Below are 144,179 nucleotides of genomic sequence, written 5' to 3' on the forward strand. Positions count from 1 at the left end.
CTCCCCAGGATGAAGTTAGCTACAAACTGGCCTTCAGGAACCAGATAACCAAGTCGTGGAAGCAAGCTTCTGACAACTTAGAGGCCAGCCAGGAGGTGATGAAACAGTGGTATTACCAAACAGCTACCTCTGTGGAATTACAGCCTGGGCAGAAAGTGTGAGTGATGGAACTCATGGAGCCCAGGGCCCTCTATGACGATTGGACTGGGCCCTATGAGAATGTTGGGAGGAAGCCGGAGGTCACCTACTTGGTGGACCTCAACACTCCCAGGCAAACCCACAGGGTGCTTCATATCAACCATCTCAAACCACATTTTGAGAGGTCTGAGGTCACCATACTGCTGATGACAGATAGAGGGGAGGAAGAGGAGAGTGAATCTCTCACTGACCTCTTATCCTCCAAGGGGAAAGAAGGGTCACTGGAACACGTATATCTCTCCTCTACCCTGACTTCGGAACAGCAGAGGGACTGTTGCCAGTTGCTGAATCAGTTCTCCTCTCTCTTTCCCTCACTCCTGGGACTACCTACCTGTGTATCCATGATGTGGACACAGGGGGCAGTCTCACTGTTAAGAATAAAACATGCAGGCTATCTGACAAAGTGGGGCCAGCATCAATGATTAGGCTTCTAAGATGCAGGAGTTGGGGTGATTGAACCCTCAAGTAGACCTTGGTCCAGCACTGTGGTACTGGTACAAAAGCTGCCCCACTGGGCACTACACCTCAACTCAGGTTCTTTGTAGATTACAGGGGCCTCAATTCAGTCCCCAAGACTGATGCTCATCCCATCCCCCGGGCTGATAGGCTGATTGATCAGTTAGTGGCTGCCCAGTTCCTGAGTTCTATTGACCGTAGTGGCAGATTGTACTAACTGATGGAGCCAAAGAGAGGTCAGCCTTCTCCACTCCGAAGGGCCACTACCAATTCTGGGTACTGCCCTTTGGCTTAAGGAATGCCTCTGCCACCTTCAAGAGGCTTGTGAACCAGGTTTTGGCTGGCATAGAGAGGGCTTCAGTGCTGCTTTCTTGAATGACATATCTGTCTTCAGTAGCAACTGGAAGGATCATCTTTTTCACCTGCAGGAAGTGAATCAGGCCCTGCAACAGCCAGGCCTGACTATCAAGGCCAGTAGGTGCCAGATAGGGCAGGGATCTGTGATGCACTTAGGACACCTGGTGGGCAGTGGTAATGTGCATCCCCTTCAGGCCAAGATGGAGGCTATCATGGCCTGGGAGTGCGTCAAAGCCCATACTGAGGAAGGGGGGGGGCCTTCTTAGGGCTCACAGGATACTACAGGTACGTTGTAAAGGGGTATGGCACCATTGTTGCCCCCTTGACAGAGCTCACTTCAAAGAATCATCCCAAAAATGTGATGTGGACAGAGACCTGCCAAAAAACATTTGACTCCCTAAAGCAGGCCATGTGCACATCCCCTGTGCTCAATATCAATGACTTTTACAGGGAATTCATTGTATAAAAAGATGCCTAAGACCATGGCAAGGGGCAGTTTTATCACAGCTAAATGATGAAGGCCTGGACCAACCTGTAGCCTTCGTCTCTAGGAGGTTACTTCATAGGGAACAAAGGTGGGGTGATATTGTAAGGGAAGACTTTGCTGTGGTCTGGGCACTGAAGAAGTTGATACCATACCTGTTTGGGACTCACTTCCTAATACCAACAGATTACAGGTACCTCAGGTTACTAATGCAAATGAGGGGTGAGAATCCAAAATTGTTCAAGTGGTCCATCTCCCTACAGGGTATAGACTTTAGGGTGGAACGCAGACCAGGGGTAGATCAAGCCAATGCTCATGGTCTTTCAAGGCACTTCTGCTTTATTGATGAGAACTCCGAAGAGGTTGGGTATCTCTCCCCACTTTCAGCTGGTGGGACACGTGCTAGACCTGCATGTGCTCTCTCCTCTAAATATGATTTGATTGATTTATCCTGAATTGGCACTTTTCATTTACCTGTAAGTCCCTAGTACAGTGCACTACATGTGGCCAGAGCCTGTGAATTAAATACTACTAGTGGGCCTACAGCACTTCTTGTACTACATGTAGCCATTAAACATGTCTAAGGCCTGCCACCGGAGAGCCTTTGTGTGCAATTTACACTATCATGTCGACTTGTCATTTAAAACCCTTTGCCAAGCCTTACACTTCCATTTTATTACATATAAGTCACCACTAAGGTAGGCCCTAGGTAGCCCATAGGGCAGGGTACTGTGTAATAAAAAGGTAGGACATGTGCTTTTGAGTTTTACATGTCCACCCAAATTAGTTTTTCACTACAGAGAGTATTACACTTCTCATAGATTAACATTGGCGATTATGTATTATAATTAATAACATGTAGTTCCTTCCTGAGAGAAGGAGGAGTTGTCATGTTTAGTACCTATGGAATAATAATGAGAAATCCTCTTTAATGGTAAAGCTGGATTTGTAAGTACTATTCACACTCTTCATCTTCGAAAATGGAGCATTGCCATCATTGCGTGGAGAAAACCAACGCAACTCCTCAACTGCGAGATCCAAACTGACACATTGCTCAGCTGCACTCTGCATCTTGTTGTTTGTAACAAGGCTTAAGGTGCTTTTACTCAGCAGGACCTGCGTAGGCCTAATATTCTGCCCACGGTCCATCGTGGTCAGCCTGAACTCTTGACTTTGTGACGGTCCAGTGCAACCAATTGACTCTTTAGGCACTTACTACTTCTAAGTGCTGTTTTTCATTTAATCTTTGAAAATTCATATCTTGACTTCTACCTATTGGATGTTTGTCATTTTGCTCTTGTTTTATTCATAAATTCATGATCTATTTCTCTAAACTGGTGTGGAGTCCTCTGTGGTGTTTGCACCAGTTTTACAGTTTGAAGTGTTGCACATATACTTTACACATTGCCTCTTAAATTAAGACTGGCTGCTCTGTGCCAAGCAAACAGAGGGTAATTTATGGTGTGCTATCTGACTTATGCTGACTAGGGCTGTGGTTCCTACTTAGTCGAGGTGCATACCTCTGCCAACCAGAAACCCAATTTCTAACACTGCCTGTAGGTAAGTAGGATCTGCTTTCATGGTCACCCTCACTTTTTGCAGGTGTCATTATGTTGTTCTGACTAGTCTGACTGGGATTCTGCTAATCAGGACCTCAGTCTTTGTGCTTCTTCCCTAAATTGTATCATGATGAGTACTTAGGTACACCCCAGATTAGCTACTGGTGTACCCTTGTAAGTCCATGGTACATAGTATATGGTACTAAGGTACCCAGGGCATATGTACACCAGGGATCCCCAATGGGCTGAAGCATTATGATGCCTACCATGGGAGACCACCCTAATTGTGACTACAGGCCGGCCATTGCAGCTTGTTTAAGCTGGTGCTAGCGCCACTTATGACAAAGTGTTCTTATATCTGAGGTCACTGCACTCAAAATCTATAAGTCGCCCCTATGGCAGGCCTTTCCATCTAAAGACAGGGTGCTCGGTTATTAGTGTGAGGTTGCCCCTGCACGAGCAGGACACCCTACAATCCATAGAGTCAATTCTCCCAGGTTGTAAATGCATCAGACATTACGATACATAGAGTGGCCATGCATCATTACGCGATGGCTAACTCTAAACTGGCTGTAAGGAAACCCTGGTGTGTTTTGTATCAAACAGGTTGTAATCAGACCCCAACACCCTGGAGGTATGGTTCCATACACCGTAGGGCCCCTTCGAGAACCCCTCAGTGCTCCCGGTACCAGTCTACCCAACCTGGACAGCAAACAGTGGTTGCTGCCAACAAGAGACACAATTCTACCCTCCTCCTGTTGAGCCAAGCTCGAGCAGGGGAAGGCTGGACAATAGGTTTCCTCTCACAGGAAGGTGTGACCACCTCCCAGACGGAGCAAACACAAAGTGATGATGGTCAGAGTGCTGAAACTTTTGAGACACTCACCCCTAGTCACAGATCTGGGTTGAATCCATCTTTGTTTTTTAGCTCACTTTGCCACCCCATTTCTGACCCAGCTATATGCAAATCAGTCTTGACACTGTGCCTCACGGGAATAGTCCAGCCCGAACTGCCATGCCAGGTCTTCCCTGGACCAGAAACAAGCATCCTGGGACCGGTTTCAGGGTAACAGCCCTCATCAGCCAGATTAGCTTGAATTCAGTGGCCAAGTGAGCAAGGGACCCACGTCTGGGCATATTCTACCAACTTAGGGTGAACAAAGCACACACAGAGAGATGATGGACGGGGCGCTGAAACTTTTCAGACGCTCAACCCCAGTCACAGATCTGGGTTAAATCCATCATCATTCTTTAGCTCACTTTGCCACCCCAGTTCAGACCCAGCTATATGCAAATCAGCCTTGACCCTGTGCCTCATGGAAACAGTCCAGCAAAAAATCCCGAGCCAGTTCTTGCCTGGACCGGAAAGAAGCATCATGGGACCGATTTTGGGGTAACACCCCTCATGAGGCAGGTTAGCTTGAATCCAGTGGCAAAGTGAGCAAGGGACCCACGTCTTGACATACCTCACCAACTTAGGGCGAACAAAACAAACACAAAGAGATGATGGACGGAGCGGTGAAACTTTTCAGACACTCAACCCCAGTCACAGATCTGGGTTAAAATTGCAGAAAGGGCTTAGTGTACTGGGCCAGGGTGGGGACGTTTGCCAGTGCCACAAGGCTGCTTTGAAGGGCAAACTTGGTGCCCTCCTTTCATGCTCCAGTTGGAACCAGTTCAGGGAGCCATTGGCTCCCGCTCTGGCGTGAAACTGAACAAAGGACATGGGAGTATCCTCTCCACTGTCCAGCCCCTCTTGTGGGAGGAACCCCCGAATCGTCCCATCCCTTTCCTAAGGGTACTAAAGGGCTTACCTGTGGGTGGTCCTTAGATTCATTGTGGGACAAGATTCAGATCTAAAACAATTTCATCGTCAACCGTCTGGGCACTTTGGACTTTGCTGATCTTCACTTTGGGAACAGAGACTGCAACTGGGAAGACCTCCCAGCACCTGCAGGCAGCGCAACAAAGCTGACCGGTCTGCTGTCTCTGAGCTCCTATGGACTCTGAAAAGTTCAGTAACACAGGTGCTAGTCCTACAACTCCATTGAGGCCTGCACTGTCTTCACAGCAAGTTTGAAGCTAGTATCCCTCCTCGGAACTGCTGAAGCAGTACCCCAGTGCACTTTGTTGACTTGCCATTGCCAAGGCTTGTTGACTCTCTTCACCAGAGATCTTCAGGCTCCAAGAAGCTCCAATCTCAAGCATCTCTTGCAACCAAGGTCTTTATCCTCATCACATCCTCTGCATCATGGACCTTCATCTTTGGTGAGCTTCTCGAGGTCCTAATGCGACTCTTTTGCCTTTAGCGTGTGGGTCCTCTTGAGTGTCTCTGTTTTTGGCTCCAGTGGGCTCTCCTGCTTGCTCAGGCCTGATCTGACTTACCTTCTCATGGCAAGAAACTTAGTCCTCGCTGGTCCCGACACTGCACCTTTATCATCTACTACATTTGTGGCCGTTGCCAAGGCTTGTTGGTGGTCACAATGGACACAGACCCCCTAGCTCCTGACATCTGAAGTGGGACAACTCGTGAATGGCTCCTGGTCTTCCACAGCATCACCTGGTCCGCACAGCTGCAGCTCCAAGCTCACCGTTGATTCTCCTGCAACTCTGACATTGGTGGGCATTTGTCTTCTGTGCCTCCTGGACACTCCTAAGTGGCATAGACTCTGTTCCTTCTGCTTGCAGGTACCTCTAATCTTGAATCCACCTTTGGCTTCCATGGAACTCTTTCACATTCTTCGCCAGCGGCATCTTTCCTTAAGTCCTCCATTGTGGTCTCCTGTGGTTTTGACGTCACTTCGTACCTATGCACCCGGCTTCCCTAGTGTTGGTATCCTGGTTCCCGGGGTATCCATGGGTGGGGTGTCTCTCCAACTTTCCATCTTCTAAAGGGTTTCTTCACGGTCCTCTGGGAAGGGTCCTTCTTAAAAACTGCAACCGCGACTTACCCAATGACTTGTACTGAGCACGTGGTCATGTTCTCACTATGCACATGGCCTCCGTGGGGTTCTTAGGTACTTACCTTGTGTCCCCAGCTCTTCTACATCTTCTGGGTCCAGTCTCGACCTAGGTCGTGATTTGCATTCCACTTTCTTAGTATATGTTTTGGTCTCCCCCTGGAGACCACTGTGTATTTGTGCTACTTACGTGTTCTATTACCAAAGTATTGTGGTTATATCTCCAGGTAGGAGATCTTGCAATGTGTTAGTGAATGTTTATAATTAATACATATTTGTATAATTACACTGTGTGGTTCTTTTTCACTTAACCTACACTATATGATTAGTACTGGTAAAAAATGCTGTTTTACACTCATTCTGGACTAAGCCTGAAGGTTGCTCTCCACAGCTACCACTTAGAGAGCTTTTCTAAGGTTGCCTAAGACCAATAAAATCACCATAAGGATTGTCTGGATTACTGCAGGGTGCTACACTTACATAAGAGAGCACTATATACTAAGCCAGCCTTCTACATTGCCCTACTAACCCATATGGCATGATGGTTTGTATGAATTCGATCAGAAGCACTCCCAAACACTAGCACGATTTTGAAGCAGTGTGGTTCCTGTTATTAGGTTATGTCATGGTAACATATATTGCCTGTGTGATTTTAGGGATTCCCTGCAAATACATCACCCTGAAACAACTATCTAGGTCAGTTAGACTCCCGTGGGAATTGCTAGGAACACCGATGTAATCAGGATCAGATCCCCTAGTAACCATTTCTCAGTCTCCACTAATTGGCAAGAAAACTTCTCCAGTATTGGTCAGAGTCCCAGACTGCCACTGCATGACTGCTAGGATCGAATTACAGAAGACCAACAATCCAAGACAAACTATTATGAAGGTAATTGTCAATTGAAATCAGACATGGTAACTATACTACCTGAATTCCATGAATCCTCAAGAGACCTCGATAGTTGATCTATCTGCACCAATAACAGCCCAGTAACAACGTTTTTACTGCAGTGCACTAGCAAATGTCATCAAACTTTGCATTTTGCAGACCGGAGTGACATTTTCTCTGGCACTTATCTCATGTCTTCTGACTGCAGCTTGCCCTAAGCATCTGACACCCTGGGAAAATGAACCCACCTGCACCACTACCACTGATGCATTAGGAAGCCATTGGGTATGATGATGCCTCTATCTTAGCATTGCCTTTGCTATTGGCAATGGTGCACCGATGAAGTGGGAGATATCTTTTAACGCATGGACAGTTGCCCCGGGCTTCCAACTTCCAAGAGCCCCCAAGGGAGAGATAATTTTCTATCTTTTTTCTCTGTATTTGACCTTTTTCTATCGTATTTCTCTATCTAAATCCCTCTACACCTCTGCCTACTCCTACCTCTAAGTATGTCCTCTGTTTTCTACCCTGTATCATTTTAAGGATTTTTAGGGCCTTGAGAAAGACATATTTAAACTATGCGTGACTGTGTTAAAGTTTAATGTACTATTTATCATTGTTTGGCAAAATGCAGGCTTGAGTCATTAGGAAATGGGCAATAGAAATCAAACTGTTCCGGACAGGGCCCCCCTAATTTGTTTAGCGCAGGGCCATTAAAATTCCTTAAGATGACATTGTACCAAGGTCCATGAGTTTAAGTGCCAGTCAATTGAAGGCCCTTAGAGGCATTCAATACATTCTTGCAACCAGAACCTTCTGAAAGCACTTAAGCCCCACCACCACTGTATCCTAAAATGTATTTGGAGCACAACCTTACAGGTCGTATGGTGCTCCATGGATCTCAGGTGCTACAATCACCTGCAGTGGGACCAAGCATAAGAATGGAAAACAAAAGTGGGAGAAGAATTAGCAACTGCTTCATTCCTAGGACAGGACTCGAACCCATCCTATATGACCTTAAATGTTTAACTTCCAGCATCATGCCAATGGGGTGCCGTAGTGGTCCGCATCGTACCCAGGCCTTCAGGGCGTGGGTACGGGTCGTACCACGCGTACCCCGACGTCACCCCAACAATGGCGGTACGGCCCGTACCCACGTTCTAAAGGCCTGGGTATGGGCCGTACCAGCATTGTTGGGGTGACGTAGGGGTACGTGTGGTACGACCCGTACCCACGCTCTTAAGGCCTGGGTACGGTGCGGACCCCCAATGGGGTGCCGTAGGGGTACGCACCGTACACAGGCCTTCAGGGTGTGGGTACGGGTCGTACCACGCGTACCCCTACGTCACCCCAACAATGCTGGTACAGCCCGTACCCAGGCCTTCAGAACGTGGGTATGGGCCATACCGCCATTGTTGGGGTGATGTAGGGGTGGGCGTGGTACGACCCGTACCCACACTCTTAAGGTGTGGGTACGATACGTACCGGAATTGTTGTGTTGCCGGTTCGCGTCAACATCCACTTCCGTTGTGGGTTGCTGGACACGCCCCCAGCCCCTCGAAGTGACCAGGCCCTGAAGGTCAGGTATGTCCAGGGCATGTATGATTTGTGACTTGGGTGGGGGTAATGTGTCCTGCCCCTGCCCCCCCCTTTGCCCCTGGGTGTTGTTCTGACCTTCTGCAGCGTCTGCGTCGGTTCCTGTAGAGCAGGTGGACTGCTATGAGGGCTGGGATGACAAGTAGGTTCGGGTCCATGGCTGTCCGTTGCGTACAGGTGCTCCTTGTGCGCGTCGTCCTGATTTCCCGGCAGTTTTTGGCAGCCGGAAAATATAATCCGTGCGGGGTGACGTCGGTACGGATCGTACTTCCTGGTTCGTGAAACGCAGCCTGAATGCGTCCCGACGTCACGTCGGCGCTTTCCCGGATCACATTTGTATGTATATTTTCGTCGGTCGGTGTTTTGTACGAATCGTACGGAAATAGTGTTTCCATACGAATCGTACTAGCATTTTTGTAATGTTTTTTGACCGGGTACGAGTCGGACGGAGAAAACGCTCCGACCGACGGTTTGTACCCGGTTTTTCCAGGATCCGAATCGGCACCTTTGTTGGTAGATATTTTCTAGTTTAAAAGAATTATTTTTTCAATGTCTTATTTCATTTTATATAATATTTGTAGGTTTTTCTTATATGTAATTAATAGTATAATATGTGTTCTTTTTATATGTTTAGTATTTCTTAATATTTATTTTTTAAATATTGTTTTTATATTTTATGATTTTGTTAATGTTTAATATATATTTTTTTGGTGTTTGAATGTGAAAAGTAATTTTTGTTTCTGCTATCCAACAATTTTCCTAATGTTGCACTCACTGGAGTGGGAATAGTAATATTTACCTCTCCGCTATCCAGCACTTTCCCTACTGTTGCATTCACTGGAGTGGGAATAGTAATTTTTACCCCTACGCTATCCAGCACTTTCTCTACTGTTGCGCTTAACGGTGTGGGAATAGTAATTTCTACCTCTCCGCTATCCAGCACTTTCCCTACTGTTGCACTCAATGGAGTTGGAATAGTAATTTTTACCTCTCCGCTGTTCAACACTTTCTCTACTGTTGCACTCACCGGAGTGGGAATACATTTTTTTACCCCTCCGCTATCCAACATTTATCCAACTGTTGCATTCAGTGGAGTGGGAATACTATTTTTTACCCCTCCACTATCCAACACTTCCCCTATTGTTGCACTCTTTGACGTGGGAATGGTAATTTTTACTTCTCCACTATCCAACACTTTCCCTACTGTTGCTCTCACTAGAGTGGGAATAGTAAATGTTATCCCTCCGCTATCCAACACTTTCCCTACTGTTGCACTCACTGTGTTGTGTGCAGATTTAGATTCTGTATATAGGTTTCCCGATGTATGCCCTTATATAGGTACCATTCACATTGCCCTTATTTGACATAGAAATCCAGCCCTTATTTAGACATTGTTTGTACAAACCAAATACAAGCATGGCCACCTACATCCGTCCATCCACGTCACAACGAATTCTTGGAAAACCAGACCCTTAAGCCTTTAGGAATTTCCCTCAGCTTGAATATTGATTTCTCCAAGAACTCATTAAGTATGCATGAACATCTATTCCTTAGGGGTTCATTCATGACGTTCCTCTGCTCGACGTTTACGTCAATACAGTCATTCCTAGACAACTTCAAGGTATAAATATACCAGCACTTGCCCTGGCAAATTTTGGTTCCAGGAGGATTCGATCCAACCCAGACTACACTGTTCGCCACCTCAAGTTCGGAAGGAGATCGAGTTCCAGCCTGAAACACTGACCTGACGCTGCCATCCTCCTCACAGAGAATCCAGCTCCAGTGCTCTCTGACTTCCCTTTCGAGGGGTTAGACTATCGAGTCCAGAAAAGAGATTCCAACCTCTCTCATTCTCAGGTATGGAGATGACTAGAACTTAGAGAAACTTTTGGCAACTCTTGGCTAAACTAAAATATAGATAGCTATACCTTAGAAACAGCACCTACTTCAAACCTCGTACTGCACTTAGGTCAGGTACACTGGGGTAGAACAATTTGGAAGCATCAGATGAGTATCACCTTTTAGCATTTTGTTATTTATGTATGTATTTTGATTAATATATGTCATAGCTACAATCCATGCTATTGCAGTATTATTTTATCTTACTGCTAACCTCGTACATATTGTACATCACAGTCTGTCTTACGATTGTAGCAATTCATATCTCTTGCATGAGAAATAAGACTGTTCAATATACCCTTTTATTGAAACGCCCGTCTCTCTATTTCTGTGCAACTCTGTAGAAACGAAGCATGCACGGTTGACTGAGTGAAACTGTTATCTATTGTTTCCACGATTCTGAGTCTCTTCTGATTCTAAAGGGAAACAAAGTTGTCATGTTTATGCGGTTGTCAGAGACTAATCCCTTCTTGTATATTCGAGAAGTTTCTAGTGATCTCTGAGTTAGCAGGCACACACTAGTAATTAAGTTTAATATACTCGATAGAGACATACAGACCTTAGTCCTATGTCAAATCTATAGTGTATGTTATTCCAATGCGCAGAGCCTATCAGGGATATAAGAACTACACTACATGGCACCCAACGGTTTGGTAAGGCACTAATTTAACGCTAGATACTGAAGTAACTCAGTCGTGCTTTTCTCAGAGACCCTCTACTCATAAAACTCCATGAGACGTCTAGAGTGGGTAGGGATAATATCCGGCATAGCTGAGTAGGACGAAAGTCCTATGTATTAGCTGTTTGGTTTTGTTCAACCTTGAAATGATACAGTGTTCCAAAATATTGTGCATCTTATCTTTGTTCCCTTGAAACTTGGCCTGCATTTTTCATTTCAACATGTCCGAAAACGGCACAAACACCGATACTGGTGGAGCTGTGGCTGACCAAATTGCAACAGCTTTTAATCGTACAGGCTTTCAAGAAACCGACGAGGATGCTATAATCATCCATCCAAATTTAAGGAGAGCCATCACTCTAAAACTTATAAAATATGGTCTGACACCAAGTGGTGGTAAAGCAGTTTTCGTGATAGAGACACATGAATCTCACCAGACAGAGGTATTCTATTCATGGATAGTATTCCCAGAATAAAATCGAGTAACACAATTGTTTCACTTCTACAAAGAAGATGAACCACCTGAGGAATATATTCCTTTCAAGGATATTGAAATTCCACTCACATACCAGGAGCATGAGCTCTGGTTTAAAGGCGCCCTAAAACATTACAATCACATTACCAGGCTCGGTCCACTAGGTAGACCAGGAGCAAAATGGCCGATTTTAGCCGGCTACACACCTCATCCTGGCATTGCAGAAATGTCAGATGTGGATCTATTAGCTCAACTCAAGGAGCTAACCAAAATTTATAGACAATTGGTTCAATATGTCATGCGGACTTTCACAGTCCAACCACCATTAACAATTCAAAATCCAGCCCCTCATCAGGGGAATACACTAAAAATCACAGACTTTACACACAGTCATGGGAAAAATGCCCACAAAACGTGAACAAATTCCATTCTGAATAGCTCAACAATTACTCAAATCAAAGCAGTATTTCCTAATACTAGCCCTTATGAGAAACACAGAATTCTAACAATCTGTTTACCAATGGGGATCACACCACATCTGGAAGACTGCACTTCTTGGGCCACAGTCTTTGCTGCAATCTACACAAAAACACATGGTGTTCAGTCTATGGTGGTAATACCTGATGTCCTGAAACAGATTCAAAACGAATACGGGGCAGAACCTGCTCTGAATTTAGATATGAAGTTACTGAAAAATTTCGACCAGGTCTCAACAATAATATTATCTAATAAAAAAGGAGAAGCAGCATCAGTGGCAATCCGCCAGAAACTAAGGGAATTTGATGTAACAGAACAACCTCAAGAACTAGCCAGAATAATTGAAAAATTCTATGAGGAATTAGGCAGAGACAGTCTGGGAGGGAAACCAGTAAAACCACAACTGTCTGAAAGTCCTGATAAGGTCTTTCCTAAAAACACTCCTACCTCTTCTAAAAAGAAGTGGGAAAATAGCAAACAGAATTCCAAAGAGAAGCGTTCTCATTCCACAGAAGGAGCCCTCTGAAAGGAGGTACAACCTCTGGAATAGGGATAATTTGAGAAAACCTGACAGATATCAAGATAATGATACACGTTCCTCTCGTACCTTTCAGATATCGTCACAGACATCCGAAAGAAGAGGACGGTCAGAAAACAAGGAAGAACACATGAAGTGCAAAGACGATCAACACGTTCAAAAAAATAAAGCAAAACCTCAATTGTCCAAGAAAAAGGTAGCAGGTCTAAAGATCAGACATGCCGAGAATACTGAGAACCCAACTCAGGAACGGAGAATGGGCCCAGACCATGCTGGGCAGTACAGCAGAAGTTACAATAGCTCGCCAGACCCTGAAGGGACTTCTGAAGACAATGGACTTGAATGAAGACATACAAGTTGAGACTGTAGACACCAGGGTTAGTTCTCCACATAGGTTATCTGAAACAACACTCCGGATGGAGGGAGACATACCAAGAAAAGTGAAAGGACTCTTTTGGGATCATCTTTCAAAGGTTTATGATATACTTCTAGCAGAACAGGACTGGCCACCAGAGTTTGTCAGGGAGTGCCCACATGGCGAGGCCATCATTTTGCCTGCCTTCTCCAACCATATTCCAGTTCATTTAAAATATACATTAGCCAAGAAATGGGCAGTAGCCCAAGCGCCAGCACTGTAAAAAAATCATGTAGGATGGGATGAGGACTCACCTCACCATAAAATCCAGTTAAAAAATCAATCGACTGCACAAAGACAGTACCCAGTTAAGCAAGAAGCTAAAAAATAGGTCAGGGAGATCTTAGATCAACTTGAATATCAGGGTGTGATTGAAACATGCACCTCATCAATGAACAATCCTTTGTTTCCTGTCTCCAAACCAGACAATACATATCGTCTAGTTTTAGATTACAGACACTTAAATTCTTGTTGCAAAACATTTGCAGTGCAAAAGGCACACAGTACAGCATTAATGAATAACATTGTGCGTAAAAAATATAAAACCACATTAGACATTTCAAATGGTTTCTTTTGTCAAAATATTGCACCAGAAAGCAGATATTTGGCCGCTTTCTCAATAATGGGGACCCAGAGTCAATTTTGTCGACTGCCCCAGGGATTCAAAAACAGCCCGGGGTTATTCTCAGCAAGGGTAACAGAGTTACTACAAACTTATGATGACGAGGCATTGTTATATGTCGATGATATATATCTGATAGACAATGACCTAGATAGGCACTTGAATGGGTGGGTCAAACATTTATATGGTGTCCAGCGCGCACTTAACAACTTGCCAAGAAGTTCTCTAGGGGGTGTCACTCCATTTGAGGTCCTGTTTGGGACTAGAATGTTGGTTCCGAACGTAGATATGAAAGGCACAGTGGTGGAAAACAAACAATTTGTTAGCAAAGATTGTTTGGCTGTTTTACAGGACTTAAATGAACTTAGAAAGCAACAAGGCAAAGTGATCCTGATTGTTTTGGGAATATTTTTCTTTTTCTTTGGTTAGCTCTGGTAATAACTCTAGGTATGCTGATTAATGGAAGATATATTCAAATAGACACAGCAAGTAAAAAAGTGAACTTACTTCTCCAGCCACACAAATCATCACAAGCAAGAGACTTGTCAGCAGTGAACATCACAGCGATTCCTATACCTGATGGTATCGTTTGGGACAAAACCGAATATGACATTTTCGGTCCGCCTGAGCTTTTGAAGATTCCACATTTATTTAAAATTTCATTAAGTGACTTTATTACCTCCAGTACCTTTTCTGATGATTGGGACTTCAAGACTGTTAATAATATGATATCTGATCTACATATGTCAACTGCATTTACTAATAATGAATATTTACAAGGTTCATCAGACTATGAACAATGTATTGTTATAACCACTATGGTCATCATTTCTTGCATAAAACTGCAACACCTAGAAATGTATTTATGTATACCCAATGGGAGAATTGTCCTACGCCACCAAAGGGTAGCTTGAAAATATTTGCAATGAAATTTCCATATTTTTCAGTGTTTAATATCTCAAATGCAGAGACATTTTACTTTAAGAATGTCAATAAGACAGGAATGAAAACTATGTTAACGAATACCAAACAGATTTATTCTACAGCCTTTATTGCCCAACTGTCTAGACAGGGTTACGACTTTTGGAAAGACAACATTGAGACAAAAACTGTCTGGGGTACTAAAGATTGGCAAGTACAGGGAATAGAAGCTTTGTTTAGAGCCTGTATCATCCTTGAGCAGATTATGTTTTTGAACGACACTGTCCAACAAACATCATGCCTTGGAATAGCCAAGATAAAAGACATGAACACTTCGTCTATACCTGCACCTACAATGAAAGCTCTACACAGGGGGAGGTCGACGTACATACTATTTTGAAAAACAACAGAACAGATCCTGAATGGAAAAAATGGTTGCTCTGGCCCTTAGACACAAACAACTGTCTAGATAGATTCCTGAACAAGACACAAGGTTTTACCTTTCATAGGCCAGACCCACGTTATGTCCAAAGACGACATCCGGGGGTAGTAACAACTTACAGTGTAGGGAAACTTTGCCTTGATTGGCTACAGAAAGGTACACTAGAGGATGTAAAACAACACTTAACTTTACTTCAAGAAGGTGCAGACCTTAGGGAATTCTTGCTATGTCCAAGAATACTGCGTCAAAAATGTTTCGTGTATGCTGGTATCTACGCTGCTTATAATGAAGCATGGAAGGTCACCCAAGCAGAGACTGCAGAACGAATACGGGAAATTGATTGTATTAATTTAAAGAAATCTCTCTCTGTAGTAGACAATGGGTTACGACTCTGTCGTCCAGGATATATTCTTTGGACAGCATTGTATCCTCTGTCGTAGACATCATGGAACAAGACTTGGTCATGTTGCAACATGGTCAGTCACAGCTACGTTCTATCTGCTATTAGCTGGACGCTTCAACACCTGCGTTCTGGCTATGTGCCTTGGCGTTTAATTAATACTACGTCACTGTTTTCAGATTTCAATCTCACTGATAGACAGATCAAAATGGCATAAAGGAGAGCAGACTATATGGTGCTGAGCATTGAAACACTGGAGAAATTACCATTTGTAGTGGCAGAAAAACCAGCTACTGAGTGGATCTTACATGGTAAGATTACTCTGCCTGTTAGGTATTGCCTAAAAAATATACCAGCAGGCAAATATGAAAGGTTGGGTAAAGAATACATCAAGACATCTGGGATTTACCTTACACACATAGATGTTGGGGTGGGGGAAGTGAAATGCTTCTTAGCGGTGAAAACTGTGAACACGCACTAAGCGGTTCTCTCCTTTGTCAGGATATTGACTTACACGGGGCCTGTGACGGTTCTAACAATGAACTTATCCTGCCACCTGCATGGTTAACCGGCAGCAGTGATTAATCCAATCTTTGGTCAACTTTCAAATGGGAGTTACATTATGTTGAACGATCACAGCTGCTGTGGCATGCTGCCAGGTATCCCATATCTAGTAACGGTTACATCCAGGGTCACTTGCTGCATGCAAGTCTTGTTTCCACAAATAGACATAGTCAGGGAGTCGCCTTTATGGCCTTCACTGAATATCTCTTCTATACGAATTGATACTCTAAGCAGAATGAAAGCCATTCTTTTGCAAAAAACGGTGCCTTTGACCTCTGCCAAAGAAACCTATGATCTCCAAGTCGCAAGGACTTCTGCAGAGATACATACCCTTTTGTATACAAACTGCCCTGTGCATTTCTCAGAAATGTTAGGTCGTATCTTAAACATGTCTGATATGAGCGGTATTGTAAATGTATTTAAGAACGTGTGTGCAGGACTGTTAGCACCTTTTCAAGCAGTCCTTGGAATTTTCCCGAACTTAGTGCACTCTGTGTTTGGCGGACTGCCGCTCCTTTTAGCACTCGTTGCAGGGATACTATTTTTGCTCCTACTGCTACGATATGGCAAGCCAAATCACCAGCGACACCCATTTCACCATGGAAAGAACTCTATTGAAGATGAAGTGTCGTGAGTGCATCGTCCAAATTCTGGGTTTACCTCGTCTACGAGAATTAAAAACCACTTGGTTTCTGTCATTCAGACCAATCTGGCAAGATTGCATCTTACCTGTTCTACGCTGCCTGCTATGCGGTGAAGAATGCGTGCTGGACATTTGTCTGACACTCCCATCAGTCATGCCTACGGATATCGATACTCTGCTGGACCCAACAACGGCCCATGCTATGTGTTGTCCCCAGCGGCTACCAATCCTGATGGTGGCATTCATTGAGATCTCACAGACGCAACATGCTACTGGTACGAGAGGAAACACCAGGCGCACAGGTAACATCCAATCCGGACATTGCTGATGCTTCCCTTGCTGAAGGTGATAGTTTGCATCTATGTGCTGTTGATCTTCTTCACAAGGTATTCCAACTCTCACCAACAACGGTAGACGACTTGTTGTCTACAGGTTTAGAAAATGTTTTCTCCATCCCCAGACACTGACTTTTGATTCAAGCACACAGTGTTCCGGAGAGACTCTGAATTTGGCCTTCATTCTTTTTCAAACGTAATACTGACTTTGGAACTGTTTCTATGATTATATATTTTTTTCTTCTTCCCAGTCCCAAAATTGTATTTTTCATTTTTTGGCACAATAATCTGCTTATAGTAGAACTAATCATAGAGAACAGAATTATTTGATAACACTTCCAGGGACAGTATGCCACCTTGTCATAAATAACAATTTGACTTATCTAACCTGATATGAAATGGTCTTGGCCCTTTTTTCTTCTGTATTCACAAGCCATTTCATCATATGTATATATTTTGGTTCATTCATTTAGCATTTCAATGTGATCCTAAGCTTAGAATGGAACATTGCCTTTAATATGTACAACACTTTATGCATAGCAATGGTTTTGTAATGTATTTTTAGAACATATGTTTTAGATATGTTTTTAGCTTATTTTAGCAAACCCATGCGATACTCTGCTTTAAGATATGTTTAGAACGTTTAGGATTTAGTAACGTAGTTCATTCGAAACTGGAGTGGGTGTTGTGTGCAGATTTAGATTCCGTATATAGGTTTCCCAATTTATGCTCTTATATACGCACAATTCACATTGCCCTTATTTGGACATAGAAATCCGGCCCTTATTTAGACATTGTCTGTACAAACCAAATACAGGCATGGCCACCTACATCCGTCCATCCACGTCACAACGAATTCTTGGAAAACCAGACCCTTAAGCCTTTAGGAATTTCCCTCAGCTTGAATATTGATTTCTCCAAGAACTCATTAAGTATGCATGAACATCTATTCATGACGTTCTCTGCCTGACTTTTACGTCAATACTGGCATTCCTAGACACCTTCAAAGTATAAATATACCAGCACTTTCCCTGGCAATTGCGATTCCTGGAGGATTCGATCCAACCCAGACTGCGCTGTTTGCCACGGCAAGTTCGGAAGGAGATCGATTTCCAGCCTGATGCACTGACCTGACGCTGCCATCCTCCTCGCAGAGAATCCAGCTCCAGTGCTCTCTGACTTTCCTTGCGGGAAGTTAGACTATCGAGTCCAGAAAAGAGATTCCAACCTCTCTCATTCTCAGGTATGGAGCTGGCTAGAACTTAGAGAAACTTTTGGCAACTCTTGGCGAAACTAAAATATAGATAGCTATACTTTAGAAACAGCACCTACTTCAAACTTCGTACTGCACTTAGGTCAGGTACACTGGGGTAGAACAATTTAGAAGCATCAGATGAGTATCACATTTATTTATGTATGTATTTTGATTAATATATGTCATAGCTACAAACCATGCTATTGCAGTATTATTTTATCTTACTGCTAACCTCGTACATATTGTACATAACAGTCTGTCTTACGATTGTAGCAATTCATATCTCTTGCATAAGAAATAAGACTGTTCAATAAACCCTTTTATTGAAACACCCGTATATCTATTTCTGTGCAACTCTGTAGAAACGAAGCATGCACCATTGACTGAGTGAAACTGTTATCTATTGTTTCCACAATTTTGAGACTGTTCCGATTCTAAACAAAGTTGTCATGTTTATGCGGTTGTCAGAGACTAATCCCTTCTTGTATATTCGAGAAGTTTCTAGTGACCTCTCAGTTAGCTGGCACACACAAGTAATTAAGTTTAATATACTGGATAGAGACATACTGACCTTAGTCCTATGTCAAATCTATAGTGTATGTTATTCCAATGCGCAGAGCCTATCAGGGATATAGGAACTACACTACAACCAGAGTTGGAATAGTAATTTTGACCCCTTTGCTATCCAGCACTTTCCCTACTGTTGCCCTCACAGGAGAGGGAATAGTTTTTTGTTTTATCAACAGATTCGTCCCTGATGAAGAGACCTGAGTGTCTCGAAATGCATTGGGCATTATTCAATTATTTTAAATAATTGCCAACATATTGAACTGTTTTGTTTATATGTTGTATCATAAGTTGCATGTAATGCAAATGTAATGAGTACAATAACTATTGAAAGAAATAAGTAAAAAATTGAAAGAAGTGCAGAAACTTTCTGATTATTTTGACTATCATGTTGTATATCATTTAGAGTTGTGCATGTTATGTCCAGGTTGCCATTGGGACCTGGCAAATCTACACAACAATACATTTATTTAAAAATGTTGACGTGTTTTGTTACTGGTGTGGTGTTATAGGGTAGGAAAAAAAATACACTTATGTTTTAATACATTTTTTGTTTGTAGATATTTTCTAGTTTAAAATAATTATTTCATTTCATATAATATTTGTAGGTGTTTGTTATATGTAATTAATATTATAATATGTGTTCTTTTTATATGTTCAATATTTCTTATTATTTATTTTTTAAATATTGTTTAGATATTTTAAGATTTTTAAAAATGTTTTTTAAGTGTTTGAATGTGAAAAGTAATTTTTGTTTCTCCGCTATCCAACAATTTTCCTAATGTTGCACTCACTGGAGTGGGAATGGTAATTTTTACCTCTCCGCTATCCAGCACTTTCTCTACTGTTGCATTCACTGGAGTGGAAATAGTAATTTTTACCCCTCCGCTATCCAGCACTTTCCCTACTATTGCACTCAACGGTCTGGGTATAGTAATTTCTACCTCTCCGCTATCCAGCACTTTCCCTACTGTTGCACTCAATGGAGTTGGATTAGTAATTTTTACCTCTCTGCTATTCAACACTTTCTCTACTGTTGCACTTTTTGGAGTGGGAATAGTAATTTTTACCCCTCTGCTATCCAACACTTTCCCTACTGTTGCACTTACCGGAGTGGGAATACATTTTTTTATCCCTCTGCTATCTAACACTTGTCCTACTGTTGCATTCAGTGGAGTGGGAATACTAATTTTTACCTCTCCACTATCCAACACTTCTCCTATTGTTGCACTCTTTGGAGTAGGAATAGTAGTTTTTACTCCTCCGCTATCCAACACTTTCCCTACTGTTGCTCTCACTGGAGTGGGAATAGTAAATGTTATCCCTTCGCTATCCAACACTTTCCCTACTGTTGCACTCACTGGAGTTGGAATAGTAATTTTTACCCCTTTGCTATCCAGCACTTTCCCTACTGTTACACTCACTGGGGAGGGAATATTAATTTTTCCCCTCCGCTATCCAACACTTTCCCTACTGTTGCTCTTACTGCAGAGGGAATAGTAATGTTTACCCCTCCGCTATCCAACACTTTACCTACTGTTGCCCTCACTGGAGTTGGAATGGTAAGTCTGATTTCTCCGCTATCCAAAACTTACCCTACCTTTGCACTGATTGTATTGTGAAATTTAAGTTTAATATGTTTCTAGTAGTTTAACGTTTTAATTTATTATAGATATTTGTTTTATATCTTTTAAATTAATGTATATTTTATATATGTATTAATTATTATGTTTGTGTGTTTTTTCTTCAAATTTATTTGTTATATTCTATTACATTTATTTTATTGTGTTAATATTATATTTAACATTTTATTTGATTAATATATTTATTTTAGTTTTATATTATACTTATATAAATGTCGATATTTTTTACATCAATATGTTTGAGTCAATATTTTTGTACTTACCTGTTAAGGTATAGGAGTCGATATTTTTGTTGTCTATATTTGTAGTCAATATTTTTAACATCGATATTTTTTACATCAATGTTGTGTCAGTAAACCGCACTATATACCACATCTGCAGGAGCAGATATGACCCTGCAATATCGGAGCTATTCTTGGATATTGTAAGTGCACAGGGAAGCCATAGAGAGTACATGGGCTGTGTACTTGTCATTATGAGTTTCCTAGCTCCAGGATGGCTTTACTGTACCCTAATATGTTTGGTACCAAACATCCTGTCTTAATAAATCCTCACGGATGCCAGGGTTGGATTTATTAATAAATACACACAGGAGAACATTTAGTGGGTTCCCTGAAAACCTGTCACGCACTGGTGTGGTCTCTGACTGGTCGTAGGCAGCCTTCCACCACCAGACATGTTTCTGATCTCATGGGGTGGGAGCCCACACTCTCAGAGCCCAGAAACAAAATCTGCTCTGGGCAGAGGTGCTGCACACCTCCTCCATGCTGGAATGGTCTTCCAGAGAGGGAATTTCAAAGGTGATGACGCCTTTGAAGTACAGCCCAGACTTCTCCAGATAGTGGGTGATGCCAACCCCCCTGTCCTGCTTCAGATTTGGTGAAAGGCGAGGCAGGAAAATTAGTTACATGAGGAGGAGTGTCCACATGCAGCCGGCACCACCCCTAAGGTGGGGCAGGTGATGTGAACCCCTCTCCTAAAAATCCACCATTTTGGGATGTTGTGATTACAACCTGTTTGGGCTAGGTTAGTGCTCCTTTCTACAGGAAGTGGTCACTTAGAGGGTGTAGACACCCAAAGGTAGGTATCCTATTGGCTTCTACAGATCTCTCCCATTAATGCCCCTAAATTTAGTATTTAGGTGACATCCTTGAACCTTAGATTCAATGGACACAAAGAAGACACGGACAAAGAAGAGCTGCTTCCCCAGAACTGATGCCATGCTGTAGAAAAAATTGGTGCCAAACCCTGCCTGCTGCTTCGAGGACTTGACAATTGCGGTTGAACATGTGAAGACTCCAAGAATTCTGGAGCTGCCCCCGCTTTCAAGAAATCGCCAAGAACCTCCCTTGGAGTGAAAGATTCACTCCTCTGCACACTGTAGTTACCGATCCTGCTAAGTTTAGTTTGTCAACGGGCTGCTCCCTGATGACTCTGACGCAGCATCCGTACCTAAAGAAGTACATCAGCTCCAGAGGGTCAGATCCCCACCAAGTTTGGAGACACCAGGACCTACCAGAGCCACACCGTTCTAATACCTGGGGTACGAAACCCCTTCAGCAAACAGTGAGATGAAGAGTCTTTACCAGACTCCAACTACTCCAGAAGCAAGCACCCATCAAGGTATGTTAAGACCCCTGAGACCCACACCATGAGTGGCCCTGCAGTTCCAAAATTGCCACAAGTTGCCTGCTCCTGACAAAGAGGACCTCTGGACACACCGTTCTTGGCTGACTGCACTGCTCTACACACGGCCCAACCAGCACCGGTAACGATGACCTAGCTATACCCCCATGGTCCTGAGACCCTTGCAGCCTCCTCCCTTGAGTGGGACCCACCGGACTTACCTTTAAGTTCTCCTGTGCAGTGCCTTTCCAGGTGGCCCTCTTCATCATAGCGCACCAGCTACCATCACCCTCAGCACCCTGCTCCGGACTGAATCCGGAACGCTCCCGATCTTCTGCTGCTGGAACTTTTGACCTGGTCCTGCTATCGACGAAAAACAAGAAAGCAGTAGCGGCTAAGAATATAGCTATGCGGGCTGAGGGGGGGGCATCGGTGGGGGTTGACGATGGGGAGAGAGGGAACAGACAACAGATAGAACATTTATTTAAATAGGAGAAAAATAACTTACCTGCCACCCAACACTCCTCTGTTCTATGTCCTCTCTGCAGCACACAGGCTCCAAGTGTCCCCTGTGGCCAATCCTGATGCTGCTCTCATGCTTAAAAGCAGCATCAGGATTGGCCAGAGCACCATGAATTTGTACTCCTAGGGAGACTGGGAGCCTGTGCTTTGCTTTCTCCAACCCAGCAAGCAGCTGGGTTGGAGACAGCTCAGTGTGCATGTCTGTTTGGTTGTCCTGAGATTGCCAGCCAAACTAACATGAGCACTGAGTGCAGTGCCCACCACTCCTCTTGTCACTGCACTGCCCTCGAGATGGCCCCGCCTCCACGACTGCCGGGTCTTAGAACCTGCAAAATGAAATTATTATAAACCTGTTTTATTATTGTGTTATTTTACACGCTTTGAGGCTGGCACGTGGGGCGACGCTCCTCCGCCATAGCAGATGAGCTGCTACTGCAAGAAGGTGAACTTTGTGAAAGCATTGCCTGATTTTATATGCATTTTTCTGTGTTTCCCCATTGACTTAGATGGTGCGTATTTGCACAAAAAAAGTGATATATTTTGCAGAACTCTTAAAAATCGCAACTTTTAAAGTATTTACTGTAAATCGGAGTTCTTGGTCTAAAAAATGACAAAAATCAATACTATTTTTATAAATTGGTCTCCGATTTATTCTTGAGTGTGTGTCTCATTTATTGCCTCTGTGAGTACAACAAAATCTTAGCACTACCTTCTAATATGGCTAATTGGTCGCCCACACTACCACAAATAGAGCGTTATTATTACTTAGTTTTGCCACTGTAAACCAATAAGGGACTCATCAGACTCTCTGCAAAGGGCACTTCGTTTTAGTACATATTTAGGGCCTTATGTAGGTGGGCTGGCATTTACCACTTCATAAATACCGAATCATACCGATTCGGTATTTATGAAGTGGTAAATGCAATGTAGGTAATGAGTCGGTAAATATTACCGAATCGGAAAAATTCGGTAATTACCGAATCGGTATTTACCGATTCGGTAATGAGGCATACCTTCCCATTGATGGGAAGGTATGCCTCATTACCGAATCGGTAAATACCGATTCGGTAATGGGGGAGCACATGCAAGGGTGGCAGGGTGTCACATTGACACCCTGTTGCACCCCTGATTCGGCCATGTGTGCACATGTGGCGCACATACATGCCCTAAGGGCATGTATGTCTGCCACATTGCACACTTAAACGTGCACAAAAATGCTTTTTGTCACCTATTCGTCATTTACCACCAACCTTTAGTTGGTGGTAAATAACAAATCCCCACACCCACCACACACTCCCCCTACATCTCATTTCATGATTCGGTGAGTACCGAATCGGTAAATTTACCGAATCGGTAATATTTCCGATTCGGTAATTTTACCGATTCGGTAAATACCGAATCATGAAATTCTCCCCCTACATCTCAAAAGCCAAAATACCGGTCGGTAACGGTATAATTACCGAAAATCGGACGTTACCGACCGGTATTTGGCTTCCTACATGAGGCCCATAGAGAGCTATCTTCCTACAAGCACTGACAAGCTAAGGTCTACAGTACAGTGTGACATAACATATGATTTCAGCTGGAAGTGTAATCTGTACATGTAATGGAGAGCGCCCAGGGCTTTTCGCATGTCTATAGTTCATCGACATATTTTATCCTCTACAGGGGGGCTCTGATGAATCTTAGCCGTGGTTCATTTTACCATAGACGTTTAATACATGCATTATTAAATATCAGCAGGATAAGTACAGCGCCGTAGATTACACTAACTTTACATAAAATGCATACATAAATGGAAACATCCTCTGAAATTCTTTTAATATAAAGGATCTCCATGCATCACACTGAGCTGGGAACAGGTTCTTGCATCGCCTTTTAAGCGGAGTCCCCGGGGAGGCTCGGCAGATATTGGCGTTTTGAGTTTTTCGACAACTGATGCCCCGCTCTCTTTTGTCATTAATGTCTCCCACTGACAATATCCAGGCTCATTCGGATATGTTCTTGGGTATTATACCATAAAGCATTTTTCAATCAGAAGGCAGCGCTAGCGTCTAGAAGAGCTGAGGGCGTGAAATTGAAAATGGCGTCCGCTCTCCTCTTCCTTTCCAATGCGTTACCCGTACACGTGTACATTAGCTGTAGCAACAACTCCCTTTGGCAACTTCAGACACAGTGAGAAATACTTTACACTATAATATGGTGTGATTAAGAACCTAGGAGTGAGAAAAATGTCCCGTATGTCGATACCAATAATAATTTTCCGCTCAGGAGCTCTGCAAACGTGCCTGCCAATTATCAGGACCTTCAGCGGCAATGCTCGGTGATAACGTAGTATTTCGCTGGTTTTGTTTTGTATAATGATCAGTAATAAATCATAACATAAGCCAGTATGTATTTAACAATATAGCAGGATGTGAAGCATATATGATGCAGCATTTCTGACACCACCCATTTGTCCCAAAGGTCTCCCACGCCCTTTTCCTGACAGATGAGATAGAAATGATGGTGTAGATTTGTACATTTTTAGGTCTCGCCTGACCCAGCGCATGCGCTGGTCTGGTTAGGTCTCGCCTGACCCAGCGCATGCGCTGGTCTGGTTAGGTCTCGCCTGACCCAGCGCATGCGCTGATCTGGCGAGACTTATTGAGAAGGCTCCAAAAAGTGCTACCAGGCCAGCCTAGAGCTATAGTGCATGTGCGCTGGCGCGCGCCCCGCTTTTAGCGCGATTACTTTCACTTTCACGGCCGCTTTGATGTTTGATCGCGATCACTTTCCCGGCCGCTTGTTTTTTTTTCTTTCTAATCGCGGCACCGGTGCTTTACTTTTTAACATTAAAAGTAAAGCGTGGGTGCCGCGATTATAGAAAAAGTAAAGAAATAGATGTTTGTTTCTATTTCTTTACTTTTGCTATAATCGCGGCACCGGCGCTTTACTTTTAATGTTAAAAGTAAAGCACCGATGCCGCGATTAGAAAGAAAAAAATGCTACCGCCCTTTACTTTTAACATTAAAAGTAAAGCGTGGGTGCCGGATTACAGCAAAAGTAAAGAAATAGATTTTTGTTTCTTTTTCTTTACTTTTGCTACAATCGCGGCACCGGCGCTTTACTTTTAATGTTAACAGTAAAGCACAGATGCCGCGGCCACAGCTTTAACAGGTTTCCTGTAAGTGTGACCTGACTGTACCCATGTAAAATGCTATATGTAACCACTATTGCACTCATTGTACAGTCACCAAATAATAGCTCACCTTCCATTGCATTAACATTTTTACAGCTGCATTGACTACAGTCAATGCTTCACTGTCCATGCATGTCTTTGTCTCGCTGAAACGCACGTGTGAACAATGTCTTAGGCAGGTTAGTGCGAAAATGGAAAAGCAGTCTGCAGCGTTTGAAAATGTTTTCAAGTACATGTCATGCCAGGTGGAATCATGAGTCTGGGTATTTAGTGCATTGGTCTGCCTTTCTTTAACACCTGCGACCATATGATGCGCTGCAGCAATCGCACCAAAACTAATGTTTGTTGCATTGTGCAATATGAAAACCAAATGTCCTCTAAGTTCTTTTGTTTTTTTGCTTGTGAATGTATTGCTTGTTGAGTTGGTTTGAGAGCATGTTAAATTGCAGCCCTCCACTCCAGTGCAGTATCCCTCACAATCCCCTCCAGTGTAAAACCAGTACTTTTGCCTTTCGACTGCTTGCACATTCAGTCCTTGGCCTCTCTACTGAGGCACTTAATATGGGGACAATTTTTGTCCATTGTGGTGGAGGTTAAGTTTGAAATATGCATAGTGCCAAGGTTACGAGCCCATCTGACTTTGGATACTACAAACCTGGTTCTCCTAGCTCTCGGGTTTGTAGATCTTAATAAAAGCTTATCAGCCTCTCTAGCCACAATTATAGATGGCTGCATGAATGTCCCATGACATACTGTTTCACAGCATGACACATTTATAATAACTGTTCAGAACTCGCGTTTTTAACCCTCACTGATGAGTGAGAGCAGAATAACTCAGGTTGTGAATACTTCATACCTTTGAGGTGGCACCCCCAGTTTTGTCTGCCTGAAGCCACCAGTGCTATAATATGAGCTCTCTGATGTAACAACTTCTCCTCCTGGCAGTGCAAATTGCAGATGTCCATTCCACTGAGGTAGATGGTAGAGATGAATGTTCCCGAAATGAGGAAAGGGAGGCCTATAAATTCATCATATGTGGCCTACTATGCTGGGTGGTAACGGTCCATGCTTGTACTCTTAATTTGATCTATGTTTTGTGATACAATGAATTATATTGCACTGTATTGTGTATCTTGTATGTCACAATGTTTATGCATCCTTTATCTATCATATTGTAATTCAAATGCCGATAACCTTTTAGAACAGAAAGGGAGGCCTATACTTAATAGAGTATGCAGTGGGATTTTCATGCAAGGATACCCAATCCGGGCACTTATTTGTAACAAAGGCCTCCTTTCCAACAACTCTGTAGCTTAAAATATCCTAATACTTCAGCAGCCAATGACAGACAAAGTGTTACTCTCTGCTTTTTTTGGCAGATGCTGCTTAAAACTATTTAAATTCTGATTACACTATGAAATTGTAAACATATCTGAAACTATCTGGTGTAAACATTAAGAATGATCCAAATTGTGTCACAATTAAACAAAAATAGCATTTCCTTGCCCTTCCCACAATTTTCTCATTCTCCCTGCCCCGCAGCAGTTCATATTTTTACCATCAGGTAAACCACAAAAATTTGGGCCACCTGAATCTCTAGCTGCAGACTAAGATTCCTTTGCTGCTGCTGTGCCTTTGCTGATACCTTACACTTGATAGCCAGGTTAAATGGGATGCAGTTTCATATTGCATTAACCTTTGCTATGGAATGGTTGTGGAATTAGACTGAACCAGTCCAATTATCTTCCCTAAATTATTTAACCTGAAAAATCGTATGACACTGAAGAGTACACTTGGCTTTACCGTGCCCTCTAGGTAGGTCTGAGCTTTTAAAAGCTCTTTTCTAGTCTTATAAAGTCTTTTAGGTACATCTAGACTAAACATTTATGTCACCATTTGGGGTGCATCTGCGGTTAAAATCTACTGTGACACCTCACCTATTGATCATTTTTGCTTTTAACTATGGAAAAAGATCATGCAGCACTTTAAATACTCTTGAAATATCACCAGTCCCAAAAATCTGCATAAGTGACAAGTCAAATTGGCATAATTTCTAATTACGCCCTTTTGGCTGGTGCTATCATCTCACCACACCAAGTTTCCAGTCCTGTTTACTTTCCATCCTGCAGAGGTCTGGTAAAAATAGTGCAATTTGTTAAGTGTTACATCCCATAATGTTTGTGTACGTTACCAGATCTTTAGCTGCCACGAAACACTTAACCATAGTATGGTCCTCCAGAATAATGTCAAGACACACAACCAACCACAACCAACCACACAACCACACACACAATCACACCCAACCACAGACACACCCACACCAAACCACACCCACACCCAACCACACACACACACCCAACCACACACACACACACACAAACACACACGCAACCACAATCTCACACACAACCAAACACACACACAACCACACACACACACAACCACACACGCACACAACCACACACACACAACCACAACCACATACACACAACCACACACACAACCACAACCACACAAACAACCACAACCAAACACACACACAACCATACACACACAACCACACAACCACACAAACAACCACAACCACACAAACAACCACAACCACACACACAACCACACATGCACACAACCACACACACACACACAAACAACCACACACACAACCACACACTCACACAACACACAACCACAAACAGTTTTTTGGGCTGTCAGCATAAATACGCTGTCACCAAACACGATGAATACCTCGGGAAAGTTTGGGAAGTCACCCCCAACTTTGAAACCACTTGCTGTTGCAGAGTGTGTGCTGTACACATGGCAATACCTTGACACAGCGGACTGTTGCAAGGAATGCTTTGAGCCTCGAAGGCTGACAGACCTCAGCCTGTGCATTAGTTCATCCCGACTTGGCGCTGCATGTAAACAGGGTGCCCACTGTCCAGCATGAAGTGAGACATTGTGATCCGGGCTGGAGATGATATTTAGCAATCTGCTTAGAAGTTTCATTTATGACATTAAACATAAAGGAGCACTGGCAACGCTGATAAAATGGATTTCATTTTGAGTAGTGACTAAAACTTTAAAAAACCCTTCAGTACTGAAACAAGTGCAATAGGTCTTGCATTTGCAAAAGTTATTAGCATTGTTCATGACAATGCCTTTTTATCTATTTTATAAAACAAACACATAAATAAATGTCATTATCATTTACAATGCCAATAGCTAGTGTTGCATTATTATTAGCAATGCCAACTGCGCACACTTTTATAATGCGAGACCTATTGCATTGCAAATGCTTGTTTTTGTAGCAAGGGGAAGAAGGCAGAGTAATTTTTTAAATATTTTTAAATGGTCTACTTCTGCTTTCATCCTTTGTGCTGGTGCACAAACAGGCCGCCAGGCACCACGCACCATTGCAGAGGTGTGTGCCTTATGTCTAGCATAGGATATAGTCTGGAAGCATACCCATCCACTACATGTTCAAAACTCTGGACAAGTTCTAATCTATTTGTTGTAGAGTGCATGCAGAATTGTTTTATGCAAAGGTCAGTCTAACTACCTCAAGAGATTAGGATTTGTTTAAAAAAAATATGAGTGTTTGAAGTGATCGTCCCACTTTACACCCCTGTAACGCCCACTTGAAACAAAACAGTGGAAAGCATTGCAAAACGCTATTGGTGCAGAGAAAAGGGCACCTCTCCGGCGTAAAATACATTTTGTACAGCAAAGTAAACAGCCTTCCAAGACCGTGCGCTGCTTTACTTGACTTTGGTAAATCTGCCCCAGTGTTTACACCGTTTATTCCCCAAATCTCTGGACATGCCCTGAGCATAGTAGCAATGGCTACAGATAATGTCAAAACCGAGGCAGCTTGAATGTTTATGGACAAAGACTCCTTCGGGGCCACTTGCCGCTGCCCTTAAAACATCCTATTAAATGTATTATAGAAATAGCAAATCTGACATTGACATTACCACCACCCGGTAGCGCCATATTTAAAAGTAGAATTTTTCAAATAACCAGAAAAAATGAATTCCAGAATGTCAACAGCTTTCCACATTACTGGAAATCGACAAGTTGCGTTCCCTATTACCATCACATGTCCCTATAATTTGAGGAAATGTTTCTAACGTTCGAACATTGAACTATGCCTGGTAATCTGATTATGCACATATTCTTGGAAGAAGTACCCAATTGTTCTGAATGACACTAATTGACCACTAATCCTTTATAGGTTCCGGAGTAGCGTGCTTCTCGCCGAAAAAGCGCTTCGACGCCTCGTCAGGGGTAGTAAGCGCTATATAAATGCAATTACACTACAATACAGTACATTCAGCAAAGAGAGCCAGCATTCCAAAGATTCACCTGCAGCTCAGGCTTGTTTATCTCAGGCTGTTTCTAGGGCCAGCATTCTTTCTTATTTGCTGTGAAGTAACCTCCCCAGCCCTATAAATCTCACTTAAGGAGTATCATTGTTTTTTATTTGCTGCATTAGGAACCCATTGCACTTCTATTTTTTCCTTAATGCACAGCACATCGGCTCGCCGTCAAGTTAATATGAACACCAAAGAGCAGTAAACGTGCTCTGTTGGTAATCAGATCCGCGAAAAAATGAAATTTCCTGCCTACCACTAGCTACTTTGCAATAATAGATTGCTCCACTGCAATCGATACATTTGCCTTGTTTTCACTTGTTTACCTCACAGCCGCACGCAGCGAGCAGCCCTGGTTAAGGGAGTTGGGAGCTGAAATCCTCCATTGTGCTTCTCTCCTGCACATGCTGTGATGATGCCGGCTTCTTCGTTTTCCACACCAGCGTGCTTTAATGTGATTGTGTGTCAGGAGGGAGTCTGTTTTCCTTTCTTTTCAATCATCTGTCTGTTTGTTGCCGGGAACTGCCAGGCAGGATGTCTTCCTGGAACAAGATAATGGTGCCTGCTTGTTTTCCTCCTTGTGAGCTGCTCTCGTGGTGTGAGGCAGTAGTAATCTTTCATCCATCGATTTGGGACTGGGGCTTGGTTAATGACCTGGATGGTTAGGTTTCCAGTTGGATATTGTTTTGAGAATTTTCTGTGTCTCACGTGATGTGGAAAGATCTCCCCGAAGTGTACAAGCCCAGCGGTCAGGTCTGGAGATTTTGGGCCAATGCATCATCTGCAGGGGTATGTGTTTGGGCCATGGTCATAGGTGTGAATCTTGGCGGGTCCCTTCCAGTGCTTAATTTGTGAAAGAAAGAGTACCAGTGCCCAAAGCACTGCTCAGAATCCGACGGCCAGTGCAATTAAATGTGGGTGTGCTGAATACCAAGGCTGGTAGTGTTCAATCCACTAAATCCACTACCAAGCTCTCCCTGAAACCTTTTTTTTAACTTGCTGTTGCAGGTTCCTGCTATCTCCCTTTGTGACACTTTTGACATCTTTCTCTTCCTCCGTCTTTCCAATCTGTGTGTTTTCCCTCTCTTGCACTTGTTGGCAGTGGCGGCAAAGAAGTTTAGGAGGGAGGGAATGGACAGGACACACATGCACTCATACAAATACACACTCAGAGCCATGCATTCACAAGTGCGCACACACACAAACATCCATTCACAACACTCATTACCAAATATTATGTTATGTTGTGTTAAAGCATTTGTAGCACGCACAGCTACTCAAAAAGTGTCCTGGCGCGGACCCTGTGGGGAGTGAGGAAAGAGGAAGTACTGATTAATTAAAAAGAAAAGTCTTGAGCCTCTTCCTAAAGTTTTTGGGTTCCTGCAGACAGCATAGATCAAAAGAGAGTTGGTTCCAGGCCATCGCTGCCCTATAGGCGAGGGAGCTGCCACCTACTCTTTCAAGGCGGAACCTGGGGGTACAGGAATTCAGCATTGAGGAAGAGCGAAGCTGCCGGGTAGGCGCATTGTACTGAAAATATTTCCTAAGATACACCGGGCCTAGCCCATAGAGGGCAGCGTGTGCCATGCCCAAGGACTTAAATTTTACCGTGCTTTCACTGGTAACCAGTGCAGGTTACGGAGGTGTTGCCTGACACTGATTCTGTTAGGGAGGTTAAAAATGGTTCTAGCTGTGGCATTTTGAACTACCTGAAGTTTGTCCAGAAGATAGCCAGGCAGATCAGTGTACAGTGCATTGGCAGAGTCAATACGTGAGGTAATCAGAGCACACATGACCGTTTCCCTTGCCGTTAGCGGGAGTAAAGGCAGGAACTTTTTCAGTGATTTCAGAATGCCGAAACACATTCCAGCCAACTTGGTGATCTGGGAGATGAAACTCAGCTTTCCATCAAACCAGATCCCTAAGTACTTGACAGGTAAACCCCGAGGCATAGGCAGGGGGGGACTTATCTGGTCAGAAAGAGTGCCAATATTGAGGAGGATAATTGCCGAAAAGGAGGATCTTGTTTTTTTCCTCATTGCATTTAAGCTGGGTCGCCGAAAACCAGTCAAACACTGCTGTCAGACAGGTTTTCACATGAGAAGAGGTTGTCTCATTTTTCTTCCACGTAAAAAGAAGCTGTCTCGCCAGCATAAACGACGACTTTGGCACCCAAGTCTTCTGCCATCCCAATAAGGGGAGACATATAGATGTTAAACAGTAAATGACTCAGGACCGACTCCTGCGGAACCACAGTCAGTAAATTCTGGGGGTTAGCCGTAAAAGGAGGGATCCAGACTAACTGAGTTCTACCTTCAAGGAAAGATTCACATGCATCACCCCCAGTATTGTCCACCCCATAAGGACATTTGCTGAGCTGAGAAGGTTACGCCCACAGGATCTGTGACTTCCTCAACACAGCAAAGTTCAGCCCAGGCACCTAGGAGCCTGTGCATTTAGCCCATGCCTGGCTCCTGGCTGACTGACCTGAAAATAAACAGTGGCTGTCAGGCTGACCTTTGTTCAGCCTGACAGACACTATTCGTGAGGGTCAAAGGTCGGGGTGGGGGCGTGGCCCATCAGTCCCAATGGACTGGCCATGACTGCATGTTGAATATCTGATGCTGGGAAATAAGTGGTGGTCACCAAATAAAAATGTTGTTGGCCCTCACCGGCTAAAATTAAGCACCGTTCCCATTAGCATTTCAGAGCTCACCCTTTGCATGTGAATACCGTAACATACTATTAACTATCCATATTTGTCAAAGTCCGGAGACCCACCCGAGGGCAAATGTGCACTCTACAAATATGTGTTTTTCGTTAATAGATTCACCACTTGAGTAATCGATGGCCTGATTACAAGTGTCTAGTGGGGATGCAACATTTAATTCAGCCAGCGGTCGAAGTGCATTTTAAGTGAGGGAACCCTGATCCTGAGTGCGAAGGGGGTGGGGTGAGTGAGCTTGGGGGCGTAAACAAAGGCATGGCAGAAAAGAACAACATATTCTGTAACTTATTTGTTGGAGCCTCAGAATTAATCCTGGTTGGCGCAGTGTGGAAGTGTGACATGTGTATGTTTAGTACTGGGAGATCCCAGCCTGTAACAGAAAGCATTATGAATATGTAAGTCATCATTTTAAACCTACACTACGCACATTAAACGTAGGGGTGGGCATGACTAGTCTAACTTCATGTAGCCTAATCATGCTGAATTACCTAAAATATAGCAAAATGAGGCAGAATTATTAAAAAAAGTAATTCAGCATTTAGCTCTAATTTTTTGTGTGCAAAAATGCCCTCTTGTGTGCAAAATGGACGAAAGGATGCATTTTCCGCTAAGAAAATAGTGCTAAATGCAACAGACTATTAACAGCAGCGTGAGTGGCCACTCTTGCTCTCTAAATGTCCTCATCCTGCAGGAATTTCTTCCCCAAATGACTTAATCGCTGGAGTAATAGGTTTATTATTGGTAATTCCACGTCAAAGGGTATCACAGAATTACAGAAATGACTCCAATTATTTTGGAATAATTAAAATTACACCCAGGCCTAATTATTAGATAGGCGGTCGCAAATTGTGGAAAAAGAAATTAGTTGAAGATTAAAAAAGTGCTTTCAAAATATAGATTTTAGTAACAATCAGACTGTACTTACTGCAAAAGATTTTTGTGTCCATTAAAAGCATGCACTCCACAGCTCGGCTGCTAACATCCTTACAATACAATACTTCAAATAAAAAGGAAATCTTTGTCATCAGGAAGCTTCAAGTGACTGTCAATTAAAGTCAATATCTGCTTCCAAGCAGCCTTTACATTTGCAGATTAACCAACTGCACACATTTACATTTCTTTGAGGGGGCAGGTGCCAGCAGCGGTTTCCATAAACAAAGGGTGGTGGGCGGAATTCAATATTTTTAAAAAAACGCAAAAACCTCTTGCCACCAGCCACCTCCAATGTCACGTCTCGTTGGACTGGCTCTTTTCATCCTGCCTGCTGGTCCCAGCAGCACCTGGGACAGACTGTCTGTCCAACCCCCGTTCTGAGCAGGTTTGAAAGACACCTTGCTCAGACCAGGGACTCTGTGGGGTTTCTCCAGACCGGCTGCTCAATGCATGCATGTGTCTTTTTGGTCAGCCTGAGATGGCTGGCCAAACACACATAAGCACTTAGGGAATGGAGTGCACTAGCACTCCTCCTTTCCCCTCTCAATCCTCGGCCCCGCCCCTCCCAACACCGCTGGCTAGCAGCCAGCAAATGTAAAATAAAATGATGCAAGAACTTTGTTTTATTTTACATTTGCTGGCTCTGAGCCAGGCAGTGGGGCAACGCTCCTCCTCCATTGAGGAGGAGCCGCCACTGGCAGGTACCCTGGCAGGAAGGCTTGCTTCTTGTTCAGCGGTCTGTCCCTCACTCGGCTGCACAGCACAAGATAACTCAATTCCAATTATCTGGGGCATCTCTACTGCCAGAATTAAATTAACCATTTCCGGACTGTTGTCAATTAACAAAAAGTAGGAGAACTGTTTTTGTTAAATAAAAAAAATTATGGGCACATCCTGCTCTACAAATCCACTTCGACCTGTGTACACAGGCTACTAAATCTGATACCCTGGGGTTTCTTTTTTTATAGAATGCTATAAATATTGCATATTACAAGTTAAGCTCTTCAAAATGGGGTGTAAATTAGTGTTATGTGCTTACTGCACCAAAATATAGAAGTCCTGGTATTTTTCAGGCTCCTTCTTCAGTAAACAATAGAAAGTTTTATCTGCCTCTATGGAAAATTGTTGCGGTATGGACGTTTGTGCATATGGTAATTACCTGATGCAGGCAACTTTGCACAATTCATATTTTTGTCCCCTGCAAATGGTTTATGCATTGACCAAAATTGTCCTACCTAGTTATATTCAGGGCCTACGTGTTCCTATCATTATGTGGTGTGTGATAGCAACTCCTTGTGGGCTTAATCATGATTTTGTGTTACTGCTCAATTTGCAGGTGTATCAACTCGAAAAGTATTATGCCACCTCAGTTCTACAGCACAGGAGCTGTGATGCTTCCATAGGAGTTTTGGAAATGGAAACCCATGCAAATGAGCTTCTGTTTGTGTGAGCATCATCTTGAAAGAGGGACCTGCAGTATAGTTAATAACTGGGATTAATGGAGGCATGCATGGGTGCCTGGATAAAAAAGAGAACACGCCACACCATTGACCATATCAGAGTAGCTATCAATAAGTAATGCAGTTTAATGAGGGAAAACTGTAAAAATACTTTGCAAACTAATAAAAAACGTCTGTACTAATCTAAAGGAAAGGTACTTGAACAAAGCGCCAACTTACATGTCCTAGATATGCAGATGATAATGTCCCTAAGGCAACAGTTTCTGTCTAACATAGCGACACTCCCTTGGACCAACAATGAGTTCAATATTTGGCATGAGTGAGGTGGTGACATAGGTGATCTATAGTTTTCTACTTACAAAGGAATGCTGAATGCAATTACATCTGGCAGGTGGCATGTTTGGGGGCAGGAATCTTGTGATTGGCCTTTAAGGAAGAGCAGGTAAGATTTGAGAAGTTTCAGGATCAAACTCGAGAGGAAGGATACATGGTTGATAATATTTATTTTACAGTCAGATAGTTTCAACCTTTAAAGTGTCAGCTAGATTGGAATGGGGCACATAATGGTGGCATAGCACTCTTAATGTAATGGATATGTCTCGCAAGCAGACTGTTATAACTTTGCCCTTTCTGCACGGTCATCCCAATTATTTTGTCTTATTGCTGCACCCTAATTTTGCTGGCTATAGAACTCTGCTAACCAGTGGTAAAGTGCCTGTGCTGCTTCTTTCAACGTGATGACAATAAAATACCCCTGATTGGCATATTTAACTTACCCATAGGTCCCTAATATATGGTATCCATAGGGTACTCAAGGCATGGAAGTTAAGTGACACCAGTGGAATGGAGCACTCATTGTGCGACCAACTTCAATGATGATGCAAGCACCACTGCAGGTCTGCCACCAATAGTCTGGCTGTGCTGGTTTTAGCTTCAAATTTGACCAGTGAAAATAACCCTTTTTGACAGGCCTAATCCCTCCAAATGTTAATAAGTTACTCCAAGTAGATCTGATTGCCCATTAAGGCAGGGTGAATGATATTTAAGAGAAAGACATGTTAAAATTGAATGTTAAACATGTTCTTTTAGTGAATTGCCCAAAAGCTTTTCACTGTAGCAGGGTTATCTGTTCCACAGGAAAACGTTGGAATGCAATATTAAATTTAATAAATGTGATCTGCGCCTAGGAAACAGCCAGAGAAATATTTCAAGGAATCACTTTAATAGTTCAATAAAATCTAATTAAATGGTAAAATCAAATTTTGTTTATTATAGAAAAGGTTCTTCAGAAATGTTACATTTCACCTGTATAAAGGCTCTGATGGTCATTCTGTAAGTATCAAGCTATCACCTGACTGCTTGATGGCTTTCCTATGGTAAGATGCAAACTGCTCTCTGGACAGGGACATTGGGTATGGGGAGGAATTGTCCTCCCTTGACAGGGTGGTCAGAGGCTGTGCCCAGGCCCTTGGTGTACTTCAATGGGACAATGTCTGTAGTAGGCAGATGTAGCTCACACCTGAGCTTGCCTCCTCTTTTTTACTACTAGCCAGACAGGCACCAAACCCAGTGGGAGGGAGAGCTGTCCCAAAACTGGCTTAGAGTGACCAAATGGTGGGAGTGAGAGCATTCTCCTTGACATTAAAATGTTAAGTCCTTCTTGAATGTTACATCCTGCTTAACAGGTCTGCTGGGGTTTTTGATATAACACTTAGAGCACACTTCAATGAAGCATCCCCTGTCACAGGCAAATGTTAGCTGATGTCTGGTATGGCCCTTCTTTTGTCCTGCCAGACAGAAAGGCCCCAATCACAGTGGGATGCTTCTTGACAGTACATTGTCATTGCCTGTTTGACAGGTCTGCTGGGTTTACATATAACAAATTGGGGCTCACTTCAAAGGAGGGAAGAAGAATGCCAAAGCACTTTGTGTGTATCCACTATTTGGTTACTGAAATATCAGCTTTGATTTTTCCAGATTTATTTTCTGAGTTTGGTAGAGGGTACAGGAACTGCCTACAACTGGATTTTTAGTGTTAGATGTGAGAGGAAACTAGGATGACATACGCACACCGCACACATTCAGCCCTTGGAGCCCAGGATTAGTGTGACTGAGGACTTTGCCCATCTTGAAAATTCTGAAAGAGTGTAGGGTTAGCTCATCGAACCTTTAATCCATTGGTTAGGGTGTCCCAAGGGTTCATTACCACCCACTAGCTCAGCCAGGCATACATGTATAACCTCTAGGCACCCATTTCAGAACTCCTGGACCTGTGGAAGATAAGAAGAGGGCTGAATCAGCTGTTTGAAATCTGAGCAGAGTCATGGAAGACTGAACCTGCTCTCTTTTAGGGGTGGGCGGAATTTGCGAAATTGCCTTTCACAAAATACCGCAAAACGGCAAAAAAATCTCCACGAAGACGTGAAATTTCGTGTGCTCGCGGAGATTTTGGGCTGCTTAATGCGTTACTGAATTTGAGCTTCAACTCGGGCACCTGCTTTATTTATATCTGTAAGTGCTTCCTGTTGAGGTTTAATTTTTGTGACAGGAGCATTGTGCCAGAATGAATCCTTCCCTGCATGTTTATCCAAGAAGATTCCACCGTTTTGTGCAATACCTCTACTCAACTGGAGTACTTTCTACTGACTAATCAGTAAGTGCTACCTCGTTGGGTAAATGCATAGTCTGTTTCCTACTCTACAGCTGCGTAAAGGGCCAGAAGAGTTGTCTCCAGTGACCATGTGTGCCTATAACTTTGCCACCGCGCCGATGGGTGCCGGGGTCCCTTGAGTGAGCTGTTCATCATAGTGGGGAAAGGGCGGGAAGACGTTGCACACTGCTAGTGTGTGTGGGACCAAACGGGTGGGGCTTCTAGGCCAGTTCACATGCCTCTTGTTTATAAAGGATCAGAGCAGGGTCTCTGAGGCAGACAAGGAGAAGGAACCGCCTTGTCACAGGAAGTACACGAGGATTGCGCTCGAGTAAATCAAGGATGCAAAGACCACCGGCAAGGATTACAGCTAACATTTCAGGGTGGAAATGGGGAGAACTGACATCTGCTTAACCACATTCACGAATTCTACACGAGGATTGCACTTGAGAAAATGAAGGATGCAAACACCACCGGCAAGTATTACAGCTAACATTTCAGGGTGGAAATGGGGCGAACTGACAGCTGCTTAACCACGCTCACAAATTCTAAACGAGGATTGCGCTCGAGAAAATGAAGGATGCAAACACCACCGTCAAGGATTACAGCTAACATTTCAGAGTGGAAATTGGGAGAACTTATATCTGCTTAGCCACCACCACGCTCACGAATGGCAGATTAATGCATTCCAGAATTTGAGCTTCAACTCGGGCACCTGTTTTATTTATATCTGTAAGTGCTTCCTGTTGAGATTTAGTGACAGGAGCATCGTGCCAGAATGAATCCTGCCCTGCATATTTCCGTTCCGCCAAGGATTGCGGACGTTTCGACATTTTCGCGTTCTGCGCGGAACGCGAAAATGCCGAAATTTCGCAAGTTCCGCGAGCGGAATGGAATTTGTCACCCGCCCTTACTCTCTTTCTTGTACCCAGGACAAAGAATTGGACTCCAAGGGTCATAAGGCTGACCTCATGTTAAAACTACAGGGACCACAGCAAGCTACAAGAGACCTTTTCCTGCATCTGACCAGATGGCCAGTGGCAACTGGACCTAGAGTGCAGCCTCTGTGGTCTTTGTATGACACCCTGTGATTTTCTAAGTGCCTCCCCTGAGGTCCTGGGGGGCTTTAGAGGTGTGCTCCTATGGTGGATTGGGACATAAAGGACTGTCGTAAAGAGGTGAAATCTTTGCCCAGAATGAACCCTCTTAGCGTATTCAACAGGTACCTCATCACAGTCAGCGTCAAATTGCACCTTAGGTCCTATTTTATAGCAACAATTGGCTATTAGTGGCACTTTGTGCTTCTTGGTGCTATTTCTGCCTGTTGCCGGTCTAGCTGGAATCCCGGGTCTTATGACGTACTGCAACTCGGGTACATAATCACGCTATTGAAGCAGTAGGTGATAACACTCATCACAAGTAATCTGCAACAATCCGAGATTCTTTTTTCAGACAGGGTATATTGCATTGGATGCTGCCCTCGCTACGCATGGGAAACAGCAGATGACAGTTCAATTTGAAAGTCTGGAGCACATTAAACACCGAATAGAGTAAAAGCAAATTCGAGTGCACTGGTTTGCCTAAGGGCTATAGTGCAGTGTTGGAGAACACTACAGTCACCTAATATGCTATAACTTTGAGTCCAGCCATGGTTTACATCTCTTGGAAAGTAACCTGTATATTAGTATTCCCTGTACCCCTTTGGTGTTGTGTGAATTCATACTATTTTGGCAAGGTCCTGAGGAAGGTGGTTTACCATCTGCAATACCACACCGAAACGCGCATCGACTTTATTGTTACAGACCTTGTTGAATAACTTCATCCAACATGGTCGTGGAGACCTTGAACTTCTATGTCTCCCCCTGACCCAAATGTGTATGTATGTTTGGGTCATGTATGAGCTTGGTTGGGTTTGATTGAGTGAGATTGACTCTTTTGTTTTGTTTGTATATGTGTTTTATTTAGGGGTCCAGAGCACATTGTTATGTTTATAATCGATCATGTCTTCAACGTATTGGTCTATGGTTAATAATGTATAAAATGGAAAAAAATATACTAAAAACCAATGTGTATGTTGTGTCATAAAAAAAGAGAAAATGTATGAATTGTGATGAAGATTTAAGAAAAATAAATTACAAAGTTCAAAACTAACTATTAACTGGCATTGATGAAGTCTTTGTCTATACACATGTTTTGCCCATACTAGATTCGGTCGTTTACATAAAAGAAATATAGGTCATGAGGGAGCTTATCTGTTTATCATATTTATTGTTGTTCCCCTTTTTTCCCTGACCAAAACGACTTCCTGAAAACCCTATTGGCCATTAAGCCTTACAATCACTTCAACGACCCAATCCCTGCAAAATCTATGCCATACATAAACCAGGAGATCATATCCAGCTGGACAGCGATAGTCAATGCTTCCCTGTCTCAAGGATATTTCCCAGACTGTCTAAAAATGGGACAAGTCATTCCCATCATAAAGAAACCGACAGAGAAACCCACTGATTCTAGCAACTTTCGGCCAGTATCCAACATTCCCCTATTAGCTAAAGTGATTGAAAAATGTGTTCAGCAACAACTAAGCCAGCACATATCTAAATTCCAATTGTCAATCAGGATTCAGACCAAACCATGGTACAGAAACGGCAATTCTGCACATTGTAGATGACGCACTACTCACTCTAGACCAAATAAAAGCATGTCTGCTAATCTTGCCTGATTTATCATCCGCGTTCGACACAGTTAACCACAAAATGCTGCTAGAACGTCTGGAGAACAGGATGGGTTTTTCTGGGAATGTTCTTGAATGGTTTAAATCCTACTTGAAGAACAGATCACAAAGATTTCTGGTGAATAAGAACCTGTCAACATCATCCCCCATCCAGATAGGGGTTCCACAAGGATCAACCCTCTCCCCTTCACTATTCAACCTATACGTGGAACAACTAACGGACATACTCCACCGTGCCAACATCCTTTTCCACATGTATGCCGATGACATTCAGATTTACATTAAGATCTCCTCCTTAGAGGAGATCAGAACAATGAACAAGGCTCTACGAGCGATGATGCAATGGCTAACAAGCAATTAGCTTAAACTAAACGCAAAAAACCCAGAATTCCTCCTAATCTCACCTGCCAAAAGTCCACCCATTATAAAGGAATGGACCAATTTGATCACCTCACTCAATTGCACCCTGTTTACTGTAGATTCAAACAAATCTCTAGGAATAACGCTAGATCAAAGCCTAAACATGAAGTCACACATTAACACACTGGCTAAAAGTGCAAGATTTCACCTGAGCTGCATTAAGAAATTGAAACCTTTCATCGAACTCAAAATGGCAGTTCAAGCATTAGTAATCTCGAGGATTGAATACAGATGCACAACACTTTCTGGGCTCCACGAAATTGCAACAGCACCCCTTAAAGCCTGCCTCAACACAGCAACAAGGCTCATAACAGGGTCTAAAAAATTCGACCACATCTCTCCTCACCTGAAAGCACTGAACTGGCTACCTTATGAAGCCAGAATTCAGCTCAAACTGTTGTGCATAACACACAAAGCTCTACACTTCAAGTCACCAAGACACCAAGCACAGAAACTGGTGATTTCTGGGGGAAACAGACAATCAAGGAGCGCCAGAGACCTAGTGCTGAAACCACCGATTTTTCACAAAAAAAACCTTACAACAGAGCGTTCTCAGGTGCCGCACCGAGAATATGGAATTCGCTACCCCCAGACATCAGAAGGCTACCCAACCACGCAAGATTCAAGAAAGAAACCAAGATCTTCTTATTGAGTAAATTCTTACCGTAAACATTACGGAGCATCCACACATGGCTCGCCCAAATACTCTCACTCAAGAGTTTTAGAGCTAATGTCGTTTGTCCATTACAGGGCTCTTGCTTCCCTTGGGGACATGGTCCCTCTAGTCTTACAGCCTGCGAACGTACTATAACAGTTATCAAAAGAAATAGAGATGTCAACTTCGAACTGGACTGGAATATATTAAATTCTATACAGAACTTTGTACCGGAAAAATTACCATGTCATGAACTGTGATGCCCTCTGATACCCTACGGGGTCAGGTTCGCGCTATACAAAACACTGAATAAATAAATAAAATCTGTTATTATGAGATTTGTTTTATTAAGGTGATCATGAGATGTGTTTTTTTCAACACTGCATTTTATCTTTGTAATGTGCTTTTATGTCTGTGTTTCACTGCCAAAATAAAGTTTATCCATGTCCAAGACTGGGCAGATGTCCTTCTTTGTAACCTATCCTCTGCCAAGTACTAATGTTTATGACCCTGTACAAACAAGATGACCTTACACTCTTTCCATAATTGCCAATTCACTAGTTCTATGTCTTACACTTTCATCAAGTTTTGACTTTTTAGCCAAGAGTAACCCTGGACGGAGTTGCCTAAAAAATCTGCCCCACTCCACCCTACATGCAGGCGGCAGACCTGGAGGGTTCCTGGCCCCCAGATTGCCACTTTCTTTGTAGCACTCACCTGGGTCTGGCGTTCTCCTCCGTGCCCAGGCTGTCCTACACTGTAATGGTCTCCTCAGTAGAAAATTAATCCCCCCACAATGTATGTCTTGGTAGGACTGCGCATGGGCGGTCCTACAAAGTAAAACAGCGTAGGGGGTTTGCTTTTCCACCAAGGAGACCAGGACAGAGGTGGGCGGCCCCGGCATGGCAGAGAACGCCAGACCCAGGTAAGTGCTGATCCTCCTCTTCCCTTAACCCTCTCCATGGGGTGTGCGACAGGGGCAATCTCACCCACACCACAAAGTCAGAGTGTTTGCAAAACTAAGCATTCCCAGCAGAGCGTGGAGTTGGCAAAACTCTGCAAACACTGCTGGTGGAGCGGAGTTCACCACCCACCCCTGGCCAAGAGTAGTAGTTTACATGCTGGGATTCAGTAGCCATTATTTTAAAAAGTCACTGAATGCAAGAGGCAGAAGGTTAAAAGCTAGGAAAGGCTGAAAGTCTTAACTCAGGATGACTTCTGTCAATATTTTAATTTGTTAAATGTGACATTTAAAGTTTTCAGTACGCTTGTGTGTGACATTCCAATGTAGTTTTGTGACACTTTGAGTGACACTTTATCAGTTATGTTCACCTAATCAGGTACATTACCATCGTGTGCAATACAATGGTCTAGATATTGCTCTAAAATACGTGAAACCTTCTCAGGTGCTCAAGAAAAGTCACTAACCTACTTCCATTATCCAACACCATTGTCTGAATTTATAATAGTGTGGCAGATTGAAGCCAGTGTCAGGTTGTAACTGTGTTATAAGACTTCAAGATGTGTGTGGTACACCGTATCCCTCAGAAAAAGATCACATTATTGGTAGGCAGTCCTTACAGACTTCAACGCAAGGATTAGGACTATTACACACCTCACACCCATCTACAGGCTATAGCTCTAGAGACTCAAGCATCACACAGCTATGCTATGGTTCAGCTCACGAAATGTACAGAGTTAGGTCTTACACAGTCCAGACATCTCTTTATTAGTGATAGCATAAGACAGCAAAGATGTCCCTTATCATGGTAACCCAATCTTGTAGAGCTTCCCTTTTGAACAGCAGAGCTGTGGCATAGGTTTCATGAACCATTCAGGGTTAGTAGAGATACCCATCTGGGTGCTTAGATCTGACATCCTGAAGTCTAGGCAGAAAAGCTATTTATCAGGGTACACTGCTTCTATGTGATGACTGAATACATACACTGATCAACTAAGTAAGCTGACCAAGATCTCATCATTTGTCTGAAGGGAGATGAAAATTCACTTAGGGTTTAGCACCCTGTGTGGTCTGCTATCTTTCTATTCCACCCATTCTCTGAAGCTGAAATAAGTCTACCAGAGAGTTCATCCAGGTTTTTCGTATACTTGGTAAAACATATAAACTTGCCAATGCAATAGCAGCAGTCAGTGGCCCAGCTATTCAGGCCTTAGCCAGCCCCTCAATGTTTACTCTCAATGAAGATTGCCTCCCTTCTCCCCTTTTCCTTGTGTTAGAATAAGAAGAAAGATGCTGCAGTGGTGCAACTTCTTAGTTTCGCATTTGTCATAATTTCCATCAAATCACATTTATTCAAAAGCCTGTGCAATTGATGTGCACTGTCTACCTCTTCCTCATTTATTTGTCCAAGTAGACTGCAAAATAACTGCAGTCTATGAGATTAAAAAATATTCCCCTCTACACTACATCCTTGTCACATGCCATTTCCCAATTGCAAGCTATGAACATAATCTGAACCTCAGTGTCACCAACTTCCATCACTTAATTCCAACATACTACTGTATCCAGCAGCTGCCAGAGGCACAAAGTCTTGGTCCCAGCAGCACATGGGATGGTGAGGGTACTGCAGCCCCTTAGAGTCTGAGGACCTGTACGTCAAAGCTTGACTCCTCTTAGTACCAAGGAGTTCATGCAGTATTTTATAGCCTGGGAGTACCGCAACACCTCAGCTTTCATGACCCTGCACCAGTCTGCAGCACTTCAAACCTGAGTGAAATGCAGAATCTCTGATCCTGGTGGACCTGCACCAGTAGAATGGCATAGACATGTCTCAGAGGCACTACACAGCTATCAGGTTTTGAACAGTTGCGGGGCTAAAGGACATGATGTTCCCCAAGTCCCGATACTCTGAAGTGCTACAGATCATTGGACCAATCACAGTGGCAGGTATTGAAGATTCTACTGCATGAGATCCAGTGAAAATCTCAGACAGTCATTCTTGAGCTGAGCCTCTAAATTGTCCTGTCGGGTTATTGAGAGTCGCTGCGGCCCATCTCACTTCCTCTCTGAAGTGTGGACATATACACATCGGTAGCTGTTAAAGGTGCCTGATATGCCTGTGGCACCCAAACTGTGCACTGTATTTCGTATTTGCCCACAAGGCTGCTGCATGCAAGTCCTGTAAAGGTGTTGTTTTTCTAATTATACAGGATTTTGTGGACAGTGCACATCTCTCACGATGTAGGTAACTCTTGAGAGACGTGCCTGTTTTGTAACATGGCAGCCATTTTGGGGATTATTGTTTATAACAGGACCATGCCCAATACCTGCGCTCTAAATTCCTCTCTGTTGACAGTTACGAATGTTTGTGTGGGTCTCATATGCTGTATCTTCTTGGATCTCCATTGAACATGTGCCTTCCAGAGGACTAAAGCAATTCCAGCAGCTGGGCAAAGTGATCCTAAGTGTGTCACCAGTCTGCCACGGCCTGGTTTGTTGACTATAAGCCCATTTGGTTTTATGTTTTAGAGCTTCGTTGCAAATTGTGGCTTCCACTACTTTGATGTGTAGGCAAATCTCGACTAGAAGTAGAAATTACAAGCAAAAATTGAATAAGTGAGTAATTTAGAGTTTCCCAAAATAGTGCATCTACCAAAAAAAGGGTGCAACCAAATTCAGCGTTACTCAGCCCCTTTCAGGAGTGGGAGAACTGCAGAATTTTCAGCGGCTGGTGGAGCACCAGCTGGCTCCGCCATCAGAAACGTCTGACGTAGCAGCCCTTTGTTTACATAGCTGCCTTTTCACAGTGACGGTTTCCCTATTTAGTTATGCAAGACACGGTCATCACAGCTAGGGAAGTCTCACAATGGCATCCTTACACAAGGAGAAAGCTCTAGCACATAGGCCACTGTTATTTTGTTCTGTAAGAATATACTTCCACTTTGGGGCCCTCTTGGTAATGAATCAATATCTTCAGTGGAACTGCCACACCAGCCCCTTCCCGAAAAGTAAAGGGATGCAGGGATCTCTACATCTCAGGGGGCTGTCCCCTTCTGTTGTAAATTAAAGCAGAATGTGATTAAGCATTTACTGAAAACATTAATGCTTTCCCTTTAGATCATGTTTTCTTCGTTATGTTGACCGAAGTCCGGACTCCATTTTGTATTGGCATGCTGCCATGTGTTCACCACGAGGAGAGTCCGACCTCTGTGTTAGTTGCTCTTGTAATCTGCCTAGCAACAGTTTATAAATAGCTCTCTCTTGTCCATCTGGCGCATGCCCAGACTTGACCACATCTGTTATAATTAGCTTTGCTTGACCATGTGTTTTCGCGGGCTCAAAGAGTGTGTTAGCTCCGCCCATGTATTGATTCAGTATCGAGAATGACCATAAATGGTAATGTTCTTCGGCCTCATGTTGTATCCACCCACTTATGAGCCCCTCTGTTGTGTATAAAAGGGGACTGTGTACGAATGTTCTTTGTGCTACTCCATGCAATACTGAAGAGTGTTGTGTGGATTGTAGGACCACCCTTAAGGGTTAATAAATGCTGTTTTTGTACTTTGCAGTTTCCGTGCCAACTTCCTTATAGATTCCGTTACAGGAGAGCGAACCCTTGTGCCTTGCGGGCCTAGCTGGGGCCTGTATTCATCAATTGGCGCCCAACGTGGGGCTCATCGGCGACTCGGATGCTCGAAGGACTGGTCGCGACGAAGGTGAGGAGTTTGGCCGGGGACGTGATCACTGCCAGCGGCGTCTTAGCCCTGGCATCCCGAGGTTTTTCTTCCTTCCCTTCCGAGCTGACCGTCTGGGTGGCGCCGGTCATCGACTGAGACCTCTTCTGTCGGTCCTGCCGTGAGAGCCGTTTGGGCGATTGTGGAGCTTGGCAGTTGGAACCTGGACTCTTGATTGGTAAGAACCGTTGTACGGTACTTGCTCCGAGTTTTGAAGCCTGGGTTGGCTATTTGAGTTTGATTGATGATGACTAGTCATATTTTGAATTTGTCTTTGTGAAAATATATGCGTTGCAACACATATAGGCAGGTAATGTGGAGAGATTTCTCCGGAGCTGTGTAAACTTTGAACGGCGCAACGATTAAGTGCCATTTTTCCTTATAATATTGCATATTTTGCATTATTCCTAGCATGCCTGCTTTTAGCGCACTCCGTAAGTGGTGCTGCTGTTTTGGTAACCGGTTGAACCTCGAGGAATCTGCTCCAGCTCCCCCGGAGGGGACTCCTAATAGGGATATGTATGTGAAGCATGGTCTTTCTTCCATAATGTACAGCACGCTATGGAGGAAATACACGAGGAAGGATCCTGAGTTGCGATGGCCTTTGTATGGATCGTTTGATATACGTAAGATTGAGTATGTGGAACAGTGTATGTGTAAGCGACGTGCTCGTCAGGATATGTTTGAGTGTGTGCGATTATGGGTGAAGGAAGTGCGTGAGCGAGAGAAACATGAGAAAGCGCTGTTTGATAAAGAGCAACGGAAGAATGATCATGTGCGAGCGCAGGAAGCGAAGCGTCGGGAGGACAAAGAGCAAACGGACAGACAAGAGAAAGAGCGTAGGCTACAGGTCTCGGGTCAATATGTTGTTCGTCAGCCACTTTATCCTGTCCTTAATAATCCTGATGATGATTTTTATTTACTAGATCGCTCTCCGCCCCCTTATGTTGGCGCATCTGCTCCGCGGCCGCAAGATTCTGGCCCGGCTCCGGGTAAGGTAGACACACGGTCCATGTTATCGGCCGAGCATATGGCTGAGCTTCGGAAACTTTCCCTCCGTGCCCTTAAGGGCAAGATATCTAAGGAGGACTTGTTCCATACTTGGGGGTCGTGGCAAGATAGAGAGAGGGTGTATTTTCTGTCTCATTTCGCGGATGAAGTAATTGCTGCTTTCCGAAAATATTCTAGTGTCCTTGAGCCTGACGAAGTGTCTTCGGATGCCGGAGCATTACGTAATGGTGTTTTTTCTCCCCCTAAGGCTCCTGAGGCGGCTCGGCGGCTGTTCGCTTTGCGAGACGAGGTGCTGGCCCTTAGAGAGAGAGCACGTCAACAAACGGAGGAGGAGAAGCAGTCGGATTCGTCTGCAGCAGGGGGCCACCCATCCGCCTCCCAGTCAGATAAGGATGACATAGTGCATGCTAAACCAATGCGAGAGGCGGCGCCTTTGTATGTTCCTCCTAAGGGAGCAGGGACTAGCTCGGATATTAACTCCGCCGATGCAAGGGGATATTTTGTATATAACTGGGTTTAAACTCCATGGCATAGGGCCGATGTTATGGCACTAAAGAATGCGTTGCCTGACCCCCGCAAGAATCCAGCGGCCTTCTATGAAGAAGTCGAGGGGGCCTTGAATTCTTGCATTATGACTTTAGCGGATATAGACCTGTTCTTTGGCCTTATCCTACCGCCGGATACGTGGCGCTCTGTCCGAAAGGTAGATGATGCGGTTGCCTTTAAGGCCCGGTGGTCTGACCTTGAGGATGAGGATAGGGAACGGAAGCCTGCACAGAAACCACCCCAGAATATTTTAGATCTCCCCGCTGCTATTGTGACTAAGTTGAAGACGATTATCCCCCCTAAAAAGATTGACTGGAATATGTTAGCTGCATGTAAGCAGAAAGTTGACGAGTCAGTTGCGGACTTCTTTACGCGCTTTGAGGAGACGTTTCATGATTTTAGTGGCCAGTCGCTTACTGACGACACGGGCCGCCACCTTTTCGCGGACAAATATGTGGCTAATCTGCTACCAGCAGTTGCGGCCCGGTTAAAAGCGAGCGAGAGTTCCTGGTCCTCCGCGACGCCGACGGCCCTTCTGACTATCGCTCAGTATTATGAGCGTCAGGAGCACGAGGCGAAGGGCCAGGAAGAGAAGAAATCGAAAGACCTCAAGACTAAGGTGATGTTAGCACAAGTATATGGCCCGCCCCGACGGGGTAATAATAGAGGAAGGGGCGGATCTTATGGTCCCCCTCCGGGCCGATCTGATTTGAATAGGAACCAGTGTGCATATTGCAAGCAATTGGGCCATTGGGCCAGGGATTGCCCAGTGTTGCGCGCTTCCCGTCAGGGGCATACTCCGGGTGGTCCGAGAGGTAGAGGGGGTTCCTCGAACTTTAGAGGGAATTCTAATGATAATGCCCGTTTCGATACTGCTGGGCAGCACCGAGATAGCTCAAATGTTTTCGATCGCCAGCACCAGTATCATGTATCGGACATCGATCGATCGGGATATCACGATTCTCACCATGCATAGGAATGCGTTGGATGGGGGTCTGAATCAGTTGAGGTGCCGGTCGATCAGACGGGTCCTTATGTATCGGCTGAGGTTTTAGGTTCTACTGATCAGTTCCTAGTAGATACAGGAGCGACTCGTAGTGCATTGTCTAGGTACTTGGTTCCGGGGGCTCCCCCATCCGGCTCAGTGGTTACATCGGTAGGGTTTGACGGTACACTTTCCCAAAGCCCTCTTTCACAGCCCCTTACATTTAAGGTTGATTCTTTTTCTGCGCCCTGTCCGTTTCTGCTTGCTCCGTATACACCGGATAACATTATGGGCCTTGATATGTTAAAGCACTTTAGGGCTACAATCCGCTGTTCCCCTGAGGGTGTGAGGGTGATCTTAAATGACAACTATCCCAGGTCTGGGCGGATGTGTACGATATCAGAGGATGCGTTGTTGGCTACCCTCCCCCGAGCTTTATGGGCGACTTCGGACACAGATGTGGGACAAATGGTGATTCCTCCGGTCCACATTAGTGTCCAGGAGGGGGCGGTGCTACCACGCCTCCCGCAGTATCGTATTTCCCAGGAGGGCGAGGAAGCCCTCATACAGATTGTGCAAGATTTGATCGCAGTAGGAGTAGTGGAAGAAGTTCCCTATAATATCTGTAACAGTCCGATTCTCCCTATTCTGAAAAAGGACACGGATGCAAAGGTCTATCGGTTCATAATTGATTTGAGGGAGGTAAACAAGATCGTGATACCTCAGTACCCGGTGGTTTCTGATATCACGACGTTGCTTACCTTGGTCCCGCCTACGGCGACCATGTTTTCAGTGATTGATTTGAAAAATGCCTTCTTTTCCATTCCCATTCACCCTGATAGCCGATTTCTTTTTGGGTTCACATTAAACAATAGATCTTATCGTTTTTGTAGAATTCCCCAAGGCTATACAGAAAGCCCTAGTATTTACAGTCAGGCTTTGAAACGGCAGTTGGATTCCTTTGTTTTGCTCGAGGGGGTCGCCCTCATTCAATATGTCGACGACATCTTGTTGGCGGCTGACACCCTGGAGTTGTGTGAAAAGAGCACGTTATCCCTACTTTCCTTTTTAGCATCCCACAATCATAAAGTATCCAGGAAGAAATTGCAATTCTGTAGACCAAAGGTGACTTATTTAGGTCACCTTTTGTCTAAGGAGGGACGTGCACTCACACCAGATCGTATCCAAGTAATTTTGGGCACACCGAGACCATCCACGCAGAAGGATGTGCGTGCATTTTTGGGCCTTGTTTCTTTTTGTAGACAGTGGATATTGGGGTTTTCACACATAGCTAAGCCATTGTTAGCCCTTTTGACAAAGGATACGCCTATCCCAATCCCTTGGTCAGATGAGTGTGATGCTGCTTTTCAGCAACTGCGACAGGCCCTTTGTTCAGCACCAGTGTTAGGGACCCCTGATTATGCAAAACCCTTTTCGTTGTATGTGCATGAGAAAGATGGATGTGCGTTGTCAGTTTTAGTGCAGATGCACGGCGACAAGCAGCGCCCTTGTGCATACTTTTCGGCTGTGCTTGATCCTGTCGCCCGAGCATTACCAGGGTGTTTTCGCTCGGTGGCGGCGACAGCTGTGTCAATACGCCAAAGTGAAGGAATTGTGTTGTCCCATAAATTGTTGGTGTTAGTTCCCCATGCTGTGGATGCCCTGCTTAATCAAACAAAGACGCAGCATTTGACCAGCGCCCGCTTAACGGGATATGAGCTGACGCTTTTGGCTCCTCATATTACGTTGAAAAGGTGCGTGACATTAAACCCGGCCACATTGTTGCCATACCCCGAGACCCAGCCTGAGGCGCAGAAAGCGCATGATTGTATTCTTGTGACTGAGGAACAAACAAAGGGTCGTATTGATCTCCAGGATACGCCCTTTTCAGATGTAGATGGAGAGTTGTGGGTAGACGGATCATGCCTGAAGCTACCAGATGGTACGACTTCAGCAGCGTATGCAATTACCACATTACACACGATAGTGGAGACAGCACGCATACCACAGAAATCAGCTCAAGCAGCGGAACTGATAGCATTAACACGAGCATGTGAGCTCAGTACAGGATTATGTGTGAATGTTTATACAGATAGCCGCTATGCCTTCGGAGTAGCGCATGACTTCGGCCTACTCTGGAAGGAGAGAGGGTTTTTAACGTCACATGGAGTACAGATAATGCATGGAGAGTTAGTTCATAATCTTTTAACTGCATTGACATACCCAAAGAAAATTGCTATCGTTAAGTGTAGCGCCCATAGGAAAGTGGTTGATAAAGTTGGAGAAGGGAATGCGTTAGCGGATCGAGTAGCACGGGAGACTGCGATGCAGCCCGGCGCTACTGCCATGTATGTAGTAAAGTCACAGGTGGAGAGATGGCGTGATGCGAAGGAGGAAGTGCGAGAAATGCAAAGGACCGCTTCTGACAAAGAGCGGGAACAATGGGCTAGCGAAGGAGAACTGGATGACGAGGGTTGTTGGAGAAATAAACAGATGGATAGATGGAAGTTACCCACGGCTTTCGTACAACCTATGGTTCAGATGGCACATGGGCTAGCACATGTTGGAGCTTCCGCAATTGTGAAATTGCTTACCCAAGTCTGGGAGCATCCAGAGATTGCTAGCACGGCAAAGAGGGTGGTGCAGACCTGTATGATCTGTCTGAAGTATAACCCAGGGAAAGGCACTCGAACTCCAGCAGGAGGATTTGCGACACCCACTGCACCCTTTGAGGTTCTGCAGATGGATTACATCCAGCTTGAGCGCTGTAACAATTTGAAGTATGTTCTAGTAGTGGTTTGCGCTTTCAGTAAATGGGTTGAGGCGTACCCTACGAAAGACAATACTGCAATGACCACGGCGAAGCTACTGCTAAAAGAGTTTTTCCTCCGATATGGCGTTTGTAGACTTCTGTGGAGTGATAATGGCCCTCACTTTGTAGCGGATGTTATAAAGTATGTCTTGAAGGGCCTAGGCATCACTCAGAAGTTTCATGCCGTGTTCCACCCTCAGTCTGCAGGACTAGTCGAAAAATATAATGGTACCCTGAAGCTTAAGATCGCCAAAATCCAAGCTTCAACGTCTTTGACTTGGCCAGACGCCCTGCCGCTGGCGTTATTGTCAATTAGGTCAGTGCCACACTCTCGAACCGGCCTTACGCCATACGAAATCGTATTTGGACGCCCAATGAACATTTGGGGTCCACCAAGGCCTAAGGCTGTGTATGATGTACCTTGTGTAATGATGAGCGATTATCTGGCACAGTTAACGGATAACTTGGTTTCTATTCATCAACAGGTCCGAGAGGCGCTCCCTGATCGGTCTACCGGCGAAGGACATGGTCTCCGGCCTGGGGATCATGTCATGGTGAAGGTCTTCGACAGAACGAACAGTTTGGAGCCGAGATGGGTCGGACCTGAGCAAGTCCTCCTTGCAACGAGGACGGCAGTGCGAGTCTCGAACAGGAAGAATTGGATCCATTCCTTGCACTGCCGAAAGGTACCGCCCGGATTGGTGGAGTCTGCCGTGCTGACCGATCAACGCGAAATCCTAGCAGCAGAGACAGGCCGTGCTGCGAAGCCGAATGACACTGAGGAGCTCTTTCCGGACCACACGACTTCTGGAGGAAGGCGATATCATCTTCGACCAAGGAAGTAAGGTTTCCAGTGCCGGGACATACTGTCAGAACGGCCCTTGGGTTAGTGAAACGGAGAGCCGATGAGGCAAGGGGGGGGGATCAGCCCTGCATTAGTGTAGTGACACCCGTCTTGGCCCGCTGGTGAAGAAATCAACCGCTGCCCAAGGGGAAGAGTTCTGACAGACTTTTTAGTTTCAGGAAGATACCAGGGTATTGTTTCTTTTGACATGGAGAAGAAGAAAATACTTTGTGCGTTGGGGTTCATGCTAACAGTAACTGTTGTTGGGATAACCACATGGTTTGTGGAGGAGGTAACTCCTGCTCGGAAAACACTTGTGTTGACAACTCCGGTGCCCGAGGAGCACTACTTTTATACATTACCGTACCAAGAGTTGAAGCATCGACAATCTTACTTGAATAACACTTTCATTCAGATGCTGCATCACACCCACGTTGCTACGAATGCTACGAACTGTTGGATATGTGGGATGATGCCAGCCCATCAGAAGAAAGGAGGTACGCCATTCATACCACTTCCTTTCTCTCATAATGGCTCTTGTAGAGCATGGTACACTTTGCTTTTTGCCACTCGGAAACCGACAGTGGGACGATTGCTTTTTAGACTTAATAAAGAATGCCATCAGGACAAGAATGGGTATCCACAAGCGAATGGGACAATTTGGGAATGGGAAGAGTACCGACCGGACAATGAATCCATTCCCTATGTCTTCACGAACACCAGAGACACTGTGGGGAAGGACAAATTCGTAATCCAAGTAGCACAAGCTCAAGCGGACCTGTGTGTCCAGAGTGTGGGTTTTATCCCTGTTGGTGTCAGTGATTGCATAACCGTATTGAATATTGACGGGCTGAACAACAGTACCTTCCTAGCGTCCCATAATACTTACTTTGTATGTGGAAATAAAGGTTATTACCGTTTGCCGGCTGGGTGGTCTGGGGTATGCTATGTATCATTCCTATTACCTCCTGTATTCCTAGCACCCGCGTCATATCATAAGGATTTGAAATTGTTGAATAATGTGACTGTAAACAGGTATAAACGTACTCTATCAATTGATGATGTGGATCAGACCGATACCAGCTTGCAACAGTATATTGATTTCAACTTAGGGCTGTTTTTCTTTGTTGGAGCCGCTTTGAACAGTAGGAAGATCCGAAGATTAACAAGAGTGGTAGAAGCTGTGACCAATCAGACTGCTGCTGCTCTTGGGAATCTTACGGAAGAGTTACAAATAACTAGGATTGTTGCATTGCAGAATCGTATGGTATTAGATGTAATGCTAGCTGATCGAGGTGGAGCCTGTAAAATTATTGGAAGTAGCTGCTGTGTGTTCATCCCTGATCATACGCCATCCGTTTATAACGCCATTAACAAGCTGCATAAAATAGCAGCTGAAATCCACACAGAAAACGGCACTTGGTCCTTTTCTGGATGGTTTTGGGCATTGGTTACTGCCTGGGGATGGAAGGTTTTAACTGGTCTCTGTATTATTATAGCAATTCTGTTCTTTTTCTGTATGTGTATTCAATGTGGACCATTGTGCTGTTCTGTATGCATTTCATTCTGCATTCCAGATAAGAAAGCTGTTGCCGATGTTGCTCACCAAAAGGGTCTAGCTAAAGAGGTTAAAGGAATGATGATAATTGATATATATGATGATTATTCTTGGAAGCCGGATGTCTTCAGTAAATGCTGAAAGGGTCGTCTGTTGTAAATTAAAGCAGAATGTGATTAAGCATTTACTGAAAACATTAATGCTTTCCCTTTAGATCATGTTTTCTTCGTTATGTTGACCGAAGTCCGGACTCCATTTTGTATTGGCATGCTGCCATGTGTTCACCACGAGGAGAGTCCGACCTCTGTGTTAGTTGCTCTTGTAATCTGCCTAGCAACAGTTTATAAATAGCTCTCTCTTGTCCATCTGGCGCATGCCCAGACTTGACCACATCTGTTATAATTAGCTTTGCTTGACCATGTGTTTTCGCGGGCTCAAAGAGTGTGTTAGCTCCGCCCATGTATTGATTCAGTATCGAGAATGACCATAAATGGTAATGTTCTTCGGCCTCATGTTGTATCCACCCACTTATGAGCCCCTCTGTTGTGTATAAAAGGGGACTGTGTACGAATGTTCTTTGTGCTACTCCATGCAATACTGAAGAGTGTTGTGTGGATTGTAGGACCACCCTTAAGGGTTAATAAATGCTGTTTTTGTACTTTGCAGTTTCCGTGCCAACTTCCTTATAGATTCCGTTACAGGAGAGCGAACCCTTGTGCCTTGCGGGCCTAGCTGGGGCCTGTATTCATCACTGCCACGGAAGCAGACGGCATAACCTCTGGAAATCTGGCAAGCTGCTGGGCAACCCATTCTGACTGGGTATCATTGGGAGACTAGGAGCATCAGTGAGGGAATTCATTGTTATATGTGGCCATTGTTGTCGCACAAATACATCATTCTGTCCTGTCCACAGACCAGTGACATGAGTTCAACTATTCCTGTTTATATGGCAATTATTGTTACCATTTCATGTTATATTCTCCTCCTTTTTCAGCTTTGGGTCAAGAGCTGAAGTCATCCTGTGCACATCTTGTTCTAGAATCCCTCCTGCCTGCCCCCTCCTTAATTTAATTTCACCTATTTAGGCCCCTTTCAATCTCTGTGGGTTTTACAAGTAAGCCCCATTGAGGATATGCTCAATCAAGCTCTTAGTTGTAGGTGCCTTGACAACTGAGAAGTTAAGTACAGGTTGGTACAGAAAGATTATTTTTTTGTTGAAATAAACAAGAGCTAGTTTGTTCCAGAACAGGAGGTAGTCAATTTTGTCATTTGACGATCCTTTTGAGTGCAATTTCACTTCAAAGGGTCCGAGGAGGGATAAGGTGGAAGGGATATTCATTACCTTTGTGACGGAGCAACTCATTTGCCCAAATCCTATTCAGTCCCTGAATATCTTTTTAGTGCAATTGATGTTACAAAAATGTTTGATCTCTGAGGTCTAAGCTACAAAAATGTCTCCCCAGAGGAGCTTGTGTTGCAGACATTCTGAGAGTCTGAACTGTGTATTATAAAGTGGCCAGTGAACTAGACGGAGGCTGAAAATGGAAGCAAGTCAAGTTCCTACAGATTGGGCTGACCCTCTTCTCTGTCTTCACGTTAAAAATCAGTTTAGCTTTTTTTGGACTAAAATGCAAATAATCACACTGACATGTGGAAATCTAGTTGTAGAATTCCACTTACAATTTGCACAGATATCCGTATGTCAGGGAATTGACAAAAAATCCCAAACCCAGCATGGAGATCCACGCAAATCGTTTATTCACATGCACTTGCCTTACCCTCAAAAATCTGTGTATCTGTTGGCGGAATAGTCACTAGTGTATAAGTAAATTTACACTGCAAATTAAATTTACCTTTCTTTCTTCAAGAGCAAAATATTTCTCTTTGTGGTGTAACGCATTCGTATATAAACACATGAAATATGGAGGGGTCTTGTATTTTCAAACAAATTGGCAAACTAACACCTGACTTTTATTTTACCACCGGGGTCTGATTTAGAGTGTGGCAAGTCAAAACAGTGCCAGTAACACTGGCAGAAATTGCACTTCCTTCATACCAGTGATGAAAAATCTGCCTATTTACACATTTGGAGCACTACGATGCAGCAGCAAAAATTCTGCTGCCAAAATTTGAGCAAATAGAATAATTTCCACATGTGGAATAATAACTAATATTCAAAAACTGAAAACAATCTTTCTCATCATGAGAAGTTCTGCCTTCGCTTCCTTCCACCACCCGTACCACCTTTGCTCTTCAATTTGAGTAAATATTTGTCACCCTCTGACATCTTGGGTTGTGGCATGTGTTTGACGAGGTGCTTAGTCAGGTCTAGCATCTGAGGGCCTGATTCACAAAGTTACACTTCTGTGTAAGTGTTAAAAATCAGTTATCAAGTTGGCCGAGTTATGCACCATGTCTAAGGGACAACAATCCTTGTCAGGGTAAGCCAGATACACACCTTAAATTAACCTGTGCTCACCCTTTGGTAGCTTGGCACAGAACAGTAAGGCTTAACCTAAAAAGCAGTGTGTAAAGTGTTTGTACAACACTTATTACAGTGAAACAGTGAAAAACCCCAAAGTAATCCACACCTGGTTAGAAAAATAAGGCTTAATTTATTGAACACACCAAGCCCAAAAAAAATATCCTGAAATATAGTGCTTAAAAGAATCAAGCGCCAACAGGGGCTATCTGGTTGCGCTGGACTGGGTCAAATTTGAAAAGTCAAGCCGACAGTGATGGATTTCAGGTCCGATACAAGAGTCACACAAAGCCTGCTGGAAACAGTACATTCATGGAGGAAGAATCGACGTTGAGGAGCAACTGCAAGGAGCTGTCGGAGGCGATGCGTCGTTGTAGGTGCTGCATGGGCTCCAAGTAGCACAGTTGGATGATGCATCATTGTCATACTACCGGCGATTAAAGCAATGCATCGTTGTAAAGCCACGCTGTCGGCACTGTGGTGTCCTTGAAGCAGCTCTGCGTGGGCATCGAAGGAAAAACATTGGTTCCGACCGTCGCAAAGTAGGCACTGCATGCGTTTTTACAGGAAATAGCCAGGAAATCCACCTCCAAGTGCCCGGGACTGGGTTGGTACAGCTTAAAAGATGTAATAAGGTAATCCCAATGTTAACCTATGGGAGAAATAGGCCTTTACATTAGTGAAAAATGAATTGAAGAGTTTTTCACTACCTGGACATGTAAAACTTAAAAAGTACATGTCCAACATTTTAAATACACAACAGCCTGCCCTTGGGTCTAGCCAGGGCCTACCTTAGGGGTGACTCATATGTATTAAAAAGGAAGGGTTGGGCCTGGCAAGAGGGTAAACTTGCAAGGTTGAAATGGAAGTTTAAAACTGCACACACAGGCTCTGCAATGCAGGCCTGAGACATGTTTAAAGGGCTACTTGAGTGGGTAGCACAAGCAGTGCTGCAGTCTCACTAGTAGCATTTAATATACAAGCCCTGGGCAGATGTTGTGCACTGTACTAGGGACTTATAAGCAAATAAAATATGCCAGTTGTGGGTTAGCCAATGTTACCACATTTTAAGTAGAGAGCACATGCACTTCAGCAGTGGTAAAGTGCCCAGAGTCCTAAAGCCAAAAAAAACGAGGTCAGAAAAAAGAGGAGGAGGAAGGCAAAAAGCTTGGGGTCACCCTGTAAAGAGGGTCATTTCCAACAGTAAGTTTATGTTGCTTTGATATTCACAAACTGTGGGTTAATAGTAAGTTTAGTGCTGCGCTGACTCTGGAGTCGGGCATAGAACTCTGCACATAAAAAGATATGACAGGTCTCTCTTTTTGTGTGCGGTGTTCCCTGCCTGGATTGCAGAGTCTCCACAGTCGCAAATTTACTGTCCCCTCATACTTCGTGAATCCCGGGAAAAATACCATAAAATGTCACAAAAATGTAAATTTATCTTTGTGAACCAGGCCCCAAGTTGCTAAACTTTTCACCGGAGTTTGAATCCAAGCAATCTCGCTTGACAAGGTATGAGTATTGGGAAAAGGTCAAAAACATTAGTGGGCTGTCTAGTTCTATTTCATTTGCAGGCTGTCTCCCGACCCTGCCTATCTCATTATGGTTCATAAAATTTGGTCAAATTTAAAACCAATACACCTTGATGTTCTGAGTACAGTTCCCCTTGTAATGTAAAATCTGTTCGCCTGGTGCCTAGCTGCTTCTTGGAACTAGATCTGCCTTCAAACAATTGTGCAAAATACAAAATAAAATTGGCCACTGTTCTTCAGATTCAAACAGTAATCAAATGGACTGAGGACATTTCCATATTGAGGACATATGTACAATTTTGCACTGGCAATGACAGTCCACCTTACAAATGCACATTCATTTCTTAATGGGCTAATAATTTTTCACCATTGAGAAACCCCTGTCATCAATTATTGGTGGTGTTCTAATCCTCTTCTTACTCTGGAAAGTGTTTACTGAATCCCTTTAAACCGTTGTGGTAACAGCAGACAGCTATGCTCTCTTACAACTAAAAACAGGAACATATGGGCAATGATAATACTGTCACCACATGAAACCTATCACTGTTATTTACGGGGGGGGGGGGTGAATGTGTGGAACAGGTAACAGGTTTGAAAATTAATCTTCCATTTATTTATATTCACCTTCTTCCCTGACATTAAGAGCCCTATGTCGTTAGCCTTCAGTCTACATTTAATAAATCATAGGAAGCTGGTGCTATAGAACAACTGGTTCAATAGAACTGATGATGACAATAACTCCCACAAAACATAAGGCTATTTGCTGAAAGCCTGTATTTGAAAATGTACAACACTGAGTCATCCTTGAGCTCAAAACATAACATCCATCTTAAGGTTAGGGAATTATTCTACTTATTTTGGAGCACCTTTTAAAATGAGATATATCTTCACTAATTAAACTTTGTGTATTCATATGACTTCGAGAAAGCACCCTTGCTTTACTTTTGGAAAAGTGGGGTAACATGTTAAAGTACACTACCTCTTTAAGGCATTGGCTTTTATTGATGCTATCCTCAACACAGGTTGGTACAACAGTCAGCATGCCTGGATTTTTTTTTAAAAAAGTGTTTTTTTATTTACTGGCCAGATTTTCAGTATGGAAAGTAGGATGTAAATGCAAGCAAATGTTTTGCATGATAAAGATAAATTTCCAATATAAGATCTAAGGTTGAAGGAGACAATGTGCCCACTTTTATCTTGTAGTGATTTCCCTTCTGGGACCACTTTGGTTATCCCTTAGTTATTCATCTTAAATGTTTTAGACTGCCTCTGACCTGCATCACCACATATAATACACGTGTTTTTGCCACATTGTTCTAGGAATACACTGTACATGTTGTTTGTAATTTAGTGACTCTTCTTGGGATTTAGTCGGCACATTTTGAACAAGGTTGCTTAGAATACATAACAATATAATGTATTCTTTTCTTTCTTTGTTCAGCAACAGCTCCTAACATTTTAAACATGGCATGGTAGCACACATGCAGCTTTCCAACACAGTAGTGCTTATCATACAAACAGTGTCTTGCCCCCTCGGGGGTCAGAGAGGACTGTTCTGGAATGAACGCAGTGCCTGACATGCAGCCTTGTATAAACTGACTTTACACTCATGAGGAAGACCACCTAACTACCTACACAAGGTATGGGGTCTGTTGCCAGTTCCAGAGATCACGTATATATCCCTGTGATCAAACAGTAAGGGTAGACTTGGACAGATAGATAATTTACCATGGTTAGGATGTTTATTTTATACACCCTGGTAGTAATGCTAATTACTTTGTTTAGTTGCATCTGCCTAATAATCACAGCACATTTGCTTCACAATAGACTACGAAAGGTTCATTAGATGTATTGTAAACTTTCTTCATGTATTTTTACTATGAGCATGCGTGAGACAGTGAATGGGTAACGAAAGGGGAGGGTCTATTTCCATGGTTCCCTTGGGGACTAGGGGGTCATGTTGAAGGTTGACAAAATCACCTGTTACTGTGGGAAGGTTAGGAGTTCTGGTGAAGCACTGTAAGCTAACAAGGATTTGGGCTGACCAGTAATGACATTGTAGAGAGACTCAGTCCTTACATTCTGACGTTCTGTCATCCTAACACACAGTTTTGCTTTACCAGCAGAATCCATGCAACATGGCATTACCAACATTGGTCAGGTACCTATTTAACAGGTCACTTGAGAAGTACTTGGATGTGCCCATAGTACCCTTGCACATTTTCTGGAGATGTCCGTAATGTTGGGGATTATTCCTCCACAGTATTTCAGGAAGCACCTAACCTTTTCTGTTGAATGTTCAAGCTTGAACCTTTAACCCATTTTTGTGTTTCCACTCTGTTTCTTTTACTGGTTTCTTAATGCCGGCGCTGCAGCCTATACCTGTATCTGACAAGTGCGGACCTGCAGTCAATGCGCATTTAATTTTACATGGACTTTGCAATGCAGAAGGTAATTTATTTTTTATGGTTGAAGCCTATGATGCCTATCATTTGGAAGTGTTTTTATTCTTGGATCAAATATCCAGCTTTGTATGCAAATACACAGACATTTCATACAACATTTCATACGTATACTGACATTGCACCACCACAACAGTACAGAGCATTTCAACAGTTAGAAATTCCACAGTCTGTTTGGGAACATCAAAATTGATTCAGAGGTACTCTAATATACGTACTAGATCCTGTATGCACATGCCCACTTAGTAATGAAGGGGCCACATGGCCAGCACTAGCTGGTTGTACACCATACACTAGTATACAAAACCTCAATGCTTCAGAGCTAGAGCTATTAACTTGGTATGTTTCGTGCACCTTGATGGCTGTCCCAGCAAGGGCAGCTGTGGCAGGCCAACCACAATTTCCTGCTGGACTTACAATCAGTCCTGTGATCATAAATCATACATCCAATTATGGGTAAAATTCCCACAGAACGTAGAGAAATTCCTTTTTGGATTGGCCAACAAATTAATCAAATTGAAGCTGTGTGTTTGCGTACGAGACCACAAGACAAACTTAGAATATTAACTATGTGCTTACTCCTTAGGATGGTTCCCCAAATAGTTGACTGCGACACTTGGGGCGCAGTCTTTGCTACAATCTATAACATAACTCATCGTACTCTTAGTATGTTGTTCTTGTTGGAAATGTTGAAAAAAATACAAAATGAACACCGGCAGCTTCTGCCCTTTATTTGGGGATGAATTTAATGGGAAACTTTCCTGTGGGCTTCTCAATGATTCTATCAAACATTAAAGGCGAAGCAGAATCTTTGGCTATGCGCCAATGGCTTGTGCAGGTTGCTCCAGCCAACCAGGAACGTGCACTACCTATAATGTTTGCTGATGTATACACTTCTATAGGTCACAATAATTTGGGAGCCAGACCAAATAAACCACAACTTAACAAACCTGGGTCCGATTAGGACACTGCCAAGCTAAACACGGAGTTTGTAAAAAAGCGATGGGACAAAACGAAACCCAAATAAATAGCTGGATGCAGGGGAGGATCTCCGCAATCTGAGCTCTCTGACAAATGCTATAGTATGCATGATCGCACACAGTTGAAACCACCTGATAGGTATCAGTATTCTGATACTCGTCCTTCTCACTCCTTTCAGGAGAGAGGAGTGCACACAGGATGAGTACGTGCAACTAAAAAATGACTCGCAATGCTCTTATGACATGAAGATAAAGAAGGAGGAGAAATCTTCACAATTTAAGCCCCATTGTCAGAAAAAGAAAGTTGAGGCTATTACTGCGAAATACGCCACAAACACTGAGAACTCTCCTCCTGACAAGGAGGTGGGCCGGTACTCTGCTCAACAGTGCGAGAGAGGTCACTATAGTGCACTGGAATCTCCAGGAGTTTCTGGTGGTAAAAGCAACAGATTATATAATTGTGATATACAAATTGACAAATAGCACCCCATTCAAGTAATAGTCTGGGAAAATGTAACATTATCATATGACATTCTCTCAGCGGAGGTCGTTTGGCACCAAGAGATTGTGCGCACATCAACACAAGGTGAGGAAGTCATAATTCCATCATGTTTTGTGCTTTTTCCTGGTGAGGTCAAACATGCCTTCGCAGCAGAATGGGCTCTAGTATAATCCACGGCTTTATACCTCAATAATGTTGGCTGGGATAAGGATTCTCCTTTTCATATAATACCCATATGGTCCAGCCCACAGGTGCAACCCCAAAACCCAATTAAACAGAATGCTAAGGCTCCTGTTAGGGAAAAACTCTCACACTTAGAACACCAGGGAGTAATTACACCCTGCATCTATAAAAAGAATAACTCTATTTTTCCAGTGGTAAAGCCAGACCACTCTTACCAAGTAGTCTGAGACTATAGACATTTAAATAGTCATACATGCACATTTGCGCTTCAAAACACATATAGTACTGCACTCATCAATAACATAGTCTGCAAAAAATATAAAACATCCATGGATATTTCCAATGGTTTCTTCTGGCAAAATATAGCACCTGAAAGAGGGGATTGGACCGCCCTCTTAGCCTTAGGCTCTGTACTTTGCTTTGGTTGACTCCCCAGAAGATATAAGAACAGTCCAGGACTGTTTGCTTCCCGCATTGTATCAATTCTACATGATATTGACTAAGACATATTGTGCTATGTAGATGATATCTACCTCACAGATGATAAATTAAACTCACATTTAGCCAGAGTAGACCACATAATATTGGGATTTGCCGAATGTGGCTACAAATTCAACTTTAGAAAATCACATATTGCCTTTCATAGTGCTTTATTTCTATGCCTGGGCTAAAATTCCGTTCCTGCTCACGGAAATTGCGATAATTTGACATTTTCGTGTTACGCGGAGAGCGCGAAAATTTAAAAATTTCCGCAATCCGCACTTTACCGGAAATGTTTTGCTTGCTCGCGCTGTAAAATAATACATTCTCACGTGCGCGCGATCACCTTACCTGAATCCCCGCGTTCGCCGACAAGTTTTCCCGATCCGGTCGCGTTCTCCACGAGATGTTGGATTGTTGGTAGCCATTTGCGCTGTCTCGCGACAGTTCGCGCCCGCAGTAACGTCATTCGTCGCGCGATCACGTCGTTCTTCTCGCGATCATGCACCGCGAGACAAGTGAAAACAAGATGGCCATGCCCGCGAGCAACCGCATGGGTAAGTTGGCGAGCCACGACCACGCATAAAATGCCGCGAACGGGCGGGAAAAAAACTTCTGCATCTTCGCGATATTTCCGTGTTTGCGGAGATTTTTTACATCTTTGTGATAATTTACGAAAGTGAATTTCGCAAATTCCGCCCATCCCTACTTATTTCTCGGATGCAAAATTTCACATGAAGGAAAGAGCCTTGCACCACACTTCCTGGAAAAGTGTGCGCTGCTACAACCACCAACTGCTCTCAGAAAACTACAATCCTTATTAGGATTCCTTAATTTTGGCAGAATTTACCTACTTGATTATGCACAATGCATTAAATTATTATTATGTGAATTTATTCATTCTGAGTTTTCTAATTTACATTGGGTATCAAAACATACATACATACATACTCAGATCACTACAATCTGACTTGCTTGCAACACAACACTTACATACACGTGTCAATACTATGAACCTGGTCATCCATATAGTCAATTGGCTTCACAGAAGTCACCTTTAATGAAGGTGAGACAGTTCTAATTGCATATACATTGTATTTATCTTCCAATGAAGAAATGTGTTTTGCATCCACTGAAAAAATACTGATTGCAGTGTGGATGGCTATATTTGAGAAATGGCCACTTGCACAAGGGAGCACAATATCGTAGTTACTTCCATTCCAGCCTTAGAGGCTGTCATAAAAGCAAGTATTCCTAACAATAAATCTCTCCATCCATGTTGGATACAGTAGGCAACATCCTTAACAACTATGGATGCAGACTTTTGCTTTGACCCATATTTACAAACACAAGAATTTCCCCAATATGAGCATGTATATCCCATGCCCGGTGATAGTTTGCCTCTTCAGCAGTATAAATATATTATTTATACTGATGATTCAGCTCAACCTGCTGTAGGGACCAAGCACCAATATTCAGCAGCATGCACCTCCGTTCATGGTGTGATGTTGGATGGTAGATTCCAACCACAGAAAACTTGCACACAGTCCCTAGGTTACTGGCATTGCGCTGTTGGCTGAACTAAAAGCATTGATTCTTGCCCTGGAAAATAAGAATATTGAATTCTCCCAGTGTGTGATTCACATTATTGTGTTCCATCTTTTAATGACAATATGCATTATTGGTTCAAAAATGTATTCAGGAATTCTAAAGGAAACACTGTAAAGCATAAATCGCTTTGGGTGAAGGTGGTGGACCTTTAGGTTAGGATACAGCAGGCTCATGTCATACATACATTGAGTCAACAGCGTGTAGGAACACGTTGTTGAGAATTATTTGGCAGATGAAGGTGCCAAATCTGCAGTTTTGACTGCAACAGTTACTGCAATTACTCATTCTCATACGAAGGTAGACACGTGATGGAACCCCTATGCCTAGGAGCTTTCCAGCGAAATATTCATATCATTTAGTGACTCTTCTTTGGATTTAGTTTGCACATTTTGTACAAGGTTGCTTAGAATACATAACATCATTGTGTACTGGTTTATTTGCTCATTTATCAACAGCACCTAACATTTTAGACATAACATGTTATCACGGCTGAAGCTTTCCAACACAGTAGGGCTTATCATATAAACCGTTTTTCATCCCCTTCGGGATCAGAGAGGAGAATTCCAGCAGAGAGAACTGTTCTGGAACACAATCAATGCCTGAAAAGCAGCCTTGCATAAACTGAGTTTATACTCATGATGCAGACCACCTAACTATATAAACAAGGTATGGGGTCTGTTGCCAATCCCATATGATCATGTACATATCCCTGTGCTCTTGCAGTTAGGGGCAGACCTAGACAGATATATAATTTGCCATGGTTAGAATGTTTATTTTATACACACAGTTAGTAATCCTGATTACTTTGTTTAGTTGCATCTGCCTAATGATCACAGCATATTTGCTTCATAATAGACTATGACAGTTTAAATAAATGTATTGTAAACTTTCGTCATGAGAGTGAGTGAGTAACGAAAGGGGAGGATCTGTTTCCAAAGTTCACTTGGAGACTAGCGGGTCATGTTAGAGGTTACCAAAATCACCTGTTACTCTTGGAAGGATAAGAGTTCAGTTGAGGTGCTGTGAGCTAGCCAGGATTTGGGCTGACAGGTATTGACATTTTAGGGAGCCTCAGTCCCTACATTCTGACATCCTGTTGTCCTAACACACAGGTTACCTTTACCAGCAGATTCTGTGCAATTATCTAAAGACACAGTATACTTAAAAGGACACATTTGTAAAGAGGTAAGAAAAATTCTAGATTGTAAAATGCTATTTTTTGTCATACCCTATTTTCTAACTTTTATGAGGAAAAGCCTACACACTTTATATTCACAGTGAATAATTAAGTATGATAAAATCAATGGAAACATTTGGTTTAAATATCTACAAATCCTACCTCTGTTTTATAAGTTATCATGTCGGTATCAGCTTTAATCAGTTCTTTAACAGCTCCTTATTTGTTTCACATCTAATTATCCCAAATCAGACCTCATTTTCTCTGGAGCACACTGATCAAATACCCACAGTCAAAAGCACAATGGACTTCTTGAAGTGCCTTCCACACAATCATGCCACATCTTGCTGTCAAATGGGATCTTACCACTAGCACCCTTTCTGTAGAAAGGATCTCTCAGCCACAGAGATACCAGTATGCGTGTGGGACATATGAGACTTGGAACTTCTATATTCTCTGTGATCCTTTAAAAGCAGCAGTGGGCCAAACCTAGGGGGAATTTGAAATGATCTGGAAAAAACTAGGAGGCGCATGGTCTTCCCATTTTCCTTTGCTGTAGCACAGGGGACTTTGTAATAGCTACTGAGGTAAATCACTTTTTGAAACAGGGATGTTTTGTTATAGTAAGCTAATTTGTAGAGTGCCTACTCACCCTCAGTGCAGTATTGTAGCACGATAATCATTCACTGAAAAAGACTGGAGGAAAAACTGGGTAAAAAAGACTCCAGAAAATATAAAAATGCCAGTTTATTCGCTTTAAAAAAAAACAACCTTGGAAATTAGTAATCGGACAAAGTGACAATGTGAAAAGGATCCAATTGGTGGCTGCCAGGTAGAAGAGGGAAGTAGGAAACCAGGTGTCTTTTAGTTCTCACATGGTGGAAGAGGATCTATAAGAAAAGTCATTATTATTGTTTTGATTCTGGCAATTCTTCCTGTTTGTTTTTGCTGGCTTTAGGATGATGTTTATGATGCCACTGCTAAACAATGACAGAGCATGTGTGCTTTCTTCCTAAAACAGTATCTATTCATTTGTTCACTTAAAGGGCTTATTTAACTTTCCAGTAAGACCATGATAGCTCAAGTAATGAACGGACCTGTGAATTGGAAGTTAAATGTCATATGTGGGCTACAGTGTGTATTTACACCATCCACATAAATGGCAAAATATTTGGCCCCAGAAAATTCTATTGTGCTCTGGCTCGGAAGCAGTTTAAAAGCAGTTGCCATGTATACCAACTATGTATATGTCTTAGTTAAGAAAGGCTATGTTGTGCCCTGTAAGTCCATAAGACTGGGTGCTTTATAACTAAAAATAATGCGTACTAGACATTGTAAAACTATCCTTGTGGTTGACAATCATGAAAATCATTTTTTGTTGTACAGGTAAAGCTGTAGTATAAGGAACATGCCTAATTACGTATAAAATCTCTCTTTCATATCTGGAATTCAGAAAATAAGGTATTTAGACTTTAGAATTATGTTCTAAAAATCACAATTAATTGGTAATTGTAGATTTTTGACAAAGTACCTTTCAAAATTGTAAGTTGGTTTATAACTGGTTTAGCTCTCACCCAGCTCTGGGAACTGACTCATCATTGACTTCATTGCCAGTAGAAATGAGGCAAGTGTATTGTCAATAATGGGCAGTTAGCAAGGATTGGCTATCTTGGAGGTGGTAGACCAGCTTTTCACACAATAAGCTTCTTTCAAATTGTTTTTCCTTAAGTGGATATTCTAAAGGAGGCTGTCAGGAAGTGCAATGATGCATTCTCAGAGATATCCTAGACTTTCAAACTGCAGATGGGAAAACCAGTTCTAACACTTACAAATCCTGCAGGTAAAAGAAGGCAAAAGCTATTTTGATGGAGGTTCTTTACACAGTATACTGGGAAAAGAAGTGCTGAACATGGAGGTGCGAATTCTATGACAAAGTAGCCCTTATTGGGGAACACTTCTACCTCCTCAGAACAATCGTGCATGTGGAAGAAAAGATCATGAACGATTAAAGGTATGCCAATGCCTGACAGCTGGAAGAAAAAAAATAATGCATTCCTAACTAAAGATGCCATTCAGAAACTGAAACTGTGCTTTAATGATCAAGTGGTTGGTCTCCTGTTACCTGGTACAGGGACACAAAAAGCAGACAGACTTTAGACTCCAAGAAGGCCTTTTTGACCAATGAAAACTGGATCCCTAGCTGACAAAAAACCTGGTGCCTGCAAGCTTGCCCTGAGGACATGTGGACTACAGGAGTGATCAGGAGGAACTTCCCCAGCAGCTGCAAAAATAATGGTACGTAGTCGATTTTCTAGCTCTAGAGAACTGGGACAAGGTGGTAAGACGTCCTCAGTGTGGGTTCACTCTCTTGAGGCAAGAGAACCTGTTTTGGCCTCTCTGAGCATTTTTCCACAGTAAAATCAGCAAAGTTATCTGGTCTCATGTAACCATATGTGCTTTCTTCTTCCAACCCTGACCCACTTTTGGACTTTGAAAACCAAAAAAGAGTCCAAAAGTCAAAACGTGGACTGGGGTGGCATGGAAAATCTACCCCAGTCGCAAAGCAACCTCAGTAGCATTTTCCCTCTTTGGTGCCAGAACCAACAGCTTAAAGAAAAACTCAATGACAGCATATCCATCCCAATTTCGTGAGAGCCTTGCTAGCTTTAGCTTTGTGACTTGCCTGGTAAGGATTTATGTTCCACAAAAATTCTATGGCATAAGGTAAAACATAGACTTTGTCTTGTGATTTGTTTGCTTAAAACTTTAAAAGTTCATAGTTCTATTTCTCCTAATCTAATTTTGATGTCATATCTCATTAAATTTTTTTCTATTTCTATAATTTGGAATTTTATTGTTGAATGCTTGATTTTAAAATTGTTGTTTTTTCTAGAACATAACTCTCATTTCTCTGGGAAATTTTCTCATGCCTATGCCACTGCTACCAGGGGTTGTACTGTTATGATCTTGGAACTATGCTTATACGTAATCAGGCTATGTTTAATAAATTGATAAAGGTCTCATCCCAAATAAATAGCCTGCTTTCTCACAGATTAATCAAACTCTTGTAAATATTAGGCAAGAAACCAGGGAGCACATTAGTCCGATTGAGTTAGGGGATGTTTTCATTCAGAAAACTTAGTTTGCCTTTTAAAACAGCATCATGAACTCTCTCAGATAGTGAACTAATAGACAACTGACTAAAACAGAAGAAGAGAAGAAGAGAGTGCTTGCTGCAGAAATTCTCATCTTTGTGATAGTAGACCGTGGAGAAAAATTTGTCTCCAGCTTCAGTTTGAATCTCTGGGATTATGGATGGAGGCCAAATTGTTAAGTAAGAAATCCTCTTGTTGACTCATAATTACCAAGTGGTGCTTGTCCTGTCTATGGGTGCCTTCTGCCTATTGGAACTTTACTCTTGAGCAGACCAGTGATAATTGAACAACCTCTCTAGAGTCAAAACCTCTTCTTAACTCATGTTTGGATTTTTTTCTTCTCCCCAATTTTAGGAAGGTGCTGCAGAAGAATGATTTGGCTCTGTTGTAGAGAAAATGTAGAAACCATTTAGAACAGGACTGTCTGTTATTGACCAGATTAGCAGTTCCAGGAACACTTCTCACAACTTGAACCCATGATATGCTCAGAGAGATTTTCTTGAGGACCGATAAATTTACAATATTCTCCATCCTCCGAAAAAAAAATCACAACCTTGCAGGTAATATCTTGGAGGTTTGACCCACTATGTGGTTTAGACCACATATACCTCTCTACTCCACAACATCACAATCCCTTTTTCTTTTATTTTGGTTGCAATGGCGGTTTATATAAAGTACAATAAGGCACAAGTCCAATAGACTCTCCTATGGGTATGCCAGGACGGTGATCCACAGCTACTCTTCACTCACCACACATCCTTACCTGGACCTAAGCTACTCAACGGTTTTAAAAAATAAATGCATGCTGTTTTGATATGGGGTGCACCTATCCTCTGACTTCTCTCTGAAATAGCTTAATAGGAATACTGAAAAGAATACCTGCCCAGTAATGTTAAGTAATAGAAGGCGCTGGTTAAAATGGCTGCTCATCACACTAGGCATTTGTTCCTGTAGGAATGCTGTGCTGGTATCAATACAAGAAATGAATGTCATGCTGAGTGCTCGCGTTGTGAAATTCCTGATCATTGCTGAAAAGAAATAGAAATGTACAGAGGCAAACTAAATATGAAATGACTTTTAGTATAATATACTAGATCTGTTTGTTCTTTTACTATTTCATTAATTTGTTTGGCCTAGGGTGTAAGCTTTTTTTTATATGTAATGGCTTTAATAAACTAAGCATTAATACATTAGTGTACCTTTTTTGTACAGTAGGGCACAATGTGTGCTACCTGTTAAAGCTTCTGACTGCTCTAAGGAGGTATTCCCTGGGTTACTTATTTAAACACTTTAACCTTTGCAATTTGAAAAGAATATATCTATACTGCTTTCAAGTGGATGTGAACAAAAATAATCCTTTAAAATTTGCAATCCTTTCATTGTAGCAAACTATTTCTGAAAATGTAGGAGCTGCCAGATCTCTGGGGCGGCTTTACTTATTAGTAAGGTCTCTGAGCTGAAATCTGGGATGAGCAACATCCTCAGGCTTTATATTCATATTCCTTTCCATCGCCAGTGGGTTCCCTTTATAATAGTCATATCTGGTAGAGATAAAATAAATCTGCTCTACAGTTACTGTACATCCAGAAAACCCATGTGTTCAAATAGAAACTGATTCATCTCCTTATTATAGTTCACTCCCTTTTAGAGTAGTAAGATACCAGTCTTTCTCAGACTGCCGTTATTGCTTTGTATTGAACCTTTCCACATTCCTCTCCAGCTGCACACTTCCCTTGTATTCCAGATGTCTATGAGACAACTCATTTATTATCATCTTTATTGCCACAACCACTGTACAGGAATTCTACTTTTTGCTCCATAATTTCACAGCATTTCTATCAGCCTTTATTTTTTGATGCACAGTCTGCATGACTACTATCAGAGACTCTTCCCTGGAGAATTCCGACATGCCCCTTGCAAATTCCTTCTTACTGTCTAATGTATATTGGTCAGATTCTCTTTTCTGCTAGCATGGTAGGATTAATAATGGATCTGAGTTCTTATATATTGATTCATTTATGTATTCATTTATAGTCTCCCTTAATGCTAGTTTTCTGCCTGTTGGTCACTTAAAAACTCTCACAAACACAACACTTTTCTCAACAAGTTTTAAGCAGTTAGTGTGCTGTCAATTAAAGAGAATTGGATAGTCTCTGGTTAAAGTGGAAGCAATGTCTTGGGTGGGAAAGGGAAGACAAAAAGTATAGTTCTCGGTGTTGCAGAAGTAGATTCCTTAGCGGAGGTGAGCAGATAGAATCAAGACTGCAGACCAAGTATACCCATGCAGCCTTTTTATTTTGTGGTCTGTGTATTGGATTAGTCTCTTTAGTAGGATGTGTACAAGCGCCATGAGTGTTGGTTTGATTATTGATTTCTGTTACTATGTATCCAAATAAGACCCAAACCTTGCAGGGCCATTGTTGAAAAATATCACACCGCTACTCTCCTTTCACTGACTAGATCCTCACAAGCCCTTTCTGCATTTCCAGTAACACTCTGAAGTTATAGGAAGCTAACATGTAACTTTGTTGCTTTAGTCTGTTGGTGGGTGCCTAAAGATCTGAGGAATATATTTGCCCGTTGGTACTTACACTGTTCCACAAAATAATATTTCAGTCAGAATTTCTTCTGAATTGAAGGATGCTCATATAAGCTCCAGAGTTTTAGCACTTGGAGTCCAGGGAATTTGTCTTCAAGTCTCTGATGTTTAAATCTCAGTTGCATAAATCTAAGCAATCGTTTCATAGTGGGAGGTGAAAGCATTACTTAAGAAGATACTTGCATTCTAGTTTTGTACTGTAAAGGGTTTCATATTGGTAGACTCTGAAACGATACCTAGCCGATTAGCAGCTTTCAACTGCACCTTTTCAGTGATGCCACGCCCAGGAATAATATGTGTCCTTCTGTTTCACAGGTAGCTTCATTTGTTTATCTTCAAATGTTTCTTGATTCCTCCACTGTAATGATTCTAGAATCTTTCTAACTCACTGGTAAAGGGGATCACTTCCATGGCATCTATTCTTGTCTGTCTGACTGTAAGCAATTGGGGTCTCTCCTTTAAGGATCGGTGTAAAGAAATCCTGCAGGTCACAGGTCTTGGCTTGTGGAGATTATGCATTAGGCCTACTCACAGTCTATTTATACTATTGGAGTCCGCCAAGAGGCCTATGGTGTCTGTGCAAGAACGTTATAAAGTGCTACTCGGCTATCTACTTCATATGGGTGGGCTCACATTTGGACACTGCTTGATTAACCTTAGCAATGCATTGAGTGTGAAGCTTCTTGGCTAAACTCTCTTTATCCTTTTGCCCTTTCTGTCATCCCTGGTTGAGGCTGCCATGCCCCACATCATCAGCACAAGGATTGTTGCCAATGCTGTGGTCAGGCTTACGGGTCAGAGGGTCTCTCAACAAAACCTTTCTTGTGGGACCTGACATGGAGCTCTTGCAGCAATTACAGGTCAGACAACAGTCCAATTGCTTAAACGTAATCTTCATTACACTGAAACCTAGTCTTGTTGTCTTCGTCTACACATAAATGAAGTTTACTCACCGATGTGCATACTGCAAAGAGAAGATGGATGAGATAGGTAATGGCCTGATTACTTCCTATCCAATTACTTCCCCATAATCTTAATGTCTATGAATCTACGGCCTGATATAAATATTAGCGGAAGGGAACTCCATCGCAACGGTGACAGAGTTCCCTCTGCACCAACATTATGGTCTGCCAGTCTGATTTAGAATTGGGAGGAACATAGGTTTGTTGATGCAGAAACTACTCTGTCTCCACCAGGGTCAAACTTCTCTGACGGCTCGACAAAGTTAGGGCCGTCTGAGATTTGGCACCTAATTTAGATGGGTGGACATACAGCAGATTTCTAATGCCTGTCACCGCCAGGCAGAAACTGGCTGTAAGGGGCACTGAAAAGTGCTCAATGTCCCCCTTGCTAGGGGGGAAAACTCACCTGGAGAGGGGGGGCATTGCTTTGGAACTTTCTTTTAGAAAATAGCAAAAAATTATACGTTTGCCGTACGACTCTGTCATGTTGACGGGACCATTAGTCAAACTTGCAATGCATTGACAGTACGTGCTGCAATGGTGAATCCTGCCATTGCTAGAAATACCTGCTGGGCCAATATTTAAGTCAGGGGTAACTCTTCCTCAAACAGTGGCAAGGAAGACAGAAGAGGAAGTAATGTATTTTTCTCCTTTCTCTGCCAGAAGGCGATGGTTAAAACGGCTGTTCCCTGGTGCAGTCCACACTTGAATTTGACTGATTGAGAGGGGTACATCATCCCTCAAGCCCTTGCTCTCCTTAAAAATGAAGTTATGGGTGTCACAGGGTCATTTAGTAAGGAAAGCATAGTGGTTTTGCACAACTGCAGCTTTTTAATTGCTAGAAAAATAGAAAGAAGTGATATTGCCTCAAACTCATCTGTTACATGAAAACACGGAAGAAAAGACATTTGCTACATTTCAACTTATCACATCAAAATTCTGTAGAATGTGTTTGCTTTTTAATGTTTCCTGGTACAAAACATTAAGTAGGAGCAAATCCTGTTTTCTCTATTGCCCAGGACCCAAGAGGAAAATGCAGCAAATTGACTAGATTCATTTTTCTCCACCACTGTAAAATCGTGAAATATAGCCCCAGGGGTGCATTGTGATGGAAGCAAATTTCCACAGCAAATCCATTTTGCCACAGGTAACATTTATTTTCACTGTTTGTGTTATACATGTGGCAGATTGCTGGGTTGATGCTAGTTGTAGAATGTCGGGTATTCGCTGACCCTGAATCATGTTTTAGTTTATTGTAATTTTCTTTTTTTTTAAGTACATGCTTGCCTTTTCAATTAAATTATAATCAAAATATTCTTTGAGGATGAAAAGAGTATCTCCTTTATAATATGTTATTATTATCTGTCTTCAATTCATGAACCAGGATTTCCCATCCTCTTACCATATCAATTCCTTCATGTTCAAGGCTGGGGAAAATATTACAAAGTAATTATTCTTCAACCAAGCGAGACATCTTTTGTGGTTTCAATGGACAAAGAAACCCGTCAAATATATTTTATACTTTTTGCAATTTCACACCCAATACGCTAAGCTGGGCATCTCTTTCCTGCTGAGAAACTAACTCAAAGGAAAAGTACATGTATCATCAGACTATACCATTCCAATACATTCCATTTTATTGGATAACTAAATACATAGATGCATCATTCCAACACCGAGTCCCTTATTCCATGAAATACATGGAATTTTCTCTTCAGAACCCACTTTCTCCAGATGTATAATTTATGAAAGGCATACCTATTATAGAAAATAATTCACAGGGCAGCAGTACATTTGTGGTATAAAAATAGATGTACTTCTGAATGTTGAGATTAGAAATATTGTGATATAATAATATTGTTGACAAAATATTGAAAGTTAAGTGCATACTGATGAAGCATAGATTTACTATCCTTTACTCCACATCTACGTACCTTGAAGACACATATACCGTCATGGTAGATATATATGGAGCTATGTACAGACAATCTCTACATTCTTAGCTTTTTATATTTTGTCCCTCAATATTTTGTAAATTATAATAAGATTTCATGATATTTCCTAATTGAAAATCAGTGCGTACACTCTAAAAATATATACCTTTTTACTGATATTATTATTATTATTATTATATAGCTCAATACATGCCATTATCATAGCATCATATGTCATTGCCCTTAAAGCATTACTTTGTCATGTCTAGTGTCCTATTCTCTACATTGCACCTCAATGACAGATGTAATGCTGCTGAGCACAGAGTTGAAAGCAGGGGTGGGCCAAGTTCAAATATTGCCCATGAAGTAAGTTGAAGTTTCCAAACTTTGTTTGTTGCTGCTGTAGGCTTGAGCACATTTAGGGCCTGATTACAAGTTTAGCAGACAGGGTTACTCCTTTCCAAACATGACGGATATCCCGTCCGCCATATTACAATTCCATTATATCCTATGCAATTTGGCAGATGGGATAACCGTCATTCTGGATCAGATTGTGCCGATCAAATATGGCCTCAACCTTTTGGATGTTAGTTCAGTGGAATGAAATGTTGAAGCAGCCACCAGTTCTGATAAATCTGCAGTAGGTCCTTAGATGAGGTAGCTAATTATCCAATTCCATCTTGAAAGTAGAGGAGAAATATTTCCAAATAATCTAACCACCAGCGTTTACTTGGGGTAGCATTACAACCCATTGTTTTTCACCCACATTGCTTCTCTTGACAAAGGTCTGCCTTATGCAAATCAGTACTGACCATGCACCTCTTTATAACTGACCATGCTGTCATCAATTCGATTAAATGTTTGTAATCAATGCCACAAGCTTTGGTTTTGTAGATTTTGATTTTCTAGTATCTAATGAAGATCTATGTGAAGGGCATCTGTCATCACCTTCTATGTTATTATTGTATTCTTTCATTTATTTATAATGTTTTATATAGTGTGTGCAGGAGCCAAGGATCAGAGAGCAAGCAAATCACATTGAATTACAGCAAAACCCCAATAATACCTCGTTTTTATATTTTTAAGCAGACTTCATAGTTAATCTTTTTGATGCTGAAAATTGGTGTCTTTCATGAACATGTTAGTCAGAGGTTATTAAGAATAAGCATGTGGAAGAGAAGCTTTCTTTAGGTTTGTTGAGTTGTATGAAATCCAATCTACAGAGATGCACTCAAAAGGTGCTGAGGAATGAGATTACTGTAATAGTGGTCAGAGAGGTGCTAACGCACAGATCTGAAATAAACTTAGAAGCAAAGAGGAAGGATGGTTATTAATTAGCTACAACAAGACAGCACTAGCACATGTAAAATAATTTCTAGCCAGGTATATCAAGAAAGAGATAGGTGAGTGTATGCAGGATGTATTTGGAAGATTGATCCTAGTAACTGTAGTTTCAATAGTGAGACAACGTAGGATAGGAAGGCATCTATGTGACCAGTGGGTCAGGAAGGGTTTGGCAGAGATAGTCCATGCTATGGTCAAAGGGCATGCAAAGATGGCTAGTGTGGAAGCAAAACTGTGGTGCAAAATTTATACACTACAAAATCTTTGACACCCCCAACATTTTACATCATCTGGTTTCCCCAAAGTTTGAATCGCACATAAAAGCATCCCCTAAACATCAATGTAGTAGATTAAACCAGTTAAAGGATGCAAGGAAGAATTAACCTTAAAAAGTATAAAACTTGAACCACCCCCAAAACAAGATATCAGTAGAGTCATTCCTAAATTGCGATGCAGGTATTGATGTCAGACAAGTAAATTTGGTTTTAGAAGATTGTAAGTCAAGGGCTCAAATAGAACAGAGGATATAAGAGAGACAATCTTTGCATGATTATAGCAATGAATAGTTGTAATAGATTGAACCCAATCAATTTGGACAATGTAACTTGGCAGGAATTGTCTAGGTTAAGTGATATTGATTAGGATAAGACTTCTCCGGACAGCCTACCACTATGAGTATGGGATTTGTACAAGTTAAAACGTATCCTCAAATATGACAATATGAGTGAACATAAGAGTATATATTTCCCGGAGACCTAGCTGTCGGTGGAAAAAATGCTCTGAAGTTTCACCAAGTGTCTCTGGGAGGATTAATCGCTCTGATCTTTATGCAGATTGCAAAGGGAATAAGTCAGGTGCCACCAAAAAGTGAGTGGCTGTATGCTGCTAAAAACGATTTGCTTAATCCAGATGAAATAGTAGATAGTATAGTAAATGTTTACATCATCCAGAGGGCATGCAAGTATAATTCAACACAATATAGATAATTCTAGGAAGAATGAGGTTCATGAAGGTGTATATCCATTGGGTCTGATACTAATTTTGGAAGATTTCAACTTCTGCAACCAGATCAGGAAGAGGCTTGTACTGGGGATTCATTGTACCTTTGGCTTCCTTTCCACGGTGTCAATGGTCCAAGCCATTGACCAAATTGCAGGGTTTTCTACTAAACTTTAGATTTGTCTGCTTTAGCGGCTGCTGTGCATTAGGTTTACCAGCACAGCAGACATATAGGCATGGCAACATAGAAGGGCCAATTGATTATATTTTCAGTTAAATGTGGTATGTCTCCCTGGTTGATGACTTTCAGGTTTTGCCATCTCAAATGAGTGATCATTTCCCATTGACAGCCAAACTGCATTTAAAAAAGCCAAGCAGAGATGTGATTAAGCCACTAGATCTTGAATTCCCTAAGTGCCTTATAATGAGGATAAGTGCTCAACATATTCAGGCGGTAGCAGAATTATACAATAATATTGACCAACACTGTCATTTATCTCATGAGGGAGATCCAATAAATACATATGTAAATACGATAAAATCATTGGTTATGTGTTTAGTTATAGATTAGATGAAGAAATGGAAAACACTAAAGCCTTGTACTTACAAAAGGAGGAAAGGAATAGATGATTTGATATAGAATGCTAGTTGTTGAAGCAGAAGTTAAGGAAGTTGTGGGCCCTGAAGCCGATTAGAAAAAGCTTGACATATGTGAACTGTTAAAAAAGTATCAAAAATGGATACGTTATAATAAGGCAATATTTTACAAGGAAAAATGGGAGGAGATTATGTTAGCTATTGTAGGGAAAGATGCCCAAATATATGGGAAATTAGTAAAATATGGTACCCAGGGGAATGGGGACAGTATAATTAATATGGTAGCAGAGGATTCATTGGAATAGTTCACAACTACTCTTTAATGGGGAACAGGTGACCTTGCCCCCCCAGATATTTGGCCCCATAGCCAATGAGACTTTGGCTCTTTTCTCTGAGTCATCATTAAAACATATAATGTCTAGAATTAGGCTCACTGGAGTGGCAGGGCCTGACAAGCTGCTGACAATAGTAATAAAATCCAATCAGGATTGGTGAGCAAAATCCCTCTCTAAGGCACATAAAACGTTACATCCAAAGGCATGTATCCCAAGAATTGGAAAGGGGCTATTATAAGACCCGTACATAAAAAGGGTGATCCTATGGTCCCGAAAAAGTATAGGCCTATTAGCCTTATGGATGTGGAGGCCTACATGTGTTGGAAGATTCTTTTCAACAGTTGTTAATTATGGATTGAAATGGGAATTTGATTTCAATAGGACAAGGGGGCTTTAGAAAAGGTCATTCCACCACTGATCATTGTTTTAGTCTTTGGGTAGTTGCCTAAAAATTGATTAGAGTGGAGAGAGCCCTTTATGCCTGTTTAGTTGATTTTAACTCAGCGTTCAACTCTGTAATTTGTGAAATCTTACAGACAAAATAAAAAACCATGGGAATGTGCGCAATGCAATCCTAAGGTTCAGAATTGGTCTGTATACACTGCAGTCTGACCCGACTGTGATAGCATTTTATAAAAATTCAGAAGAGCTTTGCAGTTGTGGGCTAAATAGGCATGCAACAACCCAACATATTGTAGTGGATTGTTTTTATTTCTTAAATGCACGTCAGAAAAGTTTAACCCCTTCGCCGCGGCGGGAATTCCGCCGCGGCGCTGGGGGGTGCGGGGGGGCAGCGCGGTGGTGCTGTGCTCATGACGGAGCCGCTCCGTCATGAGCCACGGTTGAGCTGTGCTCATGACGGAACGGTTCCGTCATGACTCCGCCCAGTTGCGTTGTCCCCCCGCACAGGCGGGGAAACAGCGCCGCGTGGGCGGAGTGGCCGCCAACGGTCGTGGCATGACGGAACCGTTCCGTCATGAGCACACGGCAACCGTGGCTCATGACGGAAAGGTTCCGTCATGAGCGGGGAAGGGGTTAAAACCTGTTTTTTCAAAATACGACATAAGGGTAAGATCTGCAGCAATATATGGATGTAGCATGCACATTGGCTAGATTTCTATTAGTTTTTAAAGATGTCATGCCTGTGACACGTGATTCATAACTTTATGTAGATTTTATAAATTATTATTATTTTCATTCTAAAGAGTGTTGAAATGTAATGTTTTATGGATCTGATATTTATGGTGTGAGGGACACTGTCTCAAATAAACTTATTTATGAACTGAAAAAAACTCTAAAACAGTTCAAATCAGTAATGGAGGCCACGTAATAATTGACCAATTAATCAATTAAAAGTTAAATGGTTTTATTACAGAAGTTAAAAAATAAGCGATACAGGGTAAATGCCATAAAGGCTCTCAAGTACAAATTATATCAGGCAGCATCCCTAGTAGAACAGAACATTATTTTGGCACACCCTGAAACCAAAGGGTTCTTATACAAAATTCTTGCATAACAAATTAAGAAAACTGTGAAATCATCATGGTCTGAGCAAAAGTATTGTTTCTTTAGCAAATCAGAGCACAAGGAAAATTACACATCATTACCGTAACACATAAGCATCATCCCATTTAAAAAAAGCATGTTCCGCACTCTCTATGCTAATACCATCCGGAGATGTTCTAACAAATATGTACAATCTAAGGCAGTCAAAAGGACCTTGATAATGTTTCAAGTCAAGGTAGGTAAAGGACCCAGTGAATCCGGCCACCATGCTGGGGTCCAGAAATTCAGGTCGTTACCAAACAGAACCACCTCCCTTTTACTGGAGATGAGTTTAAGACAATTTCGGGCCATCCAGACACCTACCGCTGTCATGCAATCATGGAATTGGTGCGCCATTTCCTGTTGCTTGCCTGGCATAACTGAGACCACAATTTGGGTGTCGTCTGCATATGTAGTCAGCTTAAAGCCAAAAGATTCAACCAGGGGAGCTAATAATAATACATATATATTAAAAAGTGTTGGGCTCATAGATGACCCCTGAGGGACTCCACAAGGCAGAGTAAACGGTTTAGCAGAGAAATTGCAAGGGAAACAGTCTGTAGTCTGTAGTGATCCAGCGGTTCACCAACAACAGATACTCCACTACCATATACTCACCTAGGCCCTTAAACTCACAATGGTTAAACCGCTGGTCTCTGGGGGTTTTAAATTTCAAAAGCTGTTAGGATTAGTTTATTCAATACATCTATTCATATCTAACTAACCCTTCAAAGATCAACAAGTTCTTTCCTCTGGTCGATGGACCATTAGTTGAACTAGTTGATGGTGATAATTAACATAACTCTAACTTTTCATATATTTTTTAAGTAAATAACCACAGACTCTGGAAATTTTAAATCTTTATCTACATTAAATGCATGTGAACAAACTCAATACAGTACAGTCACCATCATTCACAGGAGAGAAAATTCAATTCATAAACACCGTGCATATGCCTCGGACTCATGCAATAATCAATGCTCAGAGAGAAAGAGAGAACAGAGAGAAAAGAACATTAGCAAATAATGAGAAATTATAGTTACCAAGGATGGTGTGGAAGACCAACCCCCTGGCCAAAGGGCTGGTAATGGGCCCCTGGAATAGATCAAGAGACAAAGGCTTCAGGACAGGAATCAGGACAGGATAGTTAATCTCTCTAGAATACCTATGGTTACGCCGCACCCCTCTCTGACACTCTTTTCCTCCTCGAGATTCTTTTGCAATCTTCAGACAATTAAATTAGGATAGAAAGTTCTGCTTCAGGTTCCGCAGTCAGTTCTTCATCAGCAACTCCAGCATCTCCCAGCATCATCGTCCAGCATCAGCTTCCTCTGACTAACTAAAGCTATCTTAATTATACCTTTTGTTTCTCCATGTTCCACCCACTAAAGTTTCAATGTCGGGAAATATGAAATTTGATTGGTCAGGCAAGGGGGGAATCTTCATCACACCATGCTTACATGTCACAAAAATCAGTTCAACTATTGTTCGCAAACCCAGCCCCTTATTTTTTTATTGATAAATGTTATTCCCATATACTAATTGTATCAACATTGCAACATTTAACTTTATCGCAAATGCGTCTCTTCATTGTTGAACTCTGCACCATCCTGTTCCCATGATATTTCACTTGTTCTTCGTCTCCCATTCAAATGCTCTGTCATCGTTCATGGTTCACTTCAGTGGGCATGCGCAGACTTTGCGTCACTCTATTCAATTCAGCTATGCGAGAGAGGCCTAAATATGTACTAATGATAAAAGTCAGAAGACAAATATTAATTTTTCAAATAAAGTGTTTGCACTGTATACCGCCCAACTCTACTCTATCCCATTTTATTTACTAATACTTTTCCCAACATTAGCATTAGTAAAATAGCTTGCTTCATTTCAAATAAGCAGATGCCATGCATGCGAGTCTTCAAGACTCCATTTTAGTATCTTCTGCTCATGCGCCAGAATTTCTCTCTGAGCATTAGTTCGTCATCCTACATAGAGGCAGTTGACGCATGTGCAAAACAGTTTTCCTTTTCTAAAGCGGTATTAGTCCTACTTCATTGTTATCCGTGTAATTATTACATACATACGCAAGCTTCACTAACCCGCGTGTTCATGTAGTGCATATTAGTTTTCACGAAACTTCATTAATAACTTTATTAGTGAGTTAAACGAGTGGATTGCTTCAGAGCAAGTCTCTTTTCTACGAGACCTTGCTCCATCAATCTGCTCTCCGATGGCATTTTAAGCCATCACAAAATTACCCATTCCTTCCCAGATGCCAACTTCAGCAATTCTCAGTTTTCCTCTTCTCCCCTCTGAATTTCATCAGTTACTTCTTTTCTTTCTAAGTCTTTCATCTTTTTGTATAGCTTTCCTTTCATCTCTTCTAATTGGATTTCTTCATATTCCCTCTTTCGTTTCTTTCCTTTCCCCTCCCTTTCTACATGTATTCTTCTTTTTCCCTTGCTCCTGCAACACTTGCATGTGATCATTATTATCAATACTATTGTCATTATCACAAGTACTGTTAATATTATTTGACCTAGGAAACTCTTTCCAAAATTAATAAACCACTTCACTATTGATATGATGCTCTTTCTTAGTCTCTCCCATACACCGTCAACCTCCAGTTGGGCCAAATCTTCATGAATTCTTGTAATATTTTCAATATACCCTTTAATTTCCTTACTTTTGTCAGGAATGTAAGTTCATCAATGTTGAATTTTCAACATACCACAGACTCCGCCCTCTGTTGCCAATAAGATATCAAGAGCAAGACGATTTTGTAAAAGCATAGACCTTATTGCAACCATTTCCGTATTAATCATTAAGAATCCTGTATCAGTCGAAAGATGATCAACTACTGTTGACAAATTGCGAATTTTGTGTGAATTTAGAATGACTCCAATTGAGGGTATCAATGCACCAAATATATCACCTACTACTTCAGAAAAACTATCTCTTCTTCTTCGTGTTAGTCTAAAAGATATTTCATTAATTCCATTGATTCTATTCACATGGTAGATCTTTGGAAATACTATTACAAGGTAACAACTACCATACCACCGTGCAGGTAACCTATAATAGGTATTATTCCCGCACAAATAATAAATTCCTGGAAATACAGGATCAGTTCCCCCTTATAGTCCCCATCCCCCTATAATTAGGAAGTTGTGTTCACACTCACTGGAACCAATGAAAATATTATTGTAATCAGTCTTCAACCTATGGAGGCAGGATTTTCCCTTGACACAAAGTCTAGGGACATTGCAGCATAAGCCTCCCCCTTGCATAATTTCCCTCTTTCTCAGCCCATGGAGGTACATGGGATTTCTGTTCAGCAGCTTTCTTTGTTAAATCCTGTCTCCTTTCTTCTAATAAATTTAAAAACTCTTTTCTTCTTCACGCAATTTACATGTTAGGTTATCCTTGTGTGCCTGTGCTATATCTATTGGGCACATTGTTAAGAAAAATTCACCCATGAACTGTGCATCTTTACTACTAAGTACTGGATTCATATTTTTTCAAACAGGTAGTTCTGAAAATACTACATCTAGGTTTGAATAAAAAATACTGGAGTTTTCCGGTTATATAAAATAAACTTGATAGAACACTACATGATAACACCATATGTTAATGGTATATGGTGGTAAGTTACCCCTTCTGACACGGATGAGGGTAATTTCATACAGACATAGCAATCACTTATTTCCATTGTATTAACGTACTGAAATAACAATTTAGTAAACATATTTAAAGACAAATCATTATCTATTTCATTATGATGATAGATTGTCTCATCTACTTTTCCTAATGCTGTTTTAGTTCCTTTCACTGTATCTACTTTCTCATTAGTAACTGTATTATTCCTGTTACTTGTTACCATTGATAAATGTACCAACACTGATAACAATAACCACACTAATATTAAAAGTAAAATACTACATTAGCAAACTTTAAGACATCTTCGTTTTAAACTTTGTTTTGGTTGTTCAGTGACTTCGACTTATGCCATTTTCAGTCTGAGAAAAATTTCTTGTCTCTTTTTCTTTCTTTATTTAAATTTTGTCTAAAAACTTTTTTTTTGTAGGGTGGTCTTAATTTGTTTTGATCAATCTGTGCAACATGAACTCTCTGAAAATCCTCTAGTATGACATAGGTCCACTCAGGGGCCTTGTATTTTCTGTACAGAATCCTCAGTCTTAGGCTTTTTCGCGTGCGTTTTACTATTGGCTGTTTAGGTTTAGTTTGACTTGAAACCTCATTTACTTGCTCTGGTTTCCTCTCTGACTTTCTTAAGTAGTATCTTAATCTTTTCACTCCACCTGGCCAATTATCATCTTTTCTAACTCTTTTGACCTGAATTGCACTTTCACCTTCTCCGTCTTTTTCTAAGGTTCCTTTATTTTCACTTTGTCTGGGCACAATATGTTCTTGTTCTTTTTCAATTTCTAATTGTCTTTGCTCTGTACTTTCTGCATTTTTATCTTCTTCTACCTGTACCTGTTCAGGTCTTATTGTTGTTATATCTGCTTTCGCCTGAACCTGTTCTTCTACCTCTATCTGATCCTGTTCAGGTCTTATTATGATTTGTTCTTCTTCTACCTGAACTTGTTCTTCTTCTTCTATCTGGCCCTGCTCAGGTTTCTGAGTAGCTTTTCTCACTTCTACCTGAGTGTGTTCTTCTTTCCCTGTCTTTTTCCTTTCAACTTCCCTGTCTCCCTAATGTATCTCTTCTTCTTGTTTTGCTTACAACTTCAGGTATTTCAATCACTGGTATCCACCCTTCCTGACTTGTACTTGGTTGTTCTTCATCTATTTGTCTTTCAGAATCTGTCACTCTAGATTCTTCTACTTCACAACCTTCAGCTTCTGACGTTTCAGCTTGTTCAGTCAGTTGCTGCTCTTGTTGTTCAGGTGGGCTTGGAACTCTTCTGGTATGATTAGCATGAATTCAATTAGGTAAACCTGCGCACTTCACTGCTGTGGTAGTGACCAGTATGACTTGACGTGGTTTATCCCACCTGGGTGCGAGACACAATTCCCTCGCGTGTTTCTTCACTAAAACCCAGTCTCCAGGATTCAAATTATGCCCCTGGCCTGGCTGCCTTGCAACTGCGTCTTCTCCAACCTGATGAGAGACAGAATGCACCAGATCAACCAATACTTTGCAATAGTCCAATACCAAATGATCAATTATATTCATCAATTTATTTTCAGGAATAAATGCTTGTCTCATTGGCCTTCCCATGAGTATTTCATGAAAACTCAATCCTGTTTTTCTGTCAGGAATGCTTCTGAGAACCATTAGTACAAGAGGCAATGCATCTGGCCATTTTAGCATTGTGGATGCACACACCTTCCCTAATCTTGACTTGATTGTGCCATTAAGCTGTTCAACTACTCCAGAAACCTCTGGGCAATAAGCACAGTGCAGTTTTTGTTCAATGTTAAATGCAGCTCAGATTAATCGAATTATCTCATTATTAAAATGATGTCCTCTATCTCATTCCAAAGTGACTGGAAAACCTAATCGAGGTATTAACTCTTTCAACAGTAATTTAGCAACTGTGAGACTGTCATTTCTCCTAGTGGGGTATGCCTCTACCCATCTTGAGAACAAGCACACTATGACAAGGACATACTTCAACCCATTGCACGGAGGCAACTCAATGAAGTCTAACTGCAGCCTGGTGAATGGTCCTTCTGCCTTTCCAATTTTTCCTCAACTAACCACTGTCTTTCTGCCTGGATTTTGCTGCTGACAGATTAAGCATCGTTGGCAAAGGCTCTCTGCAACTACCCTAAACCTTGGATTATACCAATTTGTGTCTGAATAGTCTGATTATTGCGTCCCTACCAATGTGTGTTGTCCCATGATATACCCTTGCCATTTGAGAGAGCAAACAATCTGGCATGACTGGTCTGCTATCTGAGTATACCCACACTTCATCTTCTGTCCTCTTTCACAACCTGACCTTATCCAGATTTCATTTTCCTTCTCTTGAACTTCTTACTGTAACTGTTTGACCTCATCCCATGTTTCTAGAGCTGAGAAAAACATAAGTTGTCAGCTGGTTTCCTTTGTTTCCATTTTCTTGTTGATTGCAATTGTATTTCTTGCACAGTATTGAGCTATTTGGTCAGCATATCGATTACCTGTCGTCACATAGTCATTTCCTGACTGATATGCAGCACATTTGACCACGGCTACTTCTTTTGGCAATTGTAATGCTTCCAACAAATCCTTTACATTTTTGCTATTTCTAATGGGAGATCCTGAAGAAGTCAGAAATCCCCTCTGCATCCAGAGCTGGCCAAAATCATGCACCACCCCAAAACCATATTGACTATACTTGAATGTGGTTATTCTCCAATTCTTCCCAATTTTACATGCCTTCGTTAAGGCCATCAATTCAGCTACTTGTGCAGACTTGACTCCAGGTAAACAGGATGCTTCAATGACTCCTGATATCTTACATACAGCGTATGCAGCACTTAGCCCTCCTTCTTCCGTTCTCAGACATAATCCATCCATGAATAATACATGATCTGATTCCTTCAAGGGTACTTCTTTTATGTCTGGGCGGGCCTTAGTACACAATTCAGTCACATCCAAACAATCATGATCAACTTTATCTTTCACTTCTTCACAACATGGGTCTGGCAATAATGTAGCAGGATTCATCACTGTACACCTTATCACTGTCACATTTTCTGCTCCCAAAATCACTCTTTCATATTTAGACATCCGACTAGGCGTGAGGTAATGTGTTTGTTTCCTTGTTAAATGAATCTCAACTGAGTGTGGCCCATAAACTTTTACAGGATGTCCCATCACAATTGATTTACTTTGCTCCAGACTCCTACAGGTAGCAGCTACTTATTTGAAGCAGCCAGGTAAGGCTGAAGCCACTGGATCCAAGGTGGCAGAAAAATATGACATTGGGCATCGGCTTAATCCATGCCTCTGAGTTAGAACTGAATGTGCACAACTTTCTCTCCCACAACAAAACAGTGCAAATTCTTTTGAATAATCAGGCATGCCCAAGGCAGGGGCCTCACACAGACAATTTCACAATTTTACAAATGCTTCCAAACATTTATCATTCCAATCAATTGGATCTTTTACTCTTTTCCAAGTCAATTGAAACAATGGTTTCGCCAGCAGGGAAAAACCATTTATCCACTGCCTACAATACCCAACCACTCCCAGAAACATTCTAATCTCCTTCTGTGTCTGAGGTAGTTGCATTTGTTTGATTATTTTTATTCTTTCTGGGGTCACTTTTCTAACTCCTCTTTCTATTTTATGCCCTAAATATTTAACTTTTTGTTGACAAAACTGCAATTTCTCTGGAGACACCTTGTGTCCTCCTTCGGCCAAATGGTTCAGTAATTCAATTGTGTCAGTGACACAATTTTCTCGTGTCTTTGATGCCACCAATAGGTCATCAATGTACTGAACCAGAACTGATTTCCCGGGTATAACTAATGACTCTAGACACGTTTTCAGAATTTGTTTGAAAATTGAGGGACTCTCTGTGTACCCTTGAGGAACTCGGCACCATGCCAAAACACGATCTCCAAACCGGGAGGCAAAAAGATACTGGTTGTCTGGGTGTAAAGGAATGGAAAAGAATGCTTGGCACAAATCAATTACTGTATACCAACTTGCATTCCAGGGTATTTGATAAAGGATCACTGCTGGATTTGGCATCACTGGGCAACAAGGCACTACAATTTTGTTAATCTTCCGCAAATCCTGCACTGTCCTGTACTTACCACTAGGCTTTTTGAGTCCCATAATTGCCGAAATACAAGGACTACCCATCATTTCTTTCAGAATTCCTTGCTCAATCATTTGGTCAATTACTGGAGCAACTCCTGCTTTTACTTCTGGACTCATTTTGTACTGCCATGTGTTTGGATAAACTGCACCTTCTTTTACTACTATTTTCACTAGATCTACATTTGCCATTAGCCCTATATCTTTTCGTGAAAAGCCCCACACCTCTGGATTCACTGTGGTTCTCAATTCCTCTGGTAATTCTCTTTCAGTTAATAATGAAAACATTTCATCCACTTCGGTACCTTGCTTAGCTAACATCATCTTATAAACAACATCCTCATCAGATGTTTGGAAAGAAACACCATCAGGTGTACAATAGATTGTGCAATTCATCTTGCACAATAGCTTTCTTCCTAACAGATTTACTGGGCTTGAATTGCAAGCCACAAACCTATGCATGTCTTTAAAATTTCCAATATGCACTTCCATTGGTTTTGTAACTGGGATTCTAATCTTTTTGTTTGACACTCCTACAACTTGGATAGTTTCTCCCGAGAGGTGTGGGTTTGGGATATCTGCTGTTCTCACAGTAGACCGGGTAGCACTAGTGTCCAATAGAAAAGTGATGTCACTACCTTCCACTTTCCCATCAATAAATGGACCTGTCTGATCTACCAACAAGGATACGACAAGCATGCACTCCTCTTCCTGCCCCCTCAGGCACCGTCATTGCAAAAAGTCTGACTCATCTTCATCATTCTGCAAAAAATATTGTGAAACCACAGAGGTATTCTTACCACTTTCTCCTTGAAATCCGGTGTTTGCACTGCATTTTTGAATGTTCACATGGTTTGGCATAAGACCTTGTGGCACCTGATACTGTGGAGTAACTACCTGCTGCTGCTGCTGTTGCTAATTCACAACCACTTCATTCTGCATCTGCAGATTTAAATTTTGATTTGCCCCATTATTATTCTGGACATTTTCACACTTGTTCTTCCAATGTTCATGCTTTCCTCACGCATGACAAGGAAACTTCTTCTTTGCTTCCTCTCTACTCATTCGTCCTCTTCCTTTACCACCATTCGACACTTGTTCACTCTGACTCTGTCCTTTTGTCTGATTATCAGTTTGGGAAATTAAATTTGCTTCCTGCTGCTCTGCCAATTTCACCTGTGCCCACATAATTTTCACTTTTAGCTTTCTATGTTTTGCCTCAATGTCATCACTACAATACTTTGCATATTTCAATATTTCATCTATTGTCTTACTCTGCCATCACAACATGTGCTGTTGAATCAGTTGACTAATCTCTGGTTTCAGACCATACACAAACCGATATACAAAATGTCCCATATCTTTATTACCAATATTCTCAAATCAACTATACTACTTGAATACCTGTAATAATCTCCCATTATATGCATGTACAGATTCTTTTGGCTCCTGAATTGTTTTGTCTATTTTTACCCAATTTGTCTCTTTAGGAGGGATTTTCCCTTTCAGGAAAGTAATCACCTTGTGATATTTCTTCATCACCTCCTCTGATGGCGCTCCTGTTTGAGAGTCTCTTGCATATTCCTCACTTGGCCAATCAACTGTGATTTTACACTTAAATCAGCGGGAACCACAATGTCAAATAAACCATCCAGATCCTTCAACAAAACCTTTGAAACTTTTACAAATCTTTCCACCTGTTTGTATCATTAACAGGTGTTTCTCTCAACCTAGGGAAATCATTCGTAAATGCCAAAATATCCTGTCTGCTCCAAGGAACACGAACATATCCACCACCAGGAACTTCTCTCATTGGACATATTCTCTCAATCTCTTCTGATTCCCTCACCGGAAATGCAGACAACGCTTCCCTCGCTTATACTTCCTCCTTCTTTCTTGTCCACCTGATCCTCCATTTGTCAATGTATCCCCACTTTCTCAAAATGTTCATCAACTCTTTTATTTGCAGTCTTTTACCAGTAGTATTTACATTTTCTAAATCCTTTTCAGTAAATTCAACTTCATATGTTTTTTGCAAACATTTTGATCTCCCTATATCTATTCCAATCTCTGAGGCAACCTCTGTTAATTTCTCATGAAATACTTTTGCTCTTCTGGTTATGGCCTTGCATTAGAATAACAACTCCTCATCATTGCAGATGTTCAATCTTTCTGTGCTCACATTACCAGCCATCATTTCTTCCAAATCTACTTGGTATCCTGACTCTGCTCCTTTTCCTTCTCTGTTTTCATATAATCCTCAATTTCCTTACCTATTGCAGGAGAAACCCTCACACCTTCTATTGTTTCCTCCTTCCAACACCTCTCATGTCAATCCCATTTGCTCTTCAACTATTTTCTAAATTAACCCTTCACTTGCTTTGTCATTTTCTTTCTGTCCTTCTCATGGCCATTCAATCACATTTATTTATTGTCTCAATTTGTGCGGACTGGGCAATGACTTTCTATCATTCATTGTTTGTTTCTGGAAATCTAGCTTTGAAATATGAAAGGTACCTTCTAAAAGAAACTGTACATTTTTCTCTCAAGCAGTGCAAACTTGCCATTCGGAAATCCAGGCACATGTATAGAAACCAATGTCCATCATCCTTTCATAGGCAGGTGTACCCTGAGCAGGTCTTTTCTGACCCTCAGAAGAAGGTACAACAGAGTCTTAAGTTTTTTTACATAAAGCCTCCACATTTGTGCTCAAATTGATCTTAAAAATAAAAACAACAACAACTAGTGAACATCAACCAATAACAGTGCTGCCCTATCAAAGGTCAACCTATCACACTGTGGCTTTGTGATGACATCCCATCAATCCCATCATGGCTTCATGGATGATCAATGAATCATAGCATAATGTCTCCATGAACAAAGAAAAACTATTTGAAAACCTTTCTAAATTGCTTTACAAAAAATAAACTCATCTACTCAACATTAATTTATAAAAAGCAAATTGAGTCAGAACAAATCCCACAATCAAATAGATGCAAGAACAAGGAACCACACACTTTCCTGTACACACTTCATGCCAGATAGACTCTCGGCCAGTGGTAATCCACCTTGGCTCATGGACTCACTCTGTTACACTAAGAGCAAAAATACACCAACCCATGTTAAACATAGAACCTTAGAAAGGAAAACTTAATTCAGAAACACCTAACTGTGTGCATGTGGTGTCTTGCATTACACACTACCTTGTGCAGATATTTAAACACAATATCTTCAGATCTTGTATTTGAACAAATCTGATAACAAGCTAATCAATACTAAAACAAATTTCCCAAAACACAAATCAACACTTGACATACAGCATGAAAATCCATCCCACAAACTCAAACTTCAACAATACATCACAAATGTCACATAAGACTCACAACTCATAAAAACATACTGCCCTATTCATACTTACATTTCAAATTATTGCAGCACTGCAAGTCAACTTCTTGGAAAAATTGCGGCACCGAGAGTTCCCCTAGGAAAATCCACTATCTCCCAGGATGGGCTAAAGAGGACCAAAAGGAAACATAAAGGGGGTCTCTTGACATACAGAGGTGCTCTTTAAAGTGCAACCATTCTCTGATACCAAGATATGTGGGATCAAAACCGTACCCTTGACACTCCAAAATCTCACCTCATCCAGACTACCACAGGTTGGATTTCACATTAAGGCAACTTCTAAACATCAACTTGAGGAGTAAAACAGTTTAAATTAGAAATGGTGACCACTCAGTAATTGACTTCTATATCAAGTAAAGGGTTTTATAACAAAAGTTCAAATAAGCGATACAGTGTATGTGTCATAAAAGCTCTCAATGGCAAATGTATTCAGAGTATGCAAAATCAGAATTATTTTAAATCCCAGATGAGCAGCTAAGTCAAAAAGAAGTCAGGAAGCATCCTTAGTAGAAAAGTAGTCTTCTGGCTCACACCCAAAATCAATGGATTCCAATACACAATTATCGCATAACAAATTAGGAAAACATGGACAAATTCATGGTCTGAGCAAAATAATTATTTTTTCAGCAAATCAGACCACAAGGAAAACTACACATCATTACATAACATATAAGCACCATCCCTTTTTAAAAACACATTTAGCACCCTTTATGCTAATGCCATTCGGAGAGGTTCTAATAAACATCAAACATTTAAACAATGGACCTTTTAGCAGATTAATGAACTAGTATGCACAACGAAAGGTAGCCTAAGGGACCTTCATGATGTTTCAAGTCATAGGGAACAGAAAACAATTCATCAAAAGCAATTTAATCATAACAGTGGAAATAAACCATTACAATTAAATTTGACCAGGCTCTGGGGAGCTTGTGGTGAGCAGATGCATGCACAAAGGAAAGAAGGCATTAAAGAAAGAGCCAGGATCTATACTGTCCAAGATGGAGTTTAACAGGAAAATATTGGCATAACTATGACACATTAATAAACACATGTTTACGTATTGTATAAAAATAATTTGAACTGCAGTCATGTTAATTTAGCCTAAAAATGAAAAATCAGATGTGAAAAGTATTATTATTTGTCATTATTAATGCTAAAAATAACCCCCCCCACAAAAAAAACAATTAAACACTAGCGTTGATTAGAAAAGGACCATACAAGAGATGTCCAACTGTAAATTGAAGTACGTAATCTGGCGCTACCAATGAAACAGAAGAATCAGATATTGAACAAAATCAGCATAATCTGGTTGACTTGGAATATTATTTTGCTGTTGTTATAGGAACCAACTGTAAGGACTTTAGTTGACCACTGAATTAGGAGGTCAGTCTGATATTTCTGAGGGTCCAATACCTGTACGTGGCCAAACGATACTGTTACTGGTCCAAAAGAAGGAAATAGAAGCAGAATGGTTAATGTTTCAGGCTTGACCCTCACGTTTTATTATTTAGGTTTCTTGCTAACATTTCTGGTCTTGGCTGTGGTTGAAAACTTGCTCCCAAACCTGGTACTGCCTACTTGTACAAGGGTCAAGAAAAGGAACCACTGAGCTCAAAGAGGTGAGTAAAGATTTTTTGAGATCTTGTCTTTAGGTTAATGCTTTTTTAATGATGGGAGCAGGCTGCCACACCATTGGTGCTTCCAAGGTGAAATCCACATACTAGTTTCCACTGGATCTGATTGCTTTTTCCCTGATAGTGTTTCTGCTAACATGGCTGGACCACCTTCGACAAAAATGCAAGTCTAGTTGGATATCCAACATATTTTTAGGCAAACATCCAAATAGGAGGGTTGAATTTCAAAAACAAAACATCAATATTCCTGGGCCCAGGGAGATTGTGTTGGTATTTTGCTTGTGTTTTCTGAGACCAGCAATCCATGCTTAGCAGCACCCTGCAGAAAAACCCACATTGATGTCCTACCAGGCCTTTTGACATCGTGTACCTTTGAAGGAGTTGGAGATGAAGTTGGAGTTGTAGATGAGGAGAGGACTGAGTTTAAACTGTCAGAAAACAGTTCTGCCGAGCATGGAAACTGTAAGAAGGGAGGAACATACATCTGCAGATTTTTTACAGATGTGCACATACGACCCTCCTTTACAAAATTATGCATTTGTAAATTTGTATGCGTTTTTATTTCTTACAGTAAGGTTTGGAGAACTTTCTGTGTTACTTATTTCTAGCAAAGGTTTTTAAATTAAAATCTGCCTTAATAGGAAATAACAGCTGTGGTCAGATGTTTCTGCTACGTGGTAGAGAGGCACAATTCTTGATGTGAGCTATCAGCCAGTGGCCACAAAGCCTTAACAATCAAGCTCTTAAGTAAATTGGTTCCTCTGAGGAGTGTCAAGCTTTCACTTGGAGATTGGCAACAGCAGCAAGGACTTGTTCTGAGAAAATTGCATGTGGCACTTGAACAGCAACGCCAAACAAAATCACAGTTATGAAATAAACATGTAAAAATATTCCAAATCAGTTTAGTTAAATGGAAGACCATGATCAAAATGACACAAAAATGAAGTAAGTCTGAAGTCTGAATCAAGACTTGCTAAAAAAGTAATTGAGTTTTTTAAAAATAAAATGTCAATATTGACAAGTAACACAAAACAGAAATGTTCTGACTGTGATTCTCAAAACCTGTTTCAAAGGGGCCAGCAGAGCATTCTTTGTTGGCGGTGGAATACTGCAATACCCATCAGTAAAGTTGTTTACAGGAGTGTTGTTTTTTGAAGTGTGGATATGACCTTTAAAACTGTTACTTATCACCATCATAGGTTTATTTCGGGGTATAACCCCATAAAACATAAACAACAGAATAGTACAATTAATTGCATTAAAATCTACAAGCGTGAGTTCAAAGTGTAGAACAAAGTATAGCGCAATGCATGAAATCAATGTATACATAAGCATTAACATGTATAAAAACTGAAGTTGAAGATATAAAGCGCAACACATCATCGGATTATAAAATTGTTTACATTAGAAGATTTTTAATAAAAAGAAAAAGAACAGGCCTCATAGGCTCGGGCGCATACTGAGATCTCAAAGCTAAGCAATGTAGATGACTGAGTAAAAAATTTCACAAGAGTCAATTATTTAAAATCAATTCATTGGTACTAGTGCTCTAAGGTATAGTTTGATACATTTAAAAATAGGGGAGTCCAAGTCTCTTCCATAAAGGAATCTGTTCATAGCAAAATCTATTTGGGGGTCGGTATTTGTCCGTAGTACCCCGGGGATGGCTTGGTAGTGCCTAATTCCTAGGTTAAGGTAAAGTGTATTAACCCATGTACTTGTTGTTATTTGATACAGGGGACAAAAAATAATAATTGTTTTAAGTCTTTGACTGCATGCCCACAGAACGCACAAAGTGATTGAGCTGCAGAAGTCTTTTTCCAGTTACTTGTGGATTGCCCTAGCTGGAGAATACCCACCCAGAATTTGATTATGGGAGATGGAAAAGGACGTGTTTGATTGGACATCACTGCCACAGGCACAGACCCTCAAATACATTGTTGATGTATGTTAACTGATTTTGCCATCCCTGCGTCTAACCAGTTGAATGAAATTTGCAATTCTGGAGAAGTTTAGTATGGGGTTAGTGATTGACTGCGGCTTGGGCTACATGATCGATAGCTGGCATAGGAGGTCTGATGATCCCTTGACTCAAGAGGCCTTTCTTGGATTAGAACAGGAGGGTAGCTGCCTTCTCCTTTATCAAATAGGGCAGGATTTGCATGGGAGAGTGAATGGCCAAGGCCCTCTGGTAGAATCAAGTGCCCAAGGGCGTCTTTCTTTCCAGGGTCATGAGCTCCCAAAATGCTCTTTTTTCAGCATGTGGTGTTACAGCTGTGTTAATAACCTCCTGAAACCCTAAGCTTCCTATTTAGTGTACAGAAAGCCTCATTAAAGAAGTAGTGCAAGTGCTTTGAGTGCCTTTGTCACAGAGCCTGTGATCCACCGGGCAAAGCAGATTACCTGTTTGCTCAAAAAGATTATCATCATCATATTAATATTTTTTTTTTCCTTCTTTTTTAAAAACTCTTTCATTTAAACAAGAAAACAAACAGCAAGTGATCTGTGAATCAATGCACTTTCGGTATCATGTTGCATGTTGAAAGAGCAGCACCAAGCTGCGGTATTCTTGTCAGCAGGATCATACATTTTTCAGGACATCATTGATCACAACCCCAGCCCCCTCATATTTCAGGGCAGTATTAACTGATTTCTCTCCCTCGATGGTGGTATTTGTGTGCATATCATGCCTCGATATTCATTCCACCTCCCCCAAACTTTTGTCCATTTGTCTGGGCAGCCTCTGCTCTCATATATGGTCTTTTTGCTTACCATGCACCAACCATTATCACTTTTCCATTCATTCAGCTTAGTAGCCATTGGGGCACTTAAATAATCTAGATCATGATAAAGGTGAATGGCTGCCAATAGCTTTTATTATAAATAGTGGTGCATCGATCAATGTCATGCAAGCAGGAAAATACAACAAACTGCCTCCGATAGCACGTCAGCACCATTGAAAACAAGGGTGTACAAATGGGCTACTTCTACGCCATTGTAAAGTCAAGGGTCATTTTAGATACCATGAGGCATAAGAAAATGAAAATACAAGCACTAATTCATGTCCTCTAAGGTTCTTCGTCGAGGGCATGGTTGCTCAGTTTCAGCACTGCTGCTGACACGGGACTGATATCCATCAACTACAATCTCAATGCACATTCTGACATAGTAAGTCAATTTCCGTCATTGTTTCATGTACTAGGGAAACTCAAGACAATGAAGGTGCAACCTTACATTAATGAGGACATTTGTCCTGTTGCTCGGAAACACAATACAATTGCTTTTCATTTACAGGAAGCTCTTGAGAAAGAACTCCAAAAATTATGAAAGCATGACATCATCTAGCGCTCGACTAGTCTGATGCCATGGCTTTCACCCATAGTGGTAGTGCCAAAAAGGGACAGTGGAGTTGAAGTGTACATTTGAATGTATATGCTCCGGCCAACATAGCAATCGAAAGTGAAAGACCTCTCGGTCTACATATAGTGGACATGATTACACAGCTGGTGTCAAAGTCTTGTCCCATCTTGATTCAAACAAAGGATACCATCAACTCGAGCTGGAAGGGAACTGTAGGTACATAAGTGCTTTTTTCAACTCATTTTGATTTGTTCATATACAAAAGTCTTAGCTTTGGTGTGTCGTTGGCTGCAGAAATCTTTCAGGATGTCATTCGCTGAATAATTCAACCTGTCACACATGCTTTTAACTACAGTTATGATATATTACTGTTTGGGGCCACACGAAATGAGCATGATAAAGCTCTTGCACAAGTATGCCATCTGCTCGCTGATGCAGGTTTCACTTTAAATGAAGAAGTGTGAGTTTCACAAAACCAACCTCAAATTCTTTGAACATATTTTCTCTGAAGGGGGAATCACATCTGACCCTGAAAAAGTACAACCACTGTCATCCACTTGTCCCCCGCAAGATGTAACCATGCCTTTTCATAGGCATTTCCGGCTATTGTTCCAGATATGTTCGTGACTTTGTCACAGTGAGTGCCTCATTAAGAGAGTTGACAAAGAAGAATATTCGCTTCCAGTGGTTCTCTAAATGTGGCTGAAGGTTCAAGAAAATCAAACCTGCATTCGATGCAGCTGATGAGCAGCTAGAATAGATCCTTTGATACATATCTAAACCAATTATGTGAAATCTTGGGTAGCACATTAATAAACGTGCACTAATGACACAGTAAAGAGTCATGAAAAATATATGTGAGAAAACTTAGTTACTGCATCCTAAAAGCATGCAGATTAATTTTAGGATTGATGAAATCATTTACATTAAATAATATAGGTTCATATTTTTAATCAGCTTTAGTTGGTATCTCAATGTGTAGTGAAAATCTAAAGTGATATACTCACGTTATACGATTCCTAACCATCCTTATTGAAATAATAATGAGTGTGAAGAATTAATTAAATCTAACATGATTTAAATAATTTTACGTATGATATAGAAGGGCTTCATTCTGGATTTCATTATTGCATATGTGAAAATATCCACCGAAAGTGACAAGAGAAAAAGAGGTGCTGCATAGTCATATAAAGTGTAATTGTTCTAAAACCTATAGGTAATGATATGTATATATTTATATATGTACTAATGAAAATCATTTGAAATGATAATAATATTTTATGACTTGAAATTATTTTGCACGTTAGTACTTAAAAAAATGCAGTAATATACCATGCTTATATGTGATATTTCCAATGCGACAAATAACAATAAACTGAGTATTTATAAGCAGAAACAACTTTAGAATATTGATTTTCTTTTATGAAATGTATACCTCTGTTACTTTATGTTTTGCCATAAAAAATGTGCTTTCTTGTAGGCCTGCTTCATTACCTATTGTGTGCTGCTTTACACTCGTGAGAAAGTTTCATAAACTTACAATGTGAAGCAGAATTGTATCTTAGTAGTTCTCACTCACTTACAAGTACTAGCTAACAAAGTCGACACTTTGGGAACCTTTGCTATGTGAAACTGACCTTTTGAACTTACTCATGTGCCTACTGCTAAAAGATCATTGTTTGAAGGTTACATTCACAGGATGGTCTGACAAAGTATGTGCCTTGCACCACCTCTTTCTATAATATGTGTCTTCCTATATCTCAAGACAATCGTACTTTAACTTACCAATGGAATGAGTGGTCCGACATGATGGGGTGACCAAAGAGGTGTCGCCACCAGAACTAGAGGATCATAATATACACTGATCTGAAGGAGAAGAGGCGGATGATTCGGCCAGATTTTTGGGAAGATGATTTTGGATAGATGATGCTTTTGTGAATTTGGCAGAACTCATTTACTTTTATGAGTAGCCACTAACTTTTGGAACTTTGCAGACTCTATGTGCTCTCCTTTTGGACTGGCATACACTGTGTGTGCCATTTGTGGACTCCTTCATGGAGCACTGTCTATGAGCTGTTATGGCTTATGTCCTTGCTGAACTTTACAGAGCTATTGTCACCCTATGACAACACTAAGCGAATTAAATTGACTAGCATTCCTACACCTTATATGTTAATTAATAATGTATTACCCTTTGAAAATCTTTGATAAATGTTAACTTTAACTAAATTATAGACTATGAGTTTTGTCATGACTTGTTTCCTAAAGTTGATTGTGCATTCCAATGTATTGATTAATAACGGGGAAAGAGCAATATAGATAGATCTCTAATCATCAGGTATGAATTCTATTGTTGTATATTGCCTGAACCAAACTATTGGTTTGCTTGATTTTAGTTTGGCTAAATTTCTTCAGAAGATTTGGGCTGGCAGTTATAATTCCTTATTTATTTGTATTGAAAGTCATATACATGAATCTAATTACTAATTTGTGAGTCCGTTACCCAATGCCTTATCCTCATTGGATATACCGGATGCTAAAACTCTTATATCCAACCCCTCAGTTGCACAATACGAGATCCATTGGAAGATCAAGTGAGTGCCAGTTAGCTAACTCATATGCAAGAGAAAATAGAGAAACTATAAAGTAAAGAGAAAAAGGCCCAATGTCCGCTGCAACAGAATTGGAAATACAATTGAAATGGCTTATTTTGATCCAAAATTACATACTGAGATCACAGTTGTGTGTGATCCTTGCTGAACACAATGGATAGACAAATGCTTAGAGACATATTGTGGCCTATGCCAGCAGGAGTTTATATCAGACTGAACGTGCCTATTTTCAGCCAGATAAAGGGAGCCTGGCTGTAGTGTGTGCTTGAAGACATTTTTATGTGTTTCTGCACGGAAAGTATTTCACTCTTTTCACTGACCACCAGGTGTTACTCACTATTGTCGGAAATCTGAAAGTCAAACAGCCCCCTCGCATCAAGAGGTGTGGTTTGGGATTGCAAGAGTATAATTACACTGTTATGCATATTTTGGGGAAGTATCCAAACTCTACAGAATACTTCTCACGAGTGCCATTACAGCATCACACAGTGCAACGTCTAAAGCAGCTGAAGAGTATATCAATTTTATTGTAAATTCCAGAACCCCTGCAGCTCTATCCATTGAGCAGATCTCTGTTGCTACCAACACAGACAGAGACATGCTCACACTCAAGGATATCACTGCAACAAAATCATAGAGAAAACATACTCGACCTCTCACAGATGACGTTAAATATTAAATATTCTTAAATATGCAAACAGAACTTTATGTCACTCAAGAAGGTATTATACTAAGAGGTTTGAGAATTGTCATACCTGAAAGCTTGAAGCAGCAAGCCATTGAACAGGCACATAAAGGACATCGTGGCATTGTAGCCACCAAGAGAGCTCTAAAATTGCAAGTGTGGTTCCCTTGCCTTGATGAACGAGTCGAGAAGGCACTGAAAGCATATCTCCTATGTATTTGCTTATTTCCCAATACAACAAAGCATCCGCTAAATATGTCTGACCTTCCTAAACAAGTATGGGAGAAAATTGCAGATGATTTCTTTACACCCTTTAACAACGGCTATAATCTTCTGGTAGTTCTTGATCAGTTCTCACGTTTTCCCTTATCACCAGCCAGCAGGGCCAGATTGGCCGTTGCCGCCACCGGGCATTTCTCCTGTTAGTGTCATGCCCCGGAGCCTGCTCGGCGATCGCAAGAGTATAAAAGGAACGTAAACGTTCCCGAACGCGCTTAGCGTTCTAGTTCTGGGCCCCATTTCCGTCCACATCTTTGTGCCTGACTTCCGTCTTTCTTTGCTTCCTGTTTCCGCTGTGCCGTCGCTTCGACGGCGGTCAAGCCTGTTTCCTTAGCGTTCGCTAACGCTAATGTAGTGTATCGCAGTTGGACTGTTTAGTCCCTTTTTTGGCCAAGGTTCCATTCAGCTTCCTTCCCTCTCCATAGGGAAGCACTTGGTCATACTGAAGTCGGAGTTCGTCTTGTAACTCCGCCCGCCGGGGGTTTCACCCGGGCTTTCGGCGCTACCACACCGCCGAATAGAGCTTTGCCACCACGCTCTGAATCTGTAGCACCGCTCTCCCCCGCAGAAATTAGAGCCCTGACACCACGTTCTACATTTATAGCGGCGCTACCACCCCGCCGAACAGAGCTCTGACATCACTCTCTGTATCGGTAGGAAAAGAGACATTTGCATTTTGTCTCACAACCATTCCCCTTTTGGTTGTTTTTTTGTTCCTTATCTTATCCTTCCCTCGCTTGTTGATCTGACCCCCGACCTCACTGCTTCTTGTGGGGGTTCCTCCTGATTTGTCATAAGCTGGAGATTACTTGGGAAGACTTGCGTGAACCACTTGGTTATATCGAGTATCCACAACTGAATCACGGTAACAGCGCTTTGCGCTGCCTTCTGTTTCTATTATTGTGCTCAAATCTATGTCTGATAGTTACAGTATGTTTTGAGAGGGCTTCTTGTGGTTACTACATCGTTGTGATTTACTCCTCAATTAGGGGCACTATCTATACCTGCTGCTGATATAAACCCTCTGTGACTCCAGATCCACAGAAAATAGAGGGGGTAAGTGGTGAACGTCACATAGGCATGGGTTTTTAGTGGGGATAATTAATGCAGGTCTGAATTTATATCTCTATGTTGTACAGGATACTCTTCGAAGCTGACCTATGTCTGTACTGTTCGCCGAGAACTGGCAGTAGAATGCTGTAGTATACATACGGAATTAGCAGTAGAAGGGTATGTGTGCTTATGAGTTATAATTAAATAGTAGGAGAAGCCTCAACATTGCATAGCTGAATTAACCCTTCCTTCCCTACAGTATCATTCAGCCTCACCTGTACCAGACGTGGAGCCCTTGTCCTTCCTGAAGTATTCCCGCCTTCCCTTGTTTTGTTTCGCTGTTTTCCCCGGGGGTGCCATCCGTACTCTAGAGTCTGATAGAGTCGGAAGGCCGCCGGGGAAGGCTGTGGTATTCTCTCTGGATTCCTGACGCTCCTGCGGAACCTCCTGGTATTCATTACAGTTAGCCGGAAAGGTGGGGGCCGGTTTTGAACACCGGTATTTTACAGGTGGCCATTTTCACAGCAGTGCTGCCTGTAACAAAATTGTCTGGGGGCCATTACAAATGAATTGAGAGGCTAAGCCCAAGTGCTGTGTTCTGCCCGAGCGTCATGGATCCGGGAGCGGTCTCCCTGGCGGATGTTGCAGGGATGATTGGGAACCTGCAGGCTGAAACACAGGCTTTAGCAAATAGAGTAGACGCACTCCAGAGACAACAAGGGGTAGCGGCAGCGGGGGTAGGTCAGATGTTTCCACTCCTGTGATACACGTTACTACCCCTCCCACCATTCCTCTGGCACCGCCAGAAAGGTTCTCTGGGGAAGCCGCTAGGTGTGCGGCGTTTCTCAGCCAATGTCAGTTGCATTTTTCATGTAAAGCCTCTTGTTTTCCTTCTGACCAGTCTAGGGTGGCCTTTATGATTTCGTATCTCAGTGGGTCGGCCGCAGATTGGGCTATACCTTTATTAGATCGCGATGACCCCCTGTTATACAGTCATATAGCTTTCAAGCGTGAATTCCGAAAGTTATTCGACAGGCACACATACACGCATTCAGCGGATACAGAGTTGTTAGCGTTGAAGCAGGGTAACCGCGACTTGGTGGAGTATATCACCTCCTTCCGCAGGCTAGTGGTAGAGGCAAATTGGCCTGAAGAGAAGCGTTGTACCCTTTTTTATAGAGGACTGCGGGATGAATTGACAGACGCTCTCTCCCAGATAGTGGATTTACCCGAGTCCTGGACTGACCTTATTGACCTAGTGGTCAAGATAGACCATAGGTTACAGGAGAGGAGACAGGAGAAGGGAAAGTTTGAACCCCGTTATATAGTCACCAGAGATAAAAAGACCGAGTCCCCTAAGGGCATTGAGGAAGGCGAGCCTATGCAGATCGGAGTGGTGAGGGGTCCCTTATCATCCGAAGAACGGCAAAGACGGCGAGCTAATAGACTATGTCTTTATTGTGGTAAGGCCGGACATTTCTTGCGCCTTTGCCCGATTAAGCCATCTCAGACCATGAAGTCGGGAAACTAGAAAGCCCGGGGTTCTGTGAGACACGAATCCCGGGTAGCTCTGGATGCACCGTCTCCTCCTCTGAAATCGACACCACACCTACCTCACATTTGTATGTATCCTCGTATCTGTCCTTCCAACAAAAGGGTATTCACGTAGCAGTTATGATAGATTCGGGGGCTTCCGGGAATTACATGGATTCAGAGTGGGCTAGAGAGAATCTCATACCTATCATACAAAAATCCACCATGAACAAGGTCACCACTATAGACGGTAGTCCCCTTGTTTCAGGGCCCATAACACATAGCACAGTAATGCTTCAGATGAGTATAGATCCCGATCATCACGAAGAAATCGCTTTTGATTTAATCCGGTCTCCACAGATTCCTGTACTCTTGGGCATCCCATGGTTGAAGGTTCATAATCCGGTCATAGATTGGAAAACGTCAACACTGACGTTTCGGGCTACTACTGGTCAGGAGTGTTTGATTGCTAGTGCACAAGTGAATCAGAACGTAGAGCAAGAGGAGTCTACTACGGAGCTACCCTTCTGTTATCAAGATTTGAAAACTGTTTTTGATCCCAAAGAAGCTGAGGTTCTTCCCCCGCATAGGGTGTATGACTGCCGCATAGATCTAGAGACTGGAGCCAGGATCCCCTGTAGCCGGGTCTATGCGTTGACAGAAAAGGAGAATTTGTTCTTGAGAGAGTATCTGGATATGATGTTGGACAAAGGATTCATCCGTCCTTCTCGCTCTCCTGCCTCTCTGCGTTGTTTTTCATACCCAAGCATGAGGGGGGTCTTCGCTGTTGTATAGACTACAGAAAACTCAACCTTGTTACCGTTAAGAACTGGTACCCTTTACCCCTCATCGCCTCCCTCCTTGACAGAGTACGTGGAGCTCAGTTCTTTACTAAGGTGGACTTGCGGGGCGCTTACCATCTGGTGCGTGTCAGGGAGGGAGACGAATGGAAGACAGCTTTTTGTACCAAGTATGGGTTGTTCGAGTACCTTGTAATGCCCTTTGGGCTTTGTAACGCTCCTGCGGCGTTCCAATTTTTTATCAACGAGGTGCTCAGGGATATGCTGGACGAGTTTGCGATCGCCTATATAGACGATCTCCTAATCTTCTCCCCTTCCATGGCTGATCACACCCGCCATGTCCGTAGAGTGTTGGAACGCCTCCGCGATAATCACTTATATTGTAAACTGGAGAAGTGTACCTTTCACTCTCAGGAAGTACCCTTTTTAGGGTTTGTAGTGTCTCCTTGGGGTCTCGCTATGGACCCCCTCAAGATCTCCGCAGTTCTTTCCTGGCCGGCTCCTGTGACTGTTAAAGGCCTGCAGAGTTTTTTGGGATTTGCCAATTTCTATCGGCGATTTATACGCGGCTTTTCGGAATTGGCCAGTCCCCTAACCACACTCTTGAAGAAAGGTGTTCCGTATGTATGGTCTCCAGAGGCCGAGGACTCCTTTGCTCATATGAAACGGGCCTTTACGCAGGCCCCTGTCTTGCGTCATCCTGATCCCGCCTTGCCCTTTGTGGTGGACGTGGACGCCTCTCACGTGGCAGTGGGAGGTGTCTTGAGTCAAGTGGCTCCTAGTACGGGTCTCTGCCACCCGGTGGCCTATTACTCACATAAGTTCACACCAGCGGAATACAACTATGCGGTGGGTGACAAGGAGTTACTTGCAGTCAAAAAAGCCTTTGAGGAATGGAGGCAATATCTGTTGGGCGCTCGTTACCCTGCTGTGGTGTACACCGACCATCGTAATCTCCAGTACTTGAAGTCGGCCAAAGCTTTGTCTATGCGTCAACTGCGGTGGTCCCAATTTTTTAGTGAATATGAGTTCACTATACCCAACAGGGGGGTTGGTGTGAGAGACTGCCCCCTGTCCTTGTAATAACAAAGATAGCCAAAGCACGATGCATATTGTTCTTTTCTGTTCCCTATATAGGGACCCGAGAATCAGGTTTATTAAGCCGATCCTTAAGGAAAAGCAACCATGCCATTATATAGAGGGTTATGATTATTTATTATCTCTGTCTTCACCTGGTGTCTGCTGTGCAATGTTAAATTTTATACGGGTGTCACTTTTGATTAGAAAACGGTATGGCTAAATCTGGCCCCAAGAAGCTGACCCTTTGATCATGTATATTGTATATTGTTGCATCGTGATTTTCTTATTTATTCTTCGGCCCTTCAATGCATGCTCCGGCACGAAGAACTTATGAAATTATCTAATTTGATTGAAAGCAAAAGCTATGGGGTCTCCATACGTGATTATATTAGCTAATGGATTTTTATTAGTTTAGTGTTATAATTGTAAGACTGTCTTTTAAAAATGAACTTTGAATAATGCTTGTAAATAAAATTGTTTGACTTTTATGATTCTTTTTTTTTTAATCGAATAAAGTTTTTGAACTGAACTGAGTTCACTATACAATACAGACCTGGACGACGAAATGGCAAGGCTGATGCCTTATCTCGACTGGGTTTCTTACAACCGGACGAGCCATCTGAGTCTTCTAATATAATTGCTAGGGACGTTATCATAGGTGGAGTTCTCTCTGAAACAGACTTCCTGAATCAAATCAGACAGAGTCAGTCCTCGGTAAACATGAAAGACCTAGTGGGCTCGCAATAAACAACGATCGAAAAAGGATACGTTTGCGTTCAAGGTGGAGTGGTGTTACCAACCCTGGAATTACAAGACCAGGTTTTGAAGTGGTATCATGCACATCCCATGGCAGGCCATCCAGGGATCAAGAAAACTGTCAAGGCGATCCGGGAACGCTTTTGGTGGCCCAAAATGCTGGAAGATATGGAAACATATGTGAAAACCTGTCATGTATGCGCTCAAACCAAGGTGTCTCACCAAAATCCAGTGGGTCTGCTTTTACCACTGCCCACTCCTCCTGGTCCCTGGCACACGGTGTCACTTGATTTTATTGTGGAATTACCCGTCACGGTGAAAAGGAACAATACTTTATTAGTGGTTGTTGATCTTTTTACTAAGACAGCTCACTTTATCCCGTTGGGGGGGTTACCTACAGCTGCTGAAATGGCTTCAGTGTTTCTAAGGCAAGTGGTTCGTCTACATGGATTCCCATCTGTCTTGATTTCGGACAGAGGGACCCAATTTGTGTCTCGCTTCTGGAGAAATGTATGTGCCTTGCTACAGATAGATGTTCGGTTGTCTTCGAGTCACCACCCTCAGTCAGATGGTCAGACTGAGCGAGTCAATCAATGTTTTGAACAGTACATTCGAACTCAGGTCCTTCAATCCCCTACCGATTGGGATGAGTGGGTATGGGTAGCGGAAATAGCATACAACAACAGTCCACATTCCTCTATCTCTCACACGCCTTTCTTTTGTGCTTCAGGCTTTCACCCCAAGCTATTACCATCCGGAGTTCCCCTTGCCAGTCCTACTCCGGCAGCTACAGATCTGGTTCAGCATTTACAGAACATACACAGAGAGGTTGGGGAGAACTTAGAACAGGCTAAGGTGAGGTATAAGGAGGGGGCGGACTTGCACAGAAGCTTAGAACCCATTTATACACCGGGGGATAAGGTGTGGCTTTCCACCAAATACATGACGCTGAGTGGTCCTCGCAAGTTTAACCCTAAATACATTGGTCCCTACAAAGTGCTGAAGGTGATCAATCCGGTGGCTCTCAAATTAGAACTGCCTACCACCTTTAAGATTCATCCCGTGTTTCATGTGTCTTTGGTCAAACCTGTTGTACCGGGTACCCGATTGCCCCACAAACCTGCTCCTATTACCCTTCAGGATTCGGAGGAATACGAGGTTGAGGCCATCGTGGATTCACGCTTTGTAGGGAAATCCCTTCAGTACCTCATTCAGTGGAAAGGGTATGGGGTGGAAGAACGCACATGGGAACCAACTCGTAATGTGCACGCTCCTCGTCTGGTTCGCCAATTTCACTTGAGACACCCTGAGAAACCCAAATGCTAGGGGGACCGTTGTGGGGGGAGTATACTGTCATGCCCCAGAGCCTGCTCGGCGATCGCAAGAGTATAAAAGGAACGTAAACGTTCCCGAACGCGCTTAGCGTTCTAGTTCTGGGCCCCATTTCCGTCCACATCTTTGTGCCTGACTTCCGTCTTTCTTTGCTTCCTGTTTCCGCTGTGCCGTCGCTTCGACGGCGGTCGAGCCTGTTTCCTTAGCGTTCGGTAACGCTAATGTAGTGTATCGCAGTTGGACTGTTTAGTCCCTTTTTGTCCAAGGTTCCATTCAGCTTCCTTCCCTCTCCATAGGGAAGCACTTGGTCACACCGAAGTCGGAGTTCGTCTTGTAACTCCGCCCGCCGGGGGTTTCACCAGGGCTTTCGTCGCTACCACATCGCCGAATAGAGCTTTGCCACCACGCTCTGAATCTGTAGCACCGCTCTCCCCGCAGAAATTAAATCCCTGACACCACGTTCTACATTTATAGCGGCGCTACCACCCCGCCGAACAGAGCTCTGACATCACGCTCTGTATCGGTAGGAAAAGAGACATTTGCATTTTGTCTCACACCCATTCCCCTTTTGGTTGTTTTTTTGTTCCTTATCTTATCCTTCCCTCGCTTGTTGATCTGACCCACGACATCACTGCTTCTTGTGGGGGTTCCTCCTGATTTGTCATAAGCTGGAGATTACTTGGGAAGACTTGCGTGAACCACTTGGTTATATCGAGTATCCACAACTGAATCACGGTAACAGCACTTTTCGCTGCCTTCTGTTTCTATTATTGTGCTCAAATCTATGTCTGATAGTTACAGTATGTTTTGAGAGGGCTTCTTGTGGTTACTACATCGTTGTGATTTACTCCTCAATTAGGGGCACTATCTATACCTGCTGCTGATATAAACCCTCTTTGACTCCAGATCCACAGAAAATAGAGGGGGTAAGTGGTGAACGTCACATAGGCATGGGTTTTTAGTGGGGATAATTAATGCAGGTCTGAATTTATATCTCTATGTTGTACAGGATACTCTTCGAAGCTGACCTATGTCTGTACTGTTCGCCGAGAACTGGCAGTAGAATGCTGTAGTATACATACGGAATTAGCAGTAGAAGGGTATGTGTGCTTAGGAGTAATAATTAAATAGTAGGAGAAGTCTCAACATTGCATAGCTGAATTAACCCTTCTTTCCCTACAGTATTATTCAGCCTCACCTGTACCAGACGTGGAGCCCTTGTCCTTCCTGAAGTATTCCCGCCTTCCCTTGTTTTGTTTCCCTGTTTTCCCCGGGGGTGCCATCCGTACTCTAGAGTCTGATAGAGTCGGAAGGCCGCCGGGGAAGGCTGTGGTATTCTCTCTGGATTCCTGACGCTCCTGCGGAACCTCCTGGTATTCATTACAGTTAGCCGGAAAGGTGGGGGCCGGTTTTGAACACCGGTATTTTACAGGTGGCCATTTTCACAGCAGTGCTGCCTGTAACAAAATTGTCTGGGGGCCATTACAAATGAATTGAGAGGCTGGATGATATTTTTGTAGCGTGGAGTGTTCCCTCCATTGTCAAATTTGAAAGTGGTGCACACTTCAATAGCAATGTTTAATGACTTTCTTAGTCAATGGAACATCAGGCATCAATAAAGAACACCTCTCTGGCCACATGAAAATGGTTTTATTGAATGATTTATGGGCACCCTGAAGAAAGTGTTTTTGCGTGCTGTGCTCGAAGGAATCAATCTCAGGTCAGCATTATGGCCAGCCCTTCATGCCTATTTAACTCTCCATTCCACAACTGATGAAAACCCTGCCACCTTGCTGTTTGGGAGAGTCATTGGGACAAAGCTACCACAATGGACCACGGGCTGAGTAATGGACATTGATGTGATTCATGTCACAGACACTTCTCATCAGAACAAGATGAAGGCCTCTGCAGATAAGTGCAGATGCCCTTATGACACGGTTTTAAAAGAAGAAGACTTGGTCCCAGCCAAATAAAAACAGCAACGGAAGTCTGACATTTGATTTGATGCTGATCTTTTGAGAGTCGTGACAAGTGAAGGACATATGGTGACAGCTCAGCGCCAGCACCGGGCATCACAAGTGAAACAAGCCCACCTGAGTGCCCAAGTCAAACATCTAGGATGCCAGATGGCAGTGCAACTCCTTCACCTCATACGACTCAATCTGGGAGATTAGTGCGAGCACCTCTACAACTCATTGAGGAACTCTAATGTATGTATGTCGTCCGTACTTTTTATTTAGCAAATTGGCTGTTGTAGCGTCATGTGATCATATGCAGCAGGACCCTTGTGGTTCCTACCAGACTCCTTACAAGGTTACTTAAACATTTAGGAGGTATCTGCTTGTGGTCGATAAAGTTTATGATGTAGTGTGTTCAGTTAACGGTTGAATGCCGTAGAATAAAGATGTGTGTTACTGAGCTCCAAGAATGACGTGGTCATTTACGTGCTCCAGAGCCTTGTATAGCATCAGGCGCCCCATGAATCAGGAGTTTACAATAGTCTATATAGCGCTGCTGTAGTCATGCTGAAGTCACAGTGCTTCTTCCCTCTCCTACCACACATGAAAAACATATAGAGTCTTGGGACAGGTGGTCCCCATTTTGCAGCCTCAGGAATTCCTGCGCAGCGGGAGTGTACAATGCTCTATATAGCACCATTAGAATCACATTGTAGTCATATGGCTTCTTCCCCCCCCCATGAAAAACAAACAGAGTCCTGGGTCAGGTAGTCCCTCTTGTACAGCCTCAGGCGTGCCATGCTGCAGGAGTGTAAAATGCACTATATATTACAGTTGGAGTCATGCTGGAGTCACAGGAATTCTTCCTCCTCCCACCCCTCATGAAAAGCTAAGAGAGTCCTAGAACAGGTAGTCTCCCTTGTACCGTTTCAGGCATCCTGTGCAGCAGGAGTTTACAATGGGCTATATAGTGCAGCTGGAGTTACTCTGGAGGCACAGGACTTCTTCGTTCTCCCACCGCTCACAAAAAACAGAGTCCTGGAAAAGGTAATGCCCTTATTTAATCACATTCGATAAAGGCGATACATTTTGATGCAATATTTGTACGGCCTCACTTGTAGATGCAAATGCCTTTGTGTAAAAAGCAGTTGTGAAAAAATGCCAAGACCTTTAAGGTTAATTCTTTAGAAACCAGTCGAAGGCTTCCAACCACAGGTACCCCACATAACTCCAGGAAATGTATATACCTACTTCACGTATGTTCCAAATCAGCCTAAGCTTCAGTGATGTCTTCTTCGTTCACATTGTAAATAGCCCTTGTCCCCTTCCAGGCAGGTCTACAGGCAAATGTCCAGACAGTTACCACCGATTTGCTGTGTTTTTTACTGCTTCTAGCTCACTCTACCCTTAGGATCTGCTATGGATTCCTTTCTAGCTCACTCTACCCTTAGGATCTGCTATGGATTCCTCAGGAAAGAGATTTCACAACATGCAGACTCTTTCTGAGCAGGTGTGATTCTTCTTAGCCTTTGTGGGTCAGGAAGTAGCAAGTGTCCCTGACCATTAGACCAGACCATTAGAGCAGTGACCTAGTGGTGTAGCTGTGCACTTTGTGGTTCAGTGCTCCAAGCATTGGTAAGTGTTTATATCGCTCAGACTGTGTCAGTGTTTTCATGGTCATGATTACTCTGAGAGGTATTTTTATGAAAGCAGCACCCACCACCTCTGTAGCAAGGTTGAGGTGGGAGTTGGAAGTGAACATGTACCCTTCAGAATTCATCAAAGGTTTGGGACAATATTTCATGTATGTTCTACAAGAATGCAGAAGGAAATAGGTGTGTATTTCAGTTGGAGTTGTAAAAAGAGTGAATCATATTTCGATTGTGTCTTTAATTAATTTAAACCATTTCAAAATTTGTGACAGGAATACACCAATAAAATACATTTATATATTTAAGGAAAACTGTTGCATAGTATCATGATGTCATCAGATATTTAGATTGTTATAAAATTGAGGAAACAGCCTTTGCAATGAGGTTTTTACTAAGTTGTGTCTTTACCATGCATTTTTTACCACGCATGTTTTTATCACGTATATGCCTTTACAACACATGTATTTACCATGGATTTTTGGTAAGTTGAATGCGTGGGGTGGTCCCCCACATAAATTTATATTCATATATATAAACAGTGCATGGCAATGGCATGCGTTGCAAAATCATATGCGTTCTAAACAATTGTGGTGTAAAAAATGTGTTGTAAAGGCATGCAAAGTAATTCTCTGCATTGTTACATCATACAACCATAAAATTGCTGCTATTTTAAAATTGAAAACAGTATTTTTAATAATGCTGCCTTCTGACTCTTAAAACAGAACATAAAAAAGTACATTTTAGTTAGAGTGGTAACTTGCACCCATCGTATCTTAACCACAACATGTACAAATGTCCTCTGAATTCCTCGTTATTGCCATACATATTTTGGGGAGGTGAGTGACACAAATATTGATTAAAAAAATATAATCTGACAAGAAAATGTCAAAATTATATTCACAAGTAAACTACCATGGACATAATATGGACGGTAAGAATATGTTTTTATGTGTAATAGGATTTTAAAAATATTTTTGTATTTAATATTGGTACTTGAATAAAGATGTAATGAATATAATTTTTTAATTTATTAAATAGGGATTAGTTACTATATCAATTGTAGGTGTTAGTATTGTTAGTACAATTGTTAATAACTTTTTTAAAAAATTAGTTTGTAATTTTAAATATGCAATCTATTTTGGTAATTTAATTTGTAAGTTACAATATAGCAACGTGTTCTCTGGCTACTGAGAGATACGATGGAAAATTATTAATGAATGAATAATGAATTTACTGTATATTGAATGATTAATTGATTATTAATTATGTCAATTGCTCAATTGTTTGATTCTTAAACTATATATTTAAATTTAATCTGCAATTGTTAATGTACATTTTAACCTTTTACATTTTTATTAGTCATTTATATTTTAGTTGTGGGTTGTTGGTCATGTAGGGGAAGTGGGTGGAAAGTTAATTAAGTTATATATTAGATAAATACATTTAAAATTGTTAATTGTTTAGTTACTATTTTATTTATTTTAGTTTAAATTTCACATTTTAATGTATATTTTAAGTGTTATCTTTTTTTAGTAAGATATATATGTTTAGTTGGTTGTTGGTTTTGGAGGGATATTTAATGTGAAGTTATTGAAATTAAATTATTTTTTTAATGAATTGTTCATTTTGATTAATTGACAAATAAATACATACCTTTTATTTGTTTATTTATTATGTAAAATACGTGCTTAATTAAATTATTTATTAATTTTTGCTACGTGTGTTCATAATAGTTGCAAAATATATTTTTATCTATTAATTCTATAATTTAATTTGCTTTGTTTGAGTAATATATTAAATGAAATATTGTTTTATTTATTATTTTGTGGGTGTTACAAATTAGAGGTCGCAGAGATAGATGTGAATTCAATTTTATTTAATTTACAGTTTATTTATTTTTACACAAATATTTTTGTTTTTTTTACTATATTCATTTATATGCCATGCCTTTTTATATAAAATATGTTTTACAAATTTTCAGTGTTTTTTAAAAATAAATTACTTTGTCTATATGCATTTAAAAAAGCAATATTCTTACCTTGTATTGGGCGATATTCTGTTCTACAATATCTTTGTAAAAATAGTCATGATAGTCGAGATTCTTGTTCACAATATTTTGTCATATAACCAAGCAATAGAAACAATTGATGCAAATGTTTCATGGTGACCATAATCACAACATAAGCAGAAAATCCTTATCTTCCTTCCGATGTAAAACCAATTGTTTGAATAAGAACTGAAGGAAAACATCTAATATATTTCTTGGAAAGGCAAAGTGAAGATATGACTGAGATTCACGAGTGGAGTAAAACATCTTCGAATACTAACCACCTTTCCTATGTTTAAGGCCTTTGATAACATCGCTATATGAGGCTACTTTCATTTATTCCTCCACTCAATTTGTAAACCTACAAGTCCTACTGACAAGGGTAAACACAGTCATAAACATATGTTTACAACTGATTTTACCTTTCTTATGAGTGCCAAAAATTCACAAAGGGATTGCTGGAAGGCATAAATGCATTTACTGTTCTGGAAGTCTGATTGAGGAGAAATCCACAATTGTAAATCCATGTCAGGAGGTGGTGTGGAGGGGATGGGCTGGTGGTACGGGCATTCAAAAGGAATGGTTTGTGCCTGCACAAAAACATGCATGTTAGTGGACGGTGGCAAACTTCAGTCTGACCCATTATCACTCTTGAACTTGTCAGAGAATTACCGTCCTCAGGAGCACTTGTTTCACGGTACATGGACGTCAACTCACTAAAATGCCTGGGGTAGTGGAAGTGACATGACACGTCCTTTGACCTCCACTTTCACTCTCACACACATACATATACACACAAATTAACACATATACACTCTCTCAAACATAGGCAAACAGTCATCCGCAAGCACGCACACAACATACATTTAAAAGCATTATTTACTTATCTCAGCTGCCATGGAAGGGCATAGTCCAGCTTATTTTACTCCATTTGTTTTACACTATTAGTATTTATTTAAGAGTTTTATATAGCGCTGGCCAGACCCGAAGGTATCGGAGAGCTTTACAACATTTATCGTGGTGCAATCGAACACAAAGGGGCCCATTAGCATTAGCGGATTGTCGATCTGCCCGCCAACACTCCCCGCCGGACGGCCTTTTACCCCCCTGCCACATTAGCATGGCGGGGGTACCGCAGCGGACGGAAAGATTGCCTGCTGGGCAGAAAAGGCCTAGAATATGGTGGCGGTGCCTTGCAGGCACCGTCATCCATATTATGATGTGGGCAGTGTTATGCCTTTCCATGGCAGAGACTCTGCCATGGAAAGGCATGCGGGAATCGCTTTGGGGGCCCGTTGTGGGCCCCCGGGAGTGTGGGGGGTTGGGAGGCTGCACTTGGATGGTACCCCCCTACATTGGCATACACAAGGTGGCAGGCACCGCGTGGTGCCTGCCACGTTGTGCATGCCAATGCACGACATGCATTTCCTACATTGTGGCGGGTGCTGCTCACAGCACCGCCCGCCACAATGTTGGATATACGGGACCGCCGCACCACTGGCGGCCAGTCCCAGCACCGCTAGGGTGGCGGGCAGACTGGAGTCCGCCCGCCATCCTAATGGACTCCAAAGTATTTCAATAAACAGCATTGTCTCATGTCAAATCCTGTTCAGGGTGAGGTGGACAATGAGCGAGTCAAACGGCAGGTGATGTAGATGCCTTCTTATCGAAGCATCTATATTCTGTGCTGGGTAAGATTCATGTGACAGAGGGACTCTGTCTCCTTATGAGGCAGCTATCTATTCTAACGGGTTCGGTTGAGGAAGAGGTCTTTGAGCTGAGTTTTGAAGTTTACGAAGGAGGGGTTAGTCCTGATGTGGACTGGGATGGAGTTCCACATTTTAGGCAGAGATGGAGCGTGATAAGGTTTTTTGTTTGCGAGTTTTCAGGGGACTGAGAAGTGGAGTGTTAGTACTCCTGAGATTCCTTGTCTAGCCTGCCTTATTGAGTTTGGAAGCCAAGTAGGCAGGTTTACCAGTGTGAAGACCTTTATGTGTGAGACAAGCATCTCTGAAGTTGGAACGCATTTCAATTGGGAGCCATTTTAGCTCTCTTAGAGAGGGAGAGATGAGGTCGTATTTATTTACTTCGGTGACCATCCTGGCAGCTGCATTTAGAGTAGATCTGAGGGGAGCTAAGTGAGATTTTTCATGCCCGTAGTCCAATCTGGACAGAACCAGAGATTGTGTGGCCTGTTTAAGGTTGAAGAAAGCGCACCTTGCAGTGTTCTTGATATGTTTGTCCATGTTTAGGCTCGGGTCCAGAGTGATTCCCATGGATTTTACGGAGTCGGCCAGAGTGAGATTGCAGTTAAGAGCATCAATGGTTCTTAGCCATTCTGTGAATTGGGGGGGGGGGGGGGTCTGCTCTTTGTTGGATATGAGAAGAATTTCCATCTTATCTTGGTTGAGTTTTAGGTGACTGTGGGATAGCCAGTGTTGGACATCTCTTGGAGTTTCATTTAGTCTCTGTATGTCTCCGATTGAGGAGGTTTCTGGGTAGATCTGGGTATCTTCAGCATAGAGGTGGAAGGGGATTTCGGCTTTTTTTAGTATGGTGGTGAGGGGCTCCATGTAGATGTTGAACAGTGATGGGGAGAGAACTGATCCTTGAGGACACCCCTGGTAATGGGGAGTAGCTCGGACGTGAAGTTGTTAATTTTTATTCGTTGGGAGTGGTTCTGAAGGAAGGAGGTAAACCATTGTAGGACCACCTCGTCTGCCCCAATCCTTTCTCAGCATACATTAATGAGCAGTTTGTGGTTGACCATGTCGAAGGCTGCCGATAGGTCAAGGAGTATGAGTAGACAGCATCGGTCTGTATCAAGTGACATCATCTATGACATTCAGGATCACTATCTCTGTGCTGTATCCTTTTCTGAAGCCCGATTGGTGAGTATCCAGAAGGTTGTTTCTGTCAATGTGTTGGTTAAGTTGGAGGAGAACACATCTTTCCAGGATTTTGGATAGGAATGGGAGATTGGAGATGGGTCTGAAGTTATTGGGATTGTTTGGGTCCGAGCCCGTTTTTGTTTAGTAATGATGTGACTTGGCCAATTTTAAGACAGTCTGGCATGACTCCGGTTCTCAGGAAGCTATTTATAATCTTGGTCCTGAGAGGGGCTAGGGCGAGGTTGAGCTTTTTAGCCAGTTGGACAGGAATGGGGTCCGCTATGTGTGAGGAGGGTTTGGCTCTGATAATCATTTAGACGATTTCTGCTTCGGTAATGGGGTTGAAAGACTTCCAGCTGTTGGGGGAGTGTATGGGGGTTATTAACTTCTTTGCAGGGGGGCGGGCTTTTGGTGGATGACATGAGGTGGTAATCAAGGGAGCGCTCATTATTAGTGATTTTCTTGTTAAAGAAATTGGCAAAGTTGTCACATAAGTCTTTGGAGGCCTGCACTGTTGTTGAGGGAGGCTTGGATGTTTGTTGTCTCATGAGATTGAAGAGTTCTTTGGGGCGATTTTTGGCATTGTCTAATGCACCACGAAGAAGGTAGTTTTTACATTCTTGATGTGTTTTTATATTTATTGCTTTCTGTTTTGAGTTGGTCAAGGTGGGTTTGCTGATGGGTTTTTCCACCAGAGTCTTTCTGCAACTCTGAGGTGTCTTCTTTCAGAGTTTAGGTCTGTGTTGAACTAAGCTCTCGATGGGATGTTCCTGACTCTTTTCTGTTTCAAGGGAGCCACTTGGTCTAGTATAGTTGTCATTGTTGCATTGTAGTGTGTAGTAAGTTCAGTTGTAGAGAGGTCGCTTGTGATGGGGGAAGTAGTGATCTTACCCTTTCTTCCAGGTCGGCAAGGGGGATCTGTTTTAGATTTCTTGCCCAATGAAGGGTTTCCTTTGTACGGAGTAGGCAATGAGTCATTTGGTTAATGTGAAATAGAATGATGTGGTGGTCTGACCAGTCGACAGGAAGGATGTGGTCGATAGAAACTGTATCTTCGTGAGCTATAATGGCATCGAGGATTGAACCTCTGTTATGGGTTTGCTGTGTGCAGTGTTGGATAAGATTATTATTGAGAAGAAGTTTGTTTAATGATTGGGTCAGAGTATTATTTTCATCATTCCAATGGAGGTTGAGGTCACCTAGTATTATGTTGTTGAAGTCCAAGAGTGAGCTATCAGGTCGGAAAGATGTTCTACGAAAGCAGGAGTGATGCCTGGCTGATGGTAGAGGAGATGACAGTATAGCATTTTGTTGTCATTCGTCTTAATGGTGGAGGTTAGATTTTCAAATGTGTTATAGGTGAATGTGTCAGTTTTGGGTTTGGAGATGTCGCACTTGTGCATAATTGCAATACCCCCGCCATGATGGTTTTTTCTGTCTTTATTGATGATAGAGAACCCAGGGGGCACAAGCATGTCAATGATTGGGGAGGAGGACTCATTCAACCAAGTTTCTGTGATGAACGTGATATTGATGTCATGGTTTGGATGGTTTCTGCCAGTTCTGTTGCACGTTTGGTTGCAGATCTGCAGTTTATAAGCATGCAGTTAGCTGTTCCCTTTTTGTCGAGTTGCTTAGTGGGGGGTGCCATGGGGATATTGATGTGGACGGCTGGTGGCCTCGTCGTTCTAGGTGTGATGCGGTCTCTCCCAAATCCAGTGATTACCTGGATCTTGGAGCTGGAGTTGATAGTTGTAGATGAGTCATACGAGTTGGCAACATCAGTCGCCTCTCTTAGGGACATAGCCACGCTTGTTCTTTTTGGTCTCTGAGGCTGGTTTATGAAGGGGGTTGATTTCAAGCTGTTCAACTGTGCCTTGCAAGGACTTGAGTGTTGAATGTTGGTGTCTGTGCGAGGAGGGTGTATGTGTTGGGTAGGCTCCAGATGAGTGGTGAGGTTTGATAAGATTTTGTTTATGCCCTGTATTACAATCTCTAGTTGGCTTTCCAGCAGAGAATGTCTCTGAGACATATTCAGTGAGGAGGGGCTAGGGGAGTTTAGGTTCAAGGTGTCCTGAGCGCGACAGTCCAGGGATGGAGAGAGCCTGTCAGTGAGAGTGTGGTTCACAGTGTCATTGGTACCTATGTAGCCCCTCAGGTTAGCCGTGTACATGTGGTGGTTCACAGTGTCAGTGGTACCTATGTTGCTCCTGTGGTTAGCCGTGGACATGTGGTGTGAGAACTTTGGTCATGATTCAGACAGTAGTTTGTTGAGTGCTGTTAGAAGGTGAGAGTTGGGAGGCATTGGCTGAGGGTCGGCTTCACTAGTTGCCTGTGGGGAGGAGTTTAGTGGTAAGGAAGAGGTAGGGGTCGGCAGGGGGTAGGGGAGTCTTAGCAGAGACGTTCCTCAGAATTGTTCTAGGTGAGAAGTATTTAGTGTGCGAGTGAGGGGTAGTGGTAGAGGAGGAGAGGATGGGATCGGAGGGGGAAAAATTGAAGTTGGTGGAATGGGGCTTGGAATTGTTTTGTGATTTCACGGGGTTCTGAAGGTTGAGGGATAGGGAGTTGTGCCAGTGGTTATAGTGTGAATGAGTGAAGGCAATCTGTAGCGTGGGGAACAGGCAATCAAATGAGTCTAGGTTGGCATTGTTGGCTTGAATCAAGACTATATTGTTGCTGTAGATGGTCGCAGAGGTGTTGCCACTGAGTGTAAGACGGTTTGACTTAGAGATCGTCAGTTTGCAGCTGAGAGGGGTGTTAGTTGTTTTGGATATGTGAAGGTGACTTCTAAGAAAGGTGTTCCAATTTGCAGGTTGCTGGATGTGGAAAATGAGATCCATTTTTTGCTGGCCTTTGGAGGAGCAGTGGTAAATATCAGCAAAGAGTGTTTCTGGGTGAAGTCTAATCAGCCTGTGTTTGAAGACTCTTTTGGCTTTAAGTGAGAGATTAGGGAGGAAGATAATGGAGAAAGAGTTAGGGCCATGGGGTTTCAAGCATTTTGGCGCAGAGGGGTGTAAGAAAGTTGATGTGGCAGGTATCATCTTGTCTCAGTTGTTGCCCTGATGTAGTTTGCGTGTAGATAGGTGGATTACCACCAAGAGGTCTCCACAGTGTATTGGTAAAAGAGGGGCAGATCTAGGAGGTGCTGGTGGAGGTTAGGGACTAGCTCTGATCTTAGCGGCTTGGCGAGTTGGATTTTATCCAGAGTTAATTGTAAAGTTCTTAATATATTTATATTTTGTGGAGACCCTTCCTGCATATGTAGTTGGGGAAAGACAAATTATGAGAAGATTAAGTGGTGCGGAAGAGGAGTAGGTTTCCTTAGTATTTATCTGTCCTGAGTTCTTATTAGTTTCCCCAGTTTTATTGTTTCCATCCTGGTGAGAGGTATCTTACTTTTTCTCATTTCTCAGCCTGGCTTGTGTTCTGCTTGGGTTTTCGGATCAGATAGAACCCACTCATCAGGGCCTCACTAACCCAGCCAGAACGTTAGTCCCCCCTCCCTAGAACCTATTTACAATCCTACAACCACATATATCTATCACCTAAGGACAGGGGATTCCTACTATGTATACCAAGATCTCACAATCGGCGGCCTCGCGATCCCCTACGAATCCAGACCTCTCTGCCCATACGACAGTATCACAAGTGGCGGCCTCGCGGTCCCATACGAACCCAGACCTCTCTGCCCAGACGACAGTATCAGCGCAATCGGCGGCCTCGCGATCCCCTACGAATCCAGACCTCTCTGCCCAGACGACAGTATCAGCACAATCGGCGGCCTCGCGATCCCCTACGAATCCAGACCTCTCTGCCCATACGACAGTATCACAAGTCGCGGCCTCGCGGTCCCATACGAACCCAGACCTCTCTGCCCATACGACAGTATCACAAGTGGCGGCCTCGCGGTCCCATACAAACCCAGACCTCTCTTCCCAGACGACAGTATCAGCACAATCGGCGGCCTCGCCATCCCCTACGAATCCAGACCTCTCTGCCCATATGACAGTATCACAAGTGGCGGCCTCGCGGTCCCATACGAACCCAGACCTCTCTGCCCATACGACAGTATCACCAGTGGCGGCCTCGCGGTCCCATACGAACCCAGACCTCTCTGCCCAGACGACAGTATCAGCAAAATCGGTGGCCTCGCGGTCCCATACGAACCCAGACCTCTCTGCCCAGACGACAGTATCAGCACAATCGGCGGCCTCGCGATCCCCTACGAATCCAGACCTCTCTGCCCATATGACAGTATCACAAGTGGCGGCCTCGCGGTCCCATACGAACCCAGACCTCTCTGCCCAGACGACAGTATCAGCACAATCGGCGGCCTCGCGATCCCCTACGAATCCAGACCTCTCTGCCCATACGACAGTATCACAAGTGGCGGCCTCGCGGTCCCATACGAACCCAGACCTCTCTGCCCATACGACAGTATCACAAGTGGCGGCCTCGCGGTCCCATACGAACCCAGACCTCTCTACCCAGATGGCAGTCTCATACGACAGTTCATCCTATGGTCACCATAACATACAAAAAGGGCTCACTATTCATCAGATCACACAAGGATTGCCAGTTTGAGTATAGCCTGTTCTCAGGTTCGAGGGGCTCCTCTTTCCCTTATTCAGTTACCACTTACCTGATCAGGGTTAACATCTGTTCATGTAGCCGCAGCTGACTAGAAGAATAGGCTACCCTCTTATACAAGAACACGCAGCTCATGTTGGTTCACTACAAACTGGATACTTTATTACTCATTACATACATAATCACATAACATTACGATATAACACATAACCTGCAAAGAAAAGTGAAAGATTAAGTTGTACACTCTAATAAGAAAGGGTCGACATCACCTTAGTAGTATGTAGCCTGCACTCAGTGGTCATCTAGGTTCCCTTCTCGTCTGTATCTCGGCTCGCCTGGAATCACCCTTCTTCGAGTCACTGGGACCTCTTCCTTATCGGCTACTCTCTCCTCTCTGGCTATTCTGCTAGGAAAGCATCTGTCTCTCGGTTCTTCTCCGCCTTCAAGATGGCGTCTGTCTTCCCTGGAATAAGTAGTAGCTTTACTGCTAACGGCCAGATGCCGCCTACGGACTGAACATGTAACTGCCTCAGACTTTCACTAATATAGAGGTGCATTTCCTCATGGAAAATTCCGGCCCGTAACCTGCCGCCCACCAAATTCTTGTACCTCCCCGTACCAAGGACACGTTCCCAGCCGGCCGGCCTGATGTAGTGTCTTCGGCATGAAGAAAAATACAATCCTTCGATAAGGGCCGGCCTGAACCGGTTCTCTCCAAGCGAATAACACCTCATAACTAAAACATAACTCTTGGCCTAGAAGCATCCCAAGCTGCCGAAGCAGAAAGAAAGATGGAGTCTCTCCCGTTTGAGGCCTACCAGGCCTGAATTCAGCACAGCTCCATGAAATACCCTCACTACAGGACAGGTTATCCCTAATACTAACGAATCTATCCCCTAGGCTATGTGTTCAAGCCCTGATCTATGGGGAAGAGCACAGAATCATGTCAAAGTGCCTAGTAAATAGGCTCCATTCACTACTCTAACCCTTAGGCTTGAATGGTAAGAGACTGAAGTCACATTCAATCACTTGTTAACACAAGAAGGCCGGGAAAATCGAGCAGAACATTTCACCCTTGACTTCAGTCTATTATACATTCATTAAATGGAACTAACATCTGTGGAACAGAAGTACATATTTTCGGCGTCCTTTGCAGGCACAAAGTTCGTTCATGAGCGGTGAATGAGGTGGCCCCTTTCAATTTTAAACGCATACATTCCGAAATTGCACTAGGATTACACGTAAGGAAAAAACACAAATCACCTTGTGTGATATTATAGGTAACTATTTGGGACTGGATGGGGGGTATCAGGACTGACAGTTCAGTACACAAGGGGCAATACTGATGGGTAGCGAAATCGCCCAGAAGAACATTGGGGCGAGCGGTTGATATATTGAAAATATGAGTCAAAGTTTCCAACGAGGCAGGAACAGCAACCAAACAAGTTGACAAAATGTCATTCACTGATCTCATCGGTGTCAGGCAGAAATGAGGGGCGCTAGTCACCCGTTTCGCTAGTGAAATCCAAAAGTTCGATGACGAATCCCACGCAGCGAAGGAACGCGACACTCGGGTTCTCAACTCATCCCGGGTTGATGGGATCCCTCCTCTCTCGTCGCACCAGCCCAAAAACAGTCCGATGCCGACACATCCCGCAGCAACAGTCCAAAGAATGATCTGAAAGAGAATCAAATACAGGCATTATTCATTCTCGTAAGTAACATTTGTCAGCCGGGACTGCTTCCCAGCTATCTTTCCCTGGTCTCATAACTAAAATGGTATTATCTTGACCGGTTGCAATGACCTCTGCTTGTTCAGGGGGATTCTTAGGCGACTGCACCCAAACTCTGGCCCCAGGATTGTCTGTAGAGCCAAAACCTTTCTGACCTACAGTTAGCAACGTTGGGGCAGTGCCTTTTACCATCTCACCACTGAAGACAGGCATTATTAGCAATTGAGCCACTCGGTCAGTTTTATGTATCAGTAAGTCAACCTCACTGCCATTCAGCAGGAGCACCTTAATCTCTCCCTGATAATCACTATCAATGATTCCTCCAAGCACCTGAATGCCTTTTACAGCCAGCCCCGATCTAGGGGCAATTAATCCGAAATTTCCAGGTGGTATCTGAACACCAACACCTGTCTCAATGATGACTCGATCTTTACTTTTTATAATGGTGTCATCCATGGCATGCAAGTCTAAACCTGCCGACCCTGGGGTCGCTCTGCATGGAGCCAAAGCTCCGGGAGTAATCTCCCAGTACATCACAGTCTCTCTGATCTCATTGGGTTTAGCAACAACATTCGGAGGAAACAGACGCATAAGTGGGGATTCAGCATTTAGAAAAGGACGGTTATTCAAAATCAATAGCGCTTGAGGCAAAAAATCTCGCCAATTCTTATACTTGTCATCTGTTAATTTGCGCAGTTGGTCTTTTAGCAGGCCATTCAACCTCTCCACAAGACCCGAGGCCTGTGGATAATAGGGTATATGAAACACCCATTCAATATTGTTTTCCACACAGAATTCCTGTACCAATCTTCCACGAAAATGGGATGCATTGTCAGATTGAATTTGGAATGGCACACCATAATACATCATAATCAATTCCAATGTTTCAATAGTATTCAGTTGGGTAGCTTGCTTACAGGGAAGGGCCACCAACAGGCCACTGTATGTATCAACAATGGTGCAAACATATTGACAATTCCTACTCATAGGGAGTGGACCAATGTAATCAATCTGCCAAATTTGAGCGGGCACTTTCCCGCGATGTAAATGACCTTTAACAATTTGGGGCACTTTGCGCTGCCTGATATGCTGACAAATGGGACAATGTAGAATAACATTTTTAATTAAATCTAGGGGAATATAAATTCCTCGATCAGCAGCCCACCTGCTAGTGGCTTTCTCTCCAAAGTGTCCTGCTTTCTGGTGTGCCCATTTCGCCAATCCTGCAATATCAGAATCTTGCGTGTCCACCACTGCCTTAGCAATTTTAGATTTCTCATCTGCAATATTATGAAAGAATTTGTCAAGAGAGTCTATCGGGGTATGAGCATCCACATGGAAGATTGTAACAGTACTCTGTGGGAGCATTTCCCAAATCTCCTGCCATAATTCTTTTCCCCACAATTCCTTGAAATGGATTTTCCAATTATGGGAATGCCAAGTCGGTAACCAAACTGCCAGTCCATTGGCAGTAGACCAAGAATCGGTAAAAATATGACATATGCCAGGTAACTCTTGTTTCAGAACTTGATAAACAGCATAGAGTTCAGCAAATTGACTGCTCTTACCCTCACCAGTTGTACTCAGCAATTTTTGTGTGATCGGATTATAGGACACTGCCTTCCAATGCCGTTTCGTCCCTATGAACCTTGCTGAACCATCCGTAAACCAGACATGGTTTCTGTCCTCTGCGGACAAATCATCAAAAGGTTTACCCCACTTAACAGGAGATTCCTGTACTAAAGGTACGAAACATTCACTCTCAGTTTCAGTTGATGGCGCCCGTGCCACCTGCTCATGCAAAGATGCAACTCCTTTTTGTCCCACACGTGCCCTATCTTGTATATACCATTTCCATTTAATAACACTTGCCTCTTGAGCGTGTCCAATTCGGTGAGTTTTCGGCGAACTCATAACCCACTGCATGATAGGAATTTCAGGTCGCAAAACTATATCATGTCCCAAAGTCAACTGCTCGGTATCCACCAGAGCCCAATAACATGCAAGTAGCTGTTTCTCAAAAGGTGTATAACGCTCACCAGCATCAGGTAACTTTTTTGTCCAGAAACCTAACGGTACTCTACTCTTGCCTTGTTTCTGCCACAAACTCCAATTCGCATAAAGGCCTTGTACAGACACATTCAAATCCACATCACCATCACATACAGGCCATAAATCCAGAGCATGCTGAATTGCTTCTTTTGCCAGACTGAACGCATCTTGCTGTGGTTTATCCCATTCAAATGCATTCTTTTTACGAGTGACACGGTACAAAGGGGCCAATATTTGACTCAAATGAGGAATATGCTGGCGCCAAAATCCAAACAAACCAATGAAGCTTTGGGCTTCTTTCCTATTTCTCGGAACTGCGAAATCAAGAATTTTCTGTTTAACCTGAGGGATCACTTCTCGGTGCCCTTCATGCCAATTAATACCCAAAAATTTTACAGCTTGGGACGGACCTTGTAATTTATCCGGGTTGATTTCCCAACCTTTCTCACGCAGGCACTCAATGACTCTATCCAATTGGGTCTGAACTTCCTCTCGTGATTCGCCTTGGATCAAAATATCATCAATATAGTGACATATCTGAATTTGTGGATGAACCGGTACCTCAGCCAGATGCTCTGCCACCAGCCGGTGACATATCGTAGGACTATGCACATAGCCCTGAGGAAGACTTCTAAACGTCATCTGACGCCCGTTCCACGTAAAACTGAATTGTTCCTGACACTCAGGGGCAATCGGAATCGAAAAGAAAGCATTAGCAATATCAATGGACGCATACCATGTACCTGGATGTTTTTGGATTCTTTCAATTAGGGTAATAACATCCGGTACTGCAACAGTCAAAGAGGGTGTGTGTCTATTCAATTCTCGATAATCAACAGTCATGCGCCAAGAATTATCACTCTTACGTACAGGCCAAACAGGATTATTCCAAGCAGAAGTAACTGGGGTGATAACACCTGCATCCACCAACTCCTGAATAGTGGTACTAATCTCTTCATGACCACCCGGAATACGATACTGCTTCTGACGAACCACTTTTGTCGCCTGGGGAACTTTTATGGGGGGCATTCTTAAACGACCAACCCGTACGGGCCTGGACGATATATAATGTTTAGTTCCAAATTGGTAACATCCATCATCTAAGTGCAAAGTCATTCCTTTCAAAATATCAATTCCAATTATGAATTCTAAGAGTGGCACCACTAATACAGAGTATTCTTTTCTAGGAATTCTACCTATTCTCATTTCAAGTTAGGATTGAATTGCGGGAGTTTCCTTTCCGCCTAATCCGGTAATTGTAAAAGGCTGACCTTTAAACTTCTTTGATTTTCCATGAATAAGAGTGGCCTCCGCTCCTGTATCTACCAATGCTCGGGCCCTTTGGACATTACGATGTCTCCAATAAATATCAATATCTACATAGGGTCTATTATCTCTGTGAGCCCATCTGTGTACTGGAGCTTGACCTATTTCCTAGTCATCTTTACTGCGTTCTGTGTACCAGGATAAATCAGGATAAAGACTCTCACGTTTCCTAGGTATCGATACCTCCTGTTCATATCCATCTCCATTACGAAATGGATTACTGTTCCCTGCATTGTACTGCGGGTTTCGATCGGCCAATATGTGTCGATCCTCTCTCCTTCTCAACTCAGGGGATTGATCCCTATCATCTCTACGTCTGCTGTTAACATAATCATCTCTCCCCCTCTCTCTTTCCCCCTCTCTCTCCCTGTCTCTCTCACGACGGGGGGACAAGTCACGCACATAACGTCGATCCTCACGACGATCAGAGCGCCCACGGCGGTCGTCATCACCGCTACCGTCAGAAAAACCACGATCACACTCAGTCGTCCGAACACGCCGGGCACCCTCCTTTCGATCCAAGCCACGTTTGCGAAACATTTCCCACAAACGAGAAGTGGTCTCACCATCAATGTCCTCCTTCCGCACACCATCAGCCATAAGACCAAAAAACATATCACGTCTAGTAAGTTTGTTGTCACCAGGAGTACGAGTGTCAGGCCGGGATTGCCGTTCAGGTTTAAACCACTCACCCAACTCACCGAGTTGGCGTACCGATTCCAGCACCACAGATAACATGTTACCAGTCTGATTAATCAATAAAGTCATCATAACCTGCTTATAAGCAACAGGAGAAGAACGAATAATACGATTCCGCACAGAAGATGTCAAGAAACCATCAAGCAACCTGTCAGCAGTATTCAGAAAAATTGCCGTTTTCATCACCTCCTCTTTGAGACGTTGCGTAGCATCGCGCAAAGTATACCACGGTTTGTCATTCACAGGCCAATCAGATTCAGTAGGATATTTTTGATTACAACCCTCAGTCGCCAATTGAAGCAAAGAAATTTGACCACCAACATTAAAGTTACGAAAATGATCCTGTACAGTAGAATCCGAACTCAAGGAACAAAACTTCAAACAATCGCCAGCATCCAACATAATGCCAGCAGCGCCCAGTTCATAAAGGCGCACCATCCATGTGAGTAAGGACTCACCAGCTCGCTGCCGAAATCTTTGTAAAATATCACTAATTTCTTGTTGAGTAAAATCCTCCAAAGAGTCTAAAGCAATACCATTCGGAGCACCGGGAGCCTGCTGCAACTTCCGCCGAAAAACCGGATGCACCGAGACCGCGGGACGAGCAGCACAAGGAGCTCAACCAGTACACGTAGAGGAACAATCAGTGTAAGAAGCATCGACCCCACTCGAAGGACGAACGCAATCATGGAGTGCACCATCAGAGGCGCAAGAAGCAGACTTACAATCACGGCCGGAGCGAGAGGACTCGCGCTTGGCAGACTCCTCACCCGAGGAAGGAGAATCACTCGAGTTCCAGATATTACCATCCCATTCATCAGGATTCCAATCCAGACCGGCTTTCGCCACGACCAGACGCACCTTTCGCTTCGAAACCCGACCACGCCGATTTTTGTATTTATAACGAGCAATTCGCACAGCCGCCCTCTCGGCAATAATTTGGTACGTCTCAAGTTTGTCAGCAAGCAACTTATTTTGACACCGCAACAAAGTATGAGCATTCTGAATCTCAACAAAATTCGCTTCCACATCCTTATGCACATTCTGTAACTTCAACAACCTCTCATGGAGAATCCTGTACGCAGACAGAACAATCCAACCCCTGCGTCCCAAAACGGGAAGCTCATCACCCTTAGATACCGGCGCCTTCTGTAAACAAGTAATCACATTAGCCGGCTCCGCCAGCTCCAAAAAAGAATTCCAATTCTCACTCAAACCAGTAGAATCAGCCCACTCACGGGCTAAGGCTTCATAAGGCGTCGAATCCCAGCCGGGAATATCAACGGGTAACTTAAAAGTAGATTTCGACTTTCTAGAAAACATGTTTGAAAATAAAGAAAAAGAGAAAAAGAAAAAGAAGAAAGAGAAAAGAAAACTACACTCACAGTTATGTAAAAATAATATACAAACAAAACCACGCACGCGCCGAAGGCAAACACAATACAACCACAACGCACACAGGTTTCGTAAACGGTTCGTGACGCCAAATGTTCTGCTTGGGTTTTCGGATCAGATAGAACCCACTCATCAGGGCCTCACTAACCCAGCCAGAACGTTAGTCCCCCCTCCCTAGAACCTATTTACAATCCTACAACCACATATATCTATCACCTAAGGACAGGGGATTCCTACTATGTATACCAAGATCTCACAATCGGCGGCCTCGCGATCCCCTACGAATCCAGACCTCTCTGCCCATACGACAGTATCACAAGTGGCGGCCTCGCGGTCCCATACGAACCCAGACCTCTCTGCCCAGACGACAGTATCAGCGCAATCGGCGGCCTCGCGATCCCCTACGAATCCAGACCTCTCTGCCCAGACGACAGTATCAGCACAATCGGCGGCCTCGCGATCCCCTACGAATCCAGACCTCTCTGCCCATACGACAGTATCACAAGTGGCGGCCTCGCGGTCCCATACGAACCCAGACCTCTCTGCCCATACGACAGTATCACAAGTGGCGGCCTCGCGGTCCCATACGAACCCAGACCTCTCTGCCCAGACGACAGTATCAGCACAATCGGCGGCCTCGCGATCCCCTACGAATCCAGACCTCTCTGCCCATACGACAGTATCACAAGTGGCGGCCTCGCGGTCCCATACGAACCCAGACCTCTCTGCCCATACGACAGTATCACCAGTGGCGGCCTCGCGGTCCCATACGAACCCAGACCTCTCTGCCCAGACGACAGTATCAGCAAAATCGGCGGCCTCGCGGTCCCATACGAAGCCAGACCTCTCTGCCCAGACGACAGTATCAGCACAATCGGCGGCCTCGCGATCCCCTACGAATCCAGACCTCTATGCCCATACGACAGTATCACAAGTGGAGGCCTCGCGGTCCCATACGAACCCAGACCTCTCTGCCCAGACGACAGTATCAGCACAATCGGCGGCCTCGCGATCCCCTACGAATCCAGACCTCTCTGCCCATACGACAGTATCACAAGTGGCGGCCTCGCGGTCCCATACGAACCCAGACCTCTCTGCCCATACGACAGTATCACAAGTGGCGGCCTCGCGGTCCCATACGAACCCAGACCTCTCTACCCAGATGGCAGTCTCATACGACAGTTCATCCTATGGTCACCATAACATACAAAAAGGGCTCACTATTCATCAGATCACACAAGGATTGCCAGTTTGAGTATAGCCTGTTCTCAGGTTCGAGGGGCTCCTCTTTCCCTTATTCAGTTACCACTTACCTGATCAGGGTTAACATCTGTTCATGTAGCCGCAGCTGACTAGAAGAATAGGCTACCCTCTTATACAAGAACACGCAGCACATGTTGGTTCACTACAAACTGGATACTTTATTACTCATTACATACATAATCACATAACATTACGATATAACACATAACCTGCAAAGAAAAGTGAAAGATTAAGTTGTACACTCTAATAAGAAAGGGTCGACATCACCTTAGTAGTATGTAGCCTGCACTCAGTGGTCATCCAGGTTCCCTTCTCGTCTGTATCTCGGCTCGCCTGGAATCACCCTTCTTCGAGTCACTGGGACCTCTTCCTTATCGGCTACTCTCTCCTCTCTGGCTATTCTGCTAGGAAAGCATCTGTCTCTCGGTTCTTCTCCGCCTTCAAGATGGCGTCTGTCTTCCCTGGAATAAGTAGTAGCTTTACTGCTAACGGCCAGATGCCGCCTACGGACTGAACATGTAACTGCCTCAGACTTTCACTAATATAGAGGTGCATTTCCTCATGGAAAATTCCGGCCCGTAACCTGCCGCCCACCAAATTCTTGTACCTCCCCGTACCAAGGACACGTTCCCAGCCGGCCGGCCTGATGTAGTGTCTTCGGCATGAAGAAAAATACAATCCTTCGATAAGGGCCGGCCTGAACCGGTTCTCTCCAAGCGAATAACACCTCATAACTAAAACATAACTCTTGGCCTAGAAGCATCCCAAGCTGCAGAAGCAGAAAGAAAGATGGAGTCTCTCCCGTTTGAGGCCTACCAGGCCTGAATTCAGCACAGCTCCATGAAATACCCTCACTACAGGACAGGTTATCCCTAATACTAACGAATCTATCCCCTAGGCTATGTGTGCAAGCCCTGATCGATGGGGAAGAGCACAGAATCATGTCAAAGTGCCTAGTAAATAGTCTCCATTCACTACTCTAACCCTTAGGCTTGAATGGTAAGAGACTGAAGTCACATTCAATCACTTGTTAACACAAGAAGGCCGGGAAAATCGAGCAGAACACTTGAGAGAAAGGAGTTAGTTCTTTTTTTGTTTCCTCATTTCAGGGTCTCAGCCTGGCTTGTGGGAGAGGACTTAGGGGATCATTATGACCAAGTCTGCCCGCCACCATAGTGGTGTCTTCGACCACCCACCAGACATGTGGCGGTCCTACCACTGCTATTAGGATGTGCCCCCCATACTGGCGGGTGCATCCTGGGCCTTTAACATTGCGGGCGGTGCTGCTGGCTGCAGCACCGTCCGCAATGATAAAGGTGCTTGCACCGCATTTCCTGCACCAAGTGGCAGGCACCATGTGGTGCCTGCCACTTGGTGCATGGAAATGCAGGGGGGTACCATGGGTAACCCCAGTGCAGTGACACCTCCCCACAAGGGGTGCCCAATCCCCCAGCCTTCGATGCCGCCATGGATAGGCCTCCTAAAACCCACATTCTAATATGGTGGACGGTGCCTGCTAGGCACCGCCACCATATTAGTGGCCCTGCCTCGTCTGCCAGGCAATCCGTGCGATTGCCTACGGTGGAAAAGCCGTGGACGGACTTTCCGTTCGCCGTGGTACCCATCGCCATACTAATTTGGCGGTGGGTAAATCACCATGTGATGGCAGAAGGACCGCCACCACCGGTTCGGCAGTGCCGGTCCTTCCGCCATCATAATAAGCCCCTTAGTCCTTAGTCAGTTTCCATGGATTCTCAGTATAGGAGAAGGAATTAGTCCCTTTTTTCTGTACTCTATCCAGGTTTTCAACCTGGCTTGTGAGAGGACTTAGTTCTTTGTTAGCTTCTCTGAGTCCTCAGAGTAGGTGGGGGTTTTTCTCCCCTTGGGATCCCTGGAAATGGTGTTGGTTCTCTGCAACCAGGCCAAAATGGTGGCACCCGTGCAGCCAGGGAATAATTTATTTATTCACAAAGAGAGTGGAGACCCAGCTGCCCCTGTGTTCCTGGCAGTGAATTTGTCACCTGAGGCCAGGGGTCACAAAGTTAGTACTAGGGGAAGCCAAGGGCAAGCCAGGGATCGCAGCTGCAATCCCTAGATTCCCCTAAATGACTTCCATGTCAGGGTAGTGGGTGGCATGAACTACAACCAACAGAACGATACTGTTTGTCTGAGGTGGTCTTAGGTAGGGAGGTGTGTTGACTGTTGAGTTATCTTAAACTTCTGAAGAATTAAGCAAACTACTCCTCATTATAGAAAATGCAAAAGCGGCTTTTGGCACTATATCTAGCATGCTCCCTTGCTTCCATTTTGTAGGATGCGTTTCATGTTAAAACAGAGAAGTTTTAATTTTGTTCTGTGAGCTTGCCCTAAATTCTTGCTGTGAACGGCATGTCATTACTTGATGCAGCATAATAACGTAATTTTGGGAATTTCATGTAATAGGCATGAAAATGCAAAGTGACAGAAATGATGTAAGATTACGCCCATGTCACATTCATATAACCTGGGCCTGGTCCCAGGGCCCATGAGCCACATCTGTGCTCTGAAAAGGCATCCAGACTACTTTCAGTGGAACCAGAGGGCCAAGTGCTGTCTTCCAGGATTGCCATTGGTTTGGCAAGTCCTACAAAAGGGACATAATTCCTTTACTTTGGGGCCCATCTGGTTCCAGTAAAAGGGTATGCAAGCATCACATTGGTTCTGAAGACATCTAAATGCATAATTATGGGGATATCATGAGCCAACTCCAGTAGGTAGGCCCTGTAGTACTGGAGTACCACTAATATACTCTTATCCCCACCTCTGTCCCATCTAACCTTGCTTTGAGGGGCATCAGAGCATCAGGGTGGAAGTAAGCTATACCTCCGCCATCCCTTGGAATAGGTCTGACAGCATTTTAATTTAAGCTTACTGAAAGGTACCTGCAAAAGTTGGCACAACTATCAGAAGCATAGTGTGTGCCATTTTTACGCACCTGGAGATGAAAGGTCAGTCCCTCCTATCTTCTGAGTGCGAAGTGTGTCCTGCATATGCGGCCACATTGGGCTCCTTATACTGACATCCTGACTGTCAGAGTTGCAGTGAGTCCCCATGGACCAAGAGCTGCAGCCATGCAGGTGCAGCACAGCTCATTGCAGCCTGGTTGGGTATAGTCTGCAAACAAGGGAAGAGTGAAACATGATGGCAGCTGCTAGGGACTGGATGGGCCTGCGCGCAGTGAGGACTGAACCTATGAATCTCAAGACAGCATGTAAACCAGCATCAGCGGGGTTGAAGACTTAGGCCACCTGGCTAAATGTTATCCTTTGTGCTCCAGAGGAAGCTATAACTGGCCTGCTGCACTGAATATTGATAGAGGCTCAAAATAGCTTTCAGGGACTTATATGACATAGAGGGCACAGTAACACCCAGCTGCTTTGAACACAAGTGAGAGTGTCAGCATGTTACATAGGAACTGATTCACAAAAGTAACTTAAACTTTTGAATAGTTTACACTTTTTAATAAGTTTACTACTGTGTGCTTATTCACAAAATCTGAGCATGAGTTACTGCTAAAAAAAACAAAACAGTATGTGGTCTAGCATCACACATGGCCAACCAGTGGTACTGCAACATCTTTGCATGGAAAACAATGAAGGTAGGGAATTAAAAAAAAAAAAAAATCATAGAATATAATGTTCAATTAAAAATTCCATTAAACTACTTAAAATAGTGAAAAATATAAATACCTATAAATTTAATGTTAAAAATATATAAAAATATTAAGGGTCTCGTTTTGAGTTTAGAGGAGCGGGACCGCCCGCACTGCCAAACCTGTGGTGGAACTGCCTCCCAGATTCGTTTTTTTCTCCTGTCTGATGGGCGGTTCTTTGACGTTGCCATGGCTGGGCCTATGAAATAGGCACCGCAATGGGAATGTCAAAGTCAGTACCTGCACGGCATAGAATGCTGCAGTTCATGCCATGCAGGTACTGGGGTGCCTCACCTGCATGCACCCCAAGGTCCTCAGGCAACAGGGGGTCCTGCAGGACCCCCTTTGTTTCCTCTCCTCTACCGTTTTCATGTTGGGCTCACCGCCATGTAAACTGTGGTAGAGAGGAATGTTGTAATATGCGCAGCAGTCCCACCAAGCATATTGCAGTTTTCAAGACCGCTGAACCACCACCAGGGATCTCTGATCCCTGGCGTTTGCGGTGGTCTGAGGGTGGTCCGACTGCCCTGATCGTAATAGGGTGGTCAGAAGACTGCCCCCGCCCTCCCGTGAGTCTGGCGGTCCGTGGAGCACCAGAATCATAATGAGGCCCTACATCTTTATTATTTAATTATAAAATGTTTTAATAACAAATTTGAATTTAAAAATGTATGTAGTAACAATTTATATTAATGAATTTATATTATTCTGAACTGGAGTTCAGGAAAGCACTAAAGACATGGCTATTCAGCCAAGGCTAGTCCACTCACATTCTATCTGCCCTGCTTGACTGCCTTAGCGCCGGGACACCCCTGTTTGAGGTAGCTGTCGCACTTTACAAAAGGTATTATTATTAATATTATATATATTAAACTATAATTAAACTATTTTTAATTAATTTGTATACATCACGTTTAATAATTATTAATGCATGATAACAAATATTGTGTTTCTTTAGGTGGGACTACATTTTAGGAAACTAAAGTTTAATATATTTCCATTAATGAAGGATTTATTTGAAAATTTAATTATTAGCATTGTGGCATTTTTAAAACTTTTGTCTACATTTAAAATAAATATATAAAATGAACTTACATTAATATTTAACATAATTGTTTTAAATATTTATATTCAATTTAAATATTCAATTTAAATATACTTTTATATATTCCTCTGTGGATATCTCGACCCCCTACTTGTTTTCGAGCAACAGGGCACGGGGCTTGTCCAGTCTTATCACCGATGTTTTAAAATCATATACCCGATTTATTGGCCCCATGCTAATCTAGTGCATTTGAAGAGGCATTACATAATGGCGCACTTCCCTCAAAATGACGAAAGGCCACCATCATAGCCATGCTCAAATCCAATAGGTCACAAGGAAGTAGTTCATCATATGGGCCTCTTTTACTTTGTAACACAGACAACACAATATTACAATCTAGTGTAATTCAAAATATTGGCAAACAAGTTGCAGCCTTTTATGCCATACACGGTATTACCTGACCATTTGGGATTTATGCCTGGCCATTCTGCACTAGTTCATATAGGCATCCTTACATCAGCGATCCACCATATAGACCCAGCAGTGACTGCTATAGTGACTTTGAGAAAGGGTTTGACTCGCTTCAATCGCCTAACATTTTTGAGATGTTGAGTACATTGGGCCTGTGGAGAAACTTCGTCAAATAATTCTTGCTGTTACATAAAAATCCCATATCTAAATACATATTAATGGTCATCCATCAAAAAGTATAACCATTAATAGAGTCACTAGTCAGGGTTTGTCAGAATGAAAGGTACTCACGATTTACCTCTTCGACAGGAGCAGAATATAGCCTATTTTCCAATTCCCAAAACAGGCCTTCGCTGGAACCCTTAGTCTGCAGGAGTTCAAGCGAACCACAAAGGGGGAAAAGGGATGGGGATAGAGAAGAGACTTCCTTTTAACTTTTCCTTGGTTCAGTGATGCTCCTTCTTTTTGACACATTTCTGGATATCCGTTTCTCTTTCTAGGTATTCACAGGTGAACTGGAATTCAATAACACAACACAAATTATTTTTTTACTTCAAACCTGTCTTTAGTTTTCTACAATTCTTACTAATTTATCTTTTCTTACCCTCAAAGTTAAGGCCTTTGCGTCTTTTCTTTCATTTTCTTGTAAAGAGAGTAATTAATGCATAAGGTAAAATTATTCTGCTTACTTGCCTTTCTTGCCAATACAAATCACCAATAATGTAATTAAATCTTGAAATAAATTATGCCTTTTCCTTTAACAGCTTAATATGTGCAGTCTGTCATAGTCCTAATAAGATTTTCACTCTGCCGGAATTTGCGGGAAGAAACAGGTAATCTTCAGTTCATTCTTACTTTTTCTTGTGTGTCTTCTAATCTCTGTTACATAACTCTCCTAAAATGTTCTTTTTAAGAACTCCCTATCTAACTACCCGTCGCACCAGTAGCGATAACTACCCTAAACTATATTCTAGAGCATGCTCACAACGAAAATTCTACACTAATAAGCTGACTAACTAATACACGAGCACATTTAAATCACACTTGTCATGAGGACGTGGGTAAGTGTGCGGGTTAGAATGCTGCCAGTACACTTTACTACCTAGTCTGTCCTCGCGCCTTCTACAAAAGTCAAAAATGGTTTCTTTCAACATTTCCTGCTGCAGTGTGTTAGCCTGCAGCCACGTGTGTCAAACTCGTGGCCCTGAAGACAGTCATTTACAGTTATACACTAGGGTGGTGTAAATATAGACTACAGTCTCTTTGTGCCAATAAAATTGTATTCCATTGGTGCATTCCCCACACAAACCTACTGTGGCCTTACTTAAAAGTTAACTACCAAGTGGGTTTCGCTACTTTGACACCATATTTATGGGTGAGAGATCTTGTGCAGGGAGACTGAATAACAGACTCACAGCGTCCAGAGTCCAAGTGCCAGAAAATTAGTCTAGAAAATGGAAAGGCCACTCAAAATGAGCACTTTTTTACAACCATGTTGAAATTGAAATGCTATTTAATGACTGAGTCAATTTATTGAAAAAGAGAAGCTGATTTATAGGGAGAAAACAAGACTATTTTTATAAATTTAAAATCTGGTATTTTGGCTCTAAATGATTGCCCTTCAGGGCAGCCACAAAGTCTCCCTGCCCTGGTAACAGGGCATTCAAGTGAAATACAGTGCAGCTGCTTCAAAGCTGCCACGTGTTTCACAGTGGGGAAAAAGGGGGTGGTGATGGACAGAGTTTCTGAATGATGCAGAATACTCTTACCAAGTCAAGAGATCATGGTTTTAATCCATCACCGTTTTTTAGCTCACTGCACCATCCCAGCTCAGAACCAGGCTACATGCAAATTAGTCTGTACCTGTCCCAGTGCATGATGGGAACAGGGCAAACCAAACTACCAAGCCAATTCTTATACTGGGAAGGAAACAAGCTTCCGGGGACCGGTTTCTGGCATCACAGCCTTCGTCGGCCCGGTTTGCCTGAATCCTGATGGTGCAATGAGCAAAGGACTCACGTCTGAGCATACCCTCCCACACTGAGTGTGGATAAAATCGATTTGGGAAAAAGGGGGTGGTGATGGACAGAGTTTCTGAATGATGCAGAATACTCTTACCAAGTCAAGAGATCATGGTTTTAATCCATCACCGTTTTTTAGCTCACTGCACCATCCCAGCTCAGAACCAGGCTACATGCAAATTGGTCTGTACCTGTCCCAGTGCATGATGGGAACAGGGCAAACCAAACTACCAAGCCAATTCTTATACTGGGAAGGAAACAAGCTTCCGGGGACCGGTTTCTGGCATCACAGCCTTCGTCGGCCCGGCTTGCCTGAATCCTGATGGTGCAATGAGCAAGGGACTCACGTCTGAGCATACCCTCCCACACTGAGTGTGGATAAAATCGATTTGGGAAAAAGGGGGTGGTGATGGACAGAGTTTCTGAATGATGCAGAATACTCTTACCAAGTCAAGAGATCATGGTTTTAATCCATCACCGTTATTTAGCTCACTGCACCATCCCAGCTCAGAACCAGGCTACATGCAAATTAGTCTGTACCTGTCCCAGTGCATGATGGGAACAGGGCAAACCAAACTACCAAGCCAATTCTTATACTGGGAAGGAAACAAGCTTCCGGGGACCGGTTTCTGGCATCACAGCCTTCATCGGCCCAGCTTGCCTGAATGCTGATGGTGCAATGAGCAAGGGACTCACGTCTGAGCATACCCTCCCACACTGAGTGTGGATAAAATCGATTTGGGAAAAAGGGGGTGGTGATGGACAGAGTTTCTGAATGATGCAGAATACTCTTACCAAGTCAAGAGATCATGGTTTTAATCCATCACCGTTTTTTAGCTCACTGCACCATCCCAGCTCAGAACCAGGCTACATGCAAATTAGTCTGTACCTGTCCCAGTGCCAGTGCCAGTGCCAAATGCCTGCACTTTCAAGAGGGGAAAGAGATCCCCTTGCAGTCGGCTGCATTGAATGAATGCAACCGCCTGCATGGGGATATTTGGGGGGTCCATGGGACCCTGTTTCTCCCTTCTAGGGGACCTGTCTCCAGGAGGTGCACTGAAAGTGTGCCACCTTTTTCTGGCGCTCTTTCAGTACGCCTTCTGAAGGCAAGTTTTTAAACCATCGTCCCAAGTTCTGTAATGACTAAATATGGTTGAAAGGTTTCACTTTAAATTAAAAAAAGAACATTTCATCCTAAGAGAACAGAGACATAGTTCCATGATTGAATAATGCTCAGATTGTTCATCGTGATGAAAGTGTGTGAAGGAGTCGTTATGGGGACAGTTTAGGTTCCCTTAGAAAGGGGAAACTGTGGCCTCCAGTCTGACCACTTGAACATGTTAGTCTCTGAGCTGACATACTACTGATGCAATTATTGAGAGATGGTAGCCTCAAAGTACCAAACACGCATTTACACTGCAAATTGGTCTCACATTTGTGAGAGTTAGAGGTCTTGGCGTTGTAAATGATATATTTTACCCATGTGTTTAGGATTGGATGGATTGGAGTGGAGTGGATGTAGTGGTGTGGAGTGGAATTATGTGGATTGGTTTGAAATTGTTAGTTGCGAAATTGTGTATGGTGGAATAGTGTCGTGTGGATTTGTGTAGTGGGATTATGTGGCATGATGTGTATGTGGATAGTGAATATGTGGTACTGAGTGTACTGGAATTATGTGGTATGGGATTGTGTGTTATAGAGTGTAATTATGTGAAATTGTATTTTGTGTGGTGGAGTTGTATGTTGCGGAGTTTAATCATGTATTTTTTATTACATTTAATACATTGCATTGCCAGCCCAACAAGGAGCAAGCCCAATGATGAAGCATGTCACCTTCGGGTGGGTGAGGACAGTTGCTCATATGAGCACATGCTCCCAGTGACTACATTAAGACTCTATTGAGAGTCTGCCATAGCCAGTGCAGGCCATTATAACAGCTGTTTCACTATTTGTAGTAGTAGTCAATTCTGTGATGTCAGTACTGACTTAATGTGGTTGACGTTCCTAGATCTTGGGAAGAGTTTGGCTGCTGTGTTAAGAACTTATTTTACTTGTGCAGTGCTGGGTTTAGGAAAGTTGGAAAATAGAGCCAGTCCCCAAGTTCTTTAAATGAGATCTGGGAGAAAATATCTGAGGTTTTTTAGGACTGTTAAGTTAGAGTGGATGTTTTTAGCTGTTAAATAGCTGTGTTGCAAAGCTATCAAGGGTTTATGACCATAGAGGACTTATTACTTAAAGGTAGGATCACAGCCAACACCTAAGAGATTGCCTATAGCTTCTTTATGGCTGTAACAAAAGTTAAGTGGCAGTCAGGAAAGGGAATAGAACGAGAAAAAAAATAAACAAAAAGCTGTCTTATACCTACCTAAACTATACCATTTGGGAAAAGGTGTCTTGCGAGTTGGGGCACTTCTCTGAATAATTGCTACATTATAGTACTGTGTAAGGTTGTCTGCCATGTAAAACACAGTCTCAAGTGAAAATATTAGTTCAATGAAATGATGGCGCCGGTGGTGTTTTTACACAATTGACTACCAGTACCCACAAGGATAAATACACAGACACAACACAAACTGGTAAAGCCATTAAAGATGTGTTTAACATGTGTAGGGCTGGAATTCTGTGGAATGCTTCTTGAGCGTCACCTGGTCTGTATGACCAATTTCAAAAAATACCTTCTGAACATTCTAAAAATACCCAGGACCACAAGAAATGCCAGGCAGGTAGTGAAGTACAGCGTGAGTACTGTGGCGCAGTGCGCACTGGACCCACAGTTGGGCATGCCTGCTGCGCTTACGGTATCGCACTTACAAACAGCAAATAGTGATGGCTGTAATGCTTGAACTGATCGCAGCTGCTGGTGAAGTATGTGAAGCAACATTATTGCCTGTTAAACCCTATAGGAGTGATGTTTTTGTTTAGTGCACACCCTGAACTGAATTACTTGTAGGTGCCCTGAGACTGGTCAACACTGCATCCATGGAGATGCCAGAGATGGACTGTTAGCATCGGTGGGCAATGTAATATCACACTTCAGCTCACTACTGACAGGTACGTTTTTTCAATGTTACAGCTAGTGGGCAGTGTGATATCAGGTAATCTTGTACAGTGCTGCACAAGAGTGCTGGATATTAGCCTTGTGTTAGTGATTTGTTCTAGTCTGCCCTGACAGTTCCCACTGACGTGCAAAAATATGGAATACTCGAACTAAACAGGCCTGATATCATACATGTTAATGTTTTTACTTCATCTCTAACAATGACAACACTCATGGTAACTGCAGATTTCAACCAAAAGGAAGCTTTGAAAATGAGTCTGCAGTTTCATTTCCTGTTCAATAAGTCTCGGGGAATGACGATGAATTTACAGAATTAATGTATAAAAAAGAGTGCCTGAATGAGTCACTTTTCTCCATAGGAGGATCATCCTTTCATAACTTATAATTATAACATAAATGTTTAGTGCAGTCAACGACCCACTGTTAGCTGACTATTGCAGAACACAGCACCAAACTCTCTCATTTCTAAGACTGTGAATGTATGAGCAAAAACTTCTTCACTAAAGCATTTTCTAGTGAGCAACAATAAAAACAAGCATTGGCATGGCCAATAGGTCTCGTGTTTGGGGCCTTATAAGTGATTAGAGAGAGCTATTTGCTTTGTTAACGTTTTTAACATGTGTTGCAAAGTATTGCGAATATTGTGCAGCATATTAAAAGTTTTAAGTTATAATTTAAAAAGTGTTATAACCATTTGACACTTTATATATAACATATAAAACATTATATACAACTGAAGTATCCTAATAAAAACTAGAATTAACACGAAAAATGTGTTCTAGTTTTGTTGTTTATGCAAGGAAGGGGGCAGTGGGGGAGGGGAGAGTGGAGGTGTAGGGAGGGAGGGGGTGGGGGAAGGGAGGACTGGAGTGGAGGTGTAGGTAGGGAGGGGATAGGATATGGGGGGAGTGGAGGTGTAGGGAGGGAGTGCGTGGGGGAGGTGGGAGTGCAGGTGGAGGGAGGGGCTGAGTGAGGGAGGTGTAGGGAGTGAGGGTGGAGTGAAGGTGGGAGAGTGGAAATGGAGGGAGTGGAGGTGGAGGGAGGTGGGAGTGGAAGCGGTGGGAGGGGGAGAGGAGGTGGAGGGAGGAGGGAGTGGAGGTTGAGGTGGGAGTAAAGGTGCAGGGAGGGAGGGGGGAGTGGAGGTGGTGGTTGTAGTGGAGGTGGAGAGGGGGAGTGGAGGTGGAGGGGTAGAGGGAGGAGGGAGTAGAGGTGGGAGTGGAAGTGGAGGTAGGGGGAGAGGAGGTGTAGGGAGGGAGGAGGGAGTGGAGGTGGAGGTGGGAGTAAAGGTGCAGGGGGAGTGGAGGTGTTGGTGGGAGCAGAGCTGGAGAGGAAGGGAAAGGGGAGTGGAGGTGGAGGGGGTAGAGGTGGAGGGTGAGAGTGGAGGGAGCCAGGCTTATAAATTCTCGAAATGTTATTAAGGCTATTCCGGTCCGCTTCAGTTGCATGAACGTCTTGAAACCCAACTCCAAATGTAGTGGTGTAGGTAGGGAAGTGTAGGTCTGAATAGGCATCCAAGATTCGTGACTATTCTGACTTTCGGTATGAGTATCATGTCGCTAACTGTGCCGGCTCATAGAGAAGGATCTAACAACTGCTGGAAGTTTGAAACTGCCAGTGTGAAAAAAGTAGGAGTAGAGTTGCCTAACCTGCTCATATTTTATAGAATATGGGGCATGTACTGAAATGAGGGTGGTTAGTGCAGGTTTAGACAAGTGGCGTGGAAGTACTGTTTTAATGGACAGCATGAAGACTTGCACCACGAGGAAGCACACCTGCCACTGAGTGGGACTGTCTATGTTATGGCAGTGTTTTAATCTGTTGCAGGGATTCTGCTCATGCACATAACTATGCGCAGGAAACCAGGACCTCAGTGAATTGTGGTGTACCAAAAACTCATCTCAGTACCCAGAACCCCTATCTGACCAGCATCAGTGTCCCATTCGTTATCCGTATTCTCTTGGAGGTCCCAATGTATAGACAACCCAGAACAAGCGACTTAGAGTACTCTCAGGAATGGTGGGAATCAGAAATACCTGTTCGCTATTATTCTCATATCAGTCCACAACAAGAGTAATCAGAGACACGGTAAAGTTTAAAAGGTTTATTTCATAAACTACGTGTCCTAAGATGCAGTACTTTGGCTAACATAAGCAGACAAATGATTATAATTAAAACCATCAGCATTGTTACAATACCATAGAAAATGAAGGGAGAAATCATATTACAAATGACAGTGGATTACAGCCACCTTCCCTTAGCTAGTAGGTTAGTATTATTATTATTAATAGAAGGTCTCTAGGCTTGAATGGGGAACCCCATACTTTAAAGATCAGCGTAGGTGAATCACATCACAGGATCAGCTTTGCTCTGCGCCTGGAAATGTTCTTCTCCAGAATGTGTTTCTAACGCATGCAAACTGTAATATTAAAGGCTCTCGGCAATCAGGCATTTGCAGCTGTGTGCATATTATAGCTAGAGAGTGGGCCGATCAACCTGAACTCAAAAACATACATTGTCTGGCGGCTCAGAGTGTTTTGCACACAATGTTCAGACCAAGGTCGCAGTGCACGTCTAGGAATGTGAACAACAGACAGTTCTCATGTGAAGAAAAGGCAAGCAAGCAGTTTTCAAATAATAACATGTCTGTGCAGTGTCGTGTGCAAAAGCAGCAAAAGTGGCAAGATGGCTTTCTAACATCTAACGCGCTTATACTAACATAGCAATGTATGCATCTAAATCGCTGCCTTCACTACAAATCACTAGGAAGTAAATCATACCTTGTGAAATCTCAATACTAACGCATGCCTCGTTGTTTGGACAATGCAAATATAACCTTGTGAGGAAGGCCTGTTGTATTAAACATATAAACGTTTTTATGGGGTGGTAGAAGACTGTATTAGTGAGAAGGCATGGAGTTCTGTGCGAGTCCTTACATGTTAAAATTGTACTGTGTACTCTTAGGACAATCACCTTCCATCTCCATGTCCTCTGGTTCGTTGAGCTGCTGTTCCCTGGGGTGCTGCGGCGGCTGAGGTTGGTGGTGGTTCGTGTCTCGGCCTCCCCTACCAGCGCTGCTCGCGACACCCCGGGCTGACCGAGAGGGCTAGGATTTCACGGAGAGGAGCGAAAAAGGGTTTCTTCCCCCTCTTTTTGAGGCACGTTCTACAATGTATGAAATTTAGGGGCTGAAGTAAACAAGAAGCGCGAGCAAAAAGGAGACGGAGAGGGCGGAGCCAGTGAGTGGCCGGGACGTGTGGGCAAGGAGAGAGGTGCGCGCGCGCTTGGGAGAGCAGTCTGCTCATTTTCAAGCACTGCACTCGTGCTTGTGGCGTGCCCCTGTACGCTCCCGCAAGGTGGATGCCGCCACAAGCATGAGTGTGTGCTTGAAAATGAGCAGAGGGACGGCTAAAGGCCCTCGCCTACGCAGCGCATGCGCACTGCGTAGGCGAGACCTAAAAAGTTCCCTTTGGTCTTTGAGAAACCAGTGTGCAGCCATCAGAGCTTTAGAGAACCTTGGTTTAACTCTAGCAAGGATTATCTGGTGGTAAGGCTGCTGAAAGATTAGCTATTTCTAGGCCTACCTCTAGATTTACTGTTCCTCCTTGGGATCTTCCACTAGTTTGAAAGCATAGCGGGAAGTACAATTTGAGCCTTCGATTTCAGATGATGTAAGGTACCCATCTTTAAAGGGTGTATTTTTAGCAGCTGTTACCTCAGTCGGAAGGATTGGTGAACTTGGAGCCTTATTAAACGCACTCCTTTAAAAAAACAAAAATCTGCATGACAAAGTCATGTTCAAACATAATGAGCCATTTTCCCTAAGTTGGCTTCCAAAATGTATAGGGAGCAAGAAATGTTATGACCTGTGTTTCTCCTGCCTCCTCCCTCTAAGGAAGAGGAACGTTTTCTCATTGATAAGATGTAAAATAGTGGTTTCTGCATACCAAAAGTGCCCTTATACGTATAAGAAACTCCATTAAAGCAGAGGAGCATCACCCCATTGCTTTTGAGCAGTGAGAAAAGATAAATAAAATGATAATAACAAAGGTTATTATCATTTTTTTTTTCCTTGCTTACTTCTGCAGTGAGCTGAGGACTGGGCCATCTATTCATGTCGACACAGCCGCAGGAAGGAGGAGTAGTGGTGGCACTGCTTTAAGTGCGCATGACAGTTTGTCCAGCCGGCTAAGGCCGGCTAAACCGTCATGCGCACTTAGATGCCTCCACCCAAGCTGTGCTTTACAGCCAGGTGGAGAACAAGCAGAGGGTCATAGTCCCTTACTAAGCCTAACTATGGCTCTAACACCAATCACGGTGCTGCTCTCATGCTGGGTAATACCAGCATGAAAGCAGTGTCTAGATTGGCATAGAGGACCCTGTGGCATTTCAGGAGTCGAGGAGCAGAGGTCAAAGAGCAACGACACTGCAGAATGTAGGTAACCATTATTTTTTAATTCTTTTCCCCTGCACTGCCCTTCCCCGCGCTTCCCCACCACTTAAATGCCAAAGCAGCTTCCACTCATACAAACCTGAATATTTCTTTATGACATTTGGTGGTGTTAACCAGGGCCAAACAGTATCCAATATTACTTTGAGTTGCAGGATTAGAACAACTATTGCTTAGGCGCATTCCTTGTGTAAAGCTCCTGTACCTAAAGGAATACAGAGCAGCTAAAGGGACAATCTTTTGAAGAAAATTTGTATTTTCCACAGGAATTTCTTTTAGTCTTTATTCACTAATTAAATAAGAGTAAACATGATTAGTGTTCTCTTTTCTATGTTCACAGTGGTCTGGTTGTGAAGGCCAGCCTAGCTAACGTAAATCTCAAAAGTAATGATAAGGACAAGGGACACAGAGATTGCCCTTACTAGTGAATTTCCTTTTCCTTAGTCCCGTTTGTACTCGTTGCAGTCATTAGGATGTACCCATCCCTTAAAACATCTCGTGTCTCCTGTCCAAATTGTTGGGGGAGTTATGGATGGGGGGTGTTGGCCTACCGTCTCTTTGGCTGCGGGCTGACCTGGGCAGTTCCCACTACTCTACACATGGTGCATGTAATTGGATTGCTTCCACTGTACTTATGCACCCATGAACGCACAGTGTGAGTGGGGATTAATGGACATGGGCATGTGAGCGCAAGGAGTTTTTGTAACATATACAGGTGGGGAGAGCCAAGAAATTAAAAAGGGGAGCTGCGCCCGCCAAGGGTCTGGCTTGGCTCCAAAAGCCAATATATGAACTGTGGCATGAAAATGTTTAGCATGTGAATGATACCACAAACATCATATAAAAATGTGTTCAAGTCTTTGCAAATTTTTTAAAAAGGGTAATTCACTTTAGTACATAGTATATATCATTGCATTCAGAGGCATTTATCAAAAGAAATACTTTTTAAATAGGATTTTAGAAACATTCATGCCTCTGCCACACCCTGACCACACTTGCAAACTACGAGGCAAGTCAGTTGGCATGTACACCCAACATATGCCCTTGATTCTTACACATGGCGCAATACTGAATTTATTAAATCAAATACAAGAAGTATTTTTGTTATACATCACACTCCCTGCACTCTTTCTTGAAGGGGTGGTCACATGGTGCAATAAAATATTCACCTAGCTTCACAAAGTTTGGGAAACTGGGCTTGATCCCAGGTTTTCTGGTTGCACAGTGCTCAGTCCAGCCAGTAAACAGGTGTCTCTTTTTCTGTCCTTTTTTTTCGATCAAAGGTCACAGCTCTGACTTCAGTTCTTGGTGCATGAGGTTAGAGCATGGGTGGTTGGCAGAAGCCACATGAAAGCTTGCCTTGTTTAGGTTTGAGGATCCAAGAGAACCTTGAGTTGACTGAGCCAGAGCAGGGTCTCTAGCTCGAGCGTTCAGTGACTCCCCCACCTCTATTAGCATGGTCTGTGAACAGAGCTATGGGCACATGGACTATGGGCACAGGTGACTGAGCGGCTTCGGTCACATGGACAGTGCGAGGAGATCCGGGTACAGGGAGATCAGAAAGACTTTGGGGTACATCATGGACACCACATGCGTGAAGAGCTTGGGGTATATGGACAGTGCGGACATGGTCCGCTCGAGGAGCTTTGGACACATGAAAGTTTAGCAGTAGGGGAAGACAAAGCGCGAGAAAGAAATTCAAGAGGCAGAGAGTGAAGAAAAAATAAATAAATGTGTAAAGGGAGAAAAGAAAAGAAAGAACAAAAGGAAGCAAAAGAAATGAGAAAGGTTCTCCAACAAAGCCACAGTCCTCTTCACGTGCTCACCAATGGACCTGGTTCCGGCCTGTGAGCCATAAACCTGCAGATATGATATATGAATATTGAGGTATCCAGTCCGCACATATTCTGTCTCTTCTACCCTCGTACCTCCTACTTGGCCTCCAGCTCTTCCCGCCTCCTTCCTAGCCCCCTTTTCTTTACAATCTTTTTATTGCCTTTTTACATATTACATTCATGTGTAACTAATACGTGACACATATTTGCACTCAGAGTGACAACAGGACTTATCAGTGTGTTGAGCTGAAGATTCAATGAACAAATAACTAAAAAGAAGAACTGTCAAGTTATAGGAACTCTGTCAGACAATGCCCCCACCACGCCCACTAGGATAAGGCAGTGCCCGCCATCAACTTGCTGCATGGAGCCCGTGTCTGTCACCCCGAAGTCTCCTTCTCGGTCTCCTCAGAGATTCCCTTCCTCTTGAATCACCCCCCATCTGGGCCCCGGGGGTGTCCATACGCTTGCACGCCCACCTCAACCAGGATACAAAGAGCCCCTCCCCGCAAGGCTTCTAATATATCCAGTTCCTTGACAGCTGTTGTCAACCTCGCATCTATCTTTATCCAGATCTCAATGCAAGTGCCCCCACCCCGCCACCCCGCCACCCCACACTCACGGGTTCAGGCAAGCGACAAGTGTAAAAGGGGCAAAATAGGGAAAACTGAAAAAAACTGTTCCTGGTGAGGCTTTCTGCAATA

This window comes from Triturus cristatus, chromosome 12 (assembly GCF_964204655.1).
Source record: "Triturus cristatus chromosome 12, aTriCri1.1, whole genome shotgun sequence".
Taxonomy (NCBI): domain Eukaryota; kingdom Metazoa; phylum Chordata; class Amphibia; order Caudata; family Salamandridae; genus Triturus; species Triturus cristatus.